This window comes from Anolis carolinensis, chromosome 2, assembly GCF_035594765.1.
Source record: "Anolis carolinensis isolate JA03-04 chromosome 2, rAnoCar3.1.pri, whole genome shotgun sequence".
Classification (NCBI taxonomy): Eukaryota; Metazoa; Chordata; class Lepidosauria; order Squamata; family Dactyloidae; genus Anolis; species Anolis carolinensis.
This window is the reverse complement of record NC_085842.1, coordinates 158491134-158602390: the sequence shown is the minus strand read 5'-3', so window position 1 is coordinate 158602390 and position 111257 is coordinate 158491134. Positions and strand designations below refer to the sequence as shown.

General features: G+C 42.8%; 1 protein-coding gene, 1 long non-coding RNA gene and 1 other non-coding gene across 5 annotated transcripts; 2 read left to right on the top strand and 1 right to left on the bottom strand.

Moving 5' to 3' along the window:
- Nucleotides 1-22515: 22515 nt before the first annotated feature.
- LOC107982398 (uncharacterized) lies at nt 22516-28325 on the bottom strand. The gene is made up of 2 exons (XR_001729920.2): nt 28000-28325; nt 22516-23165 (listed from the first exon to the last, which is right to left on the bottom strand). It is a non-coding gene; the product is annotated as an uncharacterized LOC107982398 (long non-coding RNA).
- A 29-nt stretch (nt 28326-28354) lies between these two features.
- nr4a1 (nuclear receptor subfamily 4 group A member 1) lies at nt 28355-71258 on the top strand. 3 transcript variants are annotated; one of them, XM_008103977.3, is made up of 7 exons: nt 28355-28486; nt 59208-60043; nt 64328-64457; nt 65676-65827; nt 67474-67676; nt 69090-69268; nt 69815-71258. In XM_008103977.3, the coding sequence occupies exons 2-7, from the start codon at nt 59210-59212 to the stop codon at nt 70069-70071; spliced, it is 1755 nt and encodes a 584-aa protein (XP_008102184.1). In that variant the 5' UTR covers nt 28355-28486; nt 59208-59209; the 3' UTR covers nt 70072-71258. The 3 variants fall into 3 exon arrangements, with proteins under 3 accessions (XP_008102184.1, XP_016846702.1, XP_062827013.1); XM_016991213.2 differs by lacking the exon at nt 28355-28486 and adding an exon at nt 49150-49365; XM_062970943.1 differs by lacking the exon at nt 28355-28486 and adding an exon at nt 55088-55345.
- Nucleotides 51369-51469, top strand: mir5397 (microRNA mir-5397). The gene has a single exon (NR_129998.1). It is a non-coding gene; the product is annotated as a microRNA mir-5397 (primary transcript).
- Nucleotides 71259-111257: the final 39999 nt, after the last annotated feature.

Here is a 111257-nt window from a genome sequence, read left to right as displayed (position 1 = left end):
GGTCCCAGGTTCAAATCCCGGGAGCGAAATGAGCGCCCGTTGTTAGCCCCAGCTCCTGCCAACCTAGCAGTTCGAAAACATGCCAATGTGAGTAGATCAATAGGTACTGCTCCGGCGGGAAGGTAGCTCCATGCAGTCATGCCAGCCACATGACCTTGGAGGTGTCTACGGACAACACCGGCTCTTCGGCTTAGAAATGGAGATGAGCACCAACCCCCAGAGTCGGTCTCGACTGGACTTAACGTCACAGGAAAACTTTTACTTTTACCTTTAATTGGGTCTATCATAAAAGAATGGGAAAAGTTTATTAAACTACGAAAACTTTGGTTTTGTGAGACATCCTGCAGCACATTTTGCTGCAGTTTTTCAATGAATCTGATAGAATCTCAACCAATTCAGCATAGTTTGTGGCAGCCACAAAAACAAAGTTTATGGAATATAACAACTACAGTAGAGTCGCACTTATCCAAGTTAACGGGCCGGCAGAAGCTTGGATAAGTGAATAACTTGGATAATAAGGAGGGATTAAGGAAAAGCCTATTAAACATCAAATTACATTATGATTTTACAAATTAAGCACCAAAACTTCATGTTATACAACAAATTTGACAGAAAAAGTAGTTCAATACGCAGTAATGTTATGTTGTAATTACTGTATTTACGGATTTAGCACCAAAATATTGAAAACATTGACTACAAAAATGGCTTGGATGATCCAGAGGCTTGGATAAGCGAGGCTTGGATAAGTGAGACTCTACTGTACTTTCAAAGTAGGTACCACACAACTAAACAGGAATAACACTTTCAGCCCAGGAAGTGATTTTTTTTTCAATTTTTGTTACATAGTGTTATGCGTATTCCTGCAGGCAGAATGGGGTTGGACTGGATGATCCTTGGGGTCTTTTCCACATCTATCATTCTATTTGTTGATGGTCTCTTATCCAAGCACTAACCAGGGCTGATCTTGCTTAGCTTCCATGATCAAGTGGGATGTGGAGACTTTGGGACATTTAGGTCACCATGGAAACTGTTCCAGGTAGATTTTTGTCCCTTCTTAAGAAGGCTTCTATGACACCCAGCTGGCATTCATGGATAACCAAGCCGTCTCTCTTCCAGATATCAGACACCCCCCTCTTTTCATAAACCCTGCTTGCGAGGAAAGAGACTTCCCCAAATGAAAGCTGCACAAGTCAGGTCTGAGCAGGAAAGATCCATGTACAAGACAAAAGAGGAAGTGGTGGTAGGAGCAGGAACCAGAATGACGCCAATGGGAACGCAGTGGTTAGAGATGAAGGAGACCGATTCTCACATAACCTGCTGTCTTAGTCTAAAAAGAGATATGGGGGGAAGAGAGAAATGGGCAGATGGTTTCACTACCCACATGCAAGTATTTAATTTTCCTCTCTCAAGTTTATCAACGTTCAGTTCTCTTCCTCTCTCTTTTCTCTCCTTCTCTTTTAATCTGACTTTCATTTTGCACATTTTCAGATTTTGTTTTCACTTCCTGGTGCAAAAGGTAGTCACTGATGCTGGATGAGGACACCTCAAAACAGAGCAGGAAGAGTTTGTTGCAAGTGATTACATATTTCACCATGTCCATTGTTCTAGAGCAGTGGTTTTCAACCTGTGGGTCCCCAGGTGTTTTGACCTACAACTCCCAGAAATCCCAGCCAGTTTACCAGCTGTTAGGATTTCTGGGAGTTGAAGGCCAAAAACATCTGGGGACCCCAGGTTGAGAACCACTGCTCTAGAGCAGTCTTTTTTAATGGAGTTGAGTTCAAACACATCTAGGGGGCATCACATTGGAGAAGACTGATTGACAGAAGGGAATTCCAGCCTGAAAGTTCCTACATCTTTTTGGACAACATTCACAATTTTGTGCTATTACCTGTGCTGGCAGGGCTTCCAGAACTTGAAGTCCAACCATGTCTATGGTTGGCAACCACTGGCTGAACACAAAGGAAGATCAGGCTCCTTTAGACAAGGCAACACTGTTAGACACTATTTTTCTCATCCCTGACCAACAAGCCATGTTTGTTTAAATTTACTCTCTACACATAGCCCATGTCAGCATTTTATCTACCTTAATTGGTGTTTGATCTTCATCATGTTTTGTGGAAAGCACTGCAGCAAAGGTGGGGAATTTGTATTCCTGAGGGATAAATTTGGCTCCAGAGAAGTTCCCAAGGGTTGCCTTTCAGTGCTGAACATGGTGCCATGTATCCAATTTTCTGTTACTGTTACTGCTACTAATAAAAGCTTAGAAGAATCTTTTAGCCTTTTAGAAGACTGAGAGCATGTGGCAAGGCAGGATCCATACAAAAACTGGGAAGATGGAGAAAGACGGTGTCATAGGAAGGAGAGAGGCACTTGGGGAACACACAAAGGCCAGACTGGGACACCAGGAGAGTTGAAAAGCATCCAAGGTTTTCCATCCATTCAGTCTGGGGAATTAAAATGGCAATTATATTATTTAACCAGCTGGTGTTTCGTACAGTGTCATGCCAAGAAAAAAAATTGAAAGGGCAAAGGCCCAAGCAGAATCCCAGAAGGCTCTTCCAAGGTCCCTGATGCCTGGTACTTGGTCCAGGATGCCAGGTGCTGATGCCTCTCTCCTTAAACTTTCCAAAAACTTAATGACTTTTCGTAATTAACTGCCATGGATAGCTTGGGTTGAGATCGTGCCCTGGCCCCATTGTATTGGCAATGACACTCTCTGGCCAAATGTCACTCCAGTGCCCTTGACCCAGAGCCACCCTACCAGATGTCTCCTGTCTTCCACTAAGCCTGCATCTTCAACCACAGCTTGGCATTCATTTGTTTGTAGCAAGCTGGCAAATTAAATGTAGGAAGAAACAACGAGGAGTAGCATACTCAATAGAAGGGGTGTATCAATCCATGGTGTAAGGCAGGTTAAAAGAGAAAAACCATGTTGTTGTGTGGAAAAACACAATTTTATTTTTCTATTACCCAAATGTTTTGTTCTGTAATATTTAATGCCTTTTTTCAGGAGTTGATCAAAGTTAAAAGAAAGAAAGTGGATCAATGCAAGAATAATAGAAATTACTACTAGAAACAAGTTTCTGGTGTATGAAGAATTTCTAGTTGTGGGGAGAGGAAAGGGCACAGTCCTGTCCTTCCCTGTAGGCTCAGGCAAACAATATAATAAAATGCTGCCGTCCCTCCTGGTGTCTTATGTTTTTCCTTACTAATACATTTTGCCATCTTGATCACACTTTGGTATTGCTTAGTCATACGTGTCTCAGTTTCCAGTTGTGAAAAATAGGAGTGGATGAGGTCTTGTGGGTTTTTCAATTCCAAATTTCCTCATAAACCAGAAGTGGGCAAAGTCCAAGCCACATGCAGCCTGAGTCCTACTATTGTGGCTCCTGAAACCCCCTGGAGACCCCCTTCCACACATTTTAAGAAGGAGCAAAACAAATGGCCCCCTTTCCCTCTACAGTTGCCCACCACTACTATCTATCATGGCCAAGGGCCTGCAAACCAGGCCTGTAAACCAACACTTGAAGACTGGGAACCACTGCTATAGTTCCTACACATCTGGAAGAGTTGTGGTCCTTCTGATGTTGTAGAAATCCAATTCTCATCAGCCTTAGCCATCCTTGCCAGCACAGAGCCAACTTCTGCAGACTTGGTTTGTCAGTCCCCTTGGAGCAATCCCCAGAGCGAAGTTGCGCTGGTGCCTCCGACGGATGCTGCTTTCCAGATGCCTGCCTCTGCAGGCCCGCTCAGCCATGAAGAAGTCACTGTGCACCCGCACGGTCGCACATGCCTCTGCCTGGTGTTCCCCACCTGGCCTTCAAACAGTCGGCCAGGGCAAAAACAACAGCTCTGCATTCCAGGGTGCCTGGACTCCGCCGACACAGGCCCAGCAACCCTGAGATGCAAATGCATTGTGACAAGCCCACAGGCCTGGGACGAGGAGGAGGAGGTACATTCGCTTGGTTGAGCATGGCATGCACCGCATGGAGGCAGCTGGTTAGAGCACCAGGAAGCCTTCCACACCCAGTATCCACCCTGGGTCCACCCAGGGAGCAGATGGAGGGGCAGCTGGGAAGCTCATAGACAGTCTGGAGAAGAAATAGAGACAGACAGCCTCAAGGAAGCTCTGCCTTTGCTCTCACCAATCTTCTAACTTGGGAGGCCATCATGTTCATCTCAACCCACAAACGCAGCCTAGCAGCACTGAATCCCAGAATCCTGGGGCTCTCCACCATCCCCTTCTATTCTCCACCAATCAGGGAGCATCAGAGGGAAGAATGATAATCAGTGTTTGTGGCTGAATTTCATGCTCACATTAATGAAAGGCACAAACTTTCTTGGAGTTTTTGTTCTCAGAAAACATAATGGTGCAGCAGGTTAAACTGCTGAGCTACTGAACTTGCTGACTGAAAGGTTGGCAGTGCAAATCCAGGGAGTGGGATGGGCTCCCGCTGTAAGCCCGTTTCTGCCAGCCTAGCAGTTTAAAAACATGCAAATGTAAGTAGATCAATAGGTACCACTCCGGCGGGAAGGTAACGGCACTCCATGCAGTCATGCCGGCCACATGACTTTGGAGGTGTCTACGGACAACACCGGCTCTTTGGCTCTTTGGCTTCGGAGATGAGGACTAACTCCCAGAGTTGGACATGACCAGACTTAATGTCAGAGGAAAACCTTTACCTTATCCAACTGCATCTTTGATTTTGTGTTGAATCTTCCCTTCCATCATTAACTCAATGGAGACCTCTGAATTTCTAGTTCTAGAATCAGGTTTAGATTCAGCCTCTTCCTCTTCATCTCTTTTATCACTATAATCTGTAAATCCTTGCCTGACAAATAGATTTCTTGCTTTTGAAAGTTTGCATACGATTTTATTTTTGGGAAGTGGGGGAAATTAATGCTTCTGGAACATGGCCATAAAGCCCGGAAAATGCACAACAAGCCATTACACATTTTTTTCTTATGTAATGGGCAATATATTTGCCACTATATTATGCATAGTGCCATTGTTTCTCGACCAATATCTGGGATATCATCATCATCATCATCATCATCACAACTTTATTCTTATATCCTGCCACCATCTCCACAAAGGGACTCGGGGCGGCTTACACAGGGACAAGCCCGAACAACAACATAGCATAACAATATGTGCACAGAATTTAACAGTAAAATAAAAACATTTCAACACTAAATTAAAACAACATAACATAACAATTACTTTAAAAGCCTGAGCATCAATTTTACGCTGTCAGACTGAAAAAGCACAGATCAATTCTATTTGACAGCTTTTTTGTTGGGAATCACCTTGGACTACTCAAATCTAAATGTAGTCGGATAGATGATAGAGTTAGATTGAGGGAATCCTTTCCCTGTTTCCAAAGCATGCCTAGATAGGCTTTACTGTGTTCCACTCTATCCTGTGTACGTCACATCCCTTACTTTGAAGTTAGTAGAAATGTGAATCTCTAGGGACACTAACTTCTCATTGGTCAGAATGTCTTTTATGGCCCCAATAAACTGGACCATGAGGTTGGAACAATTTTGGTTCACTCTTCTCCCTTTGTTCTTCTAGCTAACAAGCAGCATCTTGCTGTCTCTCCTGGAAAAATGTAACTATTTAGATGTTTGTTATTTTTCCTTTCTTATTTTTCCTTAGAAACCAGTCTAGAGTAGACTAGACAGCTCCCAAGCCTTTCTATCTACAATGGAGTTCTTTTTACCTGAATAAATACTTTTTGAACTCTTACTGAGACTCTGCAATCGATTGCCATTCTAAGCTGAAAGGCTTCTCTTTGCTCACCCCGTGTAAGTAACTGTTGCATTTGAAAGCTTTTGCTTTTGCTACTCTGCTGCATTTTAGTGGAATCTCCCCAGAGAGGGTTAAATTGAGTCTAACCGCTCAGAGATTACCACAACACTTTTTTTCCTAAAAAGCAAAGCTCATTTCTATGAAGGGTATTTTAAAGCAGTGATAGCTGCAGAAGCTAAAGAAGGATAGAGGACCCTTATTGGCCATATCAAGCTGGGGAGAAGTCCACTAGTTTTAGAATATGGGCAAACTAAATGCATGACTACACAGCCCAACTTTTTTCCTGGTCTTTTAGGCCTGTTCTTGGGGTTATTTGGGGTGCTGATTCAGAAAATTACATTGGATAGACTGCAACTCTAGCTTCTTAGATATGGTTATCATGGTTTTCTGTTGACATTCAGATGGCATATGTTAGGTATCTCAAAAACTAGAGCAGATGGGGGGAAACTGTTACCATTTTTGGAATCAGCAGGTCAAATAAACCCAGAAACAGGTGTATTCTCAATACTGCAAGCATCCACAGAAAGTTATATATAGATCTAGACCAATTTTCTTTTGTTGGAAGTGTAGACATGATGAACCAATAGTCTTTATCTATGAGTTATCTCACCATTTGGTGCCTCAACATTTGAGGCACCAAAATGTGTGGTGGCCAGTGCCATATTAGCTTCAAATTCATTCTGGTACAGTCTTAGAATAACATTGAATGTGTGTGTTCTCAGCATCTTCCTTGTGATGCCCAGAAAACTGATTAAAGGGAAAAGAATTGGGGAGAGACCCAAGCAGATTTTGGCACTGTAAATGTGCTTTGTTTCCATGTGTAACTGTAGCCAAGTACATTCCGGGCATTAAAGAGAAGTGACTCAGCCTTCACGTAGCTTCTCAGTAACGTCTTACGGTGGCCTTGCTCCCTGGTGTGAGGCTTGAAGGCTCTGCTTTCCAGGCACTGCTATGACCTATCTGAGCCCTAATGAAGTTCAAGAAACATCTCAGCTGTGACTCACACCAGCATATTGGCAGAATAACGGTAGCACATGAGCCTGAGCGAGATAAGTCCCATGAGCATCATGCTTTTCTCTATGTGTCTCATCTCCTCAGCTTAACTTTGGTTTGCAATCTAAGATGGAGCAGGCAGTAAGCACCCTATCACGCATACTGTTAAAGCATTGCACTATGTAACAACATTTGAAAAAAAATCTGTTCCTGGTTTTGAAAGTGCTATTTCCTGTTTCATTGTGTTGTATTTGAAAGTAGTTGTTCTATTCCAGAAACTTCATTTTTGTGGCTGCCACAAACTATGTTGAATTGGTTGAGACTTGATGAAATATTCATTTAAAATCTATAGGAAAATATGCTGTAGGATATTCCTCCCGCAAAAACAAAGTTTTTGCAGTTTAATGATTTTTTCATATTTTTATGATAGAGCCATTTAGGAAATGACATTTATAACACAGGAACAAAAATCGTGTTACATAGTGTTATTATTCCACTTCAACTACTATGGCAAAATTTTGTTGTATGTGGTTTAGTGAAGTCTGAAAGCTTTCTGGCTGAGAATTCTAAATTACCTTCCCTAAACTACAATTCCCATGATTCCATATGGTACTGTTGCTATGGCAATTAAAGTGGATTAATAGTGTGAGGCCCTTAGATGGAGGCAGGGGAGAAGAATCTGGCATCCTCTTGAGCCTATTACTGCAAAGGCTATAAAGGAACATGTGCCCGGAGTTTGCTTAGAGCACTAGATTCGCCCAGCATCATTTCCTGGTGAGTTTCCTGTGGGATCTTGTGTAATTCCTGCTTGGAAACTCCCAGCCCAGCTTTTCCTGTGGTACTGAGGAACCGTCCTGGAGTCTGTTGAAAGGACATCTCAAACTGAATGGGGATCTGTTTTTTTTTTTCCTCCCTGTCCCCCCTGTGTTTTGGAAACACAGCTTCACTGTAGCAGGCACACCCCCTGGTTGTTGAAAAAATTGCTAGCTCTCTCTTAGGCTTTCGAGGATCATAGATTTGGCTGCTTTAAAGGAGGCGGCTATGTTATATTGACTTTTTCCTGCTCCAGCCTTCAATTCAACATCTGTTGGAGGCCAGGCCAAAAAGGCAGGCAAGTGAGCCATGTAAAGGGACTTCCCAGAGGTTCCCACATCTCAACGAACCTGAAAGAAGTCAGTGTTGTTGGAATGTCAGTTTCCCTTGATAACTAGTTCAAGGCTCAATTAACATTTGCATAATTTATACAAAAGTCTGATAGATTGGAAAACTGAAATTACATACTGTCCATGATACAAGGTATCATGGGAGAAATGAAGTCCAGCAATAGCCCTGGCAAGCAGGACAGCTCTAAGGGACCAGATGTTACTGGATTGCAGTCCCCAGCATTCCTCACACTTGGGACCTGCAGCCCAGTAACATCTGGAGAGCTGTACAATTCCCACTCTTTCTAGCTGCTGTTTGACTTATGTTTGCAGTCAAACAGCAGCGTGATCATGGAGTTTACAGATGACACTAAATTGGGAGGGATAGCTAATACTCCAGAAGACAGGAGCAGAATTCAAAACAACCTTAACAGATTAGCGAGATGGGCTGAAACTAACAAAATGAAGTTCAACAGGGACAAATGCAAGATATTCCACTTAGGCAAAAAAATTAAATGCAAAGATACAGAATGGGGGACACCTGGTTCAACAGCAATACGTGTGAAAAAGACCTTGGAGTCCTCGTGGAGAACAAGTTAAGCATGAGCCAACAATGTGATGCGGCGACAAAAAAAGCCAATGGGATTTAGACCTGCATAAATAGGAGTCTAGTGTCTAGATCCAGGGAAGTCGTGCTTCCCCTCTATTCTGCCTTGGTCAGACCACACCTGGAATCACACTGTGTCTAATTTTGGGCACCACAATTGAAGGGAGATGTTGACAAGCTGGAATGTGTCCAGAAGAGGGTGACTAAAATGATCAAGGGTCTGGAGAACAAGGCCTATGAGGAGCAGCTTAAAGAGCTGGGCATGTTTAGCCCACAGAAGAAAAGGCGGAGAGGAGACATGATGAGGGCCATGTATAAATATGTGAGGGGAAGTCATAGGGAGGGGGGAGCAAGCTTGTTTTCTGCTGACCTGGAGACTAGAATGCAGAACAATAGCTTTAAACAACAGAAAAGGAGATTCCACCTGAACAATAGGAAGAACTTCCTCACTGTGAGAAAGAGCTGTTCAGCAGTGGAACTCTCTGCCCTGGAGTGTGGTGGAGGCTCCTTCTTTTAAGCAGAAGCTGGATGGCCATCTGTTGGGATGCTTTGAATGCAATTTTCCTGCTTGTTGACAGGGGATTGGACTGGATGGCCCATGAGGTCTCTTCCAATTCTATGATTGTATGACTCTAACTCCTATCAATCTTGGCCTACATAGATGAAATCGAAGGATGGTGGGAGTTGCAGTTCCACAACTTCTGGAGGCCCAAATATTGGCCACCCTTGTTCTACCCCCTTCTCTACAGCCTGTCAAAGCCTAATGCGGAGACAACTACAGTACTAAGTCCCACATTTGCAAAACAAATCTGAGTATATGCAAAATAAATTATACAACTGGCTGAGATCATAATCAGTATTCAAATTTCACCAGCGGCTAGAAACAGGAAACCCCCTGCTTGCTGATAATGTGGGACCAACCTGGCATAAATAAGCAGCATTTGGACTTGCTCACTGAAAGTTGCTGAATAATAATATTCAAATCAACAGCAGCTGTTCTATTAATAGACAGAAGGTAAAAGGGAGATGATTGTGTCTGGAGTAGATAGCCTAAAGGCACCAGAACCCTGATTAGCACTTGGGTGGGAAGCCAGGTGGTGTAGACCGTGTTTCAGAGGACAGGACTGGCAAAAACACCCACTGAGAATTCCTTGCCTAAGCATATCCCATGATGCTTGTGGTGTCAGTATAAGTTGATGGGTGACTTCAAATCATGTGTACATACAACACCCGATTTGTCCCTTTTCACAAAATGCTGCAGGCTACAACATACAGAGCATGGCTGAGTGGTTTTAGGAATGGCAATCTAAAAAGAAGAACCTTGCCCAAGCCCAGAAGGACTGCCAATGAATACCAGGTGCTCTTCTAGTCAAAATTTCAAAGGAAGATACTGTAAAAAACCAAGTATTCCTTGCCTAAGTGAATTCTAAGAAGTTCATGGGATCACCATAAGACAACCTGAAGGCACACATTCACACACATGAGGGAGATCTAGAGCAGATGCGCAGGTAAGTTGGACTAAGGAGCCACTTGTTCCAGCCTTCTTCCGTTCCAGCAAAGGATACTAGGGAAATGAGGAAGACTTTACGACTCTTTTAAGAACAGCTGGCTCTCTTGAGGCAATGTGCTAGTGGCCAGACACTTTTATGTTGTCTCTGGGTTACCACCTCCTTAAAAAGCTCCACAAACAGAGATAGCATCAACTCACAAAGAGAAGTTCACTGAGAATAAATAAAGTCTGAAACAGTTTGCAAAAAGATATGGTGTTGATGACCGAGGCGCCAGCTTTCAAATTGATTTGAACCCGCAGCGGAGAGTTCCGCAGATCCATCACCTAAGGAACGGAGCGGGACCGCAGCAGACTATTGTTAAAAGATCTTTTTTTTCTTCACTTTCCCCTTCCCTGAACTATGTAACAAATCCCCCAATAAAAGTAGCATTCATTTTTAACAGTAACACTCTCTACCTGGTTATTTTGTGTCTTTCCCTGACTCCTTCTTTTGCACGCAATCTCTCTCTCTCTCTATCTAACACGTCCGTCCTTTTAACTCTGGCTGAGGCTCCTCCGCCATAGATTAATACGGCGGACGATACAAATTGGCTCATATCTTTATCAAAATTACCCCTAGCACGCTCTTCTTTTAGTCCTAACCCTTTTTAAGGCTCCTGACTCAAGGACCACCAGCGGAACCAAAATCGGTCCAGTTCTCGGCACCTCATCAGCTGACTGTCAAACGGAACCGACTGCTCTTTTCAAGCCAGACTGCTCTCTTCCAGCCTTATCCCGGACTTTCCTCTCCCCGCGACCCGCGGGATGGTTTTTAAGAGATCACTGGTCCCTTTCTGCGAACTGTGGATGGGGGATCGTTCTCCCGCTGGGGAGACATAGTTCTCCAAGGACCTTCACCCTCTCTACAGCTGCCAGGAGGGTGCCAGGACGGGCGCCCCCCACGTTTCATTCACACCTTCATAATTTTATGAATGAGAGGGACACTCTTCCCAGACTTACCCCTGAACTTATGAAATCCTATATTTCCAAAGACTGCAACCCACATGTACCTCTTCCCCATGCTATTTCTATGAATTCCTTCCACCACAGATGAACTCTTTTCCCAATGTATCCGTGAATTTTCATATTCTATGTACCTGGACACCCTCATGAATCACTGTTGTATGAATTTCTAATCGTTGGGCTAACTTCATGAATTGTGAAATCATGCTGCTAAAACTCCACTTTTATGAATTTCCATATTGGGTTCCCCAGATGTTGTGAACTTCGTTCTTATCAAATGTTTTCAATTGTTTATATCATTCATGATTCCCCTTTATGCAATGTAACCCACCTTTATGGATTCTCCCTTATTTCCTTGAAATCTATCTATCTGCCTATATGTATTTGTACTCTTTGGGATCCCCGGAAAATATGTATTTTTCCCAGCAGGGTTTATATTCCAACTTTATTTTATTTTTCATTTTATTTCATATAATTGTCAAATCATGAAATCAAATAGGAAATATTTTGAACTCAACCTGAACCCCAGATCCTATGACCCAGGCTTCCCTTCCCAAAAACAAAAGGATAATCCGCCACCGCTTAACCCAATCAAATTCAGATTGCATGGACAATATAGGGCTTGAGTCGCCAAATTCGGAGTATTGACCTAAAGGTGATTCGCCCCCAAGGCAAACATTGTCATATCTCCTCCAAAAGAAAATCCAGGACACCTCAGGAAGGCGCCCTGCAGAGCCTGTCAATTATGGCCCATCACCACCCATCTCTACTTCCACCTCTGACACCCCAAGGCATATCTGAAATCTGTATACATGACGGAACCCTTGATTGCTGTCATTAATCCCTTTAGAAATCGGCCGGGCAGGAATTAATCCGATCTTTCCTGCTCAGTCACTTCATTGTTTCAATAACTCCCGCCTTCTCCTCCCTGATTGGCTCGAGTGGGGACAAAAAGCAGCTCCCTATTGGGCCAACAGAGCAAGGCCGGAAACGAAAGCCCGCCTCGTTCAACCTCCTAGCCAACCAGCGATCAGATGGGCGGGGGAGTGGGGCGGGAAATTCAAAGGGCTGTCAGACTGAAACTTTGTATAAATATGGCTTTATTTTGATTATATGGGACCCTAGTAGACTGAATGATCACTACTAGAGTCCTTTTCAGCTGAATCGCTCAATAAAGACTCCTTGCCGGATTTTCCTTCAACTTTGGCGGACCTTCTTCATTTCGGCTTCAGGTTGTATTGCGGCTCATATTTTCCTATTGGCTCCGCCAAGGTCCGTTCTCTCAGGACCGGATCGGAACTCTCCTTAAGGGCCCGATCCCCTAAAGCGCGGTCGACAACAGTGTGATTTTGTCTTCTGTAATATAGGCCACCCAAAAGCATTTTAGGTAACAATATGTGATGTCAAGTCACACGTGGTTATCTTTCAGAGCCCTACTGAATGTTGTTTTGGGCTGAGGAATGAAATAGTGTTTTTGAGTGTCCCAGAGCTGCTGTGATTCTTTTGTAACCACATTCAAGGTGCAGATGAGTCCCACATATGGATTCCATTATTCCCACTGCTGAATTAGCACAATTGCTAGATCTCTGGGTGATTTGCAGTATAAATCAGCAACGATTCCTGCTGCACAGCTGTCTTTAAAAAAATAGGAACAATAAAATGAGGTGCACAAACTACTGTACTTGAAAAAGTGCCTTTATCTGGTGCCATCTGCCGGAGGAAATGGCAAATGCAACAGATTCCACAAAGAGTTTCCAGAAGGACATTGCTGCCTTCCTCGCCCATTTGTTTATTTGTTCAGTTGCTTGTGACCTCATATATCTTTAGAGATATTGAAATGCAGGGCTGGTAAAACTAAGAGCCCTCCATATATAAGAAACACATATAGGCCACTACCCAAATGCATTCAGATAAGGTATTGGGTAACTGAGAAATCATCATCATCATAATCATTTGTTCTCCCTATAGATTGAGGAAGAGAACATATAAAATACAACATATGAAATCAGTAAACACAAATAACCATGGGTTGCTGTGAGTTTTCCTGATATTTCGCCCACACTTATGGCAGGCATCCTCAGAGGTTGTGAGGATGCCTGAAATAGATGTGGGGTGAAACGTCAAAAGAGAATGCTTCTGGAACATGGCCATACAGCCTGGAAAACTCACAGCAGTTCAGTGATTCCAGCCATGAAAGCCTTCAACAACACAAATAACCCTGTTTAAAAATCAATGCAAGTTTTAACTCTAAAGAAAACAGAAAGCAAGTGTGAGCATCTTGAAGGCAATGCTTTTTCTGTTGATTCACTATTTACATGGACATCATTGTCTTACACATTAATTTTTTCCAGATAGAGCATTTCATTAAAGGTTGGGACAAGCAATTTTATGCTTCTCCATGTTTGAAAGTAACAAGATATATAATGGGTAGAAATGTATTTTAAATCTAATTAAAATAATATTGGAAGCACATTTTTCATTAATGTGGGTTGTTTGTCTCCAATTTGTATATGTTCTTGTGTTTGTCTCCTGTCTTTGCAATAAAACAGCTCATAATAAGCCTTGCAAAAAAAAAAAAAAAAAAGGCAAGGCACAGCCCATTGAGAATAATAGCTGAAGGCAGAGGCTGAATTCTATTAACTCCCAGCTGGAAACTCGATGGGATTTCAATATATGTTCATGCTTTGTCTGCCACAGCAACATGTAATGGAATCCTGGGATTTGGAATACAGAAAATGTTAGCTACAGGTACCGGAGAGCCTCTATAGTTCCCCACCCCAACTGCAAATCCCAGGATACCATAGGTTGCAACCAAGGCAAAATGGACTGAAGGCCTAATGAACAAAAGGTGAAAAATGAATGGGCTTAACGATCCTGAGTGTTCAAAATAGAACTGAAGAATATCATCAGTCCTTTCTGATGTTTTAATTGGTCCCAATAAAGACTTTACAAACCAGCTGTCATTTTGGATGTTACTGCTTCTATAAATCCCAAGGCTCAGTTTAATATGAAGTCTGACCACAGGAGGGCAGCATAACACAACCCTGCAGAAGTCAGAAAAGTCTGACCATCCAGTAAGTTGATGTGCTTCTAGGCAAGACTTCTTTTAACACAAACTTTGGTATCAGAGGTAGAAATAAAATGGAAAGAAAATGCTATATTTTGGTTGCATTTTAATACTCTGTACTATTTTATTACTGCAAAACATCTTTGAGGCTCAAAAGGCATGACACAAAATCTCTTTAACAGAAACATGTCAATAAAACATATACAATTGAATACCTTACAAAAACAACAAGAAACACTCATTCTAAAATATTCTAAAACCAACCTAAGCTCTGCCCCAAAATAGAAATCCATTCCCCTTACTAATACGGTATTTCTCATATTCTAAAATGCACTCTCTCTCACTCCATTTAAACATCTTTGAAAATGGGAGTGCTTCATAGATCAGCAAGTCTTCTTATATAATATATAAATAGAGCTTTTTTCTGTTGATGGTACTGAAATTAGTGTGTGCCTTACAATTGACGGCATCTTAAAATACAGCAATATGTTTATTTTGAGAAATGCCTTTAAGTCATAGCTGTATAATGCTAACCAAAGTTCTTGTTTGAAGAAAAATATCAGAACCAAATGAAAGGGGGGAAATAAAAATACTTTCTAGAAGGGACATGATATCCATTCAAATTGTTTTAACAAGAAAAAAAAATCAAAATTTAGCTTAAGACCAGCTGTAAGAACACATTTTTAATGACAAAAAACATAGCTCTACCTTTTTATATTATGCTTTTAACCAGTTCCCCTTAAGAGTATGCAAGACTTGCTTTGATGGATCCATTTCAGTCTGGTTTCAGACCTGGTTACAGAACTGAAACGGCATTGGTCGCCTTGGTAGATGATGTACAAAGAGAGCTAGATAGGGGGAGTGTGTCCCTATTGGTTCTCCTGGGCCACTCAGCAGCTTTCAGTACCATTGACCATGATATCCTCCTGGGTTATCTCGCAGGGATGGGATTGGGAGGCACTGTTCTACAGTGGCTCCATTCCTTCCTGGAGACACCTCCAAGGTCATGTTGCCGGCATGACTGCATGGAGCGCCGTTACCTTCCCGCCGGAGCGGTACCTATTGATCTACTCACGTTGGCATGTTTTCAAACTGCTAGGTTGGCAGAAGCCGGAGCTAACAGCAGGCGCTCACTCCGCTCCCGGGATCTGAACTTGCAACCTTTCGGTCTGCAAGTTCAGCAGCTCAGTGTTTTAACACACTTCGCCACCGGGGCTCCATAATTTATGCAGACAACACCCAAATCTATTATTCCTTTCCAGCAAAAATCAAGGATGCCGTTCTGGTCCTGAACCGGTGTCTGTCACCATTAATGGACTGGATGTGGGCGAACAGATTGAAATTAACTCCTGACAAGATGCTCCTGGTCAGTCGCAAGGCAGATCAGTGTATAGGGTTACAACCTGTGCTGGACAGGGTTACACTTCCCCTGAAGACACAGGCATGCAGCTTGGGGGTGATCCTGGACTCATTGCTGACTCTGGAGCCTCAGGTGTCAGTGGTGGCCAGGAGTGCCTTTGCACAATTAAAACTTGTGTGCCAGCTGCGCCCGTACCTTGAGACGCCGATGTGGCCATGGTAGTACACACCCTAGTTACATTTCGACTGGACTACTGCCATGCACTCTACAAGGGGCTGCCTTTAAAGAGCGCTCAGAAGCTTCAACTGGTCCAGAAGTCAGCAGCCAGGTTACTGACTGGAGCACCATTCAGGGAGAGAACAACTCCCATGTTACAGCAGCTCCCTAGTTTGCTACTGGGAGAAATTTAAAGTGCTGGTTGTTACCATTAAAGCCCTAAATGGTTTGGGTCCAGACTACTTGGCCAACTGCCTCTCTTCATACGAACATGCCCGGACTTTGTGCTCATCCGGGGAGGCCCTCTCACATCTCAAACCCAGCTGGTAGGGGTGAGAGAGGGGACCTTCTCTGTGGTTCCCTCCTCCTCTGGGAATCCCTCCTGGAGGAAATCATAATGGCTCCATTGACCACCTTCAAAAAGCCATTCAAAAGCTTCCTATGCACCCAAGCACACAGAGAGGAAAATGGTTAAACTTTGGCCTAAGAACAATATATATGGACATAGTTTTTAACTCTTTTTGTATTGTTTAATGTGTAGTTGTGTTTTATTGTTTTATATTATTGTCTATTTATATTATTGAATGCTATACTGTTTTATATGTGTTATTAATTTATGTATGCACTTTGATGGCATTGAATGTTTGTCTTTCTATGTTGGTTAGCTGCCCGGAGTCCTAACGGGGAGATGGGGTGAGATATAAATCAAGTTTTATATTATTATTATTATTATTATTATTATTATTATTATTGATACAATGACATTGTATGACACAGCAAACAAGATAGATATGCTGGATTTCGTCCCCTGGGCAACGTCCTTGCAGATGGCCAATTCTCTCACTCCAGAAGCAACTTTGGTTGCTCCTGACACGAAAAAAAAGGACTGTGTGATGTATTTTCGGATGATGAGTGCAGATACCAGTAATATTATTATTGTTGTTGTTGTTGTTGTTGTTATCTGAAACACAATAAGATGAGTCTACAGCAGACGCTGCTGGCTGTTGTATTGGATCACATGTTGGACACTCCCCAAGTGTCTAGGACTGTGTGATGTATCAGCGAATAATGCGTGCAGATCCCAGTAAGGTGGCCTTCTGCAGCTGGCAGATGGTAATTTTGTCAGCGCCAATTGTGTTTAAGTGCAGGCCAAGGTCTTTAGGCACTGCACCCAGTGTGCCGATCACCACTGGGACCACCTTGACTGGCTTGTGCCATAGTCTTTGCAATTCGATCTTTAAATCCTTACATCGTGTCAGCTTTTCCAGTTGTTTCTCCTCAATCCTGCTGTCACCTGGGATTATTATTATTATTTTACAATTGGGTAAGGTGCTTGTAGCATAGTACTCTTTTCCATGAACCCGAGGAAGAGAGAAAGAGGTATTGTAAACCATGCACTAATATTAATTATATCACTGTTTCTTAAACTGTGTGGGTCCTGGCCCCTAATGGAGTCCCCTTAGCTCAATATTGAGGTTCCAATTTTCCCATCCAAATGATCACCTAGTGGTTGTCTGGGACTTTTACACAAATCTGATGTGCTGCATTTCCAGTGGACTCTGCAGAAAATGCTTCAGCTGTACTTCATAAACAAGAAAAATCAGCCTGTTTAGCAAGCCTTGCAAATGCTGATTTGTTATCAGTAAATGCTTGATTTCTCTACTGATTTTATATACCTCCATACCCGAGGTCATGTAAAAAAAAATATCAGGCCAAAAAGGGAGTGGAAAAGTTTAAGTCCGGAATTATATGAACTGCATTTTTCTTTGACACAACACATACATGTATTTTTAACCAGAAATTTCAAATGTCTTTCCCATCAAAAGGAAAAATGAAGTTACAATCCTTCAAGGGCACCTTCTATGGAAGCAATAGAGAGCTACTTTGCCTCTTGCCCCCATTTTTCTCTTGTCTCCATTATCCTCATTGGTTTTTCACTCCATGGCAGGCAGCTGAGAGCAGCAAAGGATAGAAAGAGGAGGAAGACGGTGGAGCCCATGTCATGCCGCCTTGTATAGGAAGAAAGGAAGGAAACCACAGAGTGGGAGTAAAAGAGATAAAAGATACACAGATAAAAGAGAGATAACAAAGTAGTGGACATGGGAGAGAGAGAAAGTTCCATTCACAAACAGACACAACAGTGTAAAGAACCAGATGGAAGGTGTCAAAACCATGACACACATAGCCACTAAAAAGAAGATAGCAGAGGCGAGTGGGGAAATGGGATACCAGAAATGGGTAACACTGACACAAATATTACCCAAAGTATGAGAAAGGAGGAAGGCTTTGAAAGCGGCAAGCAGCTAGGATGAATGGGGGTGCTTCAAAGGTGCCCCAGCAAAGAGCAACAGGATTCATAAAGTCAGCAGTCATTTTCTAGGTGACATGGCTCATTTTCAACATTTTTAAAGAATATTTTTGAAGAATAAGCATGTGTTGGCTTCGACGCGGTCTGAATTACGGCTCTTGTATAAGGTCTGGTGGATGAATGGCATAAGCACTTTGCATTGTTTTAAACTTTGTATATTGTATTTTATGATTGTTTTAACTGTTTTAATGTTTTAGTTCATTGTATAATGGTGTAACGGCATCAATTGCCACTTGTAAGCCACCTTGAGTCCCCTTGGGTGAGAAGGGTGGGGTATAAATAATTGAAATAAATAAATAAATAAATTTAACATGTGCACTTAGGACCTACACAGAGAATAATATATTAAAATAACTTTTACATTTAAAGTTGGACATGTGCCCATTTAATAAATGAAAAAGTTACAACTGAACTCCAAAAGGTCATAAGGTACTCAAGGTTGGAGTAAATTTCATTACTCAAAAAAGAAATTAGCTGCAGGTTTTTCTTTTCGTGTCAGGAGCGACTTGAGAAACTGCAAATCGCTTCTGGTGTGAGAGAATTGGCTGTCTGCAACTCAGATGTTGTTGATGTTTTACCATCTTGTGGGAGTCTTCTCTCATGTCCCTGCATGGGGAGCTGGAGCTGACACAGGAAGCTAACCCACTCTCCCCGGATTTGAACTGCCGACCTGTTGGTCAGCAGTCCTACCGGCACAAGGGTTTAACCCGTTGAGCTACAGGTATCCTAAAGGTTGTTTGAAACCAGTTACTTCTACTTCAGTTCAGTAGTCAAGCCATCTTGATGCTAACTTTAGCTGGACCATGTAAAATGATGTTATTCATTTTGGGAAACTGGAACCAAAATGTAGCTGCCGAGATTTCAGTCTAGAAAGGACGGCCACTACAAGTGGAAGACGGGCCTCTTAACTTTTTCTCCTTACAGTAGAGTCTCACTTATCCAGCACTCGCTTATCCAACATTCTGGATTATTCAACACATTTTTGTAGTCAATGTTTTCAATACATCGTGATATTTTGGTGCTAAATTCGTAAATACATAATTACTACATAGCATTATTGTGTATTGAACTACTTTTTCTGTCAAATGTGTTGTACAACATGATGTTTTGGTGCTTAATTTGTAAAATCATAACCTAATTTGATGTTTAATATGCTTTTCCTTAATCTCTCCTTATTATCCAACATATAAGCTTATCCAACGTTCTGCCGACCCATTTACGTTGGATAAGTGAGGCTCTACTGTATTTCTACATAGAAGGCAGCTTGCACCCTCCCTACTTTTGCCCTTCCTGTGGAAAAGGTATGGACATGCACCCCATGCATTGCTTAATGTGGTAAAATATCTTTCCTTATGCACAATTTTTGTTAGGATTTTCTCACTAGGAAAACCCCCCAAAACAGCAGAGCATCCAAAATACAAAAACAGGATGCTCATAGTTAAGCATTTGATTCACAGCAAGCAGAGCGTGAAGTGCCCTGTGGCTACAAAGAATGTAGAGCTTAGGAGGCAAACATGAAGAATTCAATTGTTATAATTACAAAAGGTTTATAAATAACTACATTTCTTCATAGTAAATAACTATGTCTGAGCTAAAGTAACTTCATCTCTCTAGAGTTCAAAACAGAGGGGGAAATCTCCAAGACACTACATTTCTCCTGTCACACAAGCACAGCGAGATCTCAATACACACAGCACATACCAAGATGCAAAAGTAGAAGTCAAAGACAAAAGGCATACACCTGCAAAGTATCCATTCTACATAACCAATCAGAATGAGAGCAGAAACAGGAAGGAATAAAGAAATAGATACATTCCAATGTCATTCAGGAGTCGGGGGGGGGGGGGATTTCCCTCAGCCTATTCTAAGCTATCTAACTACTCCTCATTGAGGACTGCAGACTTGGCCAGTGTGGGGTTGAATTCCAACATTTTTCAGTGGTAAAGTGTAGAGCAGGAAATAATGTTGAAAGTCTCTCGCCAAGTTGTAATCTCAGTTGCAGCAGCTTGGATTTTTTAAAAAGGAAGGAGAAGTGTCATAGTTTACAAAATATAGTGCACAAAACATACCAGCTGATAATGTTGTTCCTTTCCATTCTACTGGTATCACATGGCAAGTGGGAGGAACACCACTACACACCCACACAGGTTTCGGTGATGACCTTGGCTTCTCATTCCAGCTCATTTGCTACCTTCCCGCAAGACAGAATTTGTACCTTTCAGTTTCAAATTCCACCTCAGATTTCTTCCTTCTTTTGTGTCCATGGTCAAGTTCCACTTCAGACACAACCAGCTATTGTACATACATGGTTATCCATCCCTGCTCAGAAGGGAGCAACCCTTTCCCCACTTCTTACTTCACTTCTTTGCTTCATTCGGCCATATTCTAGTACAGGGGTCCCCAAACTAAGGCCCGGGGGCCGAATGCGGCCCTCCAAGGTCATTTACCTGGCCCCCGCCCTCAGTTTTATAATATAATATTTTAATTTCATTTTAAAGAATATAATATATTGTATATACATATAATATTGATAATAATATAATGTTATACAATATAATACTAATAATACCATATAATAATATTAATTATATGATATATATTACATATAATATTACAGTATAGTGGTATAGTTCAATATAGTAATATATAATGCTAATATTGTGCTATGCTAATAATATAATGTATTGTATGTGCATACAGCTGCTCTGAGTCCCCTTCAGGGTGAGAAGGGCGGGATATAAATGTAATAAATAAATGTAGTAAATAAATAAATAAATAATTTTAGACTTAGTCTCACCCAAAGTCTGAAATAACTTGAAGGCACACAACAACAATCCTAATTCACTTGACTATCTCATTGGCCAGAAACAGGCCCACACTTCCCATTGAAATCCTGATAGGTTTATGTTGGTTACAATTGTTTTCATTTTTAAATATTGTATTGTACCATTGTTGTTGTTGTTTTGCATTATAAATAAGACATGTGCAGTGTGCATAGGAATTTGTTCGTTTTTTTTCTCCAAATGATAATTCGGCCCCTCCACAGTCTGAAGGATTGTGGACCGGCCCTCTGCTTTAAAAGTTTGAGGACCCCTGTTCTAGTATCTTGTTTGTGACACTGTCTCTCAAGCAATCTTCAAATGGATTTACAGTGCCGTATAATCCAGTTTCAGAATGCAGATGGAGCCGCTGTGGCTCAATGGGTCAAACCCTTGTGCTGGCTGAACTGCTGACCTGAAGGTTAGGTTGCTGACCTGAAGGTTGACAGTTTGTATCCGTGAGATGGGGTGAGCTTAGTCTGTCAGCTCTAGCTTTCGGGGACATGAGAGAAGCCTCCCAGCAGGATGATAACACATCCAAGCATCCCCTGGACAACATCTCTGTAGACAGGCAATTCTCTCACACCAGTAGCAACTTGCAGTATGTTCTCAAATCACTTCTGATACGATAAAAAAGGAATGCAGATTAACCGCATTGAACTGGATTATATGGCAGTGTATACTCAAATAATCAATTTCAATGTAGTTAATCTGCATTCTGAAATTGGATTATATGGTAGTGTAGACATCCAGCCTTAGAAGACTGCAAATGAACAAGGGAATAGTCATGTGTTCAGTATGATCCAAGTCTTCAGTGAGAAACCTTAGCCGTTACAGATGCAGCTGGATCACTCTCAGTCAACACTCTAGGACTGCTTCATCCCCTGGAAAGCTCACATAGATTCATGCATAACTCCTCACGTACATTTCAATATACTGTACACTTTCCACTGTGTCAAACACAATTCCTAAATAAATCTGAGCTCCAATTATGGGGCAGGCTATAGATCAAGTTAATAATACCCCCAGTTCATGTCAGATAATACGGATTATCTGATTTGATAATCTGGATTATATGGCAATATTGAAGAAGCTTAACATGATCTAACATTGAAGTCCCTGGCAAACAGTAGCTAGTGATATCAGTGTTTTTAAATTTTATCCAATCCAGTGTCTCTTATTAAGAAAACAAAAATGCACAATTTCTCACATCTTGTAATTAAACATGGGTTAAGTCCAAATTGGAGCCCCTGGTGGTGCAGAGGGTTAACCACTGAGCTGCTGATCTTGCTGACCGAAAGTTTGGCAGTACAAATCCAGGGAGCGGGGGAGCTCTCGCTGTTAGCCCCAGCTTCTCCCAACCTAGCAGTTCGAAAACATGCAAATGTGAGTAGATCAATAGGTACCGCTCTGGCGGGCTCCATGCAGGCATGCTGGCCACATGACCTTGAAGGTGTCTACGGACAACGCCGGTTCCTTGGCTTAGAAATGGAGATGAACACCAACCTCCAGAGTCTGACACAACTATACTTAATGTCAAAGAGAACCCTTTACCTTTACCTAATTTCAAATCAATTCAATTTGATTTAATAAATAAATACATCTTTGAGACATCATTGATGCGAACCTTTTTATTCATTACAAGCTTTACTGCTTCCAGCTTATACTTTGTCACTTGCAATTCTAGTTGAACTTCTATTTGTCAACGAGACAGGAAAGTTCAAAATTAAAAAAAGATAGTTGTTTATTGAGGCACAGGCACAATTCAGCTTGAGATTCCTTCCAAGTGTTAGTACGTAAAGTCTTAGCAAATAAGAAAGGGAAAGAAAAGATGCTGGGTCCAGGGTCCATTAAAGAGCTGCTTAGCAGCTCTCCAGGCAAATGACGACAGGAGGCCATGATGGATTCCCTGCTCACTAACCTGTTTTGTTTTGTTTCTTGTTTCCACAACAACTGCTGGGTAAAGGAGTCCTCTCAGGTAATCCCTTGGACCTTCCTTCGATCTGGGAAGATAACTTGCCGCTTAGAGCTTATCTCCAGCCAGTACAACAGCCGCAGAGCCACACAGGGTGAAGGCATTACCTCTCCATCTTTTTCCGAGACGTCAAACGCAAACATCTTTTGAGCATCTTAAGTGCTTGATCGTACCAATGCAAGCAAGCAGGATGTTGCCTTGTATCAAGGCAAATTGTTTGCCCCTAGCTTAGTATCACCTATTCTGGCTGGCATCTGGTCTCTTGGGTCTCAGGCAGAGTTGGGATCTTCTCTGAAGAAACATAAGATGCATAACCTAAACATTATGTGCAAAAACAACCTCTGGTTTTCATCCTCTTATGTACATGGCATGCGCAAAGAATGATTTAACACACACTAGAGTATGATATTTTGTACATTGAATTTTGAGGACAAGGGTGGATTAAAACCTGAGGCTGCAAAATGTCTCAAGACACCACAAGGTTTACTAAGAAGCCTCATTCAATAAGTATCCTTTATAATATTAATATAAAACTCCCTTTTAACTAGGGAAAAAACAGAATTTTTCCCTGGGTTGCTGTGAGTTTTCCGGGCTGTATGGCCATGTTCCAGAAGCATTCTCTCCTGATGTTATTCCCACATCTATGGCAGGCATCTTCAGAGGTTGTGAGGTCTGTTGGAAACTATCTGTGGAATGTCCAGGGTGAGAGAAAGAGCTCTTTTCGGAGGCAAGTGTGAATGTTGCAAGTGGCCAGCTTGATTAGCATTGAATTGTCTTGCAGCTTCAAAGCCTGGCTGATTCCTGCCTGGGGGAATCCTTGTTAAGAGGTGTTAACTGGTCTTGTCTGGAATTCACAAGAAATGTAACATAGCTCTACTTTCTACAACTCTGCCTGAGATGTTCAATGTGTTGTCGAAGGCTTTCATGGCCAGGATCACAGGGCTGTTCTATGTTTTCTGGCCTGTATGGCCATGTTCCAGAAGTATTCTCTCCTGACATTTCACCCACATCTATGGCAGGCATCCTCAGAGGTTGTGAGGTATATTGGATAAACTAAGCAAGTTTATGTTTCTCAGAGGGACAGCTAATGCTTGATTTTCTCTCCTTGTCAAAAGAAATATAGTATAGTCACCTCTCCATGTTCACTGGGGTAAGATGCACGGGGTGCTTGTGAAAGTGAAAAAACATGAATAAAGAAATTGCTATTGTTATTTTGGGGATAACACATTATAGGACAATGGTTCTCAACCTGTGAGTCCCCAAGTGTTTTGGCCTACAACTCCCAGAAATCCCAGACAGTTTACCAGCTATTAGGATCTCTGGGAGTTGAAGGCCAAAACATCTGGGGACCCATAGGTTGAGAATCACTGCTATAGGAGACAACACTCTAGGAAATTCTAGATCTTGCAGCACAACTATGGCCTCTGTCCCTCTCACTCCGAGTTTTATCCTTGTGTCCATGCGGCCTGCCCTTGTTTAACTGTTTTTTTTGTTTTGTTTTTTATTTTTTGATGTAATGTCTATTATCATCTATTGTATTGCTTTTAATTGTGTTGTGATATGTTGTTTTTATATGTTATTATATTGTATTGCTCTGGGCGTGGCCCCATGTTAGCCGCCCCGAGTCCCCGTTGGGGAGATGGTGGCGGGGTATAAATAAAGTTTTATTATTATTATTATAATTTCCACTGGAAGTTGCATAAGCAATTGCATTGGAGGACCTAGAAATTTCTAGAGAGATATTATATTTAGAAATCTCTAAACTGTCCAGCATGACTGGAGGAAATTGACTATAGAGTCACATTGGAACACTTAAGAATCTTAGAGATAATGTTTGCCATCAAATGAGAATAATCACATCTGCAAAAGTCATAAATGGCAAATGTGGAGGGATGACTGCAATGCCATTGCAAGGACCTACTTTTAAACTAGCATCCACTGGAAGGTACGTACAAGACACATCTCCCATCTTTATGTGAGCAGTTGTGTGATCCCTTTTGATGGTCAGGAAAGGGGGGGCACTATGTTGGCCCACATAGCTTTAACATTCGCATTACAATGGGATTTGACTCACTTTAAGCTTCACGTGCAAACATGCAATCTTTGTTAAACTGTGCAGACGTTTGGAACAAGCCTGGATTTGAGAGATTAGTGCAAAATACAAATCTCGTGATCTTGGAAGGCGGCCACCAGTCCTTCTCCTCTTGGCTGGGCCCACACTTGGTAAGAAAAACATATAAGAGAATAATCTCTCTTTCCCAACAGTCACTAAAGTACATTTGAAAGCATAGGTGGCAGTCCTGCTCATATTTTTCCCCATTCAACCAGTTGCTCTTACCTCTGTTTACTAAGGTTGTATCCACACTGTGGAATTAATGCAGTTTGACACCACTTGAACTGCTATGGCTCAATGCCATGGCATCTTGGGATCTGTGGTTTGGTAAATTAACGGCACTCTTTGGCAGTGAAGGCTAAAGAAGTTGTCAAACTATAACTCATGTAGTCATGGCAAAGTGGTGTCACGCTGCATTAATTCTACAGTGTAGATGCACTAGGGGAGTGGAATACTAGATTGATTTTAATGGCATCCAAAACAGCAGCCTCACAACACAATCCCAGTACCTTTACAGAGAAGTAGAATAGCAGTAGCAGTGTTGCCTGTACGTCTTAAGTGCACCAGAGCTTAACGGTAAACATTATAAGCAGTTTTTTGGAAGGAAGCCCAGTTAAGATTAAATACAAATCAGACTGTATTTCCTGTCTGCATTAAAAGTACTTTTCATTCTGCATCTCCTGTACTCAGAGGTAAGCCTCACAGCACTGACTGCCACTGACTCCCAAACAGGGGGTTTGAGGCTTGTAGCCATGTGCTTTTGGGGTGTGTGTGCTATAGGGGTTGTTCTTGATGATGATGCGTGCTTTCCAGTCATTTTCGAGCTATGGTGACCTCATCATATTATTCTCTGTTCTGTGTATTTTAATATGTATTTTATAGAAATGCATTTTAATATATATCTTTTATAGAAATTAATTTTAATATGTATCTTTTATACATCTGAATATGTATTTTTATAGAAACATCTTAATATGTGTATTTATATATTTTATACAATGTGTGCATGTTTTAATTATGCTGTAACCTATCTCGAGTCACAAGAAGAGGTGGATACGAAATAAAATTATCATCATCATCATCATATGGGTTTCTTTGCAATATCTGTTCAGAGGAAATGGGTTGCTGTGAGTTTTCCAGGCTGTATGGCCACATTCCAGAAGCATTCTCTGCTGGCGTTTCGCCCACACCTATGGCAGGCATCAACAGAGGTTGTAGTCTTCCCAAAAAAGGATTCCCCCAGGCAGGAAGCAGCCAGGCTTTGAAGCTGCAAGACTATTCAATGCTAATCAAGCTGGCCAACTGTAACATTCACACTTGCCTCAGGCAGCCAAGAGTTCTTTCTCCCACCCTGGACCTTCCACAGATATTTAAACCCCACTTGCCTAATTTCCATCAGATCTCACAACCTCTGAGGATGCCTGTCATAAATGTGCGTGAAAAGTCAGGAGAGAATGCTTTTGGAACATGGCTATGCAGCCCAGAAAGCTCACAGCAGCCCAGTGATTCCAGCCATGAAAGCCTTCTGTTTAGAGGACATTTGCCCTTGTCTTCCTCTGAGGCTAAGGTCCCTTCCAGACAGGCCCCATATCCCAGGATCTGATCCCAGGTTTTCTTTTATCCCAGATTATCTGGCAGTGCGGACTCGTGTAATCCAGTTTAAAGCAGAAAACCTGGGATCAGATCTTGGGATATAGTCTCTCTGGAAGGGCCCTGAGAGAGAAAGAAACCACTTCTGAATATTCCTTTCCCAAGAAACTATCAAAGCTCATAGGACAATTGGAGGCAAGTACAGTATACACCTGGGTGCATCTACAGTGTAGAATGAATGCAGTTTGACACCACTTTAACTTGCAAAGGCTCAGTATATTGAATCCTGGAATTGTAGTTTGAAAAGAGTGCTGCCATCTCCTCAAATCCTAGCAGTCCATAGCACCTAGGCAATTAAAAAGGGGTCAGTGTGTTGCTGTCAGTTTTCCGGGCTGTATGGCCACGTTCCATAAGCATTTTTCCTGACGTTTCACCTGCATCTATGGCAGGCATCCTCAGAGGTAATGAGGATGTTGGAAACTAGTCAAGTGGGGTTTATATATCTGTGGAAAGTCCAGGTTGGGAGAAAGAACTTTTGTCTGTTGAAGGCAAGTATGACTGTTGCAATGAATCACCTTGATTAGCATTGAAAAGCCTTGTTGCTTCAAAGCCTGGCTGATTCCTGCCTTGGATAATCCTTTGTTGGGAGGTGTTTGCTGGCCCTGGTTGTTTCCTGTCTGGAATTCCCCTGTTTGTGAGGTCTGTTGGAAACTAGGCAAGTGGGGCTTATATATCTGTGCAATAATGTCCTGGGTGGAAGAAAGAACCCTTGTCTATTTGGGGCAGGTGTGAATGTTGTAATTGATCAGCTTGATCACTGTGAGAGCTGTTCAACAGTGGAACTCACTGCCTTGCAGTGTGGTGGAGGCTCCTTCTTTGGAGACTTTTAAACAGAGTCTGTCGGGGGTGCTTTGAATGCGACTTCCTGCTTCTTGGCAGAATGGGGTTGGACTGGATGGCCCATGAGGTCTCTTCCAATTCTATGATTAGCACTGAATAGCCTTTCAGCTTCAAGATCTGGTTGCTTACACCTAATAAAAGATTCCCACAAGCAGGAAGCAGGCAGACCTTGAAGCTGAAAGGCCAGTCAATGCTAATCAAGGTGATTAACTGCAGCATTTCAGGCAGACAAAAGTTCTTTCTCCTACCCTGGACAGTCCACATAGATATAGACCCCACTTGCTAGTTTCCAACAGACTTCACAACCTCTGAGGATGCCTGCCATAGATGCGGGCGAAATGTCAGGAGAGAGTGCTTCTGGAACATGGCCATACAGCCCGGAAAACTCACAGCAACTCACAGCCACGAAGGCCTTCGATAACACAAAAGGGGGGTCAAACTGCATTCATTCCACCATGTAGATGCACCCACTAGCTTCGAATGCGGCGCGGAGGGATGGAAGGCACTTCCTATTGCACTTACCTTTTGTGATGGGCGATAAGAGAGAGGGAGGGGGGAGTTAGGTTCCTCTTAAAGGCGCCCCTTCCCTCGCCTCCACAATTTGGCGGGAGGGGGCGAGGCCTCGACTTCCGCTCGCCACAAGCCCGAAATAGGCTCGCCCGGCTCTCTCTGGATCTGGATCTGGATCTGGAGGGAGGCGGGGGCGGAGAGCCTCGCGCAAGCCGCCGGGCGCTGATTCCGCGCCTATTTTTAGCCCCCATTGATGGCTGGGATTCCGACGACGTCAATGGAGCCCGGCGTTGACGTCATGGAAGCTCCTGGCCGGGCCCGGGAGAAAGGGGCGGGGCTTGAGGGAAAGCAACCACTAAAGCGGCCGGCGAGGAGCGCGCGCTTGCAAAGAGCGCTGAGGTAGCAGCCGCGGAGGATTTCCACGGAGAGAGGCCGGGGACGCGTGGGTCCCACCCCGATGGCGCCCAGGCAGAGACCGAGCTCCTCCAGCGCCCAGCAGGTGAGCGCAACGCCCCCCGGTTTTGACTGCCTAACCTTCCAAGGAATTAATGCAGTTTGACACCCACCACTCAGCGATATGGAGTCCTGAGAGTGGTTAACTTATGGAGGCACCAATACTCGTTGGCAGAGAATATAGTCTTGGGAAACTACAAGTCCCAAGACTATATAGCATTGAGCCATGGCACTTCAAGTGCTGTCAGGCTGGATTCAGTCTACATGTAGATGCAAGCCTTACCCTTTGGGACTTGAAGCCAGTGTTTCTCTTTAGCAGAGAAGGATAAAGACCTTGGGAAACTATAAATCCCAAGACTGTATAGTATTGTGCCATGGCACTTCAAGTGCTGTCAGGCTGCATTCAATCTTACTTTATGGGACTTGAAGGCAGTTTCTCTTTGACAGATACGTTTAAAGACCTCGGGAAACTATAAATTCCAGGACTGTATAGTATTGAGCCATGGCAGTTCAACTGCTGTCAGTTTGGATTAAATCCACACTGTACATGCAAGCCTTACTCTTTTTGGGACTTAGAGGCATGAGTTTCTATTCAATTTCCTATCCCCCCCCCCCCCCCCCCAGCCATTTCCGAGGAAAAACTCTCCTGTCTATTTACACTTCTTTCCTCTGAGCTACAAGGAGTCTTCCCCCAAATGCATACACTCTCAACAGTTTATAATTCTGGGATTTATTTTTATATTTTTTTCCAAAAAATGTAAACACTTGGAACACACTATACAGTAGAGTCTTGCTTATCCAACCTTTGCTCAGCCAATGTTCTGTATTATCCAACCCAGACTGCCTCCCGCCTGGATCCACAGCTACTTCTCTAGGCAGGCAAGGATCACAGTTGAGGGATAAGTCTAGACATATTGTTAGAAGAATGGAAAGCTGGGTTGCCGTGAGTTTTCTGGGCTGTATGGCCATGTTCTCCTGATGTTTCACCCACATCTATGGCAGACATCCTCAGAGGTTGTGAGGTCTGTTGGAAACTAGGCAAGTGAGGGTTATATATCTGTGAAATGATGTCCAGGGTGGGAGAAATAACTCTTGTCTGCCTGAAGCAGGTATGAATGTTGCAATTAGCCATCTTGATTAGCATTGAATAGCTTTTCAGATTCAAAGCCTGGCTGCTTCCTGCCTTGAGGAATTAGCATTGTTTTTTCCAAAACCTATATAGATCCTTAACAATGTACAGTAGAATCTCACTTATCCAACGTTCTGGATTATCCAACACATTTTTGAAATCAATGTTTTCTATACATCATGATATTTTGGTGCTAAATTCGTAAATACAGTAATTACTACATAGCATTACTGCGTATTGAACTACTTTTTCTGTCAAATTTGTTGTATAACATGATTTTTTTGGTGCTTAATTTGTAAAATCATAACCTAATTTGTTGTTTAATAGGCTTTTCCTTAATCCCTCCTTATTATCCAACATATTCGCTTATCCAACATTCTGCCGGCCCGTTTATGTTGGATAAGTGAGACTCTACTGTATATGGATATTCTGAATTTTTAAAACAACCCTCCCCCAAATCTATACATCCATAATAGACTATAATTCTGGATTATTTGGGTAGGGGTTGCATTTAAAAAAAATCATTCATCCATGATGGAATTAAAGATCCCACAAATAGAAAGGTGTCGCAGAATGACCAGAGAAACTTTAAAGGGGGGGGGGGGGGTCTGCCACTCTATCCTTCGACAAGATGAGCAGTGCATGGCTTCGCAGGGAAAATAATCTGAACGCCTCACATACAATTATAATATGTTAGATTCTGTACCCATGATGAAATCATTACTATAGCATTCATTGTTCAATAGAGATGTATTGACTTTGCCTTGGAAGTAATCAGTGTAGCTTGTACTATTAGTGGTTAAAAGGTGTATACATTTTGGGGGGATAAGCTGCTTATCATCCTTCCTAGACCTTCCCCAAGTGGGAGCAGAAACAAAGGTAAATGGTGAGATTTGGGGATGCACATAGTATCCCCTCCTTTACTAGGTTCTGTTGGCTTGTCTATTGAGCAAACATGCGGGGCTAGGATCTGTGTTGCTTGGGAGTTGCTCTCTCTCAACTAGGCGAAGAGAGGTGCATTCCCCTATACCAGTGGTTCTCAACCTGTGGGTCCCGGGTGTTTTGGCCTACAACTCTCAGAAATCCCAGTCAGTTTACCAGCTGTTAGGATTTCTGGGAGTTGAAGGCCAAAACACCTGGGGACCTACAAGTTGAGAACCACTGCCCTTTAGAGACATTGGGCCACTTCTAGGTGGTTTATTTATTTCGTGTCATTGGTACAGCAAATACATTTCAAATAATGGAAATAAAATAGAATAGAAAAGAAATCACAAGCAACTAAATAGTTTTGGACCAAAAGCGGGCAACAGCAACCGCATTGTCTGTAGCTTTAAACAACTCCTCCGTTCTAGGTGGTGGTTATCCCTTTCTGCCTGGAATTTGCAAAGCCCAAGATGTTTCAACTTTTGCAAATACTGTGTGTGTGTGTATTGGAAGAGTTTCCAGTCAGAAGGGTTGAAAATGTTTTGCCTCCCACTCTTGTGCACAAATGGAGATTTTCAAGTACAGCTGGTCATGTTCCTTATTCCTGCCTTGGCATCAGGTAAAAATTGGCCCATGTCTGGATGTTTTCCAAAGGTGGTAGCTGTGTGCCTCTGCTGCACCTAAAACAAGTGTTGTGGTTGACAGATTTCACACAGCACCATGACATGCCTCCTCAGATTTTCAGAATATTAATTGAACCAAAGATGGGAGAAAAACTGCAAGCAGTGGGTCAAATGATACCCTATGAAGACTTCCAAATTTCGATCTTTTCCAGCCAAAAAAACAAACCAGATCACCACAAAAAAATCATTGCCCTTACTACTAACCCCTTAGGAATCCTCTGGATTTGGACTGATTTTCAGAACCACGAATGGTGTATCATTTTCAGTCATGTTGGGACTAGAGTAACCATATGGCTTCTATCCCTTCCACAGTTGCTCTCCTAAGATCTAGATCAGTGGTTCTCAACCTGGGGTCCCCAGATGTTTTGGCCTTCAACTCCCAGAAATCCTAACAACTGGCTGGGATTTCTGCGAGTTGTGGGCCAAAACACCTGCGGACCCACAGATTGAGAACCTCTGATCTAGAACTTTGAGTGTGATACACACACACACACACACACCTGTATATATGCACCCACACGTGCATACAGTGCACATGGTCAGAAGTTGGAAGTTGGCATTAAGACCAGAGTGAATTTATATATGTAATGTACTGACAATAACAATTACATCAGTATTAACATTGTCCCTTCCCAATGTCACATTCCCAGGACCTAGACCTGTTGCTGTTGTGGGCTGTAGACAGTTAGCAGTGTCAGTGTGCAAAGATCAACAACTCTGTTCATTGCATTCACCATGTCATGGAGCCAAATGGCACAAAGGCCCTAAACCAGTGGTTCCCCAGGTGTTTTGGCCTACAATTCCCAGAAATCCTAGCCTGTTTACCAGTTGTTAGGATTTCTGGAAGTTGAAGGCCAAAACATCTGGGGACCCACAGGTTGAGAACCACTGCCCTAAATACTGTCCTATCATGGAAGCTAAGCAGAGTCAGCCCTCCTTGGTACTTGGATGGACAATCTTCAATGAATACTAGGTGTTGTAGGTTATATTTAAGTGGAGGGAGCTGACAAAGCCACCATTGAATAATCCTCACCTAACAAAATCTATGGAATTCATGAAGTCTCCACTCAATAAGTCAACAGGACAGTTGAAGACACACACACCTGTATTTACACTTATCACTTTCCCCTCTCTCTGATGTATTTCCATGTGGCATAAAAAACAAATTCCTAGATGACCCAAACTGTGTTGGTTGGCTTAAACCACCACTTGTTCAGCCTGGCCTTCTGTCAGCTCAGAAGTAAATCTCACTAGATTTCAAAGAACTTGCTCTCAAATCAATATGTGTAGTGATTAGCATGCTTAAGGGTTTTTGTTTTGTTTTGTACCTTCAAATTTCTGATGAATGGTGCCCCTATCATAATGCTTTCCTGGAAACATCTGTTTAGTGGAGGTTTGCTTTTGCCCTCCTGAGGCTGACTGAGAGTGACTTGCTCAGGACCTTTTTATAAAAGGGAGCCCCTGATGGTGCAGCAGATTAAACCACTGAGCTGCTGAACTTGTTGACTGACAGGTCAGCGGTTCGAATCCAGGGAGCAGGGTGAGCTCCTGCTATTAACCCCAGCTTCTGCCAATCTAGCAGTTTGAAAACATGCAAATGTGAGTAGATCAATAGGTACCGCTCCAGCGAGAAGGTAACAGCACTCCATGCAGTCATGCTGGCCACATGACCTTGGAGGTGTCTACGGACAACGCCAGTTCTTTGGCTTAGAAATGGAGATGAGCACCAACCCCCCAGAGTCGGACACGACTACACTTAATGTCAGGGAAAATTGTTTATGGGCCTTGGAGCCTTTTGAGAGTGCCAGCTTTGGCGTGATTATATGGAACCTCAGTACCTTGCTTCCTGAGAGTGAGGGCTTAGCCTGCATAGGAGCATCTTTAGGATGGACACTTAGCACACAGTAAGTGTGATGCTGGAGTGCTTCTCCTTCTGCTGGTCCGGAACAGGTGAGCCAAAGTTTTCTGTTAGCTTTTAAACCTGTGCACAGTTGCTTTGCTCCACACGGAGAGAGTCATAGCATTTGTGAGAATCTGCTTGCTTTAATGGGAAGTAGCCATTTCGATCTCATATTTGATTTGAACTCTGTGGGAAGTCACAGAGCATTACAGGAGCCAATGCTCCCTCTTTAGAAAGCATCCTTTCAAAAAGGAGTTGAGCCTTACGCATGTTAGATAAGTGCCACTCCTATAGTACACACCAGTTAACTTTCTGGAGCGTTGCCTCCTGTTCTGGCAGAAGAAACTCTCTTTCATAACTGTGCTGAAAGGAGGTGAACACAGCCAGTGTTTGCTCAGTCACATCAGTTTTTTGGCATCCGCCCTGCAGTGGGGCTTCCAAGTTCCCTTCCCAGACTTTAGCCAGAAAGTCTAGGCTTTAGAGGTGAATGAGCGGGAGGAGGAGGGCAAGATGCCTTGGTATTGAAGGGATTCCCCACATGGCCCATATATGGAGGCCGGTGTGTCCTTCCAAGTCCTGCTGACGCGAGCCAGGCCTGTCCAGCTGCTGACGTCCAGGGGTGGGTGGGACGCCCCTTACGCTTTCTCTGACGCCCCTGTGGGCTTGGCTTCTTCCTCTGAAACACAAACATGCGTGCGTCCAGTGCGTCGCCTGCCAAACCTTGCTAGGAGTTCCTGGCCCGGCCCTGGATGATTGGAAACAGCTGTGGGTTCGTGCCTTCCCCTGCGGCTGGCAAGTGGCCAGGCGGCTCCTGCACAAGGTGTTTGCTGCACCTGCAGGCTTTCTTTGTGCGCTGAGTGTGAGAGAAAGCAGGGATCCTGAGCCTTAATGCAGCAAAAAGCTAACCTCACAGCAGATCATTTTCACTGGGAGTCAAGGATATAAGAACATAGCATTTTTTTCTTTCTATGTGTGTGAGATCAAAAACCTGGAAAAAAGGGTAGCTTTAATATTCTGGGCTAAGAAAGGGATCCTCCTTAGATATTTGTCTGGAATAATTTTGGGGGACAGGGGAGGGAGAGCCGTTCCGTTGTTTGAGCTCTACTTGTAATTGTTTTGCAGATTGGTAAATTGCTTAGAGTTAATGCAGAGGAGAAATGGCTTAAGTGGCCTTTCCCAGTTTTTGTGCACTTCAGATAGGCTGGACAAGAACATCCATCATTCGCCAATGTGTCGGGTTAGCTGCCACTCTTGCTGAAGATGATGAGAGTACCAGGTTGACAATGGTTGGTCTGCTTCTCATTAAGCAACAGGTTACAGTGCTAGACCACTGAAATGAAGCACAACAGTAAATTATTTATGTGCAAATAAAGTAAGCAACCTTATTGGGGTGGAGAAGATGAAAACTTCGGTTATCCGCTTTGCCAAAGGCCACCCAAGAAATATTTCTTCACGTCTTTGGCTGGTGGTACCAAACTCTGTTCTTGTATAACAAATTGTATACAAATGCTCTTCCCATTTCAAAGGCAGTATGCATCTCAGTTGTAGTTGTTGGGCAGATAAATGAGAATGTACTGTTACCCTCTTGTGATGTTTGGTTTCCCATATGTTGTTTGTCTACAACCCCAAGCATTCCTATGACCTATGCTAGATGGGGTTGCTGAAACTTGCAATCTAATACTTTTGGAAGGCTGTCTGATCTTTGCTTAAAGCAAAGGGTGAATTTTTAAAACAAATATGTCTTTCTTGGAAAGATGGGATTTCTTTTAATCCTATGGAAGAGGGGGGGGGGGGTCGGATGGCCTCACCGGGGCCAGTCAACAGAGTGACAGGTTCGTACACCTTGTTCTTCACCTGTTTATCTTTGCCAATAAAGATGTTTTACTATGAGGCTGGTTCTCTGCCAATCCAAATGGTTGTGGCAGGACTCCCAGATACATGGGTTGAAGGTGTACATTGCCCTGGGGGTGGGAGTGCGGAAAGAAAAAAATATTAGTAAAACAATAAGATGTCATTTTAGGTCAGGATGATGTATAGCAGGAGGCCTCTTCCAGTAGTCTCTTTTGTTATTTTTTCTTCTGCAATATTAAGAGGGGAGGGTCTCTCTCCACTCCATACTCTCCAGAAGTTTGTTTTTTTTCAAATTAAAAACTAATCTACTGTGCAGGAATTAGAGAATTCTGCTGTAATGGTCTTCAGGGCTGACTCTAGGACACAGCATTGCCTTCAGCGAGAAATGCTGGGAAATATGGCAGCAAGGTGCTGGAGGAGAAAGCTGTGTGCCAAGTAATCTGCCTTGCCTCACCTAAACTAGCCCGCTGCCTTGCATACACAGCAAAGGGAGCTCTCCACCCGAGATTCACCAATACACATATTGTGTATTGGTAATGAGTAGAGAACCTGAGAAAGATCAGAACTAAATTTACGAGATTACTGGGAGCGAGCCATAAAAAACAAAACACAAGCATTGTCATCCTCTGATACAACAGTATTCTGCATATCCTAGAAACCAGCTGCAGAATTTTGTTCTGCTCACCACGACATTTTTATTCTATCTTTCTTTCAAGGATCTTGATTTATTTCATGACCTGAATCATTCTAACTTCAAATAAATTAGGAAAATATTATCTAGTTCCTTCATAATTGTCCTTCCAAATCTACTCTTCTAATTTTGACTGCAGTCCCCATTCTAATTGATGACTGAGCCAAAATATTCTTGAATCATTTCAATGTATTAATCATCTACTTTAAAATTATGTCAATCATCAGTAGTTATTTTGAGGTTTTTTTGTTCTGCGGTAAACCCTCATTTGATTTTCTTCAGTAATTACTCCAAGCCTTTGCTATTTTGTACTAGTAGTGTGGTATCATCTGCATATCTTAAATTGCTGATTATCCTTCCTTCAATTTTCATGCCTTCTCTTTCCAAGTCTAATCTTGCTTTCTGTATGATATTTTTGGCCTATGGTTAAACAGAAAAAGTGATAAGACGCTGCCTTGCCTGACCTCTTGTCAATTGGAAACCATTCTGTTTATCTATATTCTGTCCTAACAACAGTAGCCTCTTATCCTGACTGCAGGCTGTGCGTCAGGACAATCAAATGTTGCGGCACACCCATTTCTTTAAGAGTGATCCATTGTTTTTCATGATCTACACAATCAAGAGCTTTGTTATAATCTATAAAGCACAGGCTGGTTTTCTTTCAAAACTCTTCAGCCAGGATGTTCAGTGGCGGAGAAATTCTGAGAACTATTATACAAAAAAGGAACTTTTCCAAGCTCTGGAAACCAGACTGGTTTTATAGTCCCAGGGTTGGATACAAACTATGAATCTTGAATCCCCACTTGATCTTTTGGAATCCAAATAGATTGGAAAGCTTCTCTTGATTCTGAACTTGTTGATATCTTTTTGAGAGTGAGGCGCCAGCTCTCCTGGGAATGACTACTTGGCTCCTTGGAAGTTTCCGTATTATCTAGAGCATATCAATAAACCACAATCCTAGCCAGGAACTCCAAGCCCCCTTGGCACATTCCTGTCCAGAACACACAGCAGTTGGTTCGGAGGATTTTGTACTTTTTGTTAATCTGCTTTGCACCTGGGCTGGGCACACAGTTGTCTGCTTCTCAGCTGTTCACTTGGGTTCCTGAAGATCCAAGCTCAACATGAGAGCAGACTGTATGTCTAGACAAGATCCCTGTAAAGTGAGAGGCAGTTAATGGGGGAGCCGATAGGCTGAGCCAATATGGGAAAAGCGAAATTGCAGGGACCAGATTCCATCTAGGGCACATGGGTCAAATTCAAGACCTGTAGGCCGAATCCGGCCTGCCATGTCATTTTATGCGGTCCCCCAGATGTATTCCTTTTCATGAGACATCATGAGATACAAGGCTTAGGGATATGATGTATGAGTTTAAAATGTCCTTAAACCTTCCCCAACCTCAGAACCACAAATGCTGTTGGCCTGCAATTCTCATGATCCCCAGTCCGCACAGCTGATATAATTAAAAGTGATAGGAGTTGTCAGTAACATCTGGGATCCCAAACTGGGTAAAAACTAGAGCACTGACCACTATGTAAAAGAATTATGGATTCAACAGCCCTTTGAAGGCAACCACAAGACTGATGTGGCTCTCGATGGAAATGAATTTGACATCTCTTATCTAGGACAAGGGTAGGCATTGGGGGCCCTTTCAGTGTTCCCAACCTACAAGACCCATCAGCCCTATAGTCAGTCTTGTAACGGACAAAGGATGATGGGAGTTAACATCCAGGGCCCCATTTTTCCCAAAGCAACATCTCTGTGTTAGTGTTTAGGAACAATAGCCCTGAAGCTGTTTCATTGTGGAGAGATATAGGCTGAAAGGAGAAACTTCCAGAACCAAAGGGTTTTACACACATGTGTTCGGCAACCCCAGGACTCATGCAATTTCAAGTGTATCTCCTCTTGGCACTTGAGAACCAATGCAGAGTTTTTTCTGAATCTATGGTGAAAGAATGAAGGCATAAGATTGTGCATGACAAGAAGCAGAGCTCAGAAAACTTACTTCTTTGAACTGCAGCGCCCAGTACCCCCAACTAGCATGACTAGTGCTGGCCGGGGGCTTTGAGAGTACTAGTATTAGTATTAGTATTAGTAGTAGTAGTAATAATTTACTTTATTTATATCTTGCCCCCTCTCCCAGCAACACATCCGGGTGTCCCCTGGCCAACGTCTGTAGACAGCCAATTCTCTCCCACCAGAAGCAACTTGCAGTATGTTCTCAAGTTGCTTCTGACACGATAAAAAAGTTGTCTTTCAAATTAGAATATTCAGTTCTGTTAAAACATTTGAATTAGCTGTTTTAATTAATCAAAACCATGACTTTTTAAAAAGAAGACACACATTATAAAACTTTCTTAAATATTAATGATAGTGCATAGGGCAATATGTCATATCCATTTATATGGTATCTTGAGCAAAGCATTGGGAATCAATCCCAACAAAATGTTGAATGAAAGATACACACATATATGCAAAGTGATGGTTGATAGACAGCGATGAGGAAAAGATGGAATCATAGAGTTGGAAGGAACCACAAGGGCCATCCAGTCCAACCTCTGCCCATGCAGGAAGATAGCCAGTACAGAAATGCTTTTAGTAACACAATCCACGAAGCATTAATACCTTTATTGAGCAAGCTCCAAAGCATTTTAGTAATGGAGGCTAGCTTATTGGCTTCAAATGTGGTGCTTAAGTCAGGAACATTCTGAAACCAAAAGATGTCTAGGAACGTTTCCTGATTACCAGGTTTACAAACCCCCCCCCCCTTTTTTTTTTTTTTGTAGAACCAGACTGTGCCGGAACAGAATGCAAAGGCGATTTAGTTTCTACCGGGCGATTCAATGTGATTGCCAGTACATAGTGTTGCTGCGGATGTTAACAATTGGTTCACCCCAGCAATGGAGGCAGTGTTTGGGGTTTGTTCCACTCAGCTGACTAGTAAAAGGAATGGTCTTCGTAATTTAATAGAATCACAACAAAAAGGCCTGATTTCCAGCTATAAATGGAATGACTTTGGAACAAGGAGTTCAGGATGATTATAATCAGTTACTCTGGTTGGTAGCGACTTTCAGATTTTCTTCCTGGCAACGGCATGCTACTCTCTTAACACTGTAAGAGTACTCCTTTTTCTTTATAGTAACCTCTCACATTATTTGACACAAACGTGGAAACAGTGTATTGCCCTCCATATCATTTCATACTACAACTCTCAGCAGCCCTTGCTCAGAGCCAGTGGGGAGAAATGCTGTGAATTCGAGCTCAGCAACATCTGGAGGGCCACACACTTCCTATCCCTGCTTTGAAGAGATGCTATCACTGCCTCTTTATATATATATACTAACAGCACCTTCACTTCCCTAAGTATGAAGGCCAAAGAGCGCAATATGGGTCTTCTTTTATGGTCTTAACGTTTGAGGTTGTTGCTGCTGTATGTGAGCTTTTGATGATACACAGTTCCCATTTTGCAGTCACACTTTGGCCAAGAGTGGAACCCAGTGTTATGTGTACCTAACACCTTTCTCCCTGTGACAACTTTTAGCGATTACTTTGAGGATAAGGTAGGAAATAAATGTGGCTCATGAAAGGCAGGGAGATCTGACTAGGACTCCCCCGCCAGTCTTCCCCCAGAGTGGCAAGCCACATTTCCATGACTGGAGGAGGGGGGAGATCTTGCCTGATCCTTAGACATCAGTAAATCTGCAAGCCTCAAACCACTGCTTACTCTGAGGCACCCTTATTCAGTTCAGTGGAACTTTCCATTGAAGCCATGAGAGGATTAGACTGCGGTATATACACTTCTTTGAATATATTTCTTTTCACCTAGGTCTACCACCTAGTTGATTTATTTTTGCCTTTTATGGTGCTGCTCTCCTTTTTCATCTGGAATTGCAATCAAATGCATTTTATTTACATAACCAATTTCTGCAAACTATTTCTTATCATCATTCTCCAGCTGTCCTTTCTCTAAGGAGCATATACTGACTGTACAAGAGGCTTGTCTAATTTGATACAAGGACAAATGTAAGATACTCCACTTAGGCAGAAAAAATGAAATGCAAAGATACAGAATGGGTGGTGCCTGGCCTGACAACAATCTAGGCGAAAAAGATCTTGGAGTCTTTGTGGACAACAAGATGAACATGAGCCAACAGTGTGATGCAACAACTAAAAAAGCAATGGGATTTTGGGTTGTGTCAAAAGGAGTATAGTGTCTAGATCCAGGGAAGTCTATTCTGCATTGGTCAGACTGCACCTAACGTACTGTGTACAATTCTGGGCACCACAGTTTAAAAGAGATATTGACAAGCTGGAAGGTGTCCTGAGGAGGGCAACCAAAATGATCAAAGGTCTGGAGACCATGCCCTATGAGGAGTGCCTTAAAGAGCTGGGTCTGTTTAGCCTTCAGAACAGAAGGTTGAGAGGAGACATGATGGCCATGTATAAATATGTGAAAGGATGTCATAAGCAGGAGGGAGCAGGTTTGTTTTCTGCTGCCCTGGAAACCAGGACTTGGAGCAATAGGTTCAAATTACAAGAAAGGAAATTCCACCTGAACATTAGGAAGAACTTCCTGGCTGTAAGAGCTGTTCAACAGTGAAACTCTCTGTCTTTGAGTGGGGTGGAAGCTCCTTCCTTGGAAGCTTTTAAACAGGTGCTGGATGGCCATCTGTCAGGGGTGCTTTGAGCGTGCTTTTCCTGCATGGCGGGGGTTGGACTGGATAGCCCATGTGGTCTCTTCCAATTCTATGATTCCATGATTATTCAAAATCTATGAAATCGCTCAAGGGCTCTTGGTGAGCCTTGGTGGGCTGGCTCGCAGTGTTCAAAATCCTACCTTGTAGTTATTACCTTTTAGATAATAGAAAGGCTAGTTAACTCTTGAGAGTTAAGCAGGATCATTTCTGGTTAGTACTTAGATGGAAGCCCACCAACAAATACCAAGTGCTTTAGGCTATATTTCTGAAGAAGGAACTGGCAAAACCACCTCTGAGGATTCCTTGCCTAACAAAACTTTGTGAAATTTATGAGGTCACCATAAGTCAACAGGCAACACATATTTTTAAAGAAATCTTTTCCATGCTCCCTTCATTACCCTGGGCAAATTCTTATCACATCTCAATACTGCAATGGTATGATGATGGAGCTGAGACCTACTGTGTCAGTGGGGTGTAGTTGGTTCGATAACTTCCAGATTTTCTAATATTACTAGGATTCTGTGACTTCACTGACAACCAGAGGCCATGCTGAAGAGGGGCAGAAAAAGCAGTAGTGAAGCTCAAAAGAGCAAGCCACTCTCAACATGCCGATATCATAGTTCTTGGATGAACGAGGAGGAAAAACCTGTCATCTCGAGGGAGGACTCCTGGTGATGAAGGGACCATATTTTGCTGAGATAGACCAGTGGTCTGATTCAGCGTAGAACAGTTTCCAACATTATTTTTAACTAAAGGATTGCCCACAATCCCCTTTAGAAGCAGGATGTTCCTTTACTATTCCTGGACAGCCCACGCATATGTGACCATTATCCTTCAGTGATCTATTTACCAACCTAACTTGGAAGGGAAAGAGGAAAAATCCAGGACATCCTTAGTTGCATTCCACATTCCTTACATTTTAGGGTTTGCCCTAAAAAGCCAATGTTTTGAAACTGCTGGAAAGAACCAAGGGCCGATTCCCTTTCACAGCTGCTGTGCTGGGACTCCCGCCAGGCGCTAAAGCTCCAACATGCAATAAAACCCATCTTGTTACGCAGGCGGCTTTACAAACGTGAGGCCTTTAAGCAAACCCAGAGGCTGCCCAAGCTAAAAATATTTTTAACAATAGGAAAATACATCAATCTTTCCAGCTGCTAAGTTTTCAGTGTCTTTTATGCCTGGCCTACAGAATTCCACTTGGAGGTTACAGGCATGATGTCTCACGAAACTGGAGAACTTGGGGTATTGTAGACAAATTAAAAGCTGCCAGGAATGGTCTCGGTTTCGTTATCACTTAAACAAAAATATTTTATCATGAAATACCGTAATTGCTTAGAATGTTTTGGTCCCTACATGTAAAGGCTTTAAGAGAGAAGACAAAATCTTATAGTGTGATTGCGTGCATGTCTACACCAAAATGTGTTCCACTGAATTCATTTTGATTTAAACATGGCCAAGATTTCAGCCTTGTATACCCTCCAACATTTTGCAGATGAAAACCAGGACGCATGTAGTAATGGAGTATGGTAAATTGAGTTTTAATTGAGTTTTATATTATATGTTTTATTTAATTATGTTTTAAATTGCGTTTTATTTTATGTTGTATTTTTGGGCACCTTGTGCCATGTAGAAGCCACCCCGAGTCCCTTTGGGAAGATGGTGGCGGGATACATGAGTAAAGTTATTATTATTATTATTATTATTAAAGATGGCAAAAAGGTCTTAATGAAGAGAACAGACAAGCTTAGAGAGACAGAAGCAGCTTGTTCTTTGTCTCAGCCCTCTGAGTAAGGCAAGTTACTTTTGTAGCAAAAAAATGTGAATACAAGAAATAAACTGGAACATTTAAAAAGCAGCTAAAAAGTTGGACAATTGGAAAGTATGAATTAATGTATGTGTGCAGATCCATTTAGATTGAGCTTGCCCCTTTCCTTCTGCCTTTTGGAAGGAAAGCAGCAGTGTTTCTATGTATTTCCCCCCTGTCAATCATTATATATGTTCCCCTCTCCCCTGGGTCCTTTTAGAGGGCGAGAGTTAACATCTAGGGGGAAAGGGGCATATTTCTTCCCCATACCACATTTAAGGAGACAGAACACACCACTTTTTAGGAGACCGGTTGCTTATTACTGTTATCTGTTAGTGGTAATATTCAGGTTCATATAACACAAAATAGTTAAGGGGTTTAGAGTATGTCCCCTTGCTTTGTGAAATTAATGAATCATCTAACAATTTATTTGCCACCCCATTAAAAGACAGCTGATTTTTCAGGAAAAGGATCTTGGAGATGTAGTAGACAGCTCAGTGAAAATATCAACCCAGGATGAAGGCACTGTATTAAAGGCAGAATGCACATTGGGGAGTATTATAAAAGGAATTGGGAAGAACCAGCCAGTATCTTAGTGTCTTTTGGGCAAAAGTATGTTGTGAAATACTATTGTACTTCTCTGGTTATTGCACATGAATAAAGAATACGATCAAATTGGAAAAACAGGCAGACAATGGCAACCCAAAAGAGGCTAAAGCAGTGCTTCCCAAACTCAAGTCCTTCAGGTGTTTTGGGCTTCAACTCCTAGAAACCTCAGCTGCCTTGGGAGCTGTAGTCCAAAACATTTGAAAGATAAGCATTTGGGAAACATTGGGCTAGACTAACACCAAGCTGCAGATAAACCTTGCGACAATCTTACATGCTGTTAGAACTCTGAAGTCCCTTTATTCTACTTTTAGTACAGCTGAACTGTATTGGAAATATCTATCTGTGGAAGTGCTTGTGTTACTTCTGGGATGTAATGAAGGTCTTGTAATTGGGTGGATTGCTTTTTGATATGTTATATGTATTTTAAGTGTTTTAATTGTTGTACAATGGAGCCCTCAGTAGTGCAACAGGTTAAACCCTTGTGCCAGTAGGACTGTTGACCGACAGGTCGGTGGTTCTAATCTGAGGAGAGCGGGTAAGCTCTCTCTCTCAGTGGGGACATGAGAGAAGCCTCCCACAGGATGGTAAAACATCAAACATCCAGGTGTCCCCTGGGCAACGTCCTTGCAGACGGCCAATTCTCTCACCTCAGACTTGGTTTTTCAAGTCGCTCCTGACACACACAAAAAATTGTTGTACATTGTCATGTTTTAATTGAATGCATGGTTTAAATACCTTTTAAATTTTTCCATATTGCTTTAGGTGTTCTATTTTAACTTATATTGTAAGCCATTTTGAGGTCAATTCAAGAGAAAAGTGAGAAATCAACCAGATAAATGAGATTGATGGTACATTGAGGCTACTTGTATGGTGTTTGATCTTATGTAAGTTTAGCAGCCTGAAGTTCAAATTGAAAAGCAAATGACCTACAACACTGAGGTTTCTTTGGTTTGAATTTCCTGCTGGAGGGATCCTTCTTGCCCCGTGGTTCACCAAGAAGGTCAAGACACTTTCACCAAATCTAGCCACTGGGTTATAACACTGAGGCCCCTTCTGCACTGCCATATAATCCAGATCAAATCAAATAATCCACATTATCTGCTTTCAATGGGATTATATGAATCTAACACTGCCATATAATCCAGTTCAAAGCAAAACATCTGGATTTTATATGGCAGTGTAGAAGGGGTCTGAAACTTCTGTGTACCTTGGAGACAAATGCAGTCATAAACTTTCATGGACCGACATCCACTTCATCAACTGGTTGTGACAAGCCATCAGAATGTCCTCATACGTCTTATCTCCTGATGGTCTGTCATAGTATATTAGGCTAAAACCCTGTACCTTTAACCCACAAGAGACATCAGCCCAGTGAATGACTGAGGAACTTGAAGTCATGAAACAGCTCCCAGAGGGCTTTGGCCACGTTGTCCATAAAAAAACCTTGTCGCACCTTAAAAGACTGACGCATTTATGATGGCACAAGCTTTCATAGCCCAGAAACCAGGTCACACAAGTCTTGTATAAGTTAAGCAAGAAGAGGAAGAATGAATCTTAGATCATTACTGTGGTACAATACAAGGAAAGTGAAATTTGTGTGTCAGTTCATGCACTCTCACATATCCTAGCTGGATGATGCTTTTGTTATAACCTGTTTTGAGGAATTGTAAATCTTTAATAAACAGAAGAAAGAAAAAGCTTAAATTGCATAATGACAAGCTGCCTTTCCAGAAACAGCGGAAGATGGAAAAGGAGCATGAAGGTATTTGTAGCAGAGCAACTGTGATTGTTCAGGACTGTCCGCTGATAGCAAGGATTGTTGGGCGAGTGGGCTTATTAACAAAAGACCCTTCCCATAAATATATAGCTGAGTAACTTATTAGCAGCACCCTGACCCAGCACCAGTAGCCAAAAATGATAAAAAGAATAAAAACACACAGACCAATGTTATATCTTCTCCTTTGGAGGCTTTTCTTTGTAGCAAAATAATATGGCTGCACTATTTACAAAAACAAGGTTTCCATAACACAAATAAAGTTATTTATACTTCCTTCTTTGCTTCCACGCTGGGCTTCTTTTTCATGCAGATAAACAGCTTAGCTCTCACAGAGCCTCCTCTCACAATGAACTTACACAGGAGCTTCACACAGCAGCTTTACACACAGCAGCCTTCACAATGGAGCTTCACACACTAGGCCTTCAACCTGGGCCTTCTCACACCAGGCCTACTTCACACTGAGGCATTCTCTCACACTTCTCAGGACACTAACTTTGGCCCACAAACTCTAACAGGCTTTGGCTTACTCACTCTCCACAGGGCAACACTAGCTCATTTAACCCTTTCAGTGCTTTACTCACACTTTTGTAATTAAAAATACCTAGTTAAATGGATTGCCAGAAATGCACTACCAAATCAAGTGGCTAGAAGTCACTTTTGATTTTCAAAAGTGGTGGTGAGGGGGCTATAAACTCTTCAAAAGGTAAACAGCCTCTTGTGAAGGCTTCTAGGAAAGAGAATTCACCCCTACATTTGCCCAGAAAAAAGAGCCTGGAGACCTTGGCGAGGTTAAAGCCTTCAAGGGTGGCTTTGGTGGGGGCACATATGGCCTCCAGGGTCTGCTTTGCCAATCCCTGTGTTAGAGGTATCTCTCAGAAGGGACTCTCTGGGAGGCAAGGGAATACTTCTGAAAATGTATTTACGGATGAGCCCTGCAGGGAAAGCCATCGGACAGCAACAGGTGCAAAGAGGCACGTGCAGGAGCTGACCTAGTTCTTCTGGACTCCTTAGTCACCCTTGTCTCTAGTTTCCCTTGCTCCATGGAGGAAGCCCAGGGGGGATTCCAGCAGGCTGTCACCCAAAACAGCCAGTCAGCCGGAGATGGCAAGGAAGGACACATGCTCTTTATTGGGCTCTGCTGTCATTGGGGTTCATCCACATAGTTCATTTAATTCACTCTCTGTATGTTTAAAAAACTGCAACAGATTAATTGTCCAAACAGCTTAGAGATAAAATCAGCACAAAGCGTCCTTGACTGGAGAGCAAATTTTCAATTCAAAATTATAACTGCTTTAGTAGCAAGAACCATACTGGAAGTGATATTTGTCCAAATGCCAACAAATCAATCCATTAAATCAGCTAGAATGTGTATGATTTTTAATAACAGATCAAGTCGCAGCATAATCTTTTCATTTGTTGTTTCCTTTGGCTTGCTGATGCTTCACACTCCACTCCTTTTACTTCATCGTATCAAAGGTGTACAACTAACAGGGAAAGGTTTGCAATGGCAGTTGGTTTGAGCTAAACTTTAATGTTCTATTTCCTTCCCACCTCCACCCCCTCCCCATGGGAACTAAGATGTGAGTTTCCCTAGCAGTGCCCTATTGGCGTACACTGCCTGACCTGCTTGGCTCCAGAGATATGGCTCCACATGTGCCTTATTACTTTATGAGACTGGACTCTGGCTGGGGACCAGTGGACTGTGCTGCAGGAAAGCCAAAAACCTGGGAAACAGCCCAGTGTTGCTAAATGGGGCTAAGCAGGGTAGTGACTGGCTGGCTAAAATTAACTCAGGAGGATTGCATCATTGGGTCCATTTAGCAGCAGGGCACACAGATATTAAAACCTTATCTCTAAGCCAGAAAACTTCATAATACACCAACTATAGTGTGCCCGGCTACATAGGACTAGGATAATGTGAAAATGAGATCTGTTGGAAACTAGTCAACAGACTGTGGAATAATGTCCAGGATGGGAGAAAGAACTCTTGTCAGTTTGAGGCAAGCATGAATGTTGCAATTGATCACTTTGATTAGCATTGAATAGCCTTGCAGATTCAAAGCCTGGCTGCTTCCTGCCTGGAGGAATCCTTTGTTGGGAGGTGTCTGCAGGAATCTACCATATAGCATGCACATGTGGACTAGTTTACAGAGGGACCACCAAACGAAGCATTGCCTGAACACAAATCAAGGAACATGAAAGGCATTGCAGACTCACTCAGCCAGAGAAGTCAGCCATAGCAGAACACCTGATGAACCAACCAGGACACAGCATGTTATTGGAGAACACAGAAATGCTGAACCACTTTCACAACCACCATGTCAGACCACACAGAGAAGCCATTGAAATCCACAAGAAGCAGGTGGACAGTTTCAACAGAAAGGAGGGAACCAGGAAAATGAACAAAATCCGGCTACCAGTATTTAAAACTCTAAAATCAAGACAGTAAATAAAGAACAACACTCAGAAAACAGGGGAATTCCAGACAGGAAACAATCAGAGCCAGCTAACACCTCCCAACAAAAGATTCCCCCAGGCAGGAAGCAGCCAGACCTTGAAGCTATTCAATGTTAAACAAGATTGCCAATTTAAACATTCACGCTTTCTTCAAACAGACAAAAGTTCTTTCTCCCACCCTGGACATTATTCCACAGATATGCAAACCCCACTTGCCTAGTTTCCAACATCTCTCAACCTCTGAGGATGCCTGCCATAGATGTGGGTGAAACATCAGGAGAGAATGCTTCTGGCACATGGCCATACGGCCTGGAAAACTCACAGCCAACCGGTCAGGAAGTTCTTCCTAACGTTTAAGGGGAATCTCTTTTCCTTGTAGCTTGAATCCGTTGCTCATTGTGGAGGCAGGTCTCACCCCCCTTCGGCTTCCGTGGGAAAGGGCACCGGGTCACGGGTGATGCCGCCTTTCCCAACCCTCCTGCCCTTCCTCTCCCCCCGGAAGGAAGGAAAAAAGGAAGGAAGGGGAGGAGCTACGATGGGGTGGGCGGGGCCAGGGCTGCATTGCCACCAAGCCTCGCAAGGGTGGATTTTCCCACGTGGGAAGAGACCACCGGAAAAAGAGGGGGTGCCAGGCCGCTTTTTGCAATCAGACCCAGGTTATAATCACTTTGCCTCACTGCTATGGACTCTTGGTAGTTGTAGCTTCACGTCTTTCGCCTGTCCTGCAAAAAAGGTGCCTTACCAAACTACAGATCCCAGGTTTCTATAGCATTGAGGCATGGTAATTAAAGTGCCGTTAAACTGCATTCATTCCACGGTGTAGACGCACCCCCGCAGGTGAGGAGCACTCCGAGATCCCCCTCCCACAGATGCCTTCCTTTCCTTGGATAATATATCCAAGATCCCTTTCCTGCTCCTTCCTATGACCCTCTAATTTTTTTATATATATATAATTTATAAATGGCCATCCCAGAAGCATTCTCTCCTGACGTTTCGCCCACATCTATGGCAGGCATCCTCAGAGGTTGTGAGGTCTGTTGGAAACTAGGCAAGAGGCAATATCTGTGGAATGTCCTGGGTGGGAGAAAGAACTCTGGTCTGTGTGCATGCTGCAATTGGCCGCCTTGATTAGCATTGAATGGCCTTGCAGCTTCAAGGCCTGGCTGTTTCCTGCCTGGGGGAATTATTTGCTGGCAGGTTGTTAGCTGGTTGTTTCCTGTCTGGAATTTCCCCGTTTTCTTTATTTACTGTCCTGATTTTAGTGGTTTTTAAAAAATACTGGGAGCCTGATTTTGTTCATTTTTATGGTTTCTTCCTTTATATACATATACGTGTATGTGTGGTGGCGCAGTGTGTTAAAGCGCTGAGCTGCTGAACTTGCAGACCGAAAGGTCCCAGGTTCAAATCCCGGGAGCGGAATGAGCGCCCGCTGTTAGCCCCAGCTCCTGCCAACTTAGCAGTTCGAAAACATGCAAATGTCCGGCGGGAACGTAACGGCGCTCCATGCAGTCATGCCGGCCACATGACCTTACGGACAACGTCGGCTCTTCGGCTTAGAAATGGAGATGAGCACCAACCCCCAGAGTCGGTCACGACTGGACTTAACGTCAGGGGAAAACCTTTACCTTTATATATATATATATATATATTCCTTTATTTTTACTTTTTAAATTTCTTTATAGTCCTTTATATTTTGCTTCATTTATATTTATATGTATTTAAATTTATGTTTACTTATATTCTTTTATATTTATATTCCTTTATTTATTTTTATATTCCTTTATTTATATTTATATTTCTTCCTTTATTTATATCTCTCTATATTATATCTTTATTTATGTTCCCCTCCTTCCCTCCGCGCGCGCACGCTTAGGAAAAAGAGGGAGAAAGGGAGAGAGCTTGGGCCCGCAGCGGCATCAGCATCAGGGGCGCTATTTTTAGCCGGGGGCCCGCGGGTTCTATTTTTAGATCAAACAATGGCGCGGCGTGCGTCAATGGAACCCCGCGTGCGTCACCCGCGCAGACATTCCGACCCCTCCCCTTCGCTCCGCGGGCGCCGGAACAGGCCGCCCCTTTTCGCCTTCTATGGCGAAGGCTGCAGCCGGGCGCGTGCGTCAGAGGATCCCTCCCGCGCGCGCGCGCCGCCCCTTCGCCGCGTGCGTCACAGAGAGCTTAAGAGAATCTCCCGGCCGCGGGCTTGGGGCGCCCCATTGGCTCAGGCGGCAGCAGCAGAAGCAGCAACAGCAAGAGAAGCGCTAGTAGCAGCAGCGGCTCCCTCGCTCTCCATTCGTGCATATACGATCTTGAGTATATAAGACAGGAGCTCCCAAAGCAGAGCAAGGCGACCCAGGGGGAGAAAAGTGGAAGGAAGGCGCTGCAGCACCGCTCTCTTTGCCTCGGCTCGGGTATGTCGAGTTTTGTGGCGCTATTGCTAAATATTCACTTTCTCTCTCCACACTGTTTCTGATTGTTGCAAGGGAGAAAGGGATTGAAAGATGAATGCATGGGAGGCAGGTTGATCTTATCATCAGGATTGTTGATGTAGATTGGTGAGCTTGGCTTGTGGGTTTTGTTAATGGGTAGAATAATTTTGCAAGCTGGAATATTTCTTTGAATATTTTCATCATGATGATTGTTAATTTTTTTTTGCAAAAGTTCTTGTAATTATTTTGTGACTATTTTCACGACTCTTTTTATAATTAGTTTCTTGATTAGTTTTGTGAATATTTTCATGACTATTTTTGTGAACTTTTTTTGTTGCAAATATCTGTGCATCATCAGGATGTAAAGAAAATACACAACTAAGGATGTCTGGTTGTTTATTTTCTCATACATGACCAGTCTTTCCTCATACATAATCAGTACAGTAGAGTCTCACTTATCCAAGGTTCTGGATTATCCAAGGCATTTTTGTAGTCAATGTTTTCAATATATCGTGATATTTTGGTGCTAAATTCATAAATACAGTAATTACAACATAGCATTACTGCGCATTAAACTACTCTTTATGTCAAATTTGTTGTATAACATGATGTTTTGGTGCTTAATTTGTAAAATCATAACCTAACTTAATGTTTAATAGGCTTTTCCTTAATCCCTCCTTATTATCCAAGATATTTGCTTATCCAAGGTTCTGCTGGCCCCTTTAGCTTGGATAAGTGAGACTCTACTGTATTATGTATTTTCTCATACATAATCAGGGAGACAGTTAGTCTGAACGTGGAAGAGGTCTGAGCATCTCCTTGGGGACAGCATTGAAAACTTTCCCCCCTCTTTTGTGTATAATTTTCCTATACCTCAGTGTGCAGCTACACTTTGGAATTAATCAAATTTGACACCACTGTTGGCTGCCATGGCTTAACAGTATGGATTAGTGGGAGTTGTAGGTTGCTTTGAGTTTTCCGGGCTGTATGGCAATGTTCAAGAAGCATTCTCTCCTGATGTTTCACCCACATCTATGGCAGGCATAGATGTGGGCGAAACACCAGGAGAGAATGCTTCTGGAACATGGCCATGCAGCCTTGAAAACTCACAGAAACCCAGTGATTCCAGCCATGAAAGCTTTCGACAACACAGAGGGAGTTGTAGTTTTACAAGGTTTTATGCCTTCTCTGCCTCACCAAACTACAACTGCCAGGATTCCATAGCATTGAGCCAGGGACAGCCAGAGTGGTGTCAAATTGTGTGCATCGTAAGGCAGCAGAGTTCTGCTCAGGTTTATTTAAATCGCAGCCACTATTTGCTTCCAAGGAGGTGTGTCTGGGTTTGCAGGCTGAAGAAAATTTGGGATTTGGGGAGGGGGCACCTGATGGATCCTTTTTCAAGAGGGGATGGGGTTTCAAATGGGATGTGAAGCCAGAAAACTGTATCCCACAAACCTACCGAGTGCCCTGGTGGCCTCTTCCAGTGCTGTGAGGATTATTTCTGAGGACCGAGGAAATGTGTTTTGGTGCTGGGATTTTCCTTCCTTGTGCACTTTGAAGACCTCAAAGTGCTTTGGCCAGAGAGGATCCTACAAGGGTGCACTTGTTTCCAAGGGGCCAGCTTTCATCGTCCGCATTTGCTTTTCCAAGGGTGAAGCTGCCGTAACCTGAGCTGGTGGGAGTTTTGGCAGATGTGGACAATGTGACGTTCAAGTGGCAGGGTTTGGGTTCTTTTCTTTTTATATATATAATCGCTAGCCTTGATTGTGACAGGAAAAAAGGTTTGGCAGTTTTAGGATCCAAACAGATGGGGAAGTGTTGAGAATTGAGCCTGATGTTTGACTGCCCAACCACAGCGTGCATCCAGTGGGATGTGATGAAGTACAGTATGTCTAATCAGGACCCCTACAAATACTTCCTTGTACCCATGTTTTGTGATATGAAAGGGATGGGATAAACATTTAAGCGATATATCCTGGTTCTTGAGTTGTTCGCAGCTCTCATGTTACGCAGAAGTTTGCTTCATCAGGCTGAATATGCCCTGCCTGGTAAAGCCTTCTGCCTAACCTGCAAGCTTGCAAGCTTCTGCACAAAGTGAGGGAACTTCAGGTTGGTTTGCTTGTTCTGAAGACAGCTGGATCACACAATGCAAAGCTCTCTCCTTGCTTAATGGCAGCAAAGAGATTTGATCCTAACCAGATCATTGAACAGGTACTTTCTGAGTCGTCGTCGTCCCCCCCCCCCATCTGCACTGACCATTTGTTGCAGTTCGAAGCTAGCTCTAAACTCTGCTGGCCAGACAACAAACTCTTGCAAAAGTACACAAAAGCAAACCTTTAATGCACATTAGTGCTCTGTGATTTGTTTATGCAATCTCCATCCGGGCCTCAAACTGATTCCAGGATTTCCTGTGTAATCCTCTGCACAGTATAACCACTTTCCTAATACTGGTTTGAAACTGCATTAAATTGTCAGTATAGATAGGATCTTAGAATACAAATCCTAGAATCCCCTAGCCATCTCAACCCAGCTGGGGAATTTTAAAAAGTTGGAAAATCCAAAGAGCAACTTTCCTAAATTCTTTTTCCTTACTGCTTTGAATACAGTTTGTTGCAATGGATTGTGACCAGCCCTTCATCATACTTCGAATAGACATATTGAAACTGATAAGATTTAAGCTGGCCGAAAGTCCTAAACCAGTGTGCCCCAGCCTATGGATTCTAGATCCAAGCCCACTAATTCTGTTTTCCCAACATTAAACAGTTATTTCATTCTGCAAAGAGAAGGGTGGGTCAGATAGTACAGGGAAAACCTGAAAAAGTCTTTTTCTAGCTCTCTGAGGTCTTCTTCCTTCTACCACCTCAAAAGAGATGCTCTTCTGTGTTTTTTATTTTTGAAAAAAGGATTTTGATTTGCAAAGCAGCTTGGTACCAGCACAGGCGGCGGAGGGCATAAATCAGGACGGGCCCCCTCCTGGCCCCTTTCATGTGGCTTCATGGGGTTTGCCGTTCCTGGCATGTGCGGAGCAACAGGTGCAGCATCAAATTCGAGCACCTGGCAAGCCCTCGTCCCCCCTCCCCACCCGCCCTTCACAGCTCCTCTTGTTTCTAAGTTCATGCACCAAGCTTCAAAGGCTGATCAAGTCAACTTGCGGCGCTTGTGTTTTCAGTTGTCCTCATTCCAAATGGGCCCCACAGGCACCTCCTTGCCGCCCAGTCTTGGAGACGTCAAAATATTAAGAGGGAGGCACAAAACGTTGAAAACCTAGGGGTAGATAGGTTTTGTTGCACCGAGTAGTATCCAACTTACATAAGAGTAAATCCATTAAAATAGTATTTCAGCAAGTCTCATTGAGGTCTTGTTTGAGCAGATTCACCTCGGACTGTGATTTGAGATCAATTTTTTGGAAGTAGCATTAAAATATAACTGACAACCGAGGTTAATAAAACACATCAGATGCTCTCACTTCTGTCTTTTTTCAGTTATATATGTTGGCATACACCACACACACACATATGTCCATCACTTGTGTGGCTATATAACAGACATTTGAATCACTAAGCAGCCCCTAATTAAGAGCTGTTCAGCAAGCATGGCATGTCAAAAGGATGAATTGTTGGTTGCAGCACATTGCAGGAGACAATATTGAATGTCATAGGGCTTTTTCCTGCAAAAGGTTGAAACACTAAGTGAACCTAATGTACTTTCATAGATGTAGTTGACTATGTTGTGCTCCGCCTCGAGACAAAAAAAGAGGGAAGTTTTAAATTATTATTATTATTTGAAACACAACAACATGAGTCCACAGAAGCCACTCTGCTGGCTGTTGTATTGGATCACACTTTCCAAGTGTCTAGGACTGTGTGATGTATCGGCGAATAATGCATTATTATTATTATTATTACTATTATTATTATTACTGGGTTGCCGAGTTTTCCAGGCTGTATGGCCATGTTCAAGAAGCATTCTCTCCTGATGTTTCACCCACATCTATGGCATGCATCCTCAGAGGTTATGAGGTACATTGGAAACTAAGCAAGTTTATTTATCTGTGGAATATCCAGGGTGGGAGAAGGTCTTGTTTGTTGGAGGCAAGTGTGAATGTTGCAATTAATCACCTTGATTAGTACTGAAAAGCCTTGCAGCTTCAAGGCCTGGCTGAATTCTGCCTGGGGGAATCCTCTGTTGGGAGGTGTTTTACCTGGCTCTGTTTGTTTTATGTCTGGAATTCCCCTGTCTTCTAAGTGTTGTTCTTTGTTTACTGCCCTGATTTTAGAATTTTTTTAATACTGGAGCTTCCACAGATGTATACAAGTCCCTTGCTTAGTTTGCACAACCTCTGAGGATGTCTGCCATGGATGCGGGTGAAACGTCAGGAGAGAATGCTTCTGGAACATGGCCATACAGCTCGGACAACTCACAGCAACCCAGTGGTTCCGGCCATGAAAACCTTTGATAACTTATTATTATTATATCTTAAATCACTCCCAAATAGTCCATTTTAAGAGAAATAGCCAAGGTGAAAAGCAAGAGGGCTCACTGAACTGGAGTATGGCAGCTGCATCCAAACAAAATACCACGTATCTTTCTGTTTAAATATCTCCAGGAGAAGCCAATATTTTTGGCAAACAATTCTGGAAAGTTCTAGCTCCTTTTCAAAGTTAAGGATCTTTCGCGGGCTTAATATACAAAGTTTTTCCAATATACTGTACTGATTATCAATGGTAGAGACATTTATCCTCGTCACTGTTTTGGTAGTCCAGCAGGGGGAGCCCATGAGCAGTTTTCAGTGTTTACAAGTAAATTAGCCAGAGATAAATTATATTGATAGACATCAGCTTTATTGATCCCCCAGCAGTGTTCCTTTGAGACATTTAGTTCATCAGACTTTATTTTTTAAAAGTATACCATATTTGAAATTATTGGTTTCCCCTAAGACAACTATTTTTATGTTCAAGCCAGAAATCTTTGGAACAATTTGTTATCCAAGCGGTGCTCTGGTAGGAAGCAAGGATGTGTATGTGTTTAATACCTGTGTTTCTCTCTTCCTTTAAAACATGTGAACATTCCCCAGCATTTTCAGACCAGCTTCCATGGGCCGCACCCAAAAAAGGGAGTTGTAGATCAAGGGCATATCCACCTTACACAGGTTTATCAGTCATACTGCTTTACTTTCTCTGAGGTTTGTAGTTTTGTGACTTTTAACACGGAGCACTAATGATGTAACTCAAGGGGATCCAATTCCCTCTTCAGAATGAAGCCAAGGCACTTAAAGTGGATTTAAAGTGTGATAATTCTGCAGTTCGGGTTCACCCTTTGACAGCTGAAGAGCTAAAAGCTCTCTCATTTTAGTTTGAAAATGAGCAAAGTGCAGCCTTCCAGGTGTTGTTGGACTTCAGGTCCCAGCAGGCCTAACCAGCATATTGAAGAATGTTGGAAGATGTAGTCAAACAATCTTTGGAGGGTCGCTGCACCTGTTTTTAACACCAAAAAAGTGAGATAGGAGGTTTATCCAAACAATCAAGCTTCCAAGCAAAGAGAAACATGCAAGGAGGGACGCTGTCCTGCAGAATTACTGTACTGTGGTGTGACTGTGGCTGCCCGCCTGCCATTAGGAGAGAAGCCATTTGTCTGTGAGAACAACAAGGATCTTAAGGGACTGGCGGCCAAGGGGGGGATTTGCACCCGTTGTCATGGCAACCATGTGGGATGTCTGTTCTTGAGTGGCGGATTGGAGAAATGGGGAAGGGGATGTTAGACACTACTTCCCCCGGAGGAGAAAAATGCTCATCCTGGAAGCCCTTTGCCGGAGGAACTGGCACTCCCGGCAGTGTGCCATAAGCCCCTGTGCATCAGACGACTGCTGACCTCAACCATGTCTAGTCCCTGAGATTTTGAGGAAAGAGGGAACTGCTTCCCCCGGGGCAGGAATAGGTTGTTTTTTTATGCAGCATTCAGACAGGTAGGTGGAATCCAAGCTAGCCAATGGTATTGGAGCTTCAGCTGATCAATAGGACTCAAAAACTACTTTATGGCAATGTTTGGAAATATAGGGTTGGGCAGGAGCCAGGTTCCCATCATGATCTGGGCAGACTCATTGAAATCAGTGGGACATTGTCCAGGTTAAAACTTATATGTCACTAGTTTCAATGGGCCAGGACAGGTGGGAATTTTTCATATAGTACGACAAATATAGACACACAGAGAAAAGTTATTTCTGGGGGATGTATTGCTTTCTACCTCTGTTGTTGCTGCTTCTTCTCTTTTTTCCCTTTTCTTTACTCTGGCCAAATAGTGTTTTGTTTTTAATGTTTACTTTTTAGATCTAAGAAATAAACTTACATAGTATTCTTTGCATAATTGTAACACTGAACTAAAAATGTTCCTTTTCCTGGAAGAGGGAGAAATGTTGAATTGAGTATAATGCAGAAGTGTACTTCATTATTATTATTATTATTACTTCAGTAGATATATAGCTATTAAAAATGTGCCGTTAGTGCCTGCTAGGTAGGGTTTGGTTCCAGGAGCCCCTGAAACCATCAGTGTGCTAGTCTTATGATATATAATGGCATAGTAACTTGGTGTCCTTTATATAAAGTGGCAAAATCAAGATTTGCTTTTTGAATTTAAAAATATTTTCCAAGCCATGGATGGTTAATATAGGGGGCAACTTCATTTACAGGCAATCCGCAAGCAAGTTACAAACAGGATAGGTTCTGTAGGTTTGAATTTGTATGTAAGTTGGAACAGGGACATTGAAGTGCAACTCCAACCACTTTTTTGGAGTTTTTAAAGCTTTGGCTAGCATACGGAAGGGTTAACACCCATTTGGTGTTTGTTTTGCTGTCTGTGCCCCTCATTTTATGTCCCTGTGATAACTGGATTTTGAAAAAAAAGCTTGTAGTAGAAACAAGTATTGGTGATAAATCTTCAGTGGAGACAACATTTCCACATGATAATTCTTTCAGGGGTTAATTTCCCTTCCTAAAAGTAGATTTTTCTCACTTCTTGTTGTCCCACCCCCATTCTTAACTATGAGTCGTCCATAAGTCGGATGTTTGTAACTCAGCTACTGTGCCAGTCTTACAGACATTATAAGGGGACATGTTGGTGGTGTGCTGTCAGTGTTCCAGGGTATAGTTGCCAAAGGGCAAAAAGACCTTGTCCAGCCTGCCCTTATGCCTCTTCTGCTCTTCTGTGCAGAAATCAGTAAATGGAGCTGCCACAGTGACAAGGAGAGTGCCACGATTGACTGCTGATGTTTGCATGTTGTATTTACAAGTTTCGGCTCTAATCATTGGTTGCCAAGCTACTGGACTGGGAATTGTGCAGCTTTTCATGTATTTCTGGATTGCAATTCCCAGCGTTCCTCACTATTTGTGAAAGTGGCTGCTAAGAGTGCATCCTATTATTTTGCTTACTATTCCTATTTACAACATCTGGAGGGTTTCATGACTCCCACCCCTCCTCTGAGAACAGCAGTCACTCATGCAAAGCATTTCCTGAACAATCCACTGCCTCCTCCAAGAAAATGTAGTGTTGCTAATTTCCATAAGGATAGACAGTGGTGGTCCTCCAAATGATTTGGTCCTACAGCTCCCATCAGTTATATCCAGCCTGAAGGATTTAAGGAAATTGTGGTCCAGAAATATCTAGTGCTCCACGGTTGCCTACCTCTGCATATGGGGATTCAGTTCTGAAGACAGGGAAGTACTAGAGGCACTGGGAAAACTTTCACCCACCAGATGGTTTTGGACTTCAGTTCCCAGAAGCCTCCAACCAATATGGCTGATTGTAACATCTGGAGGATCAAAGATGGATTGCAGCAGAGAGACCTTCCCAACCCTCTGTAATCCAAATTCTTAAGGTGCAACTTCAGAGCATTGTGGAGAGTTAGTGTCCTTCTCTGTTGAATTTCCTAGATTTGCATTGCTAAGCAATGTTTTCTCCCCCTTCTTGACCAGTAGTTCTCAACCTTTGGGTCCCCAGGTGTTTTGGCCTTCAATTCCCAGAAATACTAACAGCTGGTAAACTGGCTGGCATTCCTGGGAGTTGCAGGCCAAAACACCTGGGGAGCCACAGGTAGAGAACCACTGTTCTTGACCAAAGGGTCAGATTCAATATGATATTTTTCAAGCTTGGCACGTGACAGTTTTTTTAAGCCAATGCAAGCCAAATCCAGTTGAGGTTGGTATCTGAGGGCAACATGTTAAGTACTTTTGCCTCTACCAGTTCCTAAGCTATATAAGAAGTCCCACATTGGTTATTTATTTGTGAGAAATGGACTCACCAAGGTTAGCAAGATGAGGAGCAGTGTCTGCTTTGAATCTGGGAGATTCACAGTGTTTGATAGGCCATAGCAGTGGATCTTTCCTACTGACTTTCAGTCTGCTGTCAAATCTGCCCTTGTACTCTTCCAACCTTGGAACACTTCCCAAGATTAGATCCCTAGGCAGTGTAATGGAACTACTAAGTTTTGCATTACCTCAGGAGACTGGTTCTCTCACATTTGCAGGCGTCAGACCTTCCTTTGGGAGCAGAGAGCCAATAAATGCTGTGAGCCCCGGAGATCATCTGTTGCTCCTTTTGCACACAGTAAATGATAACAGGCTTTAACAATTTGTTAGTTTTATTTGTATCCTGTCTTGTTTCTGGATCACTCAAAGTGGTATCCATGGCTCTTTTTCTTCCTTTTTCATAACAACTGGTCCTTACCTTGGATTGCAGTATTTCCAGTTCTGATCTGGATGGGGTGGGTGGCTGTCTTTTCAGTACCTGGCGTTAAACAGGAAAGCGAAGTCCTCTTTCTGCCCAGAAATGGGCCTTCATCATGGGCCAGGGGTGCGACCCTGGAAAATCCCCTTGGGATTCAATGTGTCTCAATGTTTATTCATCCTTAAAGGCAGGCACCTCCATAGCCAACAGAACTTAACCTTTAAAGGTCTGCGATATAGATATCACTATTAACTTGCCATAAGGGCTATTACTTTCTTGGCTTTCATCTTGGCCAAAAACTCCAGTTACAGGAGTGTGCATTTTCATATTAAATCCCATGACATGCTCTCAAGACCTGGAAATGCATTCATCTTTTTTTAAAATTATCAAAAAAAGAAAAAGAAAATTGCTGGTTTCCATACAAGGTTGCCTGTATTTGAAGTATCACTTCAAATAAAATAATACAGATTATCTGTGTGGAGCCTACTGTTTGTATATCCCTTGGTAAAAGTAAAGGTAAAGGTTTTCCCCTGACATTAAGTCTACTCATGTCCGACTCTGGGGGTTAGGGCCCATCTCCATTTCTAAGCCAAAGAGCCGACATTGTCCAAGAGCCGACACCTCCAATGTCATGTGGCGGGCATTACTGCATGTAGCACTGTTACCTTCCCATTGGAGCAGTGCCTACTGACCTACTCACATTCACATGTTTTCAAACTGCTAGGTTGGCAGAAGCTGGGGCTAACAGTGGGAGCTCACCTTGCCCCCCAGATTGACCTGCTGTGCCATTGCGGGTTCCAATGGTATTCATAGTTAAAATGAGCAAAATTCCTTTTGCAAGTATTTTCTTTTCCACAAGACTTTTTTATGGGGCGGGGGAGCAGTGGTTAAGAACTCCTTTCCAGTTTTTCTCTTGCAGGAAAACAATTTTGCAATTACTTGCAAGAAAAGTTGTTGTTTTTTTTTGTTCCATTTTGGATAACTGTTGGTAAAGAGATTCTGAGAGTTACAGTACAAAAGAAAAGTCATTTCCCCTGTACCACAGAGTTAAATGAGTGAATACCCAACAACTGACTGTGTCTTTCCTTCTTCCCCACTTCTTCTCCTAGAGATGCCCTGTATTCAAACCCAATATGGGACCTTGCTTCAGAACGGAGGACCCTGCGACCGCTACCCAGCAGACCTCTTGACCCCAGAGCTTGGCAAGTCCACCATGGACCTGGTTAATACAGAGATCACCACTGCCACAACCTCTCTGCCCAGCTTCAGCACCTTCATGGACAATTACACGGGTGAATTTGACGCCTTCCTCTACCAGATCCCAGCTGCCAATCCCACTGCGGCCTCCTTCAAGCTAGAAGACTTCCAGGTGTACGGCTGTTATCCTGGCACTTTCAGCAACCAGTTGGATGAGACCATGTCCTCAAGTGGCTCGGACTATTACGGCAGCCCTTGTTCCGTCCCTTCCCCTTCCACGCCAAGCTTCCAGACTTCCCAGGGGCCATCTTGGGAGAACTCTTTTGGGGCCTATTCCCCGACGCACACCTATGACGGCATGAGGCCTTGGGTGACAGCGGCGACCACAACAGAGCCCCCCAAAAGCAGTTCTGCCCAACCTTCCTATTTTTCCTTTGGCCACTCTGCTCATAGCCCTGGTGTGCCTCCACAGAGTCCCCTGAAGATGCAGCCAGCATCCCACCCGCATTTGGTAGATGGTGATGTCTTCTCACTGCCCCAAACCTCCCCTGCTGTGAATTTCCCCCCTTTGCCGCTCAGCCAGGTCTCTCCTGTTATGGATAGCTCTGGCTTGATGGACAACTCCCTCTCTCCAACCAAAGCACGCAGTCCTGGGTCCAATGAGGGACGCTGTGCTGTCTGCGGGGACAACGCTTCATGCCAACACTATGGTGTCCGGACCTGTGAAGGCTGCAAGGGTTTTTTTAAGGTAAGGGCATTGTTGTCTTCTCACATTGTAACATCCCTAGATGCCATGCAGACAAATCCCAGCCTTACTCATGCAGCTTTGGCCAGTGGTGGGCTATCAGGCCTCCCTTTGGAAGGATGAGTGGGTGGGCTTGATGGGAGTGATGGAAGACTTTGTTGTGACTGCTCCAGGAATGACTCATCAGGCCTCTCTACAGAAAGAAGGCCATTGTAGAGCTACTTTCCCTTTCAAGCAGGATAGTAGGTGGCAGAACAAATGCATAGAGATTAGCCTTGGATGAGCTGCAACATCCCAGCAATGTTCTCTTGCTTCCCATGAAGAGTAAGATGCGGATAGTCATTCCATTGGTTAAGGGGAGTGGGGCTCTTCTGGCCTCCAAATTTTGCTGATCATCTAGCAAACATTGGCTGGACTGAGGTGGGCTGCTGGGAGTTGGAGTGTAAAAATATTTTGAAGGCCACACACCATTCCTACCCTGGTGTTAAAAAAATTAAGGGGATATTGGAAAGAAAAAGGGAATGTTGTCAGCCTTCCACATTTGCTATGGTAAGATGCACATGAAAGTGAAAAGCCAGGAATAAAGACATTGCCATTTTTTTACCCGAAAGTATGCCTTTTTAGGAATTACTAGGTCTTCCAGCATGATTCCATAATTGACTTCTGCTAGAAACTGAATATAATAGAGTTGCATTTGAGTAGCTAGTTCAGTGGTTCTCAGTCTGTGGGTCCCCAGATGTTTTGTTCTTCAAATCCCAGAAATCCTAACAGCTGGTAAACTGGCTGGGATTTCTGGGAGTTGTAGGCCAAAACACCTGGGGACTCACAGGTTGAGAACCACTGAACTAGAGAGTCATAGAGAACTATTCTCTCTAGAAATCTTTAGGTCCTCCAACATGGGAAGAGGAAGGTGATCATGTTCATTTAAGTTGTTTCGAAGTAGTTCTTACCACTAAGAGGTTTTTCCTGCCAAAAGGCTCTTGAAAAACCCTGACTGCCTGAAAACCTATTGATTGACATCTCCATCTTGAATATGGGTGCTGCTGTTTGGCTACAGAAGGGCTTAATATTCAGATATATGAGGCACAATTCAACATATACACCTTTCCTTATCTCCATATGGAGGTGGATCAGACTCTGCTTTTCTCTCTTTTTTTTACTTACAAGATTTTTAGATCTTATAATCTAAAAATTAACAAGAAGACTGAACAATCATTTAGGGAAGCCAGACTCTCCGTGGTTATTGCTCTCAGTATAGTGGACCCTGAGGCTGTAACAGTGGGCACATCCCTTGTGCTCACTTGCCCAAGCATTTCTAAATCTGCTTTGCTGGACAAATGCTTCCAAAAGGAGGTCACCTAATTTGCACACATCCCTGTCCCAAGAAGTTCTCACTTCTCTTATGGTTGAGGGAAGGAGAGAGACAGCAGGTAAAGCAAGTACGAGAAGTCCTTTCATTGCCTCTTCTCCAAGCTGTGCCTATGTGCTGGCGAATGCAAAGAGCCTGACTAGTAGGCACATTTCATACCTGTGTGGTCTTAGCACATTTCACAAAGGAGAAGACAGTGCATGCGCCTGATATCCAGCAGTCAGAATACAGAGAATTGTTTTTAAGGCCATATGGATACTGAAAGTGTATGTTGCTCAGTAAGGCTCTACTCCGAATGGAAATTTTAATTACTGTAAGTAATAGTCCTAGGGGATTTGCTGTTGTTACATGTCTTCCACTTGCCTCCAACACTGAGTAACCCACTCTCTCCCAGGGTTTTCTCAAGAAGACATGTTCAGAAGAGGTTTGTCCTTGCCCTTCTCTGAAGCTGCGAGAGTGTAAAATGCCCAAGGCCACCCAATGGGTTTCTCAGGGATTTGAACCCTTTTCACACTATTTATTAACTAGCTTACCCATGCCCAAGTGTTTGTGTTATCGCTCATATTGCTTTGTGACTATTCGTTGCAGCAACTTCACAAACACGTTAAATTTTAATAAGAAACTGTCTTCTAAAAACTTAAAGATACAACATTTTCACTGTAGCCTAAACTCTCATGTCCACTGCCCACTTTATCAGACAATGGCCAAGACAGCTTATTTCATAATATATGCATTGGGTCTTTATATTGCCACAACACTTTGTTTTTGCTGCATGACAATTTTCATATAATTGTCATCACCCGTACTTCTTGCATTCTGTTCCCTTCTTAGCCTCACTTCCCGCTTCTCTGCGGTCATGAATAAATGTTAGCCTTTAATGGACAACACAGCGCAGCTACTCCTTTGAAGAGCCAGAACCACCCTTAGTAAATGGGGAAAAGAATGGTTCTGATAGCATTTTGTGGGTTACATATGTCCCTTATGCTAACCCTAAAACTCCTGAGTCTCTAAATGTATAGGATATGGGGATCCATTTTGATTCCCAAAGCCTAGCAGGAAAATTGCACAACATATACAAAGATTTTAAGTCCTGATCAAATCAACATCATGTCTGCAGCTTGCATGGTGGAGAAGGGAAGTACGCCTTGCATCAAATGGAAACATTTTCCATTTTAAAGCATAAGGTTCTGTGAGGTCATTAATGACTCGTTTGCAGTTCAGATTTATGCTTATCTTGCTCCTGAAAAACATCCAGAAATGGTTGCCTACAGAATTCCCTTTTTAATATATATCTAAATATGAGTTTTACTCTATATCAGATGTGTCAAATTCACCTCATAGCTGCTTCATAGATTTGCATTGAACTTGCATCTGAACTATGCCAATGTGGTCCTTTGTCAATGTAACTGGAGTTTAAATTGTTTTCTCTAATCCTACAGTGGACCCCAAATGAAAACATGTATCATTGGAAGCTGCATTTTAGGAATCTGAAATGGTCTTTTTTCAGATCTAATGAAATCAGTCAGTTTTCATTAGGTCCAAAAAGAGACAATTTCAGGTTCCTAAAATACAGCTTCCAATGATACATGTTTTCATTTGAGGTCCACTGTTACCTATTGCTTGGTGTCTTGGGGACTTGGAAAAGGGGGTATTTCCTTGCTGCACCATATAGCGCATTACTGTATCATTTGATAAGGCCATGGTATCTGAGCTGTCACATGCACTCTGACTAAAAATCAGCAATTTAGTCCTAATTTTCATGTCAATGCACTTTCCTTTCCAAAATGAATACATGAACCAGACTACAACTGTATTTTAGTAGTCCTGTGTCTCTGAGATTGGCAATATGGTATTGTTAGGAAAATTGTTCAAAGATAGTGAAATTAATGAAAAAGTATCAGTTGGAGAAATTGATTACAAGGACTAATTGCATTAACAAAATGAAGTGAACCAATATTTATATCAGTATGTGAATTTTCAAGGACATGTATAGAGGGTTTCTAAAAAAAAAATCAAACGGGTACAGAATTGGGAACAAATAGACTTGATTAGGAAATTATCAAAAATTGGGACAACCAGAAATGGCCTATTTATCCTTTTCCTACTCACAGCTTGCTCTTTTATATGCAAACTGAAGAGGTATGTTCAGTTGGATCCAAAAAGATTAAATATGTGACACTAACCATGAACGTGGGGTGGAGAAGGTTTGTGCCATTGAGGGTTCCCTTTACAATGTGTCTTAAATGACATGTTACATCAGAATACTTCCTCATTCATAAATGCTTCCCACTCAGTGACTATAATACTGAAAATTGCTGATTTTTTTTAGTTGCGATCAGACCATTACAGATACACTGCCTCAAACAGAAGGCACTTTACGATGGTAGGGGCTGAAATGTCCACCTGTTAATAATCCGCTGGGCATCGACGTTTCCAAAATATAGTTGTTTTTTTCTTACACTGCTCAGAATCCTGGAGTTATAGCCCTCAAAAGTAATATATCCAGGCTCTGATGCACCTGCATACAACCCAGTTTTATAGCTTGTGATTTGAAATATAAATGCTTCATACTTGCTGAGGCGAGGCAACTGAAGGTCTCAGAGAAGGATGCTTCATTTTCTGTGTCAAGCTTGCTTGATGCCATTTCCATCTTTCATCACCACATTTCTATGGCATTAGTAATATTACCCACATCAGAAATGTGCCAGCACAGCTGTGACTGGAAGGGGTGCCCACCCACATGGATCATGAGATCCCTGTCATATCCTTGGGATGGTGCCCTTCTGAAATGAGAAACTACAGGTTGTAGGAACATGGCAAATACATAAATCACTGGGGGACAGACCTTGGTTTTTCTGTCGTCAAGGTTGCTGGGGAAGAGTACAATAGTCTAACTGCCCCTTTGTTCTCTCCTGCAGCGCACGGTGCAAAAGAATGCCAAATACATCTGCTTAGCCAACAAAGATTGCCCTGTGGACAAGCGGCGGAGAAACCGGTGCCAGTTCTGTCGTTTCCAAAAGTGCCTTGCTGTGGGAATGGTCAAAGAAGGTGAGACACATCCCCTCTCGCCTGTTGTCTGTGTCTAGGTTGTCTTTCTCTCTTGGGCAGATTAAGAACAAGCTTGTTAGTGACTTTCTTTTTGTGTCAGGAGCGCCTTGAGAAACTGCAAGTCGCTTCTGGCGTGAGAGAATTGGCCGTCTGCAAGGACGTTGCCCAGGGGACGCCAGGATTTTTTTTGATGTTTTTACCATCCTTTGTGGGAAGTTTCTCTCATGTCACCACATGGAGCTGGAGCTGATAGAGGGAGCTCATCCACGCTCTCCCCGAGTTGGATTCGAACCAGCAACCTTCAGCTCAGCAACCCAACCTTCAAGTCATCAGTTCTGCTTGCACAAGGGTTTAATCCACTGTGCCACCGGGGGGCTCCTTGTGACTAAATTGAACTGCAAAAAAAGGCAACCTGACTAGGTTACTTGAGAAACCCAGTTTTTCTAATTCAGAACTTGCAGCTTTAAATCTCTTTTGTAGTCATAATGTATTTAAGAAATTAATTTGGTGGGAAACCATTTTTCTGAATTGCCAGCAGCACTAAGTTATCAGCTGCTTTGCTGATGCTAAGACAAGGAGTGGATATTGAGCCATGCTGGACCTGGACACACAACCAAAGTGTGGATCAGGCCAACAAGTTCTCCTACATATTTTGTAGGAGGGAGACTCTGAGAAGCTGAATATTCAGAACCAGGTCTAATAAGCAGTAAGAAAACATGAGAGAGGTTGCAACATTGTTCCCTGAAAAGATGGCTTTTCATTCAAGCTTGCCTTCCTTTGAATATTCTGAAGCAGTGATTCTCAACCTGTGGGTCCCCAGATGTTTTATCCTTCAACTCCCAGAAATTCCAACAGCGGGTAAACTGACTGGGATTTCTGGGAGCTGTAAGCCAAAACACCTGGGGACCCACAGGTTAAGAACCACTGTCGTAAAGCTTTTCTTGAAATGGCAAATTATGTGTGGCCAGTATCACTCCCAAATTGCATTTAAGTACAGAATACTAGTACATGAAACCACGTTCAGCAGGGCTTTTGCATGCCTGTGTCTAGCTTGTCAGCACGTGATAATTAGTCAAACGTCATCTGCTGCTCTGGCAAGGGTTTTACCTCCTGCTCCTTGATTAAAAACCTCCCTAGCCTGCACGTGTCTCCTGTCAGTCGCTCCTGCTTGTCTAACAGTCTGTTCTCACCTCGCCATTTGTACCTCTCTTCCCTCAGTGGTGCGGACAGACAGCTTGAAAGGCCGCCGGGGTCGACTGCCCTCCAAACCGAAGCAAGCTCAAGATACTTCTCCAGTCAGCCTCATCTCGTCTCTCGTGAGAGCACACATAGATTCCATACCCAGCGCCGCTAAGCTGGACTATTCCAAGGTACTTATCTGCCTTTTGCGAACAAGAAGCACTGTGGCCTACTGACAACTGTTGCTGAGTGGGGTTGGAGAAATGTCCTGAACTGATAAAAGGAACAGCATGTTAAATGTCTTGGAAGCCAAACCCTAATATCATTGATAGACAGCACCAGACATGGCAAGGTCTCTAAATTTCCAGCACTTTTCAGTGGTTGACAGCAAGGAGCCCAACGAGGATCTTAAGAGAAGAACAAGTGTATTTTGCAGAACGTTCTGCTTTCGGATACAGTTTTTATCACTTGGAATAGAGCAGACTACTATAAAAAGACAGATCTCGCCCATGTGCCTCAGTGGAGATCTGACTGGCAGCACTGTGCCTTAAATGCCTCTGCCATATAATGCCTTTCCGTTGTGAGAAGGTGACTAGAACTGATCAAGGCCCATCCAACCCGTAGTATGCTTCCAAGTTCATGTCAGACAGATGCTTCTGAGAGTCACATAAGCACACTGAAAAAGCACTGGTCACTTTCTGGTTTCCCTTCACATTAGGTATACCAGTTTACTACCCTTTAAGTTGTGATGGCAACATCATGTGAAATCCTGGAATATTTTGGTTTTGTCAGAGGCACTGGAGGAGCTCCTTGATAAAGAAATCTAAAGGTCTCTTTCCTCACTGTGTAGTGTGAATGGGCTCCTGCTTGTCTGTCCCCAGCATTGGTTATTTGGAGGCTTGCTTTTCAGGTTAGTAGCTGGTGAAGAGCTCTCCTCTGTATATAATCCTTTTTTATTTTAGCCAGGATGGGGAATCTGTTGTTCCTCAAAATGTGCCTGGATTTCAGTGCCCCTCTGCCTCAAATAGCATGGCCAAGAACATCTGTTCATGCACTGGTCATGTTATTGTTATTGTTGTTTGTGGTATTTATATTCCCCTTGGCCATAAAGATAGGACTCAAGACAGCTTACAGATTGAGAAATTAATTCCTTCAGAATCTGTCAGTTCCAGGATCTAGAATTAAACTACTACCAAGAGCCAGCATAATGGATTGGTTTGAGTGTTGGGCTACAATTCTAGAGACCATGGAAACCTCCTGGGTAGCTTTTGGCAAGTCAAATTCTCTCAGCCTCAGAGAATGGCAATGACAAACATCTTCTGAACAAAACTTGATAAAAATCCCCATTGTAGGGTTCCCTTAGAGCAGGTATGGGCAAACTTTTGCTCTCCAGGTGTTTTGGACTTCAACTGCTTAAGTGGCTGAGGGGGAAAAGGAAAGTGCCTAAGGCTGTTAGGAATGGTGGGAGCTGAAGTCCAAAACACCTGGAGGGCAAATGTTTGCTCATGCCTTCCTTAGAGCGACCATAAGTCAGGAATGACTTGAAGGCACCCAAGATCAACAGACTGCGTCTCTTCCTTTACATTCAAAAATCCTACAGAAGATTCAAGATACGGAACAAAAATGCAGTTGGTTTAAACTAGGCTAAAAGAAAAGAAAATTCATTTAGGCACTCCAATTGGGACCTTACTTTGCATGTAAAGTGAGTGCTGGCAACTGGAGCATAATTGCACTGGTTTCTGCATCTCTCCAGCATCCTTGAAAAGAGGAAAGTGGTGAAAGGAGACTCCTTGTTTTACCTGTTCTTTAAACAACTTGCTTGTCTTTGTGCTCCCAGTTTCAGGAATCGGTCTCCTACCAGTTTGAGAAGGAAGACTGTGTGGATGTGCAGCAGTTTTATGATCTGTTAACGGGGTCCATGGATGTGATACGGAAATGGGCAGAAAAGATCCAAGGCTTCCTAGAGCTTCCAAAAGAGGATCAAGACCTGCTTCTAGAATCAGCTTTTTTGGAACTCTTCATTCTCCGGCTAGCATACAGGTAACAGCCCTGTCCCTTGAAGTCAGCACAAAACTGGGGTGGGGACTGTGTGACCCTCCAGATGTTGAGGGACTACAGCTCTTAGCAGTACTTCTCAACATGTTCAGTGGTGTATGATATTGGGAGTTACAATCCAACTCAATCTAGACCAGTGGTTCTCAACCTGTGGGTCCCCGGGTATTTAGCCTACAACTCCCAGAAATCCCAGCCAGTTTACCAGCTGCTAGGATTTCTGGGAGTTGAAGGCCAAAACATCTGGAGACCCACAGGTTGAGAACCACTGATCTAGACAGCTGCATGATTCTCACTCTTGGCCTAAATAGAGGTCCAGGTTTGCCTTATATCATATATGCATGGTGCAAAGCGGTTATCATCCTGGAATGAGAAAACTATTCATCCAGATGTTGGTGGACTTTAATTTCCATAGTCCCTGGCTAGAGATGATTGGAATTTGGAGTCCATCCATTGGAAGGGTTGAAGATTATGTCATCTGAGAGACATCTAGTACAGGCCCCTGCCTTGCAGGAATACACAACTAAAGCCTTCCAGAAAGGAGCCCAATAAACCTCTGCTTAAAGACATCTATAATTGGAGAGTCCATGAACCTCCAAGGAAATATGTTTCACAGTCGAACAGCACTCAGTGGGAAAGTTCTTCCTAAAGTTTAGATAGAATCTTATTTGAATCAATTTCTGGAGTAGCAGAAAACAAGCTTGCTCCATTTTTCTACATGTTATCCCTTCAGATATTTAAAGATAGCTATCATATAACGTCTCAGTCTTCTCTTCTCCAAGCTAAACATATCCAGCTCTCTTGGCACTCATCCCTACAGGCCAGCATGGCAAAACAAATGCCAGGAATTAGACCTGGGGATTACGACATGCAGAGCACACACTTCGACAATTCACCTGTGATGGCAGTAGCTTTGACTGGATTGCCATGTGTGGAGAGGAGCTTGTGGCTATTTCTCAGGGCAGAGGAGAGAAGACTGGGATTTTTAATCCAAACATATGCTTACAACCCGTGGCTTGTGATTCGCCCCTCAGTGGTTACACTCAGTAAATTGGGCAGGAAAATAGAAGGAAAGTAGGACTATTGGGGCATTGTATAGTTTGGTACAGCTCTTCACTGCTGCAAAGCATCTAATCAATGGCTTAAACTTGACTTCCTACATTTATTCAATTGTTTTCCTTCTTGTTGTCAGTCGTGCTTTGGGGTGGATGAGAAAAGGTTTCCAAACAAACTATCAGGCAGAGGCTGGATTGCCATCTGTCGGAGGTGTTTTGAATGTGATTTTCCTGCTTCTTGGCAGGGGGTTAGACTGAATGGCCCATGACATCTCTTCCAACTCTATGATTCTATGATTAGATCTTAGTCATTTGTAATCTACAGATTTCATGCTTTGCTTTGCAGGTCCAAGCCAGAAGAAGGCAAACTGATATTCTGCAATGGCGTGGTGCTGCATCGCATGCAGTGTGTCCGGGGCTTTGGCGAGTGGATAGACTCTATCATTGAGTTCTCCCAGAACCTCCATCGCATGAACATCGATGTGCCCTCCTTCTCCTGTCTTGCAGCACTTGTCTTAATCACAGGTAGCTGGACACCAGGCTTTCTGGGTGGGGTGGGCATCACAGGAGAAAACAGCAGGTGGGGAGGAAGGGCCCAGATAGTTCCAGCACAAGCAGCATTTCTCAGAAGCCGGGAGTGTGGAGCTGTTTTATGTTAAGAGCTATCTGGCTGTTTGGATGGTGCCTCCAAACAGACTTGTAATCACATTTGTAGATTCCTTCACAGAAAGGCATAAATCAAAGATACTTTTGTTTGACTACAGCTTTCAGAATCCCCCAGACAACATAAATGTTGAGGAATTCTAGGAATTGTATTCTCCTGACCCCCAAAAGTAAATTCCCAGAGCCCTAGAGATGACTCTTCTAAGGCAGCATCAATAGCTCATGATTAGCTTGAAAACTATTTGTGATAGGGAGACGGATATTTAAATTCTAGAGATCCCATCTTTCCTGGCTTGTTTTGACTCCAGTCTTGGTAGCTTTTCTTTTAATGGCTCGATCAATATTAATTTTCCTTTCCTTTTTTCCCATGCTGTGCCCTCTCTTGCCTCTCCTTGATCTCCCATCCAGACCGCCATGGGCTAAAGGAGCCAAAGAAGGTTGAGGACCTCCAGAACCGCATCATCAGCTGCCTTAAAGACCACGTAACATCTACCACCAATGAGCAGGTTCATCCTAATTGCCTCTCGAAACTGTTGAGCAAACTCCCTGAGCTCCGCACCCTCTGTACTCAAGGCCTGCAACGCATCTTCTACCTGAAACTGGAGGACCTCGTGCCCCCGCCTCCCATTGTGGATAAAATATTCATGGACACGCTGCCTTTCTGAGGATTACCAGTGAGGAGTCTGCAATGGACGGATGGTGCTTTCTTTGAGGAGGGCCTTCTTCCCTTTCTGGCTTGGCTTGTGTTTCTCCATCCCTGCTCTCCTCTGGATGGGACAAAACTGGAGGAAGGGAATTCCTTGCCATCCAGTATCCGGAGCGGAGGTGACAGGAACATTTCCAGAGACGTTGAGAGGTTGTTCAGACTGAAGACTACTATAGCACTATGTGCCCTTTCTCTTTCCCCAAGCCCAGAGCTTAGAGGTTACAGGAACATTCAGGACTGCCGTGTACTTCTCCCTGAACTTGAAACATCCTGGGTTTGGAATTTTTTTATGAAAAAAAACTTATGGGGGGAAATCCCAGTGTGCCTTCTAGGGTTACATGCACAATATCCCTAAATGATGCTGCCTTCCCTATGACCTGCCTGCAAACAGCTCTGTGTGCAGTTTGACACCTTAGATTCCATGCAGTTGTATACAGATAAGCATTCTGTTGTAAGTGTGGAATATGATGGATTTTGTTTTTCATTTTTACATATACACACAAATATATATATAGATATATATATACTGTCAAACGCTGGTTCAGGATTTTTAAAAGGAGGGGGAGAATTGCCTTTTCTGATTTGTATCCACATGATCAGGTCCTGGATCTTAGCTTCAGCTAAGAGCCTTTCTCCCCAGGTATGGTAATCGGTCTCTTCCAAGCCTCTTGCATAGGAGCTGCTGCTTGCATCCCAAAACTGAGGGCTGAAGAGATGGGGAAGTGGCTTCGCCATAAATACGCACGCACGCAGTCATGGGACAGCTTGCTTCCGCCCACCTGCTGTTTCCTCCAGGGCAGTTGAATGTTTGCTGGGTGTCCGAATTTTTTGTACAAGTTGTATATAAGATAAATAGCATGTTGGCTTTGTAAATACAAACAAATGAGTGAGTGAATGAATGAATGGCAGAGGTGGGAGGAGAAGGGAGGCTCTTCTGTTTGAGTCACTGATAAATGTGCGTTGCCCTATGCCTGCAGGACACCTTCTGCCTTTCTATGTACATAACTTTGTATTGTAAAGTCTGCCAATTTTTTGGCAATTATATTTGTCTATCCCTGCTTTCCAATTTCCAGTATGTGACTTTTTTCCAATTATTAATATATATATTTAATATATTGAATTAAAAAAGTATCCGGATTAGATGTACCTTTCATCTCACTGGTGTTTGTGCTTGGTCTTGAAATTTCACTTAAATGCCAGGGCAAGTTAAACTGGGAAAGAAGTTCCTCCTGCATAGAGAACAGTTTCCACCTTGTGCTGGAGTTCTTATGTTGTCAAGTATGCTATCCTGAAAAGAGGGCGAGGGGAGGGAATAAAGTCAGAGGTAGCCGTCACTTCCCATGTTGTGTTCTCTGTTCTCACTTTTGTTCTCTGTTCTTGTCTGTGGCCTTCTTCACAGTACACATCTATAGCATTTTACTCCCACTTTTCTTGCCACAAAGGTAGTCTCTGAAATCCTGAGATCACTTCACACATCACTTCAAATTCTCAGCCCATAGGTTCCATAGGATAAAGCCATGGCAGCTGAAGTGGAATCAAATTATACAGCATGAAGGAGATGTATAGTTTGCAAACATATGGAACTGCTTCACCATCCTGCCAGGCAGTTGGTCAGTCCAATTTCAGGGTTAGTGCATGTGGACCTCCTGATTATCTTGAGTGACACCTCCAATCTCTCAATCCTATTGATTTCGCTGGCAAAGGGTATTGCAGTCTAAAAACAACTGGAGGGCCACACTTTGCCAATCCCTGATCTTGTTCAATAATCCCCAGGTTTCAGAGAAGTCATTTCTCTAAACCTTTCAGGACTGAACTAGAGACTCTACATGCAAAGAATAGTAAGGAACCTAAAACTTTAGGTCAGTGTTTCTCAACCTGTGGGTCACCAGATGTTTTGGCCTTCAACTCCCAGAAATCCTAACAGCTGGTAAACTGGCTGGGATTTCTGGGAGCTCTAGTACCACACTGATAGTATAGATACTGGTGTTGTCCTTTTGTATGGAATTGCTGTTCGTTTTGTGTAGTTTCATTCATGTCATCTCATTTTCGTATTTGGTTCCCACTAATGAAAATGGGCTGCCTATATGACACGAATTTTTGTCTGGCTAATAAAAAACACAATTTTTTTTGTGCCATTGGCAACGATGGGAGGGCACACATGGAGGGCATTTCAACCCCTTTTAGCCCACCAACTTTTAAAATGTTTGGGTCTTCCCCAGAGTACTATTGTTATTAATAAGAATATTATTAACACCCATTGGCACACATCAGCTGTCTTGGGGAGGCACTCCTATCCCAGACTCAGCTTAGAGTCCCAGAGTAGCTGTCATACACATATACATATATTATTAGTAAGACCCATTGGCTCACATCAGATGTAATGGGGAGGCACTCCTCTCCCAGACTCAGCTTAGGGTCCCAGAATAACTATCGTTATTTATATTAATATTATTATTAACACCCATTGATACACATCGGCTGTAATGGGAAAGCATCCCTCTGTCAGTACCTGCTTATTGTTAAGGGGCCGAAAGGAATGGGGAAAAAAGCTATCATGATGACTGTGCGGCTTTCATTTTTGTCTCACCTCTCGTTTCCTACGAAAACGTCATTCATTTTGTGTAGACGATTGGTCAAAACGAAATGATAGCACGAAGGAAATTAAGGAAATCTTGCGCACATTTCTAATATATACACAGAATGCATTTGGTATCATATATGTTGTTACTTTGTTGTTGTGTGTCTTTAAGTTGTTTCTGATTTATGCTAATCCTAAAATGAAACTATCATGGGGTTTTCTAGACAAGATTTGCTCAGGGATCGGGGGGTTGCTATTGCCTCTCCTCCCTCTGAGACTGAAAAAGCGTGACTTGACTTAGGTCAACCAATGTGTATGATTTGAACCTAGTCTCCAGAATTGTAGTCCAGTGCTAAATCATCAGGCTATATAAAAGTATAAAAACTGTAGTCTGGGGACACGTCTGGTAAGCCTTGTATAAGCATAAGAACATTATGATTCTTCTAGAGTACTTTCTATTTTCCTCCCAAATGTATCAGGGATTTTTTTTCTTTTATCAGCTTCTACTTCTCTTATCATTTCTATTTTGGTAGCAAGACTAACAGATCGATTAGGTGGCAAAACACATGCCAGGATAGCTGGTGAGGCAGGTTAATCTGCTTTTCCCTTTTTTTGTTAATACTTTATTCTCAAGGCAGCTGTTTAACATCTGTTATATATAAATACACACAGCCACTGTAGGATTATCTATCTTGTTCTTGTGTCACTTCAAGTTATTTCCAACTTAGACAATGCCAAGGGTAACCTTTTAATGGAGTTGTTTGGCAAGATTTGTTAAGAGGTAGATTGCCCTTGCCTTCTGAGGCTGAGAAGTGAAACTGGCTCACGGAGTGGGTTTCCGTGACCAAATGGGGATTCAGACCTTGGTCTCCTGAGTTGTAGACCAATGCTCAAATCGCTAAACCATGCTGGCTCCAGGACCCCCTAGAACAGAAATCCATTTTTTCCCAAGTCAGGTTTTGTTGTGTTGTTTACTATAGACACATTGCTTCAGTGCAATACTGAAAGTCTGTCTTTCTCCAGAACTCCTTTGCCTTCCTCCCAATGCCAGCACTGGGGTGGTATTGCTGCATGCATGCCCCACCACTGCCACACCCCTGCACTAGTTTAGGTTTGTTTAAAAAGCACATCATACAATTTGTGAGTCCAAAGCAATATGTATTTGTGTTTGTCCAACTCCATCGAGCATGCAGTTCCCCTGCATGGAGCAACCTTGCACTTCCCAGCTTCCCTTGTTATTAGAATATTGGCTCAAGCTCCTGGGAACCGTAACTCGACATTTGGAGGGCTGCCTCCAGGATCAGCCCTCTCCTGGTCTAGCTTGATGTCGCTCTGTCTTATGTGAAAATCTTACCACTTTTTCCCTTAGAAAGCTAGATAGTTGTAGAGGAAAGATTGCCATTAATTATGCATATACAGTAGAGTCTCACTTATCTCACGATGTATTGAAAACATTGACTACAAAAATACATTGGATAATCCAGAATGTTGGATAAGTGAGACTCTACTGTACTTTCCCTACTTTTTGCCAATGGTGAAACAAGTTGTTGTACACTGACAGTAATGGAAGAAACCTCTCTCGAGACAGTTTTTAGTTTTTAGAAAGTCTCCTGTATTACTGATCAGCCTTTACTGATCTGTATAGTACAGCTTCCTTATACTGGTTTAAGATTATAGGGATTGCAGTCTAACAACATAGGTACAACATAGGTAAAGTTTTTTGGAGGGTCAGCAAGGTGCAGCTCGCAGCTCTTGAAAGTCACACCTCTGCAAAGCACTCCCTGCCACAAGCATTTCCTGGCCCTGTTTCACCTCCTCACTCCCACTGCCTTTTAGCCTGATCCCTTTGAACAGGCAAGCAGTGACCAGAGTAGGGAGACACTTGCCTTGACATTTTCCCTGTGTGGTGGTACACACTGGACCTATTGAATGAGTATGTGTGAATGTGTGCGTGAGAGAGAAATGAAAATAGGAAGCAATGAGAAACCCCAGTAAATCCTTCCAACCCCTGGAGAGTTGGCTGTTACACTGTTTAGTAGATGATGGCTAGATACTGACAGGAACAAATTCCTTTAAGCAAACCTCAAAGCCTCAGTGTCTGTGTATATCCATCCCTACACACATTCTTCATGTCATCTGCTGAATTATGGCAACCCCAAGAATTGCATAGGCTTTTGATTAGGGAAAGAAGAATTAGAAGTGATTTGGTATGTCCTTTCCCTCAATATGATTTCTGAGCATCTGATGATTCTCCTTCCAAGCATCGATCGATCCTGACTGTGCTTAGCTTCCAAGATCAGGCAGGATCTGTGGCCTTCAAGGCATTTAGGTTTTACCTTGTGTGCAACTCACACTTACTACCCTGTTTCCCTGAAAATAAGACATCCCCTGAAAATAAGACCTAGTAGAGGTTTTACTGTATCGCTAAATATAAGGCCTCCCCCCAAAATAAGACCTAGCAAAGTTTATGTTTGGAAGCATGCTTGCCAAACAGAACACCAGAACATGCAGGATTGGTAAATGTACATATCATAGATTGTTGTACATGGAAATAATGGTAGTAACAAGAAATTCTTGATAGGATTCACAGTTTGTCAGATTATGACAACTTCTACTGTACAGTATATAATAAATCTTTTTATTCCAACAATAATTGGGAATTCGTCTTCATGGAAAAATAAGACATCTTCTGAAAATAAGACCTCGCACATCTTTGGCAGCAAAAATTAATATAAGACACTGTCTTATTTTCGGGGAACCACAGTAGCTCTGAATGGCCTACTGCACAGTGAGAGATCACGGCTCTTCAAAGTTTCAGGCAGGAAAATCTGCCCTTAGACTCCATCCCACTTCCTTTCTTTATAAATGTTGGGGGTTCCATACACTTTGCCAATGAGTTGCAGCCTCACAAGGCACTATGTGAACCTCTCTCATAGTTTAGCATCACAAAACGCATGCAACCAGAAGGTTGTGAAGCACTACAACTCTTTTTAGACCATGGATCCATATGATGGGTCCATGAAGCAACTATATAGCACATCCATACAGAGCCAAAAAAATTAAAGCAACCAATTAAATTTAATACAGCAACAGGTCTGAAATACAAGATACTAATTTTTGCATAGCAGCCTTAATTTAAACCACTCTCCTATTAAAGTTATTTCTGAGTAAGTAGTAAAAATTCCCAAAGAGTCCTGTGGCACCTTAAAGACTAAGAGAAATCAATTACTCCAACTAATGAAATTTGGTATAGCAAGAAGTGGTGAAATACCAGGTATTCATTTTACCCTTTTCCTCAGCATGCTGTGGATTTGAAACTCCTTTGTTACAGTTTTCTGGGCTTGTAGTAAAAATTGCAAACTAGTGACCTCTTGAAGATTACTCAATTCTTTAAGGGATACACTTTTGTGGACTATAGGTAAAGGTAAAGGTTTCACCTGACGTTAAGTCCAGTCATGTTTGACTCTGGGGGTTGGTGCTCATCTCCATTTCTAAGCCGAAGAGCCGGCATTGTCCGTAGACACCTCCAAGGTCATGTGGCTGGCATGACTGCATGGAGTGCTGTTACCTTCCCGCCGGAGCGGTACCTATTGATCTACTCACATTGGCATGTTTTCGAACTGCTAGGTTGGCAGAAGCTGGAGCTAACAGTGGGCGCTCACTCCACTCCTGGGATTTGAACCTGCAACCTTTCTGTCTGTAAATTCAGCACCTCAGAGCTTTAACACACTTCGCCACCGGGGCTCATCAAAATATGCTAGATTAAATAATATCACTAAATGTGAGAATCCTCTTCCCATCTGTCTAATACCTTAATCTGCTAGACAGGTTTGGTTAGCAGGAAGCAGCAAGTTCTATCCCTACGCTGAAGTGATCAATCTTTTCAAAGCATTTTAGTACTGATAGTTTCTCCAGTCTGGCCAATGGACACGGCACACTATGGGTGTGATGTGGGGCAGCTGTTTCTCTGTGTCTTGTAGGGTGCACATTCCAGTTGGTGGAAGCGTCAGCGTTTCCGATGGGAGGGGCCTTTTGGTGACTGAGCCCTGGCTATCAATGATCTGGAAAGGGGGGACAATCCCTCCTCCCTTGGGGAACCTGCTGAGCTGACAAATGCCAAGCTTATCTCTGCCACCCAAATAGCCTCTCTTTAATCCTCAACGCAGATGGTTCAGAGTGGGGTTTGGCGCTGGACCCACCTGGGCATCCCGGACCACGCCATGGCTCCAGTCCTGGATCTGGGAAGAGTAGCACGTTCACATCATCCGCTACAACATGGAGGAACCATTCATCTGAAGTACCCCAAACACAATGCCAGCCTTCCAACAGAGAAGCATTTTTACAACGAGTCTTGGAAATGCATGCATGCAACTTAAGAGCACATAGGAGTTATGTTTTTCCCTTATCCAACATCTAAGCATATGCCTGAATCCGATATTATAGCATTTTTATTAAATTTACATACACTGAAACTACACCAATTTTTAAAAACCTACTAGACATTCTAAGAGATAAGAAATTAATCAAACCTATGAATAATCAAATCCGCAAACTTTAAATCCACAAATCTGGAGGGCCGACTATGCCAAACCATCCTAAAAGCAGAGCCGGCCCTAGGTATTTTTCAAGTGTAGGCGAACAGAATTTTGGCACCCCCCCAAAAAACCAATCAATGAAAAATAAAAGCATTGGATAAGCAAAAATGTTTGATAATAAGGAGGGATTAAGGAAAAGCCTATTAAACATCAAATTACATTAAGATTTTACAAATTAAGCACTAAAACATAATGTTTTACAACAAATCAACAGTAAAAGCAGTTCAATACCTTGCGGTGGCAGGCCGCAGAAGACAGGAGTTGCCTCGATGGCGCCCCTAACAAGATGGCGCCACAGGCAACTGCCTAGTTGGCCTGGTGGTTGAACCGCCTCTGCCTAAAAGAATAACATTTTAAGGTGTTGTCGAAGGCTTTCATGGCCAGAATCACAGGGTTGTTGTGTGTTTTCTGGGCTGTATGGCCATGTTCCAGAAGTATTCTCTCCTGACTTTTTGCCCACATCTATGGCAGGCATCCTCAGAGGTTGTGAGGTACTGCATATTGGAAAAAACTAAGCAAGGAAGGTTTATATATCTGTGGAAGGTCCAGGGTGGGAGAAAGAACTCTTGACTGTTGGAGGCCAGAGTGAATGTTGTAATTAATCACCTTGATTAGCATTAATGGCCTTGCAAACTTCATGTCCTGGCTTCTTCCTGCCTGGGGGAATCCTTTCTTTGGAGGCATCAGTTGCCCCTGATTGACTCATGTCTGGAATTCCTCTGTTTTCAGAAGGTTGTTCCTTATTTTAAATCTCAGACCATAACTTTGAGTGTCTTTCCAGTTGCACTTTCATGTTGCTGACAATGCTTGACAGTTCCCTGAATTTACTGAAAACTTTGGGGTGGTTAATGTAGCCACGTGTGGGGCAGCAACATAGGTGGGAGAAAAAATTAAAATGTCTAAAGCCTCTGTTACAAGAGGTGGATGCGGACAACAAAGAAAGCCAGCTCCTTCAGAAGGAAATATAGCCAAGCATCTCAGGAATAATATTTGAAAATAATATTCTCAGGTGTCAAGAATCCTAGAAATTCTTGGTCAGACAAGAATCTTTGAAGTTTGAGATGTATTCTATGTAAAATTCATATGTGGCTGTTTCTGCATTTTTCTGTGCGGAAACCAACAACAACAACAACAACAACAACAACAACAACAATTTTATTTCTTACCTGCCTCTCCTTGTGGCTCGAGGTGGGTTAAAGCATAGTTAAAACACATAAACATTGTAAAATTTTTATAAATACATATCTTAAATGTATTTCTATAAAAGATACATATTAAAACATATTTATATAACATACATACCCTGTTTCCCCTAAAATAACACATCCCCGGAAAATAAGACCTAGTAGAGGTTTTGCTGAATTGCTAAATATAAGGCCTCCCCCGAAAGTAAGACCTAGCAAAGTTTTTGTTTGGAAGCATGCCCGCCGAACAGAACACCGGAGCATGCAGGATTGGTAAATGTATGTACCATAAAGTGTTGTAGGTAAAGGTAAAGGTTTCCCCTGACGTTAAGTCCAGTCATGTCTGACTCTGGGGGTTGGTGCTCATCTCCATTTCTAAGCCGAAGAGCAACATTGTCCGTAGACACCTCCAAGGTCATGTGGCCAGCATGACTGCATGCAGCTCCATTACTTTCCCGCCGGAGCAGTACCTATTAATCTACTCACATTTGCATGTTTTCGAACTGCTAGGTTGGCAGGAGCTGGAGCTAACAGCTGGTGCTCAAGCCACTCCCGGGGTTTGGACCTGGGACCTTTCGGTCTGCAAGTTCAGCAGCTCAGCGCTTTAACGCACTTTGCCACCGGGGCATCCAAATGTTGTACATGGAAATATTGGTAGTAACAAGAAATTCTTGATAGGATTCACAGTTTGTCTGGTTATGCTGGTTTATGATGACAACTACTGTACAGTATATAATAAATGTTCATTTTTTTGTTCAACAATAAATGTGAATTCTTCTTCATGGAAAAATAAGACATACCCTGAAAATAAGACCTAGAGCATCTTTGGGAGCAAAAATTAATATAAGACACTGTCTTATTTTCGGGGAAACATGGTATGAAAATACACAGAACAGAGATTAAAACACAGGACATGAGTTTAAACTTCATGATTAAAAGTGACCAGAATTCTTGTAGTGGAATTATATTCATCTGTATGTAAACTTATGGCATCCATATCTTGTAGAGGGCTACTTTTATGTTACTATGTAGCAGAGCCAGCAAAATTTTCCATGCACCTTGCTCACCAATAACACAGCCTAACAACAAATTCTTGGTGCTTTCGTTTTTAGGCCTGTTCCTTGGGTTTCTGGGATACTGATTCAGAAAATTACATTGGATAGACCACATCAGTTCTAGCTTCTTAGATATGGTTGTCTTGATTTTCTATAGATGAGCAGATGACAAAGGGTAGATGATATATATTCTATACTGTATCTCAAAAACTAGAGTAGTCAGTGGGAAACTGGTACCATTTTTGAAATCAGCAGGTCAAATATACCCAGGAACAGAGCTAACATTTGAGGCACCAAAATGTGTGTGGGCCAGTATAATATTGCACACTAAGGAACATTACACATTGGTGTGCATCTGGCACACTTGCCAGTGTCCCAATCAGTATCTTTGTCACTCTTAAGAAAGGCTTCTTTCAAAAACCTTTCTTAAAAGAAATATGTTATCAAAATTCAACGAAACAAATATAGAGACTATTAGCATTCTTTAACAAAACATATAAAAAAAACATATATAACTTCTTAGTACCTCTGCTACGTAACTATTTGTAAGGTTACATTATGGAAAAGGTGATCTAGGATCCCAGAAAATGTTTGCAATATTTCTCACGCAGTGTGTTCTGCCAAAAAATGTTATTTCCTCAACAGAAAATGCTGTTTTCTGAGAAAAGCAATCACATGAGCTCTCTTTATGCACACATGGAATAAGCCTTGAATTATGAATAGTCTTTGTAAACTGCAGGGTTTTTTTCAGAGTCTTTCTTGCAGTGAGAAGAAAATGGCTAAAATTGCTCATTGCTTTTTCTGAGGAGAAAGTTAGCAACGAATTAAATTCCTACTCAGAAGCTATCAGAGGCATATGCTCTGACAACAGAAACTGTTTACTGCCCTGCTGATAAATGCAGCTCCAAAAAATAGAAAGACTAGAAGCCAAAAACGAAAAATTGGAGAGATTACAGGAAAGAACTGAACAACATGAAAAAGAGTTCCAATTGAGGTTTCGTAATATCCTGGAAGATTGTAACGAAGACATAAGACAAACCATCACCAAATTACTAGCCAATTTGTTATCCCAATCAGAAGAGTTTATAGAATATGAACTAGACAAAGTCTATAGGATTCAGACGAACTTTTCAAGGAGAAACAAGGTCTCAAGAGACGTGATTGTCCACTTTGTGAGAAAGAAAATACGCGATGAGGTTCTGATGAAGAACAACCATAATCCATTAACATACAAAGAGAAAAAGATCATAATTCTGAAAGAATTCCCTCAATTAACTCTAACCAGAAGAAAAAAGTACCTCTTTCTAACTGAGGAACTGAAAAAACAGAAGATTAGATTTAGGTGGGAAAGGAACGAAGGTATTATGGTCACGCTGAATGGAGAACGACATTGGCTCACGAGTGAAGACAAGGCAAAAGACTTCTACAGAAAATATATACAAGACAAAGAAAAACACCTCGTTGACTCAACCCCTCCTTCTTTAAAGAGGAAAAAACCAAAAAGAGCGAGGCACCACTCACCACAAAAGACAGATCCTAAGATAACCAAACCCTCACAGACTTCAGAAGCGTCAGACGTAGGCGGAGAGGACGAGGAAGACGAAGTTAACATAACAGAAGAAGAATTAATAACAGAAGAAGAGGATACAACCAACAGAGAAGGTATCAACAAGAATGAAACATCCGGCGAACATGTCCAAGAATGTATGTAATCTGAAACGTCAATTGAAATTTTATTCTAATAATATTAACGGAATTAACATACCAAATAAAAAGAGAATTCTATTTAACCAACTAAGCAAAGGAGGGTATGATTTCGTTGCCCTGCAGGAGACACACATCACTTCTAAACACGAGGCCCTTTTAATTAACAGGAAAATAGGAAAGGAATTCTGCTCATCGGATAAAAAAAAAAAAAGGGGAGTTGTACTCTATGTTAACGAAAACTTATCAGCTACACTTCAGCTTAAAGATAATGAAGGAAGATATGTGGCAGTTCTTATAAATCTGGATGGGCAAAAAATTCTCGTTTGTAATATATATGCTCCTAACGGCCCCCAACGTCATTTCATTAAAGAATTAAGAAAACAAATAAGTAATTCGGACTTTGATCATTTGATCATATTAGGCGATTTTAACAGTATAATGGACATAAAATTAGACACAAGTAAAAAAAATACAGAAAAAGAAATATGCCAATGCAAGATTGATGCCACAAAACTTTAGAAAGCTAAAGGAAGAATTCCAACTTCAGGATATTTGGAGATTACACAATTTGGAAACTAAAGACTACACTTTTTATTCCCACAGACACAAGTCGTGGTCAAGATTAGACATGATTTGGTTATCAAACTCCCTTTGCTCTAAAGTAGATTATATCAAAATTTTACCCAGAGATAAATCTGACCACTGCCCACTAGAAATGCATTTAAATCAAAGGAAAATAAGAAAGAAATGGAGACTAGATGACAATCTCCTTAAAAAAGAAGAGGACATAGATAAGTGTAAAAAATTAACACAAGAATTCTTCAAAGTTAACTGGATCCCGGAAACAAGAGACCATATCGTATGGGATACATTTAAGGCAGTCCTAAGGGGCCATCTCATCCAACAAAAAGCAATAAGAAACAAATTAAGGAATCAAAAAATAAGCGAAATAAATACAGAAATAACTCAATTAGAAAAAAAATTAAAAGAGAACCCCCAAGAGACAACATTAACAAAACAGTTGTTGGGATTGAAAAACAACAAGAAGAATCTGGAAATGGAACAAACCGCGAAGCAACTGAAGTTCATTAAGCAACACCACTTCGAAAATGCTAACAAGCCGGGTGCTTGGCTAGCACGGAAAATTAGGCAAAAATCGCAAAAACAACAGATAACAATGATTAGAAAAGAAGGAAAGACATTAACATCAGACGAGGACATTTTGCAAGAATTCCAAGAATTCTTTAAAGCATTATATCAAAAAAATCACACCGATCCAGATGAAATCTCACAATACTTGAGCAATCAAGGATTGCAAAAGATAACAGAAAAACAAAGGGAGCTGTTAAATCAAGATATATCTAATGAAGAAATTAAAAAGGCCATAAAACAGATGAGACCTAGCTCAGCACCTGGTCCAGATGGCTTTACATTAATTTTTTACAAAACATTAACAGATGAGATAATGCCTTATTTAAACCAAATAATGAATACGGCACTAAAAGATAAAATAATCCCGGATTCCTGGAGGCAAGCGGACATAATAGTAATTCCAAAGAGTAACACAAATACCACAAACGTAAGAAACTTTAGGCCGATATCACTATTAAACACAGATTATAAAATCTTCTCTACAATCCTTGCAAACAGATTTAAAGAATTTCTTAACAATTGGATAGGGACTGAACAAAAAGGATTCCTACCAAACAGATACATGAAGGACAATGTTAGGTGCGTATTGGACATTATTGAATATTATGAAACATTCCACCAAAAAGAACTAGCCCTAATAACTATTGATGCCGAAAAAGCCTTTGACAATTTGAATTGGGAATTTTTTAAACTTCTATTAAAAGAATTAGATATAGGCTACCACTTCATAAATGCAATTGAGGCGATATATACAAAACAAGAAGCAAAACTGTTAATTAATGGACAACACTCCAAAATAATCCAAATTGAAAAAGGAACGAGACAGGGCTGCCCCCTCTCCCCTCTAATCTTTATATTTGCTTTAGAAATCTTGATTAAGAACATTCGGACAGATAATCAGTTAAAAGGAACTAAAATTAGAAACCAAGAATACAAAGTCCGCGCTTTCGCTGACGATATTGTATGTTTTATTGAAGATCCCCACCGACAAATAACAAAATGGATTAACAATATGGAAAATTTTGGTAAAGTAGCGGGATTCTTCATAAACAAGGAAAAAACAAAAATCTTGACAAAAAACATAACTAGGGAAAAGCAACGGAAATTGGAAGAATCAACAGGATTTGAGACAGTCACGAAAGTGAAATACCTAGGAATTTGGATTACTGCAAAAAATGCCCACCTACTAAAAAACAACTACCAAAACAAATGGAAAGAAATCAAAACTGATCTACAGAACTGGCAAAATCTAAATATTTCCCTACTAGGAAGAATAGCGACCATTAAAATGAATGTGCTGCCGAAACTAATGTACCTATTCCAAAACCTCCCAATCTTAAGAACTCAAAAATTATTCCAGGAATGGAATAAAGATATAGCAAAATTCGTGTGGAAAGGCAAAAGGCCAAGAATTAAATATAGCATCATGACTGCTGCAACCAAAAGAGGAGGCTTTGGGCTACCGAACATACAACTTTATTATGAAGCCTGTGCACTACAATGGGTAAAGGATTGGACAACCTTGGAAGACAAAAACATATTGACCCTAGAAGGTTTTGATCTCCGGCGAGGATGGCACGCATATGTGGGCTATGATAAAAGAAAGGTTGAAAAGAACTTCGGTAACCATTTTATTAGAGCGGCTCTAATAAAAGTATGGGAGAAATATAAAATGAGGTTTTACAACAAAACCCCCCTATGGATTTCTTCTCTTGAATCCTCTCAGCGTCACATTCTACAATGGACAGTTTGGCTACGCTACAAAGAAATATTGGTGAAAAGAAATGGGATTTATGAATTAAAATCACAAGAAATGCTAAAGGAAAACTTTAAAAACATGTCCTGGTTCCAATATGCCGTTATCAAAGAACAATATATTAAGGACTCTCAAATTGGTTTCAATGACCCAAATGGTTTGTGGGATAGAATTATGCTATCAAAAAAGAAGGTAATCTCCACAATTTATAACACATTACTAGAATGGTCAACGGAGACGATAGCAATCAAAAACTGTATGATAAATTGGGCCAGAAACATTGGACATCCAATTATGCTAGCCGACTGGGAACGGATATGGAACAAAAAATTAAAGTACACTTACGCAATAGAAATAAAAGAGAACTGGCTTAAAACATTCCATCGATGGTACATGACCCCTAAAAAACTTGGACAGATGTACAAATCGTACAACAACTCCTGCTGGAAATGCAAGATTCAAGAAGGCTCGTTTTACCACACATGGTGGTCTTGTGAGATGACCAAAAAATATTGGAAGATAATCCACGAAGAGACACAAAATATCTTAAAGAAAAGATTCCCAATTAAACCAGAATACTATCTACTGGGATTAACAGACTCAGACGCACAGTTTGACAAAAAATGATGACATTTTATTTATGTATAGCTCTACGGCAGCAAGAATAGTCTTCGCCAAATTTTGGAAACTGGCAGAAACTCCACCGAAAGAAGCGTGGCTTCAGAAATTGATAGAAATACAAGAAATGGACGAATTAACATTTCTATTAAAAGAATCCAGAGGAAAAAGTATTAAACAAACAAACTGGGGAAAGCTTAGAAATTATATAGCACAATAATGACAGAAAGAAAGATGTTAAATAGATAACTTATACATCCGATATGGAAGATAAAGGAAGACCAACATCCCCTTCTTCCCCCTTCCCCTTTTACCCCATGCCCCCCTTATTCCTACTCCTCCTATCCCTTTCTCCACTTCCAACTTTTAGTACCCCCCCCCCCAGATTATCCCCTAACCCTAGTTATACCCCTGCCTCTACCTTTCCCGGATACCCAATCTGTAGTTTTAACTGATGTATATGTAAAACTCCAATAAAGATCATTTAAAAAAAAAAAGTGCTTTATGCTATTGGTACAGACTGCTACTCAGGCAGTCTGGCTCTGGAATATAACTTCCTGGTGGTGCAAATGTATGTTGTGGTGTGTTGTCCACAGTTTACAGAGAGGTTAAAAAACCCTATATTTTAGCAACTGCTCCCCTTTTATTTGCAATTGTCACTTGTCTTTATGAAATGTTAAGATGCTTTCCTAAACATGGCTTTTCAAAATGAAGAAAAGGTGAATTGAGAGAAGTTGCCTCAAATGCAAGATGCTCCCCACTAGCATCACACTACCTAATTGGGTAAAGGTAAAGGTTTTCCCCTGACATTAAGTCTAGTTGTGTCCGACTCTGAAGGTTGGTGCTCATCTCCATTTCTAAGCCACAGACCCAGCGTTGTCCATAGACACCTCCAGGGTCATGTGGCCGGCATGACTGCATGTAGCGCTGTTACATTCCTGCTGGAGTGGTATCTATTGATCTACTCACATTTGCACGTATTCGAACTGCTAGGTTGGCAGAAGCTGGGGCTAACAGCGGGAGCTCACCCCACTCCACGGATTCAAACCGCCGACCTTTCGGTCAGCAAGTTTAGCAGCTCAGGGGTTTAATCCGCCACGCCACCGGGGGCTACCCAATTATAGCACTATTATTCTACTTAAACTACTATGACAACGTCTTATGGAATCCCAAGACTTACAATTTTTTTGTTGCTTTTGTTATGTATCTTCAAGTCAGTCTGAACACATGACAAGGCTATCAATGGGTTTTTCTTGGAAAAATTAACTCAGAAAATGGGGCCAGGCTGTGGCGCAGGCTGGTGAGCAGCCTGCTGCAATAAATCACTCTGACCATGAGGTCATGAGTTCGAGGCCAGCCCGCAGTGGGATGAGCACCTATCAATTAAAAAATAACAAATAGCCCCTGCTCATTGCTGACCTAGCAACCCGAAAGATAGTTGCATCTATCAAGTAGGAAATAAGGTACCACTTATAAAGTGGAGAGGCAAATTTAACTAATTTATGACGTTGGAATGAGGAAGTGCCGTCAGAGTGGATAATGAAGCAGCTGCTCCCCCTGTGGCCAGAATCGAACATCCCCTCAGGAGAAGGTTAAATTGCCTCTGCGTCTGTCTCTGTCTCAGTTCTATGTGTATATGGGCATTGAATGTTTGCCCTATATGTATATAATGTGATCCGCCCTAAGTCTGGTGAGAAGGGCGGAATATAAATACTGTAAATAAATAAATAAATACATCTTCCTCTTAGCTGAAAGAATGTCACTTCCCAAGGGTCATCATGTGGTTTTCTATGGCTGAGTGGAGATTCAAACCTTGGTCTCCCAGAATCCTGTTTAATACTCAAAACCATGGTGGCCACTACTGGATTTTTAGAATCCTAGCCAAGGAATCCTTCTGGTGCTTCTGGCCAAACCACAAAGCCCAGAATTCTGCAGGGTGTTGCCATGGGGAGGTAAGGTGGAATCAAAGGACAAGACTGCAGAGTCTGAAAGGGCTTCTGGCTGGAACACTTAACAGATGGATCATCTATGAAATCCACAAGGTCTGCTTGGATATTATCCATGGGATCTACAGCAGATCACTTGGGAAAGGGAGAGAAAGAGTCAGCTTAGAAAGCCCTTGTGGTGTGGGATTGGGACTTGGGAGATCTAGATTCTATTCCCCACAAAGCCATGACAACTCACCAGGTTAGCCTTAGGCTCAATTCACTATCAACATGGCCATATTTTATAGTTATTCTTTTGAGAATAAAATGGGAAGGAAGAGTTCTATTTTCATTGCCCCAATCTCATTGGAGAAAGGTCAGGATATCAATATCACCACTAGAAATGTTATTAAAAATGTAAGAAATGAGATATTCTTTCTCTTTAGAGTAAACTTCAGAAAAACTTGCTGTTATATGGGATAACAAGCAAGCTAAGTGACTGATGGCCAGTGTCAAATCTTTCAAACCAAATACTAAAACTCTGCCTTGCCATTATGGAGTCATGATGGCGCAATGGGTTAAACCCTTGTGCTGGCTGAACTGTTCACATGAAGGTTGTGTTGCTGACCTGAAGGTTGCTGGTTCAAATCCGCAAGACAGGGTGAGCTCCTGTCTGTCAGCTCTAGCTTCCGGGAACATGAGAGAAGCCTCCCAGCTAATACATCACAGCATCTCTTGGGCAACGTCTCTGTAGACGGCCAATTCTTTCACACCAGAAGTGACTTGCAGTATGTTCTCAAGTCGCTTCTGACACGATTAAAAAAAAAAAACACCCTAGTGCTTTGAAAGCATTCCGTGGCTACAGAGGTACACACTCATCCCGCATCTATTCTTATGAATTTATTTCAGATATCTAAAACAATAGTAGAAAGAAACTACCCTTTAATAGGAAGAGATAACTAAATTTTACTGCTTATGTCCTCTTTCTGCATAGTTCCTCTGTTTAATGTAACTCAGAAAGCCAGGCTGAACTCTGGCTCGTCAGCTTTTTTTCTGACTGCTCTTAAGAGGCTCTAAAGAGAACATAGATTCTTGCGCAGAGCACAGTAACTATTAAACTAACACTACCTCCAGCATGGAGCCCCTAGTGGTGCAATGGGTTAAATAGCTGAGCTGCTGAACTTGCTGACCGAAAGGTCGGCGGTTTGAATACGGGGAGCAGGGTGAGATCCCACTGTTAGCCCCAGCTTCTGCCAACCTAGAAGTTCGAAAACATGCAAATGTGAGTAGATCAATAAGTACCACTCTGGCAGGAAGATAACGACGCTTCATGAAATCATGCCAGCCACATGACCTTAGAGGCATCTACAGACAATGCCGGCTCTTCGACTTCGAACCCCCAGAGTCGGATACAATTAGACTTTATGTCAAGGGGAAAATCTTTGCCTTGACCTAGCCCCAGCATGCAGATGTCTACCATTTATGTATCAGATACAGAGTGGTCAAAGTTAGTTTTTTGAACTTGAACCAGCCAGCACAACCACCAGCTACACTGGCAGACCCAAGGCAGCTTTTATTCAAAAGGGCCACTCTCCCAAGTTCAGGTCCCCTTTGACCACGTCCCTTTTAAAATTGTGCATTGAGCTCTTTGTTTCCAGTGCAAAGTGAGGAGGGTCTGACCTCCCTCCCGCCCAAATCCAGGCCCACTCGCCCTTCACTTCAAAGCTTTTGGAGTGGGGCAGCAATTCGGTCAGTGCCAATCGGTGGGTGGGACTGCCGGATGGTGAGACCCTGTGGAAACTCTGATGCCCTTGAACAGTAAGGAATATCTCCCAGGCGGCAGCTGGGAGACCGGACACCTGTTGTGCTGTTGATTTGTTCTCCCCAAAATAGGCCAGGCATCATGATCTCTCTGCTCTCCCCCCATGGCTGGCAGGAATAATTCCCTACCTGGCACAGAATCAAAGGCGCCCCAGTGTCCACCCTGCCTGCTGCAGAGCCCCCTCCCCCCTCTCTCTCTGGGTAAGGGTTTCATCAGGTCGCTGAAAGAATGGTGTTTAAGTGCAGAGAGGAAGCAAAGAGAGTCCTGTCTCCTAAGGAATATGTGACTCACCCGCTTGATCCTCTCCAGTTGACACAGGAGGAGGGAGAGAGAGTGACAGAAACGATGAAGTCTGCTCTAGTGGAACAGGGTTGCTGTGTGGGCAGCACTGGAGCATGGAAGAAACTGGATTAGGGATCTTCTCATTAAAATTCCTACTTGTTTCTCTGTGCCTTCACACTGTTTCCAGCCCTAAGGCTAACATACCACAGGGTTTTCTTGGCAAGAAGTTTGCCTTTGCTTTCCTCTGAGGTTGAGAATGTGTAACCTGCCCAAAGTTTAATGGCTGAGTAAAAATTTGAACTCTTGTTCCTATAGTTATAGTCCAATGCTCAAACCACTGCCCCATGTTGCCACTTCAATGTGCCTTCAAGTCAACTCTGAGTTATGATGACCCTATCCATAGTCCTTACTTGGCAAGAGTGGTTCAGCGGGAGTTGACCATTGACTTCTTCTAAAGCTGAAAGAGAGAGGTTTACCCAAGGCCACTCAATGCATTTTTTTAGCTAAGCCTCCAGAAATGGTAATACACTTACAAAAAAAAAATCATGTCAGAAGCAACTTGAGAAACTGTAAGTCACTTCTGGTGTGAGAGAATTGGCCATCTGCAAGGATGTTGCCCAGGGGACGTACAGATGTTTGATGTTTTACCATCCTGTAGGAGGGTTCTCTCATGTCCCCGCATGGGGAGCTAGAGCTGACAGACAGGAGCTCAACCTGCTCCCTGGATTAGAACCTTTTGGTCAGCAGTCCTGCCGGCACAAGAGTTTGCACCACTAGGGGCTCCTTTAAAATAATAAGCTGCATTTTTACAGTCACTGCAGCCTTCAGGAGATCTGAGCCTATTTTAGTTTGATTATTGACCTTTCGGTCCCTCTGTTTTACCCAAATATTCAAATTGTGTTTCAAGTCCCCCCAAATCATCTTCATCTCTGCAGCATCTATATATATAAAAGAGTGATGGCATCACGGCGACCCACAAAACAACAAAACTACAGGCGCCCCAACCTCTAAATTTGACAACACAACCCATCATCCACAGCTCTAGGTTGATACAACAAAAAGAAAAAAAAACAAAGTCCTAATTAGAGAGAGAGGAATAATTGCTTTTATCCAATTGCTGCCAGTTAGAAGGCTAAGCTCCTCCAACTTGGTCTCCTAGCAACCCAATAAAAATAATTAAAAACACTAAAAAATAATTAAAAACACTAAAAAATTAATACAATAAAATACTATAACAGAAAATAACTAAAAATAATACAAGAAAATAATAAAATATAATAAAAAGATAACTTACAATAAATTTATAAAAAAATACAAATAACGTCAAATAAAAATTACACAATTTTTAACCAATACCACCACCACTTTGCCACAGCAACGCGTGGCTGGGCACAGCTAGTATTTTATAGTATAGATAGTAGTGATCATTATTCTGCAGCTATTTCTAAACAATTGGGTACCATAAAACCTTACCAACTTACTCCAGATTACACAGAGATCTTCACTACAACCAGAGATACTTTCCCCTTAACCCTGCACTAGGTGGTTTCTTTTCATCTCTAGCTCTACAACATGTGAGTGTGGAGAAGAGCAAACCACAGACTGCCTACTACAATGCAGCCTGAGCCCTGCCACACGCACAATTTTCTTATATTCTTATAGCAACACCAGAAGCCCTCCAAGTGACCAGCTACTGGTCAAAGGACATTTAGTAGAATGCCAAGTTTTAAAAAACTTTTTGTTTTCAAATACATTACAACTTGTACCCTTGGTTCACTTCTGACAAGATAAATAAATCTCTAGCTCATCCCCAACTACAGCATGAAGTTAATAAGAATAGCATACTTTACAGAGTCGTAGTAAAGAAATATAAGTGAATTCATGTGCAAAGCATAACAGGTGCTAATAATGGGTTACCACTCATTCATCTTCCTTATTTCCCAAGGAAACATCAGATTAATTTTGAATAGTTGGTCAGAGCAAAGATAGACACGCGTCAGACTGAGAATGTGCAGGGATATGGGCAGAGAAAATTTATAGCATAATGTAAATGAATTACTCCCCCTGTGGAATCGACCGGAAGTTATTGGTGTGTTTTTTGTTTTTTGGTTCCCCCCCCCCTTTCTTCTTCTTCTTTTTTTGCTGTCTGCTAGCTGTGTGTAATAATTATTTTTATTTTTATTTTTTTAATTTATTTTTTCTTCTTTTTCCCTTCTTTCTTCTTTCCCATCCTCACAATTTTTGTAATGTAATTCCCTAAATTTCTGGAAAATCAATAAAAAATTATAGAAAAAAAAAAAGAAATGGGATGCTTTAGTTCTACAAGAAGAAAGTTACAACTCCTTAAGAGAAGGGCTCTGAGCTCCTCGGAGAACCCTCAGCCAGAGCTATCGCTCTGTGTACAGTAGAGTTTCACTTATCTAAGCTAAATGGGCCAGCAGAAGCTTGGATAAGTGAATATCTTGAATAATAAGGAGGGATTAAGAAAAAGCCTATTAAACATCAAATTAGGTTATGATTTTACAAATTAAGCACCAAAACATCATGTTATACAACAAATTTGACAGAAAAAGTAGTTCCGTACGCAGTAATGTTATGTTGTAATTACTGTATTTATGAATTTAGCACCAAAATATCATGATATATTGAAAACATTGACTACAAAACTGGCTTGGATAATCCAGATGCTTGGATAAGCGAGGTTTGGATAAGTGAGACTCTACTGTAGTTCCAAATTAATGGCATTTCCTCCTCAAAAAGAACTACGCCTTCCCCCACTCCATTAAACTTTCCACTGAATTTCCACACTTGAAGATAATGTACCACTGAAAATCCTTCATACCCTGAAGTATCTTCTATAATATGTGTTTGTTTTCCTTGTGCAACTTTGTCTTCTCCTTTTCTTTGGATGCCTAAACTGGATTTCTAAAAGCTCAGTTGACGTAACTGCATTGCTGGAAATGTGGGGACGGAAAGGAAAACCTAGTGGTGATGACAGAATTCTTATTTGGGAGGACTCTCTTTTCAACCCACTCCCTCTGTCAGCATTTTACCACATTACATATCTCAGGTTTCCTTGTTGGATGCCATGATGCTGAAAAAGGTGCTAAACCAACATAACCTATACCGTAGATAGATACGAGGTTGGAGTGGGTTGCCTGGTGGGATGAATATAGGATGAGCAAATGGGTGTCATGGTGATAAAAACCAAAACTAAACAATGCAAATCCAGAGGCCCACTCCATTAGTTATCCTAATCCAACTATGACTGGTGGAGACCTGTCCTCTTTTGTCTCCTTCTGACTTACCGTTTTTATGAAGCTGCCTGCAGCTGACATTTAGCCACACTGTCATGTGCAGGGTGACTCAGCTTGGTGGTAAAACGCAAGCTTGGCATGCCAAAGATCCCAAGTCCATTCTGGGGTCAGAGGATCAAGTAGCTGGTGATGGAAAAGACCTTTCCCAGCCTGAAAACCCGAAGAGCTGCCACTAGTCACAGGAGAGCATGGTGTCCCAATGAGCTGGCCTGGGGACAAGGTGGCACCAGAAGCACCATGTTGGCACATGATTGTTGTCGACCGCGTTTTAGGGGATCGGGCCCTTAAGGAGAGACCCGATCCGGTCCTGAGAGAACGGACCTTGGCGAAGCCAAAAGGAGAATTACGAGCCGCAATACAACCTGAAGCCGAAATGAAGAAGGTCCGCCAAAGTTGAAGGAAAATCTGCCAAGGAGTCTTTATTGAGCAATTCAGCTGAAGAGGACTCTAGTAGCGATCATTCGGTCTACTAGGGTACCATACAATCAAAATAAAGCCATACTTATACAAAATTTCAGTCTGACAACCCTTTGAATTTCCCGCCCTGCTTCCCCGCCCATCTGATTGTTGATAGGCTAGAAGGTTGAACGAGGCGGGCTTTCGTTTCCCGCCTTGCTCCGTTGGCCCAATAGGAAGCTGCCTTTTGTCTCTACTCAGGCCAATCAGGAAAGAGAAGGCGGGAGTTATCGAAACAATGAGGTGACGGGACAGGAACTAGCGGATTAAGTCCTGCTAGACCGATTTCTAAAGGGTGCTTAATTTATTAATGGCAGCAATCAAGGGTGTCCGGGTTTCTGTCACGTATACAGATTTTAGATATGCCTTGGGGTGTCAGAGATGGAAGCAAAGATGGGTGGTGATGAGCCATATTGACAGGCTCTGCAGTGCGCCTTCCTGAGGTGTCCTGGTTTTTCCTTTGGGTGAGATATGACAATGTTTGCCTTGGGGCGAATCACCTTTAGGTCAGCAAACTCCGAATTCGGCGACTCAAGCCCTATATTGTCCATGCAATTTGAATTTGATTGGATTTAGCGGTGGCAGATTATCCTTTTGTTTTTGGGAAAGGAAGCCTGGGTCATAGGAAATGGAATAAGTTCTGGGGTTCAGGTTGAGTTCAAAATATTTCCTATTTGATTTCATGATTTGACAATTATATGAAATAAAATGAAAAATAAAATAAAGTTGGAATATAAACCATGCTGGGAAAAATACATATTTTCCGGGGATCCCAAAGAGTACAGATACATATAGGCAGATAGATAGATTTCATGGAAATAAGGGAGAATTCATAAAAGTGAGTTACATTGCATAAAGGGGAATCATGAATGATATAAACAATTGAAAATACTTGATAAGAACGAAGTTCATAACATCTGGAGAACCCAGCGTGGAAATCCATAAAAGTGGAGTTTTAGCAGCATGATTTTACAATTCATGAAGTTGTTATCTCTTGCCTCAGAGTGCAGAGTTTTAGTAAACCACAGTAAACTCCAGTAAAAAGTCTCAATCACCTTCTACTATAAATATATGAAATATAGAACATAAAGTCTTGATTTTTGAACTATCTTTTACAAAGTCCTGGGGGGGGGGGTCACCTCGATCACATTTTCCCCCCTTCGGGGCTTGGAAATGGCTATGAACATTTCCCAAAGCCCCGACATTTCACTGCATGCAGGGCCTCTGCCTTGGTAGATCAGATTGTGTCTTTTGTTGGAGGGCAGGAGCTTGAAGAGGTGAAAGCTGAGGTTCAGTCAGTGGTGGGTGATCCCATGGTGTTGAAGCTGATGTCCCTTGGTCTGGAGTCATGGGAACTGGAGCATGAAGGTGGAGGTGGTGAGGGCTGGGGATGATGGAGGCTGTGATGCAGTACTCCCATTTGGCTGCCTTTTCTTGGCTGCAGCTTGGGCCCCCCTTTGTAGTTGGCAGCTGGGGGCAACTGGGCACAGCTTCTGCGCCTCACAGCACGCGCCTCCTGGTGACTGCAGGCAGGTCCAGCACTCCAACAGAGGAGATGGAAAGGAGAGGGTGCCTAGGGAAACTAAGGACAGATTATAAGCCCCCCCCTCCCTCCCGTGGTGGGGTTAGTCAGGGAAGTCACTCATACCTTGTGAGGGCTCCAGCAGTCCTGGGGTTCGTCTTTGGCACAGCTCTGGTGAGGGTGGAACATCCTTCCCTCATGGTGGTCACTGGTAGAATCCTGTTCACTTCTTCTGGGACATCTCCTGCCATGGCGGCCAATTCTGTCCCCTGGTGATGTCATGAGGGCCTCCTTGGCAGCGTCAAAGGCAGACCTGCACTCAGCAGCCCCTTGCCAGGGCAGAACCAGGCCAGCTGGAGGGCACCATACGGTGGTCTGGCCATAAAAGCCTGCCATGTGCAAGAATCCTTTCAGCAGTGTCTTAGTCTCTAGCCCCTGAGCCAGGCAGATGGGGCTGCTTCCCCCGTGGGGGTCTCAGATCAGCCCCAGGTGGGGCTGTCTCTTCTGGGTGACTGGGGGTCCGGGCTTACCCTCACAGGACCATCTCCAATGGCCTCTGGGTTCTAGCTGCTGCATGAAATCCACAGCGCACTCCGAGAGCCCTTACCCAGGTCTTAGAACTGTTCATGGTGGCAGGTATGGATTATGGGTCTTGCAGTCTGGTCTGATGTCCTCAGTCAGGTGGTTGGGTCCGGTCCTCTGGATCTCTTCAGCTGTGCCTGGAAGGTCCCCTGGACTCTGTAGTGCCCTCCTCATATTTAAAGGATCCAATCAATACAGTTGAAGTGGTTGGATCCTTAGGGGCAAGTGACCATGTGCTCCTGCAGTTTGCAATACAAAGGAATGCTGAAACTAAGACAAGTCAAACACGCATTCTGGACTTTAAGAGAGCTGACTTCCAAAAAATGAAGGAATTACTGAGCGGCATTCCATGGACGCCGATATTAAAAAACAAGGGAGTTAAGGATGGATGGGAGTTTTTCAAAAGTGAAATACTCAAGGCGCAAATGCAAACAGTGCCAACAAAGAAGAAAAATAAGACAAGTGCAAAGAAGCCAGAATGGATGTCCAAAGAACTTCTAATTGAGCTAAAGCTCAAAAGTGACATGCACAAGAAGTGGAAAAGGGGAGAAATCACCAAAGAAGAATTCAAACGTATAGCCAACTCCTGTAGGGAAAAGGTTCGCAAGGCTAAAGCGCAAAATGAGCTCAGGCTTGCCAGGGACATAAAAAACAACAAAAAAGGTTTTTTTGCTTATGTTGGTAGAAAAAGGAAGAAAAAGGAGGCGATAGGGCCACTGCAAGGAGTAGATGGGGTGATGGTGACAGGGGATAGGGAAAAGGCAGAACTGCTTAATGCCTTCTTTGCCTCGGTCTTCTCACAAAAAGAAAGCCATCTTCAACCTCAGCAACATGGAATGGACGAAGGATTGGGGGAAATCCAACCCCAAATAGGGAAACAAGTTGTCCAGGAACACCTGGCCACTCTAAACGAATTCAAGTCCCCAGGGCCAGATCAGCTACATCCAAGAGTATTGAAGGAACTAGCGGAAGTTATTTCAGAACCACTGGCAATCATCTTCGAGAGTTCTTGGAGAACAGGAGAAGTCCCAGCAGATTGGAGGAGGGCGAATGTGGTCCCTATCTTCAAGAAGGGAAAAAAGAACGACCCAAACAATTACCGTCCGGTCAGCCTCACATCAATACCAGGCAAGATTCTGGAAAAGATCATTAAGGAAGTGGTCTGCAAACACTTAGAAACAAATGCGGTCATTGCTAATAGTCAACACGGATTTACCAAAAACAAGTCATGCCAGACTAATCTGATCTCTTTTTTCGATAGAGTTACGAGTTGGGTCGATACAGGGAATGCCGTGGATGTAGCATATCTAGATTTCAGTAAGGCCTTCGACAAAGTCCCCCACGACCTTCTGGCAAACAAACTAGTAAAATGTGGGCTAGACAAAACTACGGTTAGGTGGATCTGTAATTGGCTAAGCGAACGAACCCAAAGGGTGCTCACCAATGCGTCGTCTTCATCATGGAAAGAAGTGACAAGTGGAGTGCCGCAGGGCTCCGTCCTGGGCCCGGTTCTGTTCAACATCTTTATTAACGACTTAGACGAAGGGTTAGAAGGCACGATCATCAAGTTTGCAGATGACACCAAACTCGGAGGGATAGCTAACACTCCAGAAGACAGGAGCAGAATTCAAAACGATCTTGACAGACTAGAGAGATGGGCCGAAACTAACAAAATGAAGTTCAACAGGGACAAATGCAAGATACTTCACTTCGGCAGAAAAAATGGAAATCAAAGATACAGAATGGGGGACGCCTGGCTTGACAGCAGTGTGTGCGAAAAAGATCTTGGAGTCCTCGTGGACAACAAGTTAAACATGAGCCTACAATGTGATGCGGCAGCTAAAAAAGCCAATGGGATTTTGGCCTGCATCAATAGGGGAATAACGTCTAGATCCAGGGAAGTCATGCTCCCCCTCTATTCTGCCTTGGTCAGACCACACCTGGAATACTGTGTCCAGTTTTGGGCACCGCAGATGAAGGGAGATGCTGACAAGCTGGAAAGCGTCCAGAGGAGGGCAACTAAAATGATTAAGGGTCTGGAGAACAAGCCCTATGAGGAGAGGCTTAAAGAGCTGGGCATGTTTAGCCTGCAGAAGAGAAGGCTGAGAGGAGACATGATAGCCATGTACAAATATGTGAGGGGAAGTCATAGGGAGGAGGGAGCAAGCTTATTTTCTGCTGCCCTGCAGACTAGGACACGGAACAATGGCTTCAAACTACAGGAAAGGAGATTCCACCTGAACATCAGGAAGAACTTCCTCACTGTGAGGGCTGTTCGGCAGTGGAACTCTCTCCCCCGGGCCGTGGTGGAGGCTCCTTCTTTGGAGGCTTTTAAGCAGAGGCTGGATGGCCATCTGTCGGGGGTGCTTTGAATGCGATTTCCTGCTTCTTAGCGGGGGGTTGGACTAGATGGCCCTTGAGGTCTCTTCCAACTCTACTATTCTATGATTCTATGATTCTATGAAAGGCAGTTAGAAGGATTTTTAAAACATTCACACGCATGCACTCAGGGAAAGGGAGGGAGAAGGACCCGAAAGGAAGAAAAGTGATTGTTGGGGAACTGCGGAGAGTGAAAGAGTGCCTTTACTATAAAAGTAAACCAGGATTTTGACTGTATGTTTATGGGGAAATGGGGATGCTGGGAGTCCCCTTCACAGGGGAAGGAAGGGGGAGATAAAGCTTTGAAAAAGGAGAATGTTGAAGTGCATTTTGGCCTAGGAAAACATGAAGTGGAAGAGAGAGAGAGAGAAAAAAAACTCACATATGGAAAAATACATCCATTCTTCCACCCCCACCCCCCTTTCTCCCTAAGATAAGGGAGGTTTGAGGAGAGAGAGACAAGAAAAAGTTAAAACCACAGAAGCAGCAGGATTTCTCTGGGGGGGGGGTGGTCACAAAATATTAGGGCTTGAACCTTTGAAAATAGGGAGCTGAGATGGCACAGAAGAAAAGGGAGGGAGAGAGAGCATAGCACTAAGCTAGTCCATTCCAGCCCTCCTTCCCAGAAAACTATATATCACTGGTGGCTTTTAAGGCAAAGGGGTGAGTAGAGAAGAGTATACAGCCCACACATTACATAAACACACAAAATTTAACCAACACTTTTCTGGGAGTCCCCCTCCCCCACCCAAATCCTTTGCCATGCTTCCCAGATGGGAGAGAAAGAAAAGGGGAAATTAAGAAACAGAAGCGGCTAAAGGAATGCCCCCCCCCCCATTTGTAAGGACCAAAGGAAAATATAAGACAACACTGTGGTAAAACGTTAGGGATAGTGTCTAGAAAATGGGAACAAAGGGAAATAAGGGATTTTAAAAGGTGAGAAGAGAAGAAGGAGAGGAGAAATGGATTTGAGATTTGAGAGAGAGATTTTCACTCAGGCCGGGGAAGAGAGAGAGAGAGAAAAAGAAAAAAAGGGTACAATTTGAGGGTAGGCAAGGCAGGATATCAAGTTGGAGAAGGTTTGATTTGAAAGAAGGAAGGGATCCTTGGAGAACTATAGGTCTTGGTGGGAGGCTTCAGGACTGAATCTTCTCCCCCCTTTGCCCCTCCAAAAACAGGAAGAGAAAAAAGTGTCCTCTTTGCACAATCTCCCCGCGGCCCCTCCTTCTCCTCTCTCTCCAAGAGAGGAATGAGCGCAGAGAGAGAGCCTGGTGGGGGCAAGAGAAGGAGGGGGGGGTGGTGGGGTGATTCTTCCCATCTGAGGAAAACTCAGAATGTGGCAGGAGTTGAGTGGCAGGGGCAGATACAATTTGGGGGGGGGGGGGGCATCAGGCTTCAATGGAACGGCTGGGATGGGGGCTGAGAGAGAGAGTGTTAGTAAAACCCCTAACCCATTGTATGCACAGTCATTCAAGAAGAGAGCAAACAAGAGAGAGAGACAGGAACAGAAAAGATAGATCAGGGAAGAAAACCATGAAAAGGAACCAAACTTGGCTCCCAACATTTAAAAGACAGGCAAATTCCAAAATCAGGACAACAAACAAAGAATATTACTCAGAGAACAGGGGAACCCCAGGCAGGACTCAGCCAGTCCCTGAAGATGGAAGGTTTTCCATAAATACACAATAACCCCCAGAGAGGGAGAGGCTGAGAGAGAGTGGAAGGTTGGGGAGTGGAGGGGTTGGGAGGAGGAGAGAGAAGGGATGGTTGGGGGGGGGCTGAGAGAGAATAGAAGGCTGGAGAGTGGAGGGGGGATGAGGCTGAGAGAGAGTAGAAGGTTGGGGAGTGGAGGGGAGATGAGGGGAAATGGCAGGGGGTTGAGAGAGTGAGTTTTGGAGGGTGGGGATCCCTGGAAGCAGAGGTTCTCTAGAAGGGTCAATTTGGGAGTCCTGGATCGGTGTAGGACTCAAGACAGGGGGAGAAAAAGTAGGGATAGGGATGGGGCAGAGGGCCTGGGCTGATGGGGTGGGGGAGAAGGCAAGCAAATGTGTCCAGAAAATCCTCTGGAGGAGGGGGTAAGGGGAAAGGGTCTAGAGAGGAATCTTTGGGGGGATTGTTTTTTGGAGCCCAAATCTCTGCATGGGAAGACGTGGACCCCCTCCCCCCTCCCATTCTCTCTCTGGCTTAGGGCCATGAACATCGCAGCATAAGCAAGCTGGGACCACTTGCCCTCCCCATGGCAATGGCTCTGGAGTCTCAAGATGAGACTCTCATCCACACTGCCATGTGGGGGGGGGGGGGGGCAAGCTGTTCCCCCTTCAAGGGCCACAAGGGGCCACTTATGCACACTGAGTTGGCCCAACCTGGCCTGCACCATGTTTTTCGATGCAAACCCACCCCAATTGCCCAGGATCTTACCCAATGGAGAATCCCTGGGGATGTCTGCTGGGGTGGGACACCCTAGCCGTGCTGAACAAACACCCATCCTTAGCTCAGTCCCTGCCTACACCGACAGTTAATGGAGTAACGACTCACCCAACCGGTAGGATGCAGCTCGTCCTTTCAATAGTCCCCTCCACTAAGGCTGGATGGCTAGCGTCCGTAGAATCCGTAGGTGACCCGGGAGCACAACCATTCCCCTACCCTACGATCCTTGAACCTGCAATCTGCAAGCTAGACTGCTCTCACACGCTTTCAGGTGCCAGATGTTCCCACGTTTCACCAGGATTTGTTACCGAGCTCTGATCCGAAGTGCAATACCTCCAGAGCTCCTCCCACCTGGGTCTTAACAACGGAACCGGTTCCTTTTCAGGGCGTCCCCTGTTTCACGTTGGCACCTTTCCTTCGAGGAGCTAAAAATCTGCTTCCTCCTATCTGGCTCCTTTGTTCAGTACCCTGAATCAGATCTAGAGAGAGAAAGGGACTGCCAGAGAAATTTGGATGTGAAATGAGGTCAAATTGTTGGTCGGAGGGCCCTCCTTGCAGCCGTTTCTCTCCCCAACCTGTTCCAGAATATCTGGACCAAGGTCGCCGCTTGGAATTTTAGCCTAAAAATTGATTTTTTGGAACTTCCAAGCAAGTCCCTTCGTGGTAAAGCCAAATTATGTTGTCGACCGCGTTTTAGGGGATCGGGCCCTTAAGGAGAGACCCGATCCGGTCCTGAGAGAACGGACCTTGGCGAAGCCAAAAGGAGAATTACGAGCCGCAATACAACCTGAAGCCGAAATGAAGAAGGTCCGCCAAAGTTGAAGGAAAATCTGCCAAGGAGTCTTTATTGAGCAATTCAGCTGAAGAGGACTCTAGTAGCGATCATTCGGTCTACTAGGGTACCATACAATCAAAATAAAGCCATACTTATACAAAATTTCAGTCTGACAACCCTTTGAATTTCCCGCCCTGCTTCCCCGCCCATCTGATCGTTGATAGGCTAGAAGGTTGAACGAGGCGGGCTTTCGTTTCCCGCCTTGCTCCGTTGGCCCAATAGGAAGCTGCCTTTTGTCTCTACTCAGGCCAATCAGGAAAGAGAAGGCGGGAGTTATCGAAACAATGAGGTGACGGGACAGGAACTAGCGGATTAAGTCCTGCTAGACCGATTTCTAAAGGGTGCTTAATTTATTAATGGCAGCAATCAAGGGTTTCTGTCACGTATACAGATTTTAGATATGCCTTGGGGTGTCAGAGATGGAAGCAAAGATGGGTGGTGATGAGCCATATTGACAGGCTCTGCAGTGCGCCTTCCTGAGGTGTCCTGGTTTTTCCTTTGGGTGAGATATGACAATGTTTGCCTTGGGGCGAATCACCTTTAGGTCAGCAAACTCCGAATTCGGCGACTCAAGCCCTATATTGTCCATGCAATTTGAATTTGATTGGATTTAGCGGTGGCAGATTATCCTTTTGTTTTTGGGAAAGGAAGCCTGGGTCATAGGAAATGGAATAAGTTCTGGGGTTCAGGTTGAGTTCAAAATATTTCCTATTTGATTTCATGATTTGACAATTATATGAAATAAAATGAAAAATAAAATAAAGTTGGAATATAAACCATGCTGGGAAAAATACATATTTTCCGGGGATCCCAAAGAGTACAGATACATATAGGCAGATAGATAGATTTCATGGAAATAAGGGAGAATTCATAAAAGTGAGTTACATTGCATAAAGGGGAATCATGAATGATATAAACAATTGAAAATACTTGATAAGAACGAAGTTCATAACATCTGGAGAACCCAGCGTGGAAATCCATAAAAGTGGAGTTTTAGCAGCATGATTTTACAATTCATGAAGTTGTTATCTCTTGCTTCAGAGTGCAGAGTTTTAGTAAACTACAGTAAACTCCAGTAAAAAGTCTCAATCACCTTCTACTATAAATATATGAAATATAGAACATAAAGTCTTGATTTTTGAACTATCTTTTACAAAGTCCTGGGGGGGGGGGGTCACCTCGATCACATGATCAGTTTTCCACTCCAAAGTTTGAAAACCTCCCTTTTTTAAAACTACAGTTTGCAAAATGCAGTCAGCATGGACAGTAGTTTCTGGGAGTTGTTCTCTCAAACAAACCTATGTATTCTGCCTTGCAAGAAAAAAACCTAAAGTCACTCTTGGGGGGAGCAAGGGAAGGCAGCAAGCTCCCTGTGACACTGACCACCCTGTGCTTGGAGCAGTTTGGGAGGGTTTCTCCAAATCTAGTGGCAGAGTTACAAGACTTTCCTTTTCCCACTGACCTTTCTGTCTCTCTCCCCTTGGCACCACCAGTCCTGACACTCAATAACTCTCTCAAGAAAAACATGTGCCTTCAAATCTCACGACTACCTTCAAATCTCAGATTGCCTTTGAAGTTATGATGAGCCAGGAGAATCTGAAGTTCAACCAGTCACAAGGGGCAACATAAAACTTTCCACCTGCAATAGAAAGAACCAACCAGAATTAAGCTCTTTTTCAACATCGTTTCTTTTATTAATTTCATCAATGACAGTGGATGGTTTATGCTTCTGCCACCATCATGTCTGCTTTTGTAGGAGGGCAATTCATAGTTATTTTCTCATGATGTGAACCTATGAACCAAAGTTTTCCTATGAACAAAATTCTGAGGGAAATAAAATGCAAAGCCTGGTGTGTTCCTTATTTGTACTGGGTTGTTTTGTTTTTTTTTTGAAATAGTAACTCAATAATAAAAATTGAAGAATAACAGTTTCCCCTAGGACTAGCGCAATTGTTGAATTCCCCAACTATTCCTAAGGCTGGATCTACACTGCCCTATATCCCAGGATCTGATCCCAGATTATCTGCTTTGAACTGGATTATATGAAGCTACACTGCCAGATAATCTGGTACAAGACGATAATCTGGGATCAGATCCTGGGATAAAGGGCAATGTAGATCCAGCTCAGTCAGCAAATCAACAGTCACCATCCATCTGATCAGATCCATATAAGAGCTGGGATACCATTGCCTATGCCTTAAGAAATAGGAGTGATGTGGTAGTACAGTGCAAACCCAATATTTGCAGATATGCTCCTGTACTTACCATGAAAATATGAAAACACAGATGATAGTGAACCCTATTAAGATGAATGTCATACCACAGAATAGCTTTGTAGGACCTAGAAAAAAACCTACAGATGACACTTTTCCAGGCAATGCTACATCCTCCAGTGCAGCTCTAGTCAACTTCCAGAGAAAGCATGCCAAAGAATTGTGCTGAAGGACCTTAAAAGAAGCTAGAGAGAACATATTTTTTCAGATTCATGTAAAAAAAACTGTGGGTACTGGTTCTGCAAATATGTGGATCATACCATATCTCCAAGAGCAATATTCTGATCTAGTTATTTGCTTACAGGCTGTTCAGTGAGTTCTCTATCTGTCACCAACTAGAGAGTGCTCTAAATTTGTGGTGTGAGCACTTGTGCCTATAAGGAGACATGGACGGTGATCCTATATAGCACAAGATACATTATGTATAGGTGTATAATGCTCTGGGAATATCCTTATTTAGGGTTTATCTTCTGGTCTCTTCACGCAGCCATACAAACAAGGCATCTTGCACATGATGTCATGGTCATTTAGGAATTGGAGGAAGGCAAGTGGCACCCACGGCATGTCAAACTACACTTCTGCAATTGGCAGAAAAGAGCAGACCAATATGCTGTAGGATTAAAAGGGTGCTCTTTTCTCCCGACTGCCACACTCCCTTGGCCACTAAATGATATAGGGAGTGCTGGTATTTCAAAGCTGCATTTAGCAAGAGAAGCTATGTGCTAGGGAATAGTAAATACCTCCTCGCACATCTGTAAAATAAGCAAAAACTGGGGAAAAATCCAATGGAATCCAGAGGAAGAAAAAAAAATCTAGACACATAAGCTGGAGCTACACTACCATACAATACAATATCTGATCCCAGATTATTTGCTTTGAACTGAATTATATGACTCTACACTGCCACATAACCCAATTCAAAGCAAATGATCTGGGATCAGAAACTGGATTTTATGGCAGTGTAGATCCAGCCGTAATAGTCACACCTAAAAGGATTTGTGTCAAAAACCTACTATGAATTTCTATGAAGATTGCACCTGGACAGGATTAGATGAAGATACGTTCCTACCCAAAGTGACATGAATCAGAATAGCGAAATTGTATTGTAACACTGACAATGGACATTCTCCACTACATTACATGGGAGCAACTCATTTTAGGAAGGAAAAAATTGAGGGAACACTTTCTACAGCCCTGTCTTCCAATCCCTTTCTCCTGTTTCCTCTGCAGCTACTTCTTGAGGCAGCCCTCTCTATGCTCCTGTTTATGTTAATCAGAGGTGAATGACAATCTCAAGCTTTCTGTCCTCTTTCCTCCTCATAACTTTTGGCAGGAATTAAATATTTGGGTGTTTGTGGGCCATTCATCCAGTCACATCCGGCCACTTTTGGAACAAGCACAGCCCCACCCTCTGGGCATGAGGAAACAAAGGAAGTTGTATGTAAGTATCAGATCCTGTTGGAAAGGCAGACTCTAATAAGGCACCACAAGAGCCAACAGGAGCAGTTACTCCTTTGTGATATTGGTACTGATTCTTCTAAACAATTCCTGTTTCTGAGGTCCGAGGCATGATGACCAGAGGTGGGAATTGTGTAGCTGTTGTTGCCAATATGGGGGAAAGCTGGGAGTTGAAGTCTACAATGTCTGGTGAGCCTTGTCTTAAATTAAGGCAAGGCTTACCAGAGTATAACCCTAGGATATTCCTAACTTTTACCAGTCTTTATATGGCATCCAGCCTACAGTGTACTTGCAAGTAGAAAGCATGAGGAATTACAGGAAGAATGCTGGGTGCCACCAGGATCCCTTCATACATAGGTAAAGGTAAAGGTTTTCCCCTGACATTAAGTCTAGTCGTGTCCGACTCTGTGGGTTGGTGCTCATCTCCATTTCTAAGTTGAAGAGCTGGCGTTGTCCATAGACACCTTCAAGGTCATGTGGCTGGCATGATTGCATGGAGCGCCGTTACCTTCCTGCTAGAGCAGTACCTATTGATCTACTCACATTTGCATGTTTTCAAACTACTAGGTTGGCAGAAGCTGGGGCTAACAGCCAGAGCTCACCCCCGCTCCCCAAATTTGAACTACCGGCTTTTCAGTCAGCAAGTTCAGCAGCTCAGTGGTTTAACCCACTGCACCACTGGGGGCTCCTCCCTTCATACATATTTGTGGGCAATTCATCACTAGGATCTGCCAGCCCAAAGGATTAATGAATGCCCACTCAAGATGTTCATGAGATGCAGCCACCTATAGCTGATTCCTAACCAGCTTCGTGGGGATTATTTAGGGCAGAACTACATTAAGGTTTGGGAAATCAGTCCATTTCATTTTCTCTTACACTTGAATTCATAAAATAATAGAGTTGGAAGAGTCCTCATGGGCCATCTAGTTGAAGTACCCTTGACAGAACTGGTTTAAACCTAAAGTTTCTGCTGATTAAAAATGTAACCAAAATGCTATACATTTGACAAATTCAATGTTTGCACCTGTTTCCAGCATAAAGAGGACTGTGTAGAATTTCTTATAGGGACAACACAGAAGAGGTTGCACAAGTGATGTTTCAAGATGCAATAAGAAAAGGTATACCTTGCAAAGAAACTTGGGAGAAAAGGAAGAGATGGTAATCCTTATTCAGTATCACAAATATGCACAATGGGCTTTCCATAGCCAACACATAAAGACCCTCAAACAAAATAAGCAAATTTGCCGGTTTCCGTTTCTTTCATAAGAAAATTACTTTCAGGTTCAAATTGCTTCTTCTTCTTCAGATTTGAAAGAAAATAGCAAATTCTGGCAAATTCCAATAAAATGAGCTCCTGTGACATTCTCACCCATTCCTACTCTATATATGCACAGGAGGAGGGAGCAGGAAACATTGGTTCCATGAGGAGAGGACTTTGGGGCACAACTTCAGAGTCTCACTGTGTGCGGTTAATGAATGCACACGGCCAACTTGAAGGAGAGAGAACTGTTAGGCCACCAAGCAGTCCCCAAGTGACTCTACTGAAATCCACCACCGCCCAAAGGCAGAGGATGACTGGGGAAAGACGCAAGGCCGGCTGTGCCCTTCCAGTTGGCGACAATATAATATAACGCATTCCATGCCCAATGGGTCTCTTGTGTATCTCTGCTGTTGGGCCCTGAATCATCTTCGGGTGTTCAACTAGTGGGAGTGGAATGTTCCGTTCCGTCTCATTTTGCAGCAGCCAAGCCAGGAAGGGGAATGCGTTGCAGGCGGGCTGCTCACTGGTAACAGCACTCAGGACAGTAGTGCCATTGAGGCTTCGGTGGAACAATGCGTGGGCAGCGAGGGACATAAATCCAGACCCGCACGCACGGGGCTCCTTGGCACTTATGGGCCAGAAAGCTTGTGCTGTGGATCTGGCAGGTTGGTGCCAAAATAGGGTGGCATCGTTTCCCTTTGGGCTTGGGAATCACAAAGCCCAATACCTAAATATAGAGAAAATCACCTTAAAAAAGAGAAAAAATCCCAGAAAACAATGAAATACCAAGGGAGTGGAGTAAGGGAGGACCTGTAAGGTTCACTTGTTTTTGTTTTCTTGCTAAAAAGCACATTGGGGGAATCAACCATGTGCCACGCATTTGTTAGCCAAGGTCTGAGCAATGCTGAGCCAAGCAGATCTGCTGCTGCTCCCCATCGTTCTTCTGGTAAGTGAACACATCCCAAAACAGCAGATTCTTGTTGTCCTCCACAGTACTGCACTGTTGATTTGGATTCAAGATTTCAACAAGAGTATCTTATTGTCCATCTCCACAGAGAAGAAGAGCTACATTGCCATGCGCGCTCTCTCTCTCTCACACACACATACACACACGCATACATAAAGAAAGTGTATTTCCATTAATACGAAGCCCTGGCATCGAGGCGTGCAGAGATGATGAAAAATGAGCCTTGGTGATACTGGAATGCTTTTCAATAAGGGTGCTCCTGGCATAAACTGTACATACTATACTTGGAAGAAACCTGATCCTAATGAGAATATGCATGTTGGAATGATTTCTGTTCCCATTCAGAGCACGTTCAGATGATAATTTTCCTTCCTTACCCTGTCAGGAGGAGGTCAGTTCAGTTCTATGGGAATTCCTTTAGTAAAATTGTCTGCATTAATGTGCAAGTGAAAGACATATTCCAAAGTATGATACTAATATGATGCCTCTTTTCCTCTTCCTCCTGCCTATGAAATCCTGGGGTTTGCAGTTTGGTGAGGCACTGGAGCTTTCTGGTTGAGAAGGTTAAACAACCCTGTCTAAATTGCAAGCCCCAGGATTTTGTATGATGGAATTATAGCAGTTCAAGTGCCATGAAAGTGTTAACATTAAGCATTGGGAAAGAGGGACCAGACTAATAGGAAAATGCATAGACATACACATACTTTTAAAGGCGGCACTCTTACCCTTCTGAGGGTGAGAAAGTCCAGACACAGATCTAGGAACCTTGTCTTAATCATGGCTTGTATAGAGGATTGCCTTTTTAAAATATAATATTTTAGAGGATTTTCAAAATGCCCAAAATTGAAGAGGCCTTTGTTTCAGCTGCTACCAAAATGTAGAGGATTCAAACTCACTCCCTCTACCAATGCTGCCACCAGTGCTTTATTCAGAAGCCTCTTCTATATTAGGATATTGAGAGAGACACATGAGACACTTTATATGAGGAAAAACAAGAAGTTATTGTTTATTTTTATTTGAACAGTAAATATACATAACAGTTTCATTAACATTGAACAGTAAAGATGCTTAGGGGTTTCATTAAAGGCTTAGGCCTTTCTCTTCAAAGGATGGTCTTATAACTTGTTTTCTGTGGAAATATGTTCCTTCACAAAGGAAACACAAACAGGACAATTTAAACTTTTACATCCACTTCTCTTGGGATTTAACACCAACACTCTAGACTATAGAGCCCTTCCTTTTTTTGAAGGCTTTAACTATATTCCTCAAAGAGGCTTCCTTTTCAAAACATGGTTCCCAAAACTATATCTCTATCCTCACATTTCAAACTCCAACCCCCAACTGACTGAATTCCAAACTCCAACTGGAAAATAATCAGACTTCACTGATAGCAATGACTTCCTTATTGCTCCTCCTCCTTGCTCTACTGGGCTCTTGAAAGCAAGGCCTGCAAAATGGCTGCACACCAGCCCTGCAAGGTAGGCCACTTACCAACCCTGTAAGGTAGACTAGATCCATTACAGTTTGCATGGGGCAAGCAACTTCAAACATGTGCCCATTTCCTGTCTCATGGCGAATCTTACCATGGTTTGGATATTTATGCTTAAACTGAGTCTTAACCCAAACCGAGGAAAGTAACCCAGAAGGATTAAGTATTTTGTGAACATTAACCGATGGTGAACCCATAAACTAATGAGATATGGAATGACTCACAGAGGAAAAACAATTGTTCACATATTGCAGTAAGATCAGACTATGTTTCCAAACCCCACACTATCCAACTGCCTTTTGTGATCTTCTGCTAAAGCTGCTCTCTAGATGGCATCCTTATAGGAAGTGCATTAAGGTAAAGGTTTTCCTCTGACATTAAGCCTAGTCGTGTCGGACTCTGGGGGTTGGTGCTCATCTCCATTTCTAAGCCAAAGAGCCAACCTTGTCCGTAGACCCCTCCAAAATCATGTGGCCGGCATGACTATATGGAGCACTGTTACCTTCCTGCTGTAGCTGTACCTATCAATCTACTCACATTTGCATGTTTTTGACTGCTAGATTGGCAGAAGCTGGGGCTTAGAGTGGGAGCTCACCTCGTTCCCCAGATTCAAACCACCAACTTTTCAGCTAGCAAGTTTAGCAGCTCAGCGGTTTAAGCCACTGCGCCACCAGAAGTGCTTTAGACAACAACAAATGAGAGGGCTTTATTTATGACACAAAGTAAAGGCATTTTATATTTTTCCAGGCTTTTAATTTGCCAAATGCCTTAACAAGCACTATATTTTATCTCTAGTATCACTTGGTATAGAATTTGCTGTTCACTACCCTAAAAACCAGGGATGGGAAGCATAGTGTTTTCAAGTGGTCATTGGACTGCTGCTATTCCTAGCATTCTTCACCATTGGCTATGCTGGCTAGAACTGCTAGGAGCTATGGTTCAACAACAGCTGGAGTGCTGCTGTTTTAAATAGAAATTGATCTTGATTCTTCAAGGAATTCATGGGGAATCTATTAGCACAGTTCATCTCCCACAATGATAGATCTACTTAGTTTTTGTTGTTATAAAATTCAGACAGGAGTGCAGGAAACCCTAGTGACAACCAAGGTCAGTCTTTGCTCCGGAGATCTGGCCAGGCACTTGCCATGTTTACTGAAAGGTCTGATGATGAGATCTTCAGGTGGTGAAACAACAAGGAGATGACAGCTGAAATGGCCAGAGCAGGGCAGGAAAAACTGGACCAATCCCAACAGATCACTGATCAGAGGTCATGCTAGAGCCACTTCTGCACATGGTGGCAAAATGTTCCTATTTCCTTTTCCCACATTGCACCTGCAGAGTGTCATCTGAGGTTTGGTGTCAGCACTAACCCCAACACATATGCAGCAAGCGTAATACATTGATACCTTCCTACTGTGACACCACAGCTGCAATCCATCTTCATGCTTTGATTATTCACTAATTTAAAATGCTCATTCTAGGAATCTTTAGGTCCTGCAATACAACTCTATGGCCATCTTTCTCCAGTCTTGCTGGAGGACCTAGAGATTTCGTGAGAAAACAAGTCTCTCAGACTCTCTAGGTCCTCCAATGCAAATCTACAGTCAGTTTCCAGTAGAGGTTGACCAGAGTCATGCTGGAAGACCTAAAAATTCCTAGAGGGGTGTACTCTCAGATTTTTTTTTTAAAAAAGCATTTTTTCATTTGTGGTTTTTTGCTTTTATGGGAGTCCTGTGCCCCTATCCTCAGCAATTGTGGAGGGCTGACTGTATTTGAGGACTCCTTAACTGGAGTTTTGTGGCATCACTATCCACTGTTTACTTCAATTGCTTGCTGGTGGCAATTCTGTTAGTGTGGTCTTAGGTTTCTCTGAGTTGTGGAGACAAAAAACCTGGACCCTTACAGAGCTTGCTCATCCTTGTCTGAAATGAGATTGAGCTTCCTTAGTAGTTAGGAGAATCATATATGCATATGTAGAGCATTGGACCAGGACCCTGGAGAACAGGGTCTGAATACCTGTTCAGCCATGGAAAGCCACCAGCTGACTTGCTCCCAGCCTCAGAAGAATGCAAGACAACCCCCCCCCCCCCGAACGAATTCTGTTAATAAAATCCCATGATGGATTTGCATTAAGGTTAACATAAGTCAGAAAAGGCTTGAAAGCATACAACAAACACAAAACATATGCACAATTTTGGATTCTACCTTCTGGGAGGCTAGGTTGTTGTCCATCAGGAAGGGGCTTTTTCTGTTGCTACTCAACACTGAGGAATGCTCTTCTAAGGAAGATTTATAACTTATTCCTCTGGTATCCACAACAGGTCCTGGAACCAATGTCTACAGATACTAAGGGCCCACTCTAGTGCCATCATTTTCATTATTCTATTTAAACTTGTAAACGCCTGTAATACATTTTAGAAACAGCATGGGTAATATCTCCAGGCCAATTTTGCTGCTGGTTCCCATGTTAGCAAGGCAGTGGATTCATTCCAGGTTTCAGCTAGCTGTAGAGGAACTATCCAAGGTTCTGCACCTATCTAGGAATAAGGTTCAGCATTTGAGAAATCACTTAAAACATTGGTTCTCCACCTGTAGGTCTCCAGATGTTTGGCATGTGCAATGGATCTTGCCTACCTTACAGGGTTGGTGAGTGGCCTACCTTGCAGGGCTGGTGTGCAGCCATTTTGCAGGCCTTACTTGCAAAGGCTCAGTAGAGCAAGGGGGAGGAGCGATCAGGCAGCCATTACAGTAACGGCAGTCTGATTGGCTGATGCAAATGAGGAGAGTTGCTTAGCAACTGTAGATGGGTGGAGCCAAAGTGACAGTTGGAGCTAGGCAGCCAGGAAAATTCTGATCAGTTTAAAATTCAGTCAGTTAGAGAATTGGTTTTTGAAGGGTGAAGATTCCATGGATGCCAATACTAAAAGACAAGGGAGTTAAGGATGAATGGGAGTTTTTCAAAAGTGAAATACTCAAGGTGTAAATGCAAACAGTGCCAAAAAAGGAAAAAATAAGCTTGTGGATTTCAATGGCTTCTCTGTGTAGTCTGACATGGTGATTGTTACAGTGGTTCAGCATTTCTGTGTTCTCAGATTGAAATACACTGTGTCCAGGTTGGTTCATCAAGTGCTCTGCTATGGATGACATCTCTGGTTGAGTGAGTCTGCGGTGCCTTTCATGTTCCCTGATTCGTGTTTTGGAATGCTGGTGATCCCTATGTAGATTCATCCAGAGCTGCACAGGATAAGGTAAACTTCTGCAGAAGTGAGAGGATCCCTCTTGTCATTTGCTGAATGTAGCATTTATTGGATTTTCTTAGTGGGTCTGTAAATGGTATGTAGGTTGTGTTTCTTCATTAGCTTCCCTATGCGGTCAGTGGTTCCCTTGATGTATGGCAAGAACACATTTCCTTTGGTGGATCCTTGTCTTTACTGTCATGGCTTGTTCTTGGTCTTGCGGCTCTTCTGATGTCTGTGATGGAGTATCCATTGTCCTGTGGAGCCCA

Bases quoted from the DNA above. Each gene is read 5' to 3' on its own strand.
- nr4a1 (XM_008103977.3), top strand. From the start codon at position 59,210: ATGCCCTGTATTCAAACCCAATATGGGACCTTGCTTCAGAACGGAGGA. The intron at 60,044-64,327 runs GTAAGGGCATTG...TCTCTCCTGCAG, and splicing joins GCTGCAAGGGTTTTTTTAAG to CGCACGGTGCAAAAGAATGC. The intron at 69,269-69,814 runs GTAGCTGGACAC...TCTCCCATCCAG, and splicing joins AGCACTTGTCTTAATCACAG to ACCGCCATGGGCTAAAGGAG.